The 121,896-nt window shown below is 44.7% G+C and overlaps 5 protein-coding genes and 1 long non-coding RNA gene across 10 annotated transcripts; 4 read left to right on the top strand and 2 right to left on the bottom strand.

Annotated features, from left to right (window-relative positions):
* Positions 1-1,080: 1,080 nt before the first annotated feature.
* Positions 1,081-21,125, bottom strand: LOC135376200 (uncharacterized). Its single transcript, XM_064608800.1, has 3 exons — positions 21,052-21,125; positions 9,339-9,437; positions 1,081-7,383 (listed from the first exon to the last, which is right to left on the bottom strand). Exons 2-3 carry the CDS (start codon positions 9,391-9,393, stop codon positions 1,613-1,615), a joined length of 5,826 nt encoding a protein of 1,941 aa, XP_064464870.1. The 5' UTR covers positions 9,394-9,437; positions 21,052-21,125; the 3' UTR covers positions 1,081-1,612.
* A 36,736-nt stretch (positions 21,126-57,861) lies between these two features.
* Positions 57,862-60,984, top strand: LOC135376198 (uncharacterized). The gene has a single exon (XM_064608799.1). It carries the CDS (start codon positions 57,862-57,864, stop codon positions 60,982-60,984), a length of 3,123 nt encoding a protein of 1,040 aa, XP_064464869.1.
* Positions 60,985-61,065: 81 nt separating this feature from the next.
* Positions 61,066-63,171, top strand: LOC135376201 (uncharacterized). The gene has a single exon (XM_064608802.1). The coding sequence runs from the start codon at positions 61,066-61,068 to the stop codon at positions 63,169-63,171; it is 2,106 nt and encodes a 701-aa protein (XP_064464872.1).
* Positions 63,172-63,441: 270 nt separating this feature from the next.
* LOC135376203 (zinc finger protein 431-like) lies at positions 63,442-89,184 on the bottom strand. Of its 5 annotated transcripts, none has more exons than XM_064608805.1 (10): positions 89,041-89,184; positions 88,850-88,954; positions 87,576-87,658; positions 87,226-87,446; positions 82,684-82,836; positions 74,800-74,952; positions 73,983-74,135; positions 71,918-72,721; positions 66,007-66,150; positions 63,442-65,478 (listed from the first exon to the last, which is right to left on the bottom strand). In XM_064608805.1, the coding sequence occupies exons 4-10, from the start codon at positions 87,359-87,361 to the stop codon at positions 64,493-64,495; spliced, it is 2,529 nt and encodes an 842-aa protein (XP_064464875.1). In that variant the 5' UTR covers positions 87,362-87,446; positions 87,576-87,658; positions 88,850-88,954; positions 89,041-89,184; the 3' UTR covers positions 63,442-64,492. The 5 variants fall into 5 exon arrangements, with proteins under 5 accessions (XP_064464875.1, XP_064464877.1, XP_064464874.1 ...); XM_064608807.1 differs by having other exon boundaries at positions 87,238-87,446; positions 89,027-89,184; XM_064608804.1 differs by having other exon boundaries at positions 89,027-89,184.
* Positions 89,185-89,869: 685 nt separating this feature from the next.
* LOC135376205 (uncharacterized) lies at positions 89,870-92,536 on the top strand. Its single transcript, XR_010417575.1, has 3 exons — positions 89,870-89,922; positions 89,990-90,119; positions 92,309-92,536. It is a non-coding gene; the product is annotated as an uncharacterized LOC135376205 (long non-coding RNA).
* Positions 92,537-92,785: 249 nt separating this feature from the next.
* Positions 92,786-111,327, top strand: LOC135376202 (zinc finger protein 883-like). Its single transcript, XM_064608803.1, has 4 exons — positions 92,786-92,792; positions 93,860-94,012; positions 94,702-94,854; positions 107,603-111,327. Exons 1-4 carry the CDS (start codon positions 92,786-92,788, stop codon positions 109,213-109,215), a joined length of 1,926 nt encoding a protein of 641 aa, XP_064464873.1. The 3' UTR covers positions 109,216-111,327.
* Positions 111,328-121,896: the final 10,569 nt, after the last annotated feature.

A 121,896-nucleotide genomic window follows, 5' to 3' on the forward strand; every position in this document is an offset into this window, starting at 1 on the left:
ATTGGTCCAATGTCGACAGCCCGTGGTGAGCCAATGTAGAATACGAATGCCCTGTAGCTATAGTAACTGCCACTCCGGTCTAGTTTTAATTGGTTTGAATGGCAGCACGACAACAGGAAGGCATCACAGTACAATGCATTTTTTTTTCTCTTTCGTCTTTTTTCTTATATTTACCTGGGTAGGTACTGAAACACTGCCATGGGTAGCATGGTGGTGAGCTAGTAGGATCTCACTCTGTCTGTCATTCGAGTAGTCCTACAAAACTACCCACCACTGAGGATGTATCGACCAAAAAAGTAAGAAATAGTTGTGCCACAATACTTCGCGGGAGTGAAATTTTAGCAATACTATTCCGGTTTTCCCTTACACATCACAAGATTTCGGAATATGAAAATATAACCATTGGCTGAAAGCTGGCAACATTGGCACTTTGGTTTGATGGCAGGCTAATGTAAAGCCATCGTTCACAAAGTAATTCCAGAAAGTAATTTTATGGGCAACATTGCTTCGAAACTCGTTTTCTAATCGTTTTCTAACCTGACGCGCCTTATTTGTTCACATTTGTGAACTTGCGGTTGAGCCAAGATAACATCACTTATTGCTCTTCATTGGCTTGAGTGGCTCTCCTTAGGGTCAATGAAGCCGGGAAATGCCAATATTGTGTGCTGCTCGGGTAGTAAGAATCCGCAAAAGTACCTGTAATAACAACTAAAGCACACATCCCGAGCTTTCACAATCCGGCCATAACTATAACTTGTGTCCCCTCGAAACATGTGTCCGTGTCTGCTATGAGACCCTAGGACATGTCCTGCGCTGTGTGCGAGCCGCTAATTCTGCATCTCGCTCGTGATGATGATGAACACAAGAACCGCCCTTGTTCGAAATATGGGCGTCTCTCCTTCTGGGACACTTCCCTTCGTATTTCTTTACTGGATTTTCTTCTCTTCTGCATCTCTTGATGACATCTAACTGGACACATTATTTCAAAAACAACTGCGTGTAATCATTTAATCGCACACACACACACACAAATCCAATTTGTGACGTGTATTTTTTTATCATTCGTGGTTCCCTAATTGATTCTTAATGTTCTGTGTGTCTGTAACTACACTGTAATCTGTAATCATAACTGGCAAAGCAATTTGGAACTAAAAAGATATAACACTGACCAACTTTTTTTTAAGAGCGTGATGCTCAATCGCAGTATTACAGTTATATATCCACTAAAGGTGAGATGCACCATATAAATATAATCACACGCAGCACGTATCCTAATAGTGCGGTATGTATAACGTAGCTAACCATATAACAAGCACATTAGGAACACACTTTTTTTACACATTTTCGGATCACCTTATGGATCTACTACAGAACCGTACTTTTTAACAAGGTGAACAAGAATAAGAAAAAACCCGTTAGCCTCGGCAAACAGAAAAGTGATTTTGTATTTCATTTTTGACTCTGGCTGAATATTTCTGCTTTCTCGGATGAAGGCAAGCAACTGCTGTTGATGCCTCTCTTAAAACTGCGATATCATCTGCAGAGCTCATGTCCACTGACAACTCGGTGCCACTTGGTGCTTAACCACAACCGTTGCTAACAATCGTGAGCATCATGAATGAAAGTCACTCAAGCGAGTCCACTTCTGAAGGAAGCTAACCAATTCGAGATCCTGTCTGCTTTGGAGGACTCCTTGTAATAGTTTCTTGCCTCCATCGTCCTTAGAAGAAATATTTGTATGAGGAAGCAAGAGAGAAATATACCTTAGGTTTCGTGATAGCGCAGTGCCATTTGGATGCAGCATTGAATCACTCTCTTGATAAAACAGTCGAATGAGTTTGAGTGTTTCACGAAAACACACATCTACTGCCCTGACATTTGAGTGGAGAACCATATGTTTGAGGCAAGGCGTAGTGCTCATATTCATATAGCCCACATAAAATGACTGCGGGCAAAGCGTCAATAAACTCGCAGCGTCATAATCACAATAATATGGCAATAATGTCACCAACCCTTCTCTTATATAATCTTTAGCACACATTAGCGTTGGTGATTCGCTTATGCTATCAGGACAGTTATTAAGAAAGTGCGGGATGAGGCATCTCAGAACATTCATTTCACTTCTTTCGGCGGAAGAAGCGCAGCACGTGGAACCGTACTCATCGCACATATTAGGGAAGGAGTGGGGAAGAAGGAAGTTCACGATATCAACGGCATCACTTTCACAGGCCAAGTGAAGAGGTGACCTTCCAACCACGTCACGGGAACTCATTCTAGAGCGGAGTAATAATAATTTCACAACATCCAGGTGTCCATTTGAGGCGCACACATGCATGGGCGTTTCTCGACGCACATTGATCACGTCCACTGATGTATAAAAAGGAATGAGAAGCTTCACCACATTTGTGTGTCCATTCGACGCACTCAAGTGCAATGCAGTGTTCTCCTTTTCATCTGTAAAGCACACGGAATAATGTGAGAGATGAAGTTCCACGGCTTCGGCATTACCTTCCCGTGCTTCTATTAGCAGCTTCATACTGCCCTCGTCGTCGACCATTTCGGCGTTGACATCGTCAATGTGGGGATCATCGGTGTTATTCATGTGCGACCATCCCCGATATAAGGTAACAGTGTCATCATTTCCTACGCTATATTTTACATAATCCTCCATATGCAGATTTAAATGCGGCAGTAATAGCTTCATGTAATTAATGTAATTTACTTCTTTTATCTTACTTGGCTTATTCTTGGCGATATCATGTAGCAGTTTTCTGCCACAACAATCACCAGCGATGACATCTAAATGGAGGAAGAGAAGTTTCAGACACGAAATTTCTTCTTGGAAATCCTCGTTCAGAGACACAGACATAGACACATACGCATAGCTTCTGCTGATCCTCTGTGCATGCCTAGGGTCACTGTGTCGCAAATAAGGCCATAGAGTTTGCATCACTTTCCTTCCACCACCTACCGCCCAAATGTACAACGGTGATGAGCCGAACGTTTCAGGTGAGTTCACGAGCGAGTGTGGGATGAGACACCTCACAACGTTTAAATCCAAACTCTTCTCATATTCCCAACTTCTCCAAGCGACGTCTAAGCACGTTTCTCCTTCGTAGGTAAGCATGTGCGCATTTGTGTGAGGTAGAAGAAACGTCACAGCTTTAAGGGAAAGAGAGTAAGAAGCCACGTGAAGCGTTGTGTCTAATCTGATGTGATGTGCGTCATCTATCCGAGTGCGAAGGAGTAACAACTTCATGGCCTCCAAATCATCTTTCTTTGCACGTATATCCATCGGAGTTCGTTGACGATAATCGAAAACATTCACTGAGGGATAACGACGGAGAAGTAGCTTCACAATCTCTGCATCTCCACTCAAGTGCAAAGGAGTTTTAAAGTGTCCATTCCTTCTATTGTTAATGGATAAATGTGCGAGATAAAACTGTGTTGTCTCCAGATTTCCTTCTTTCGCACTAATGTGCAACATTGTGTTTCCATCATAATCAAGAATTCCCATATCGCAGTAAGGAAGGAGCATTTTGCAAACAGTCTCGGACTTTGCGTAAAAAGGGACAGTTCTATTGATACTGTCTGTAAAACTATCAAGGTTTCCAATTACCGAAGACTCTACAGAACATGTCAAGCTTCGTTCCTTGCGTGATTCTAATTGGTCCATGATGTCTGTGTCTAGTTCTCCTGTACTCTCTCTCGGGGACACATAGCTCAGATACACGTCTAAAACGCCTCGTAGGTCGTGTATCACAGCCGTCAATATTGCTCGTTTAAGAAAATGTCTCTTTTTCTCCAAGGTTTCACATGTGCGTAGATTTTCGGTAGAATGTTTCACTGCTTCCTCACTGCATCGAGCGCATAATACGTCGAGTCTGTCTCTCACAGCTGAAGTCTCAGTTCGCAGATAGTTCCTCCAAAGAGTCACAGTCTGGAAATATCTCACAACAGACGCTTCCCACAGATCTTTCATCCACTCTGCGCCCCATGGGGAAAAGAGTTCTACGTACTCGAATGGTGACATTTGAAACAAATCATCCCTGATTAGTTCATCATCCATTGGAAGCCTCTTCAATGCCGTTTCATCAGCATGCAGGGCAGCTACGTGTAATGGCGTCCTTTTGAGCTCATCCACCTTCAACATATCATCTCTTTGGATAACATGTTGCTCAAAATATGAAGCGTCGTTGTTGATCACGGCAGAGTGAAGTGGATAGGACTCCGACGCCAGTCCATCGAACAACATCATTACACCCTCGTAGTCTTTTTTACCATACAATCCGACAACATTTTCCCTAAACCTGGATTTTTTTCTTCCTTTTACCCTTTCCAACAGGTAGTGAGCTGCGAAAAATTCGGCGAAAGTCTTATGAACGAACACGGGAATTCCTGCGTCGTTAATTCTATTCACAAAACCTTCTTTGAAAGAATCAACTCCGGTGATGAAACGTCCTTCGGGATCTAACTGCTCTAATTCGTCTTCATTCAATAAGGTTTCCAATATATCCCGAGGAAATATACACTTCATTGCCAGGAGACCATGGTTTACGTAGAATGGAGACTTCGCGTCATGGTTGTCGCCTCGCACAGTACTACGGGAGATGTCTTCCTTCACCTTTTCTTTTCGGTGCACAAGGTGCTTGTACTCGACAAACATCTTGTACATGTGTACAGTGTATATACTGCTCCCACCGGAAATGTCAACAATTTTGAGCAACGAAGAGTAATCGTCCGACTTGGTAATTTCCCCGCTCTCCATCTGAGCCATCATACGAAGTAGGAGAGGGGTTTCCAGGATTGTCTTGTTTTTCTCGTTCAATGACGTGTACAGTTGTTGGAACTTCTGCGAAAGGGCATCATTCCTGGCAGCTTCTCTTTGGCCCCTATATTTTGTGAGGAAATCATTCTGGTTTTCATCAGAAAAAGGAACGAGATCATATGACACCGTGTGCAAGGCATCTTGTACATGGGGTTTAAGCACAGTGCGAGTAAGAAGGTACACCTTGTAAACTTTTTTGTTAGCTAGAAACAGTATAAGGCCCAGCACACACTTGCGACATTCCTCGTTGACTTCATCGAAGCCATCCAACATGACGACGACCTCGAAAGGGCTACCACTCTTCAAGCTTTCCTCGAACAAAGCGCACTCCAGATCATTTTTTTGTACTTGGCACAGATCCGCTAGATATTCGAGACTAGGCAGCGCCGTTTTAACTAATGCCATTCTCTGAGGAAGGTCGATGTAGAGCACCCACCGCTTCTTGTCTTGGGTTTTTAACTGTGTACACAACCGAGATGCCAACACACTCTTTCCCATACCAGGTGCACCAGAGACTATGACAACCTTCTCGTTTACGTTCAACAACTCCTCCTCAGTGTAACAGTCACTTCCTGTCATTCGAAGATGACTGAGACGACCATTTGATTTTGTCCACAAGAGTCTCTTACGAGGTTCCTCGAACTTTAGCAGGTGCACTACTTTGTTTCGGAAATGAACATTTTCCAGGAGAGCTTCGTAGTCACGTGGCTCTTGGAGGAGTACGAATTTCTCGAACTTGGTTAATTCCTCCTTGGCTTTTGCCTCACAACCGCGAGGTAGAAGTGTTGCGACCTGATTGTGTGGACAGCCCAGAAGTGCGAATGCCTCACTGTCGTCATTTAGATGGCATTCGTTCAACTTAATTTCCACGGCTCTTCTACACTCTCTTTCCACGTAATAGTTCTGAACACGTTCTTCTAGTTCACGAAGAGGAGGTCCCACGTCAATATTCCGCGATTCGCACAACCTTAGGAAAACTGCAGTGTCCACGCACTGTAGGAAGGTGTCTATATTCATGGCTTCTGGAAGCACTGAAACATATTGGCCCTGAAGTTTTACGCGAGAATTTTTGAACACTTCTTTTTTGCAGCTATTCGTGACATGCACAAAGCTTGCTTCGTCGATCCTGTGATCTTTGTGTCTCTTCGCAAAGAATGCATCTGCTTGTACTTGTTTCAGCAAGTATTCTTCGCCAGTGTGTTCCACAAGCAAAATGACTTTTGATCCAGTAGCACAGGATACTTCACTGAGAAGTTTAATCACCTTTCGGATGTCTTCGTTTGGATGGACGGATACTATCACAAATGCACATTTGTAGTCTAGTAACACATCCTGTAGAGTGGAGTCAAATTGGTTCGCTTCGAAAAACAAGTATGGCCTTCCCGTAGATTGCACAGCGTTGTGAACCATTATTTCGAGAAGCCTCAGTTCTGGACCCGTAGTTACGTGAAGTGACCCCTCTTTCCAGACACTCTTCTTTAGTGGTTTCTCGAATTGCACTTTGAGATTGTCAGTTTTGAAAGCTTTGTTCAGTCTAGCGTTTTCCTTTTCTATCTGTGCTGCATCTATGGATGGGATTCCATTCTGAATGTATTCCCGCATGTCCGGGATGACATGTTCCTCGAAAAACTTTCGTAGTTCCGGTACTTCACGTTCGATAATCTTATTTCCATCGTCGCAACCATATTGGGCCAGTATGTGAGGAATCCGTACAATTAGCTCTTGTTCTTCATTACGGGAGACAGCTTGTTGGATAAGAAGATTCAGCTCTTTTTTCCTTCGTTTTATGTCGTTCAGAATGGCTCCGTATTGCTGTTCCCTCTCCATGTCCCCGCAGACATAAGGCTTGCCATCATTATGATACACTAGGCAAAGTGCCATGTGACATAACTCGTGAATGAGCGTCCCGCGGGTTACGGCTTCTTCAGTGCTGGCCCCGACGAAAACTCTCTGTTCGTTGTAGAAAGTGAGACCGAGGTTGTGTCTATCCCAGCATCCCGTAGTCCGCTGAACGCTTTCACTCTTGAAGTCAAATCGTACTTCTAGGTGCGGTGCTGTTGCAGCCACTTTCAGAATAATTCTGTTTAATTCGTCTCTGGAGAGGTGCTCGAACATCTTCTCCAATCGCTCATTGAAGTAATCACATCTGGTGACGCTCCGTGATTTGCTTTTCAGATAGTCGATGTAGGAGTCCACGCATTCTGTGGTGTAATACCGCTGTCGTCGAATTTCAGCGCGTCCAAGAGGTGTGAGATCTTCGTAACACGATGATTCTCCTGTGTCCTTGAGTAGACATTCACGCGAGACTAGCAGACCATGAATGCGGAAAGCTTTCTCTTCAATAGCTTTGTAGCGAGCAGAGACATCTTCATCGGGGTCTAACCACACTTTCAGGGCAGGCACAGCATCCAGGCACTTCAGAACACGGGTCTCATCTCTGTCCGCTATGGCTCGATGCATTTCCTTCCTGACCTCCTTCAATTGTTCTGACCTTTCCATGTGTAAATCAGGTACGGATGCTGAAGCCATTCTTCTTGAGAAGGAACGAGGAACTCCTGAAATTTTGAGGGGAAATCAGAAATGCAAGCACGTTCATCGAAAGTATTCGTCGAACACAAGTTGGCAAGTATGATCGTTACATAGCATGTTAGAGCTTCGTACTGTTGACACTTCAACTGAACGTAAAATGCGTTCCTCGTGTGGACTGCTGCATTGTTTTGGCGTTGGAACGCAAATCAGATTGCTGTGGCATCCAAGAGTGACATAATGGACGAAAGCCGATTCCACGTTGACGGGGATGTGTCCGTAGCACAAGGACCGGACGGCAGATGCATCATCCCTCAATAGGAAATTGCCAATCGCACCTCTCAAAACACCCAGTGGCACCTGTCAGCAAGAATTTCATCATTGTAACCCTCCGACACTTGAACCTAGAAGTGCGGCGTACGTTGCGGAGGAATAAACTATGTTGTCCTGGAGCTATTCAAGTGGTTGCGACCCTCTAACGTCAATAATTCCGTGGGTGTTCCTAAAAACGACATGCTGGTCACAGTAGCCAACCTGTATCGACGACGACTGAGTACGCGTGACCCATTTCTTATGCAGGTGTTCGTCACCACACGTCACGAGGTAGAGGTCTAGTGTAGTTAGCACCTTGATAAGGTTCACATACTGCAGCGTTATCGAAAAGAGGAAAACACACACACGACTGCAGTTTTCGTGTGTGTTTGTGGTTTCCCCTTCGTGATTGTCCCTTGTCTGTGCTGTACAGCAATGGGGTAGAGTATCGCCCGCTGGTGATGTTGTTCTGTGTGGGATATTATGTCAATCTCGCCCTATACGTCAACCAACGGGTCATGGATGGCAATTTATACCCTCCGGAGTTTTTCGCCGGTTCCACCCCTTGCATTCGAGCACGCTTCCGGCTCATCGGACAGCGATCGCGCGACGAACTCTTTGCTATAATGCGTGCCAATGAGTGGGGAGGATCAACCTCGCCGGTGATCAACATGGCAGAAATCACGAAAACGCGTGCTCTCCATTACTTAAGCTACGTTAGGCGCGCTTGTGTTGTCGGTAGACCATTGAATGGTATTATCGAAACGTCATAACCAAAAAGTGGAGCTTCTCAAATTACGCGCGAAACACCAGGTACCTCTCGCTACGAGCACCGCCATGGGACAGGTTTCTCTTCGATATTGCCCTTCCTCTGGGTGCCTCCTGAGTGGAGCACTCCGCACCCTGCTGGTATCGGGGAAACCCCGGTGCAGTTTTATCGAAAATGCTATCAAATTGCGACCAGCTTGGCGGCACAGTCAGCTTAGCTATTCGCAATGTCGCCGGCAATGTCAATTATGTCATCGGCAGAAGGTAAGTTTCAAACGGAAGCTGGTTTCGAATGCGATGCTTCTGAAGCTTTATGAAAACACACACACACTAAGGAATTTTGAGAAATTTTTGTGATGTTTTGCTATTGGAAGGCATATCCTGGTGGGCATCGCGTTAACTTGAGAATTCCGGATCCCTCGCGGGGTCCACCTTTAACCGCTCTCGCTTGTCGTTAACAGTCTCCAGTCCGTATATGACTAGCACCAAATAAACTTATTGGAGATAAATAACGCAAATTACACTAGCCGATCACTACTTTTTTTCTCTTTTTTTGCGCGGGGATGCCGATCCTAGTTCATCCGCTGGTCAATTTAGATGAATTGTTACGTGGATAACAGAGTGCTTGTTTTTTTTGTCGTTGTTGTTCTTCCGAGATAGCTCGAATTCGGTCGGAACTTTCAGCAGGACGCTGGTGGGAGCGAGCTTGGGGACGACTCTCTGACAACATCCGCCACGATAGTGGCTGGAGCACAGTTTTTTCCCAGCTATGGAAACCGGTCTGGATCCCCCGGAGCCAGATTTTCTTCATGCTCTGTTGTGAAAGGGACTACTCGCTCAAGATAGACCAGTGCAACTTGGCTATGGATTGATTGCCATTGGGTTGGTCCGGTAACGTTCTTACCCCGAAAGAATGAGGCGAAAGACATGCCCCTGAGCCGCCTACGCCGCCAGTCCATTTTTCCTTGCAGCCGCCGTCGCCGCCGCTGGGCTCCTCCAATCTCTGCAATGCGGTTAGTTAATGAAATTTGGCATTTCAGAAGAGAATGAAAAAAAAAAAAACATGAATGGCACGTGACATTTAATTGTTGATAGGGTGTCTCAAGTAAGGTGATAAAAAATCGTATTAAAAATATCTCTGTCTGAACATGATGGTGTCAACGCTGTTTGTCTCGAGGGAGATGTTACCACCTCCGAGACCTTTACGTTAAATTTTGTACGCGAAATGTTTTCGGGTTAGTCACGGAATGTTTCCGAGTCACCTTACGCTGTTTTGACAGAAAGAGAAAGCACAGTCCAGATTTATCCGGCGGTATTCCAAGATACGTTTACTACTACACTCTAAGAAAAAAAGGACTACTTTTGCTCCTTTTGGGGACGAAATGCGTTGCCACAAAAAATAGTCCCTTTCGGGAGTACATGCACGCGAGTAAATGAATGTCACAGAGTGTAGACTGCATTTCCCGCGCTGTTGTAAGAGTCCCAAGTACATAATTCGTGTGCATGCATGAAAATACCTTGAAGCAAACCGTCAACAGTGATATACCGAGTGATATAAAATCTTGCGCCATACATAGGGCAAAATTTGCGAACAAAGATGCTCTAACTGTTTCTTACTTTGTGTGCCGGGAAAGTTGCTACGTTGTCTGAGTTATAGAGCCTTATGTCGTTTATTGGCGCATATTTCCGTAGACTGTTGCATTCAGGAGACTATTCGCGAAGTTCAGTGACAATTTGCAGTCCTGGGAGTAAATGTCGGGACTAAATGTCGGGTTAGGGGACTAAAATGGAGAGTAATTGCAGATTAGGGGAGTAGAAGCTGCAATTACTCCCCGTTTTATTCCTTTTTTTTTCTTAGAGTGCACAGTGAACCTAGTCAGGAAAAAAATAGCCGTAATTTCACGTAACCTTAAACTTTAAGTAAATTGTGGGCTCAGACATGAGAGAGAAGCGAGCCTTCCCTTCTTTTCCATGCATCTTGTATAGTAACAGAAGCCTAGTTGCTGCGACGCAAAATTCTGTTAAATAAGATGGAGAAGGAAAAGGGAATGAGCGGGAGGGGAGATAGTTTGCGTTCCTCCAAAGGACGGTACAAAAGTAGAAAAAAGTAATGCGGTAGTAGTAGTAGTAGCAGTGCAGTACAAAAGTAGTACTGTGATAAGTAGTTAGTGTTAGCAGTAGTTGTTAGTTGTATTAATTAGTGAAGCAGCATCCACGAGGACTGCAGCAGCATATTTTGTTATCCTCTATCTTCACTCAAACGAAAGCTGCACAAGTATGGAAGTTTTCCAAGGTTTTCACCGAAGTAACGTGCACAAATAACTACAATAAATGCTCTGCAGCGTACGTTTGAGGCAGCTTAGAGTCATGCGATTTCGTTCCTACTACAGCTCCTCATGCTCTGTTTTACGTCACCTAAAATAATCCACCACCCATTACTATGTCGGTGCTCTATACGGCAGCATTCGACTTGTTCTGGCCATCTTGTAAAGCCCTGTTCAGCGACTTCACGTCGGGGGTCCCCGAAATCCACCATTAAGAATAAACGTTTAAGAAAAAAACATTCCAGAATAATCCGCTTAAAAAATACAAGGTTAAAAATATACCTCCTAAAATAAACCGCTTACTATTCCCGCTTAGACATCACCGTTTAATAATCCACCATTAAAAATAAACTGTTTCAAAATCCCCACACCGACAAGCACGGAGGCGGACTGATTGCAATTTACGAAGGGTTATATCATGTTATGTTGCGCTAGTTTAGTTTCGTTTCGGTTAGTTTGGGATAGTTTAGGCTATAGTTTGGTCCAGTGAGGTTAGGTTAAGCCCCTTGCTTTCAGTTCACCTTAATTTGGGCCATACCACATGACTATAGCAACGGTAGGGTGGATTTGGGGGGATTCTGAAACGATTTATTTTGAACGATATATTCTTAATCGTGGATTCCCTAGGGTTTTTATTTAAAGGGCGATATTTCGGCGATTATTTTTGTGCGTTGATTTTTAAGCGTATATTCTGGGATATATATTTTTAACAGTGGGTACTTACGCGTTTATTTTTGAAAGATTATTTATAATGGTTTCAAACGGGATACACCCCTTCACGTTGCATAGAGTTGGTGAACCCTAGCCTTTATTGATACCTGATAACATTGGTGCCAATACCGTTGTTGGTTGAGCTGTGTGGCAGCGTAAAATATTACGTGTGACGCTTACATATGCTTACCACAAGACAGAAAAAAATATGCACGTGTAGCATATAATGTGTGTATATGTATGTACACGTACACCTTGTGGTAGTGCTAAGAAAAGGCCTATCCGAGATTCCCCGTCATTGCTCCCCCCCTCCCCGGCCCATCAAAGAACAGAAATCCCCCTTCCTCCCCACCAGCTCTCGTGGCATTGTGGTTCGGACGCCAAGACTGGGAGATGACACGGGTTCGAATCCCATCGCCGGCTGTGCAGTCTAATGTTTCCCCCTTTGTTTTCCGAAGATATTTCGGACGAATGTCGGCACAGTTCACCGTGAAGTCGGTCCAGGAGGCACACTAACACGCCCTGTCCCTCACTCCTTCCTGCTGTCCTCTCTCCATCTGTCCACGTCTGTACGCCGCTCGTAGCCACAGTTGCTTCGCGGCGTTAACTCGGAATTTAAATAAACAACACCCCCCTCCCCCCGGTTTACTTTGTCGCGGGGTCTCCCGATCTCACCGCATGATCCGCAGCGGTACCAAATGAACGAAAAGCTGTGCCAAAACGGTACACTGACATTTTATTGGAGCTGCATTCCGAGTGAGTTCTCAGGGACAAAAAGTGTCGCACAACTGGAGAAGTTCGCGGCCATGGAAGCATACTTACGTCTCCATGGTGGTTGGAGTGAGACCTGCTCTCTTGGGTTGGGGGGGGGGAATATTTTCTCGAAACGGGGGGGGGGGGGACGCGGTGTTTTTTGCAAATCAATCTTCAGTCCAGGCTCGATCCTGCACTGTGTCCTGCTGTACTCTGTTCTGAGTGTCGCCCCAGCGAAGAAGCCAAGCTCGCATAACTAGGTCGTCGGAAACGGACGCAATATTTAGTCTTGGGTAAGTTACTTCTAAAAAGTACCTGAGTTGTAGTTATAGTTACTTGCTTGGTCAAGTAACTAGTTACAGTGGCTGAGAGAAAGTAACTTAGTTACATTACAGTTACTTTTTATAAAAATGACCATGAGAGGGCGATGCAATAGTTAAAAACGTACATTTATTTACGTTTACTTAAGTGCGATAAAAGTGTTATTGCACTTAACCAGAAGCTGTACAAGTCAATGTGTGGCTCTCCCACAGGGAAAAATACGACATGTGTACTTACGTAAACAAGGATCGACATTTATTCGAGTAACTAGTTACATTTCGCAGCTACATTCACAGAAATAGTAACTAGTTACAGTTAAAAGCTACTTTTCTGGAAACGTAACTAGTTACTGTAACTACTTAACCCCAAAAGTAACTAGTTACAGTTACGTAGCTTAGTTACGACCCAAGACTGGCAATATTGTCGTGGCTTCTCTCGTCAAGAGCGGATATCCAGTGGTCAAACATGAACGGAATTCTGGAGGTCGTTATCGCCGACACTGAAGCCTCAAACTTGAATATGAATTCAGGGGCGCGAACTGCTCTTCGTCTGCTGTACAAAAGCCATCGGGAAAGAGAACACGTGCTGAATGGATTCAGTATCTTGTCCTACAGCTCTGGAGGAAATACTTCTCAGACTTAACCTTGAGAACCGAGATATGAAAACTAATATGCCTTTTGAAACTAATATAAAGGAGGACTCGAGCTGTGTCACAGGGTTCTGCGCAATATGCCTCGACTGTGCGGTGCGCCATGAAAGCGTGTCATCCGTGTATGACGCGATAAACGCGGGCGCCGTGGCCTTTAGTTGGAGTGAGTGGACCTGACGGTATAGAGTTTGGACCTCGTGCACAAGTGAAATCGGGCGTGGAAGCGAGGATCATGTGAGCATTATCAGCGTGAGGCATCGAGAGCGTGGCGTACCTCGCATGAAAGCGTATTTATGAGAAGCCTCCGGGTCTGATGCCACACGCCTCCTAGTGGCGCAACATGGCGGGCACGGTCAGAGCCATTTATAGAGAGAGTTTGGCCATTAGGAGGAGCCTAACTTAAAGCGCGTCAGGCGACGTCACGGCTGAACGACCTCCCTCGTCGTGCTCCATTGTTATGCGGTCGTCAGCCGGTCGCTGACGCCATATTGATGCTGATCGTTCTTTATAAACCAAGGAGAGAAGGCACGTGCGTATTTCTTGCTTCGAAAGCCTTTCGTCCTTGAACACTTTCAGTTCTGCAACAAAGCCCCCTTGATCGGGATCCGGACATTTCGGTGCACGGACATTCAGGTGCACGGACATTTCGGTGCAAAACGTTGCTGAGGTGTCCCGGAAAAATGGTCTCGGGAATGGTTGTCACGATGTCGACATATCGTAACAAAGGGAAGAGGGCGGCTTGGCATCAAAAGTAGCGTTGTCAAGGAATTCGGTTTACATGGAGAAGAACGTGCTTTATGTATTTTTATGTATTATTATAAATTGAAGACCTGATATGCATGTGTTCGTGGTCTGTCGTGACTTTTAAACTTTTTGGGGAATTTTCCTTTTTAATATTTTGCGCCCCATGTTCTGGTCGGTGCTGTACAGATATTTTATTTCTTTTCTCAAGGGTAGATGAAGAATTGCTGTGTTATTTTGTAGTGAGCATTATTTCGAAAAGTGTATCTTCAAGGCAGGGATACTATGCAATTTGAATTCCATTTGTTGAGGACGTGCCGGTTACATCTTTGGCGGAAGAATTTGATTAGACATCATTCCCCTTGCATTCCTATATAATTTTTCCTCGGGAATGGCCACCCTCTCACCCTCTTCGAGATAATACTCACTGCAAAATGACACAGCAATTCTTCATCTACTCTCGAAAAAAGAAATAAAAAATGAATAATTGTACAGCACCAACTAGAACATGGGGCGCGAAATATTAAAAAAGAAAGTTCCCCAAAAGTTTAAAAGCCACGACAGATCACGATCCCATGCAGATCAGGTCTTAAAACTATAATAGTACACAAAAAATACATAAAGCACGTCCTTCTCTATGTAAACCAAATTCCTTGGCAACACCACTTTTGATTCCAAGCTGCCCTCTTCTGTTCGTTTTATTACGATATTTCGACATCGTGACAGCCATTTCCCGGATCATTTTTCCCGGAACCGACGTTGCAGTGATCCCCCGCTTTGCACCGAAGTGTCCGTGCACCGAAATGTCCTGCACCGAAATGTCCTGCACCGAAATGTTCTAGACCCCCCTTTATCACTTGTGCCAGTGGGTCATAAGCAGGTTATTCCTGCAGAGTACATTCATCGCGACCACGAAGCTGTCGAGCAGCTGGCGGACAGCATCAATATGGGGCGGGCTAAATGGCTGATAAGCGGATTCCGCTCGGATTCAGGCTTTTTGGGCTACGCAACGACGACTCTCATGTCAAAATAAGCTCCTCCCATGAGGCGGCAAAAGATCGAAGAATGGCCAAACTCTCCCTATAAATGGCTCTGGGGACGGAGTGTCGTCTTTTTTTTTTCTTTGTTTCTTTTCTTATTTGGCCGACCGCTTCGCAACCCGCTTGAAACGTGTCGCGACCCACAGTTATAGGGAACCACTAACTTAATATATCTACTAAAATATATCTACTTTCACGGACCACTGCACGATGAGCACTAGCGTGGTGCGGCTGATCACGGACGGTTGCATTCGTTTCTTAGTTCACAGGCATAAGGATGTAAGCCAGGATTTTCTTGTTATATGAATCGCGGCACTTAGCCGTTTCAGTTATTTGCACTTTTGTATTTTAGTTATTATACTATTTGAGCTAAATGCCCACTCCGGCTGTTGTAGCATTGTCCCCTTCCTCGTCCGTGACACGGATGCAAGTGGGACCACATCCTCGACGGAGCGACCGTAGCTGAGGACGCTCTGTCCAGGTAGTGGGTCGGACGCTTCTTTTACCAAGGCAGATTATAGGGCATGTTGCGTAACTATACTAGAGTTTTTCCTGTGATCCAGGTACCATAATTGGTGACTTCGAGCTCGTATAACATCACTGAAGCAATGAAGCAGGTGGGCTGGTGCCGTGTAGTTTATTTATGTCCCTGTGTCTCAGGGTTGATTATGAATGTACTACATACTACTGTAAATTTGGTTCAACAACGAACGTGTTAAGCAACAAACTTTTGTCCGAAATAAATACGATGTGCAGAATACTATTGTTCTCGATCCTGTGCCCTGAGTCCCTTTTATGTACGTATGAAGACGCCGTGCAGTTCAGTGTCTATAGGCACTGTTTTTAACGCTAACTCTTCGCACTCACGAGGTGTTCAACAGCGAATAAAAATAATTCCGTGAAACAAAACTTATTCAAACAATAAGCCCTCTGACGCAAGGAAATACGGCTAGCCCGTCGCGTCTGTGGACTACGAAATGCGGAGCAAATTAGTATCGCTTAAAGCGCGGAGCTGCTTTGAAGACTGGTAGTTGCAACTAGGCAAAAAGGTTCTCAGTCGAAATCAAACTCGAAACTACCTTTCAGACAAATAGGCAATGTCAGAAACAGAAAACAATATATTGTCCTGTTTTGGCTAAATACAGGCACATGAATAGCCAACTAAGTGCGTAGGGGCACTGATGGCCAGTAGTTAACTACATGTAATTAAACTACTAGTTAAACTACGTGACTGTAGCTAAAAAGTAGTTATCAACTACTTGCAGAAATGTAGTGGCAACTACTAGTTAAACTACTATTTCGAGTAGTTGACTACAGTAGTCAGGTTACTGAAGGCACCAACTATTTCCGATTTTGCCGCAAGCTTTACGGCACGTCTGTGCTTCCGACCTTGAGCTACTTGTTTGACAAGAACGAAGGTGCAGAGCAATTGTGCCGTGCATGTGTACTAAATCTGCACTTTTAATGCTTGTCCAGTGAAGCCTCATTTGCTGCGAAATAATTCTGCAACTTAGTTTGTCGCGTAGGCACAGAAAGAATCTCTCCGCAAGCCTTGTATTTGACAATCGTAGCAATATGGCTTGAGTCAAAGCTTGCCATTGCTTGTGACTCGTGTTTAGTTGTCCAAGAACACTACTCGCTCCTTGCAGTAAAGTTTCTCCAGGAGCTGGAGCGCCCTCTACCAGCCACGTGTTAACATTTGGGGAGTAACTTTGGGGTGGCTCTCCTACTTTCCTTCGGTTAGACTTGTCTTGCTACATGGTATCCACTAAAGCAAAGCTTATTACGATCGCTCAGTACAACGCACCTTTATTTAGTGGCTCTAAGTTAGACAATGTTACACTGCGCGTTCGTCATTTTTTGTAATGAAACATGTATCAGACGCGACAAGCTTGCCAGGCAAACCTCACCGAAATTAAGGAGGAGTCGAATACTACTTCCAATTTCTCCCGTGGATTCGATATTTTTACGGTTGCTGTTTCTTTTTATTTATTCATCTATTTATTTTGTTTTATTTTTTGCGGTTTTGTAGTGGGTTCTATTTTTTCTGGTTTCTGATGGATGGGTTTGATGTTCTCTTTTGATACATTCTTCGTGGAATTCGAGCGTGAGGTGAAATTGCGGTGCTACATGGTCATCCTTATAGGAAGGGGCCGTAAAAAATAATATAGTGAGTTTTAGCATACCGTACGCTGTCGCCTTTGCGTAAGGGACAGCATCTTGGTTCTGCGCAATGCGCAAAGCCCTGCTTATGTCTTGTGCGTGCAATGAACCACCAACGCTGTCCCTTATGGGCGCAAAGGCGACAGCGTGCGTTATACTAAAACTCGCTATTAAGTGTGCAGCAAAACACGCGGAAATCCACCCCTCTCATTACAGGGCTTTCTAAATGACAAGCTAAAAAGACCTTACATAATATTAAGGTAAAGGTGTCGTCATATCTACTGTTCAATTACAGGTCTAAAAATTGCTGTGTAGTTCTGAATTTTCGAAATTTCATTTTCGTTTCGAACGTTTCTGCAGAGTGTACTCTTAAATTTGTGCAATGAGCTCTCACAGACATAATTTCGTTGATGTCAGACAGCCACCAGGCCAACGAAACGCCAGCTCCGTATCCGTGGCAATTTTAATGGGAATTTGTTATCACCTGTACCGTATGAGAATAGTTTACGTAAACCCAGTGACCAACGTAGCTGTGACCTACCTCTCCGCGTGTTTTAACTCTGCATATCCACCCCCCCACCCCCCTGCGTAACCATAATACCATAACCGTTCAACCATAACATAACAATTCAACAAACCGACAACTACTGAGATGACGTGCGTGCGGAAATAGAATTTCGCAAATGTCGACTATTTTGTCATGGTTCCAAGCCAGCACACATTGCGACAATGCACTGGGACATCTTCAGCACTAGTCGAGTGATGTGCATTCACGGGTCATTGACCCTTTGACAGCCCTACTTTGTCAAAAACATTGTCCAGGAAGTTCATGGGCCAGAAACCGTATCATAACAATCAACAACAAGTATAGAGCATGAACAGCCGCAACCCAGCCAAATCGCGTAGTCAAAGCAAGCGAGGATACGCACCCTTTACTACCGAACATTTTGCACAGCGCCGGTAGGGGACATACGACGCTGGCTCCACCTGCCTGGTGCAAGGAGCGGACAAGGGATTGGTGTTGATGGACAACGTTAAGTAGTCATAGATGTAGTTAAGCTACATTGCGGTATAGTTAAAATGTTGTTTTAACTATCCCCGGAAGAGTAGTTCAACTACTAGTTATCTACTCAATCGCGAAGTAGTTAGTACTGATAGTTAAACTACTGTAGAAGTAGTTAGTGGCCATCACTGCGTACACTCTTAAAAATGAACTTCACCGCATAGCACGCTCCTAGCCAACCATAATCTCGAATGATATCGTTATCTGCCTTGATTTGTTGAAAACGGGAGGCGTACGCCTTTTTTGTGACACTTATGCTGTTCATAATTGTCACAGAAAAGGCGTACGCCTCCCGTTTTCAGCCAATCAGGGGAGATAACGCGATCATTCGCAATGATGGTTGGCTAGGAGCGTGCTATGCGGTGAAGTTCATTTTTAAGAGTGTAGGAGCACGATCACTTCGGGAATCACACTATAGTCACGTTGACATTGCCTCTATATTCATGAACACGCATAATTGTGATGTTTCGTTTCGTGCTTCATAAGACTGGAAACAAACAGGGAAGGATAACGAACGTATTTTCGTTACCGTTTCCATTTTCGTTACTGCTATATTTTCGTTTCTGTTATCTGTTTCTGATACCAGCTTTTAATTTCGTTTCCGTTACTGTTTCCGGTAACGGAACGGCTGTTACAGAGCTGCGGGAGGACAGACTCTGGCAGCACCCTGTTTTGCCCAAGGTTGCTTCGGTGGTACGCGTACACACTACACGAATAATTTTACGTCGTTGGGATGCGCACATGGTGCACGATTTTTGAAGAAGTATAGGAGCATGTCTTCAGTCACTCTGAGTCCAGCAACCCAAGATGGGCGTAACCTCCATCCAATGTCGCATTCATAGGCGGCAGGGATGGGCAGTATTTAAATACATTGTAATTAAAATACTATTTAAAATATAAATACACGTATTTATATTTTATATTTAAATACAGACTCGAAAAATGTATTTATAATTATATTTAAATACCAATTTTCGGGTATTTATTCTTGTAAATACTTTATAAATACTCTTAAATACAGAATATACTGACTCATATCTTAAAGTCGCCCTGCATTTGACCTTTCGGGAAGAAGGGCGAGTTTGGGGCGCAATTATGCCGGGTTTGCGCTAGCATGCGCATGCGACAAACCATTTTAGATGGCGAGTTTTTCGCTGTTGTTGCGGACAACGGTCGTGACTACCCGATTACATTGTTCTACGAAGAATCTTCGTCAAATTTAATACAAGCATTTGTTCATCGGCACCTGTGGAGATGCTGTTCTCCTTTGCGAATCTGATTGTACCGCCGAACAGAAGATGCCTAAAAGAAGCAGTCTTCGAGAAATTTCTAATATTAAAATCGCCATGATAATCTAACAAATAAATGCTACTCTTTCTCGCTGATTTGTCCTTATGATCATAATTATTTCTATAATTCCAGATGACATCTTCCTCACAGTATTTATGGTAGTAGTTACGGTATTTAAATACAGTATTTATATTTTGTATTTAAATACTCACGTTGAAAACTATTTATGAAGAGTATTTAAATACCCCTGTCAACAAAGTATTTTGTATTTATATTTAAATACTCAAAAAATGTATTTATGCCCATCCCTGAATTAGGCGGACGCTCTCGGTAGTACACAATACTGCCATAGCCACGGTGAAATGAAGAAACTAAAAAATAAAAATAAAAAATCATACGCTGTCATCATATGGTGCAGTAGAGTGCTTGTCACGAGTAGGCAAGCGAGTGATGCACCTTCGATACTGCGCTTTGTTTCCATGCTCTCGTGTAGTATTTAGAGTATTAGAGGGAATGGAGTCGTTCAAATACAAAAATGAAATGAACAGTCGCTGAAATGCCATCGCACAACAGTAATAGCCATTACCCGAATTCAATACCGGTGATAATTTTAATTTTCCGTTTCTGTTTCCGGTAATGGAGGACAGTGGTATCCGTTTCCGTTATCGTTACCATCTCCAATTTCGGTAATATACCGTTTCTGTTTCCGTTACCATTACCGTTACCCTTCCCTGGAAACAAATACAAAAATTGCCGACGAAAATGGCTCGTAATCGAGTTAGAAGTGACAGAGATTATTATAAGGTCATATGCCCTGTGTGGGTAACGCTGCCACGTCGTCAGAAAAGATAAATTTCGAGTGGTCATTCACGTGATGCCTTCGTGGGTTCTTATCGTCTTATCAGTTGTTTTCACCTGCAGGCTACCCAAGGCGAGCATTCCTAGCCAGCAAATGTGAAACTTAGCACTCTATAAAAAACCCTCAGAGGGCAACCTACCGACAGTTGTTCGGATAAAACACCACAAGAAATCGTAAGTGGTGGACCAGTAAGATTGTTCTTTACTGCGAATGCTACACAGTGCATCGGACGATAAGAGGACAATGATGGGCGTACTATATGGATGTTTATGGATAGTAACAGCAATGACGAAGATCGGATTTAGTCGTAAAATATGAACCGAAAAATAAAATAAAACGAACCAATATGTGGGAAATTTTCGGCGCGAAATCGGCGAAAGTGATGATTTAAATTAATCCAAAGAGAAGCAACGTTATGCGTCGGTGATCACTAGGGTACGTAAGTAACGTTCTGGGAAGTAGCATGCGTGACTTATTGTGAGAGTACACCGTAATAATCAGCGGCAGTAAAGAAGTAACACGATCAGCGAAGATAGAAAGATAGAAGAAAAGAATTTGCTCGCTAAAGATACGCCCCCCTACATCGATTAAAAGCAATTTACGAAGACAGTAAGAACAGTATAGAAATCTCATCCAAACACTACAATACTATATGCAACGCAACATTGGTAATACTGAACAATACACGCATTGAGGATCTCACCTCACTTTAGACTTCCACTGATGATCATGTGAAGATATAGAGATCCATCGAACACCTGGCGAAGTCTGGAGCGACGCTTATGGGAAACCTGCCTATGTAGGAGTAGAAGGCCGATAAGGCGTTATCTGCGTTATCATTCACCGCATCTTTGTTTGTCGTACGAGTAACTGTCGCCTCCTTGTGTGAGAATGTGGGTTTAGAATAAAGTTGTGGGTTTACAAGTTTTTCTCGTTCTTTTTGTTTTTTTATTCCATATTAGTGTCTCGAATCAAGTCTGGCTATGAGCGGCGTACAGACGTGAACAGATGGAGAGAGGACAGCAGGAAGGACTGGGGAACAGGGGGGGGGGGGTGAGTATGCGTCCTTGGCCTACTTCACGGGGAACGGTGCTGACATTCGCCTGGAAAGTCTGCCGAAGGAATAAAGTTACACGACTACGTGCAAATATTAAAGGGTCGGGATGCTCTCATATAGATAGTACTCGTCGTATCGCGCTGTATGCCAGAGTAACGACGACAACTATCTATTATTCTACTTACCACACTTAGCGGGACAAAAGCCCTCGAACACACACCCGTGCAAAGTGCAAACATAGCGGTTGTTTCCATTCCCATTCGCGATTCCAGTGAACTACAGGTGGCGGCCCAAAATTCCGAGATAAGCGGTCGAAAGGAGGTCTCCCCGAGCGTCAGCTTGTTTCACTTTCATGAAGAAAAAACAACGACCAGAATAACAACGAGGAGATTGGGGACAATGATAACGTGAGGTCAAACTTAAAACGGAAAATTGAGGTAACGGTGAAAAAGGATGATGATGATGATTCAGGTTTTCTTGGCGCATAAGCAACGAAGAGCATCTAAAAGCGATAAAACCCCGGTGCAGGGGACACACTGGGGTTTTATACACTGGTGTTTTATCGCTTTTAGATGTACCACCAAACAGCCCGGTTTTTATCGCTTTTTAAGCAACGAAGGCCATAATGTTCCAAGACAATGAGAGAGATGGATTATGGGTTTAATGGCACAAAGGGCAGCAAAGGCCATAGAGCGCCAAAACTATGATGAGTGTGTGGGAGATGATGATGGCCAAGACAATGATAAGGAGCACTAAGGAGTACTACAGGTTTTCCCGTCGTATTTAATCCTTATACTGCGGAATTTAATCCTTATACCGTGGAATTTAATCCTCATGCCGCCACTTTTAATCCTTGTTTCGCTGGATTTAATCCTTATGCCGCCACTTTTAATCGTTATACCGTGGGATTTAATCCTTGCTCTGTTAAATTTAATCCTGGTGCTACCAATTTTAATCCTTATGCCGTGGAATTTAATCCTAAATTCTCGGGTAATCTTTTCACTACTCTTTTCACTACAAGGCGACAGCACGAGACCACCTGTGTGATTTGTGACCTATTTTGACTATTTCCTCGTTTACAGCCATACACTGACTTTTGTGACTACCCCTGCTCAGTGCACTACTATGTGATAGTATGGGACTCCCTGCACGATTTATGACACGTTTTGACTATTTCGTCCTTTACAGCCATAAATTGACTTTTTGTGAATATGCCTACTCTATGCACTACCATGGGATAGTATGGGACTACCTGCATGGTTTATAACCTGACATGACTATTTCCTTGTTTATGGCTATAAATTGACTTTAATAATTGAGTGTTTACGTCGCGAGACAACTGAGATCATGAGCGAAAATTGACTTTATATGACTATACCTACTCTATGCGTTGCTATGGCATGGTATGGGACTACCTACATGATTTACGACCTTATATGACTATTTTCCTGTTTATGGCTATAAAATGACTTTTTTGTGACTATGCCTACTATAAGCTCCACTATGGCATGGTATAGACTACCTGAATGGTTTATGACCTGGTATGGCTATTTCCTTGTTTATGGCTATAAATTGACTTTTTATGACTATACCTACTCTATGCGCTACTATGGAATGGTATGGGACTACCTACATGATTTATGACCTGATATGACTATTTTCTTGTTTATGGCTATAAAATGACTTTTTGTGACTATGCCTACTCTATGCACTACTATGGTATAGTATGGGACTACCTGCATGGTTTATGACCTGATATGGCTACTTCCTTGTTTATGGCTATAAATTGACTTTTTATGACTATACCTACTCTATGCGTTGCTATGGCATGGTATGGGACTACCTACATGATTTATGACCTTATATGACAGTTTTCCTGTTTATGGGTATAAAATGACTTTTTGTGACTATGCCTACTATATGCACTACTATGGTATGGTATAGGACTACCTGAATGGTTTATCACCTTGTAGCGGAGGTGGAGTTCCTCTACATGAGCCCCGACCGGCGATGATGGTATGCCACGGAGAGGCGATGACGGTGGCCTATCTCCATGGCCGCGCCGGTGGAACTGAGGCAGGTGCGCCAGGCGCGTGGGCCTCTTCGTCGTTGTCCACGGCCCGCTACAGTGCTCCCCCCTCAGACGCGGAGCGGCGACAAGGAAGGTCGAAGAATCACGTCGACACAGGAGGGAGAAGCAAGAGCGACCGTGGATGACGCGCACTGCTGGACATGTCCATGGCACGGCACAGCGCACGTGGCAGGAAGAGGTCGATGAGGGGCGAAGTCGTGGAGGAGCGCTGAAGTCGTCTGGGGTGCCGCAACCGGCACGGGAGCGAGAGCTCGTATGGTCCCAGGAAGTGAGGCTGCGTTAGGTGTGTTGACTGCCGAGACGCCGGCTGAAGCGTGCCGTGGCGTCGGCTCAGTTGTCGCGGCCGGCAGCGGATGCGATTCGAGATGTGGAAATGAAGCGGTGCGTCGTCAGTGTGCCGGAAGCCAACGACAGCGCAGGTCGGTCCGTGGAAGCCGTGAAGCGATGGTCGATGGGCGGATGCGATGATCAGTGAGCGGTCGGTCGAGCGGTGCGGGTTGTTGGTCGTCAGTAGCGGATCCGAAGCGTGGACGGAAGCGGGACGGGAGCGGTCGGCGTGTTGATCGAGAGGCGAACAGCGGTCGTGATGTCGTCGTGATGAGTCGAGTAATGGCGGTGGCTTCCAGGGAGAGCGTGCCGTGGTAGTGCTAGTCGATGGTGTCAGAAATTTGGGATGGTGAAGGGCCCAATTGCTCCGAACTTGATGTTAATCGTTCGGGTCACCAGGGTGGGGAGGTGGTGTTCCCCTACATGGGTCCTGACCGGCGATGATGGAATGTCCCAGCGGGCAGATGGACGTGGCCTCACGCTAGGACGGTGCCGGTAGAACCCCGACCGGCGATGATGGTATGCCACGGAGAGGCGATGACGGTGGCCTATCTCCATGGCCGCGCCGGTGGAACTGAGGTAGGTGCGCCAGGCGCGTGGGCATCTTCGTCGTTGTCCACGGCCCGCTACAGTCTGATATGGCTATTTCCTTGTTTATGGCTATAAATTGACTTTTTATGACTATACCTACTCTATGCGCTGCTATGGAATGGTATGGGACTACCTACATGGTTTATGACCTGATATGACTATTTTCTTCTTTATGGCTATAAATTGACTTTTTATGGCTATACCTCCTCTATGCGCTACTGCGGGAATGGTATGGACTACATACATGATTTATGACCTGATATGACTATTTCCTTGTTCATGGCTACAAATTTACCTTTTTGTGACTATCACTGTTCAATGCACTCCTATGTGATATTATGATACCACGTGCATGATTTATGACCTGTTTTGGCTATTTCCTCGTTTATAAATATAAACTGACTTTTTATGACTATGGCCACTCCAAGCACTACTATTCGATGGTATGGGACTGCCTGCATGATTTACGACCTGTTTTGGCTACTTCCTCGTGTACACCCATAAATTAGTAGTAATAGGTCTTGTCCATTTGACGACATTGCCGCCAGGGCAGCGCCACCGTCGCGTCTGCGCCGACTTTTTTCGCGTATTTTTCCCCGCGCGGCGCCAGTGCGGAGGGTTGTCCGCGAGCTTATAACATGCAGAGACATGCAAAGAAGGGTCATACACAAAAAGTACGAGTGAAAATATATTTATTAATGCCAATTGTAATGCCAATCAAGTTGCGATATATTTATTAAAGCCAATTGTGCTGGGAATTGTGCCAATTGTGATGCCAATCAGGTGAAGGAGAAAAACCCAGCCGAAAAACCTTCACGACTTGTAACAGAAGAAACACAATACACATAATAAAGAACATACTTACTCATTACCAATTTCACAGCTTCCATATGGGTATGACTCAATGGCGTTAAAGAGGTATCTCTACTTCTTTCGTCATTTTCCAATCCACACCGAATTTTTTCGCGACTTTTTCCTGTGCGCGACAGGCGGCGCTCGTGTGGAGGGCTGCTGCAGTGGGTGGAGCGTGGCCGGATGGTTGCGTGAGCGCTTACCAGCTAACATTTTTCATCCTGGGCCGACTTCTTTCGTCATTTTTCAATCTGTGCCGAATTGAATCGCAATTTTTTTCCAGCTACAACAGGTGTGCAGTAGGCGATTTACATGCAAAGGATAGCCGTACACAAAAGTACAAGTGAAAATATATTTATTAAAGTCATTAGTGTCAGGAATTATGTTATGACTCTATGTGAAGGAGAAAAACCCGGCCAAAAACCTGGAGCAGAAGAAACACAATACATGTAACAAAGATTATACTTATTACAGGTATGATGCAATAGCATTGAAGGGGTGTCACGGATCAAACGCAATATTTTTTATTAGTGGTAATCACGCGTTTTCAATGAATCAGAAGGGATAGCACATTTTAATCAAATAATATATTTTTAATTATTATGATTACAATCAAAATTACAAGTTTTATTATAAAAATTCTGAGACTTCAGAACCTGATAGATGTAAGTAATTTCGAGCACAGTAGCTAATTTTAATATTCCAACATGACACAAATAATCAGTTTCTTATGATTTGAATAGCGCAGACACAAGGAAATAATTCGAATCAGCACATAACATTAATAGAGAACCAATCCTCCAAATGTAGAGAAGTAATAGCTACACCATATCAAAACGAGAAACGAGCGCCACATTTAATCAAAGAAGATATTCTTAATCAATATGATTACAAACAAAATTACAAGTTGTATTATAAAAAGTCTAATTTTCCTATACGTGAGAACCATCAGTGCAATAGCAGGAAGTTCTGACAGATGTATGTGAACAGCAGAGAACCTGGAAGACCATGGGACACGAACACAAGAGGAAATAAAATCTATAACATTACATTGGTTAATCAAAACAACAGAGGAGAATAATCTATCACTTTAACTATCATAAAATCATCATCCTGACTTCCACAATACAATTTTCATTCTAAGAGACACTACAAGCTTTACTTTGTTTTATGAATCCGACACAGAAAATATGTTAAAAAAATTAACTTCACCACATAGCACGCTCCTAGCCAACAATCAGCTCTAATAATATCTGCCCTGGTTTGTTGAAGACGGGAGGCGTACACCTGACAGTTATGAACATTTTCGAGCGCAATAGAGAAGATTATTCCAACATTACACAATTAATCATTTTCTTATTAGGTAAACAGCATAGACATACGGAAATAATGAGAAACACGATCAACAGCTAATAGAGAACCAAAACAAACATATCACATAAACAACAGACACATGCAGGAAAATAAATGAAAAAGAATCTATCAAAACGATAAACATGCACGGATGAATGGCAGAGAAACACTTTGAACGCCACATGATGAATAATTTAATACAGCACAGAGCTAACGCTGAATAGCAGAGAAACAATCTAAACGGCGCATCTACCAACGTGTAAACAACAGTCAGGAAAATATTACTGAAACAGCTAATAGAGAGCCAAAATCCAACACGTAAACAAGAGGTACACAAAGGATAAATAGTTGAAGAACAATCTAACAAAACAAGAAACATGCATGAATGAATAGCAGAGAAACACTCTAAACGGTGCATCTACCAACGGTAAACAACAGACACATGCAGGAAAATTGAAAAAGAATCGATCAAAACGATAAACATGCACGGATGAATGGCAGAGAAAGGCTTTGAACGATGCATCTGCCAACATGTAAACAACACACAGGAAAATAATAGCGAAACATTACAATTTGAAATAATATATCTTTTGAACTATCATAAAATCAACCTTGCGAGCTAACAATATCCTACTCAGGCACTATAAACGTTACCTTGACAGAGTTATCCAAACACGCACCACAGCTATACTTTCCACAGTACAACCAGACTCGAGACACGGTGGGGTCACTCTCTCCATCTATGCAGACCGGTGGGGTCACTCTCTCCATCTATACAGCCCAAAAGCGGGGAACCTGTTGGGTGGGGAAATCCTCTCTCTTTTTCAAATTCTTTCCTCCAAAAAGGAAATATTCTTAGGACCAGTGTACAGAGGCGAAATTTTTTATTGATCGCAAATAGACATTGGAATTATTCGATTCTAAAGAACACAATAAGAATTCTATAAAAAAAATCTAAGAATAGACTTTCTAAGCAAATGAGAAATATTATCGACGCAAACAATACCAAATGAGAAACGATGAATTTTAATGTATTTCAGATCAGACAAAACTATTAGGCATACATTATTCTCAACTCACAAATATCATTCGATTGAATATCTGAAGCAAAGAGAGAAAGTCAAATTTATTCAATGATACAAACAATACTCGTTCGAAAACGAGAATCAAATTTAATTACATCGTTTTATGTTAACTTTGCAATACACGCAGAAGTCGCAAACAACTCATCTGAAATGCAAATTATTGTGTTTGCTATAGCGGAAATCAACGCACACAACTAGTAGAATATTTTTATTAATATCAATCGAGTGATCATCTGAAACAAAGTCAAAAGCAGTAATTAATTTAGGCAAAATTTTTTTCATAATCACACAGCGCAAATATACATCACAGAAACATGTCTTTTTTTCATTCAGGACCCACTAGTGGAAACGAAGTGAGAGAGTTCCCGTACACATTCGTTAAGGTTACGCCCGCAGGGGGTAGGGGAATCCAAACAACGGTCTATGTATTCAAAGCCATAAAATCGCTCCTACAAGTCAAGTTAGGGAAGGAGGGTCTCTTGCGCTGTCTTGTACATAGAATCACTGAAAGCAAACGTTTTTCCTTTACACATCACATCTTTTTTGTAAATTGACTTTCATAATTCTAACGCCAGGTGGAAGATTATGAACCTGATAATAAAATTTTAATAAATAAAATTAGCACCAATATGATTTAATTAAATGTCGAGGCGCACTACAAAACAGAACAGACAATTGCTATACATTGAAGAGATGGACGGATTTTGTACTCGTTACCATACGTCATGGGAGGACCTGATAAAAAGCTGCTTCGAAAAGGAGGAGCCGCGAAACGATTCATTTATCGCTGCATTTCAATACGTGCTAGACATGGTCGTATTCGGAGATATGGCACAAATTATGGAATTCAAGATGCGAGAACTTGTATGCCGAATCTACAATAGTTATAAAAATATTTGCACGTCATCATCGGAAGGACCACTTGGGTTGATGGTGGAGTTTTTGAGGTTTGCTAACGAAGAATTGAAATACACTAGACCAAATGTAATTGTAATCATTGGCGTTAATCAACGCTGGATTCAAGCGCCCAATAATCAGAATAAATTACTTGATGTCTTCGGAATTCATCAATCAAGACAACAAACGAAAACTTCGGAGTTTGGAATAGAATTGTAATTTATCGAAATAAACAAGTGTATAATTGAAATAATAATTGTATTCTTTGTCATAATTCTAATGTATTCTACACAGCGCAACGAAAACAGCTTATGACTAGATTGAAGATTGCTAAGGAGACACTACATACAAGGATCTTCGCATGGAATCAGCGCTGGCAATCAAAGAGATTTTTTTACACGACCACACTCTATACAACACCGACACCCGAAGGAAAGAATTGTAGAAGAATCGATAATAGAAATTTAGAGGCATGTTACATCAATCTTTGTTTACAAAGAGGATCACTAATATTTTGCGAAAGCTTATTTTACGAATTAAATTGCACAGTGTATATATTTTCTCAGACTATTGGGCAGTTGACAATACTATATTGAAAGGAATCTATTATCAAATGACGCGAAGGTGGAGTCTACAATTCTAATCATCATAACATGCGGCACACAATTCCAATAATATTTTGGGAGAATCGAATCACGCAACTGTCATCAGAAATGTTTAACTAATGAAGATGAGCACTATGCATAAGATATGTAATTATAATAAGTAAATATTCCTTTTGCAAACATAACCAAAGCAGCACACATAAACGTAGCTTCAATTCACAGAATGTACCCGAGGTTTTTAATTAGCCATACTGAAAAACTATGACTCTATTCGATATGTCACGGCATATGAGGCACTACAAATGGAAGGACATACATTAATTTTAGAAGATTTTAGCTCATAATGAATCAAAACGCAATCTCCAACACCAAAGGTTCGTGTTTAAATTTTCAAAGTCAAAACTGTACACTCTTTCTTACAATTTTTTTTAAGATGTAGATTAAAAAGCTGTCTATATAGTCACACATTGTATACAAGATATTTGTTTGTACATTAATTGATAAAATTTATCAGATCACATTCCGGAGCAGTGGAGACTATCAGTAAGTGTTTAATTAAAACTGCTGCCGCAATTTACGAACTGAGTTGTAGAAAGCGTAATTTCGCAGCTTTAGCTGGCTCACTTTGATACGCGAAGGTTTTAAGAACTCTTTTGCGATGACAAAGAATTTAATCGAGTGTATTGATGTTTTCTATATACTCTATAACGTAATGTGAATTCTCCACGACGTGGATAGTAAAAGTTACGAATATTTTTCGAACAAAATTTACTTAAAACTCGGAGAAAGGGTCACCCGCGTCGACGAACCCGTTTCCGGAAGAAAGCAACACGCTCGCGTTGGGGTGCCGCGTTAACGCGTTGGGCGCCGAATCGCGTTCGGTTTCGGAAGGGTGTCCGGGAAACGCTGCCCGGCGTGTTGCCGAAACGCATTCGACGACGTGAGTGACCCTTTCTCCGAGTTTTAAGTAAATTTTGTTCGAAAAATATTCGTAACTTTTACTATCCACGTCGTGGAGAATTCACATTACGTTATAGAGTATATAGAAAACATCAATACACTCGATTAAATTCTTTGTCATCGCAAAAGAGTTCTTAAAACCTTCGCGTATCAAAGTGAGCCAGCTAAAGCTGCGAAATTACGCTTTCTACAACTCAGTTCGTAAATTGCGGCAGCAGTTTTAATTAAACACTTACTGATAGTCTCCACTGCTCCGGAATGTGATCTGATAAATTTTATCAATTAATGTACAAACAAATATCTTGTATACAGTGTGTGACTATATAGACAGCTTTTTAATCTACATCTTTAAAAAAATTGTAAGAAAGAGTGTACAGTTTTGACTTTGAAAATTTAAACACGAACCTTTGGTGTTGGAGATTGCGTTTTGATTCATTATGAGCTAAAATCTTCTAAAATTAATGTATGTCCTTCCATTTGTAGTGCCTCATATGCCGTGACATATCGAATAGAGTCATAGTTTTTCAGTATGGCTAATTAAAAACCTCGGGTACATTCTGTGAATTGAAGCTACGTTTATGTGTGCTGCTTTGGTTATGTTTGCAAAGGAATATTTACTTATTATAATTACATATCTTATGCATAGTGCTCATCTTCATTAGTTAAACATTTCTGATGACAGTTGCGTGATTCGATTCTCCCAAAATATTATTGGAATTGTGTGCCGCATGTTATGATGATTAGAATTGTAGACTCCACCTTCGCGTCATTTGATAATAGATTCCTTTCAATATAGTATTGTCAACTGCCCAATAGTCTGAGAAAATATATACACTGTGCAATTTAATTCGTAAAATAAGCTTTCGCAAAATATTAGTGATCCTCTTTGTAAACAAAGATTGATGTAACATGCCTCTAAATTTCTATTATCGATTCTTCTACAATTCTTTCCTTCGGGTGTCGGTGTTGTATAGAGTGTGGTCGTGTAAAAAAATCTCTTTGATTGCCAGCGCTGATTCCATGCGAAGATCCTTGTATGTAGTGTCTCCTTAGCAATCTTCAATCTAGTCATAAGCTGTTTTCGTTGCGCTGTGTAGAATACATTAGAATTATGACAAAGAATACAATTATTATTTCAATTATACACTTGTTTATTTCGATAAATTACAATTCTATTCCAAACTCCGAAGTTTTCGTTTGTTGTCTTGATTGATGAATTCCGAAGACATCAAGTAATTTATTCTGATTATTGGGCGCTTGAATCCAGCGTTGATTAACGCCAATGATTACAATTACATTTGGTCTAGTGTATTTCAATTCTTCGTTAGCAAACCTCAAAAACTCCACCATCAACCCAAGTGGTCCTTCCGATGATGACGTGCAAATATTTTTATAACTATTGTAGATTCGGCATACAAGTTCTCGCATCTTGAATTCCATAATTTGTGCCATATCTCCGAATACGACCATGTCTAGCACGTATTGAAATGCAGCGATAAATGAATCGTTTCGCGGCTCCTCCTTTTCGAAGCAGCTTTTTATCAGGTCCTCCCATGACGTATGGTAACGAGTACAAAATCCGTCCATCTCTTCAATGTATAGCAATTGTCTGTTCTGTTTTGTAGTGCGCCTCGACATTTAATTAAATCATATTGGTGCTAATTTTATTTATTAAAATTTTATTATCAGGTTCATAATCTTCCACCTGGCGTTAGAATTATGAAAGTCAATTTACAAAAAAGATGTGATGTGTAAAGGAAAAACGTTTGCTTTCAGTGATTCTATGTACAAGACAGCGCAAGAGACCCTCCTTCCCTAACTTGACTTGTAGGAGCGATTTTATGGCTTTGAATACATAGACCGTTGTTTGGATTCCCCTACCCCCTGCGGGCGTAACCTTAACGAATGTGTACGGGAACTCTCTCACTTCGTTTCCACTAGTGGGTCCTGAATGAAAAAAAGACATGTTTCTGTGATGTATATTTGCGCTGTGTGATTATGAAAAAAATTTTGCCTAAATTAATTACTGCTTTTGACTTTGTTTCAGATGATCACTCGATTGATATTAATAAAAATATTCTACTAGTTGTGTGCGTTGATTTCCGCTATAGCAAACACAATAATTTGCATTTCAGATGAGTTGTTTGCGACTTCTGCGTGTATTGCAAAGTTAACATAAAACGATGTAATTAAATTTGATTCTCGTTTTCGAACGAGTATTGTTTGTATCATTGAATAAATTTGACTTTCTCTCTTTGCTTCAGATATTCAATCGAATGATATTTGTGAGTTGAGAATAATGTATGCCTAATAGTTTTGTCTGATCTGAAATACATTAAAATTCATCGTTTCTCATTTGGTATTGTTTGCGTCGATAATATTTCTCATTTGCTTAGAAAGTCTATTCTTAGATTTTTTTTATAGAATTCTTATTGTGTTCTTTAGAATCGAATAATTCCAATGTCTATTTGCGATCAATAAAAAATTTCGCCTCTGTACACTGGTCCTAAGAATATTTCCTTTTTGGAGGAAAGAATTTGAAAAAGAGAGAGGATTTCCCCACCCAACAGGTTCCCCGCTTTTGGGCTGTATAGATGGAGAGAGTGACCCCACCGGTCTGCATAGATGGAGAGAGTGACCCCACCGTGTCTCGAGTCTGGTTGTACTGTGGAAAGTATAGCTGTGGTGCGTGTTTGGATAACTCTGTCAAGGTAACGTTTATAGTGCCTGAGTAGGATATTGTTAGCTCGCAAGGTTGATTTTATGATAGTTCAAAAGATATATTATTTCAAATTGTAATGTTTCGCTATTATTTTCCTGTGTGTTGTTTACATGTTGGCAGATGCATCGTTCAAAGCCTTTCTCTGCCATTCATCCGTGCATGTTTATCGTTTTGATCGATTCTTTTTCAATTTTCCTGCATGTGTCTGTTGTTTACCGTTGGTAGATGCACCGTTTAGAGTGTTTCTCTGCTATTCATTCATGCATGTTTCTTGTTTTGTTAGATTGTTCTTCAACTATTTATCCTTTGTGTACCTCTTGTTTACGTGTTGGATTTTGGCTCTCTATTAGCTGTTTCAGTAATATTTTCCTGACTGTTGTTTACACGTTGGTAGATGCGCCGTTTAGATTGTTTCTCTGCTATTCAGCGTTAGCTCTGTGCTGTATTAAATTATTCATCATGTGGCGTTCAAAGTGTTTCTCTGCCATTCATCCGTGCATGTTTATCGTTTTGATAGATTCTTTTTCATTTATTTTCCTGCATGTGTCTGTTGTTTATGTGATATGTTTGTTTTGGTTCTCTATTAGCTGTTGATCGTGTTTCTCATTATTTCCGTATGTCTATGCTGTTTACCTAATAAGAAAATGATTAATTGTGTAATGTTGGAATAATCTTCTCTATTGCGCTCGAAAATGTTCATAACTGTCAGGTGTACGCCTCCCGTCTTCAACAAACCAGGGCAGATATTATTAGAGCTGATTGTTGGCTAGGAGCGTGCTATGTGGTGAAGTTAATTTTTTTAACATATTTTCTGTGTCGGATTCATAAAACAAAGTAAAGCTTGTAGTGTCTCTTAGAATGAAAATTGTATTGTGGAAGTCAGGATGATGATTTTATGATAGTTAAAGTGATAGATTATTCTCCTCTGTTGTTTTGATTAACCAATGTAATGTTATAGATTTTATTTCCTCTTGTGTTCGTGTCCCATGGTCTTCCAGGTTCTCTGCTGTTCACATACATCTGTCAGAACTTCCTGCTATTGCACTGATGGTTCTCACGTATAGGAAAATTAGACTTTTTATAATACAACTTGTAATTTTGTTTGTAATCATATTGATTAAGAATATCTTCTTTGATTAAATGTGGCGCTCGTTTCTCGTTTTGATATGGTGTAGCTATTACTTCTCTACATTTGGAGGATTGGTTCTCTATTAATGTTATGTGCTGATTCGAATTATTTCCTTGTGTCTGCGCTATTCAAATCATAAGAAACTGATTATTTGTGTCATGTTGGAATATTAAAATTAGCTACTGTGCTCGAAATTACTTACATCTATCAGGTTCTGAAGTCTCAGAATTTTTATAATAAAACTTGTAATTTTGATTGTAATCATAATAATTAAAAATATATTATTTGATTAAAATGTGCTATCCCTTCTGATTCATTGAAAACGCGTGATTACCACTAATAAAAAATATTGCGTTTGATCCGTGACACCCCTTCAATGCTATTGCATCATACCTGTAATAAGTATAATCTTTGTTACATGTATTGTGTTTCTTCTGCTCCAGGTTTTTGGCCGGGTTTTTCTCCTTCACATAGAGTCATAACATAATTCCTGACACTAATGACTTTAATAAATATATTTTCACTTGTACTTTTGTGTACGGCTATCCTTTGCATGTAAATCGCCTACTGCACACCTGTTGTAGCTGGAAAAAAATTGCGATTCAATTCGGCACAGATTGAAAAATGACGAAAGAAGTCGGCCCAGGATGAAAAATGTTAGCTGGTAAGCGCTCACGCAACCATCCGGCCACGCTCCACCCACTGCAGCAGCCCTCCACACGAGCGCCGCCTGTCGCGCACAGGAAAAAGTCGCGAAAAAATTCGGTGTGGATTGGAAAATGACGAAAGAAGTAGAGATACCTCTTTAACGCCATTGAGTCATACCCATATGGAAGCTGTGAAATTGGTAATGAGTAAGTATGTTCTTTATTATGTGTATTGTGTTTCTTCTGTTACAAGTCGTGAAGGTTTTTCGGCTGGGTTTTTCTCCTTCACCTGATTGGCATCACAATTGGCACAATTCCCAGCACAATTGGCTTTAATAAATATATCGCAACTTGATTGGCATTACAATTGGCATTAATAAATATATTTTCACTCGTACTTTTTGTGTATGACCCTTCTTTGCATGTCTCTGCATGTTATAAGCTCGCGGACAACCCTCCGCACTGGCGCCGCGCGGGGAAAAATACGCGAAAAAAGTCGGCGCAGACGCGACGGTGGCGCTGCCCTGGCGGCAATGTCGTCAAATGGACAAGACCTATTACTACTTAAATTGAGATTTTTGTGACTGTGCCTGCCCTATGCACTGCCATGGGATCGTATGGGACTACCTGCATGATGTATGGGCTGTTGACTATTTTCTTCATTATAACTATAAATTGACTTTTGTGACTACAGCCACGCACTGCTATGCTACTGCTCTATGCACTACAATGAGATGTGATGCGACTACCTGCATGATTTATGGACTGTATCGACTATTTCCTTCTTTGCCGCTATAATTTGACTTTCTATGACTAGGATTACTCAATGCACTGTGGTGGGGTAGTATGGGACTACCTGCATAATATAAAACATGTGATCAGTACTTCCTTGTTTGCGCATTTAAATGAACTTTTTGGCTTTGACTACTACGTGCGCCACTATGAGATAGTACGAGAGTATCTGGAGCTAACGCGAACTACCTGGAGAGTAGTTGCTTTGAAGCTGGAACATACAAATAGACAAGCAAAACACTACCTTCGAGTTTCCTAGGAACAAGAACAATTGAAATAAGACATTCATCGAAAAGCCCCCTTGTTTTTCTCGCCTCTTTCCAAATGTAAGTTGGTCAGCAATTAGATGCACATCGCAGTACGACATCCTGGTAATCAGTTCTTTATAATGCTCTTCATGTTTCCATACAATCTATCGCTTCATTGATCTCTTTTCGCGTCACAGGCCGTCTGTGTTAAAATGACGTGAGTCCAGTTCTTGAATGCTCACATAGCATGCGTTATTGTGAACGCAGCCTGCGAGCGTGCACTAGCGAGAGGATGCTGCGGTCGCTTGATCGACAGCGCCACCCGTGGCGATTTCGCGCGTAACTGTCTGGTACTGACGCCGTATCGGCGCCTTTGCGTATGTAGCTTTGGTGCGTACGGTGTTTTCCCGAATTTTATATATCGGCTTTGGGGCTTTGGACTCATTAACCCGTGAGACTACTTGTGCGGAAGTGGTTTGTCACGTAAAATGTATGCGATGGGAAAGCCTTTTGCACGTGGAACATTATGTGTCTATGCACAATGTGTGACACAATGTGTAGCGCAGACAAGCGTGTAGTATTCGCGGCCCGTATTTACGTGAAGTCAAGTGCACATTTATCCGCAAGGGACTACCAATTATAGACCACACATCAGAGACTAGCTGCGTCCAGTACCTGCGCTATGAGGACGGAAATCTCGCACTGAAGAATTCACATGAATAATACAGTCAACAACAAATTGGAATGTACATTACGAAGATAGCGGAAAAAAAACGTTCTCGTTTCTTTCTTATGCATAATCCGTTAACGTGATGATGCACTGTCAGGATAAGTTCCTTAGTCAAATTATTCCCAATCTTGCATCGCTCAAGTCGAGGGATTCCCTTTTAGCCCTTTGTGCCTGCATTTGATGCAAAGTCATAGTAATAAAAATCAATCAGTCAATCAAGATTGTTTCAGGATATAAATAAGGCGTGTTTTTGTTTGAAACTGGGTATGTAGTGATAATAATGTTTTATTAGTGCTAAACAACGACCACAGCGGCCTTAGTATAGGTGGACATAGCGCATCAGACACATTGTCGCAAATTGCAACATAGAAGCAGCCAGAAATATCACGCAAAAGAAACACAAAACATAAACTATGCTAAAAAATAAAATAAAAATGACAATGAAGAAACAGTGAGGTTGCTGTTCGACAAACGCATGATTACTTTTGTGTGTGTTTGCGTGTGTGCGCGCGGACGAATAGGAAGGAGCAAAGAACCACCTGTAAACCGAGATCACAAGATTTGGCAACGATAATAAGATCATAGGGACAGAATGCACCTACATAAAATGATGACGGCTTGCGAAATGCAGCTCGGGGAGGACAAATAACTCCCTGTGTTCGCATGCAGGCTTTATATTGAAGGAAGACGAGGTCCAAATCCAGTCTTCGCCGACACGCCGCAAAATTAGGGTCCGAGTAAAAGAAATAAATACTGTACGACATATGGCAGACACTAATTTTAGCCAAGCTCCACGATGTTCATTGGCAACTTTTTCACGTCAGTTGCTGCGCTATAAGTCCGCATTGTGATGCTCAACTGGTCATTGACAAATATACTAAATGCAAGGAATGAGTTCTAAGTTTGAAACAACGGATTTGAGCGGCACGTTGGGTGGATTGCCGTGAAAGCGCTCTCTCAAATACGTGATCGGCGGGACGATACAGCGAGAAGGACGAAAACTTTACGGCAAGTTGCCTCTCTTTCACAGTAACTTGGTTGTCGTGGCAGATTACCACATATAATTAGTTTCCATTTTGTCTTCTCCTTTGACTTTCTTATGCAGGTAGCTTCAAATCGCTCTTTTCGAACGGCGAAACTAGCACAGCACTGCTAGACGCTGCTGGCTGGTACCAGGGCATTACGCCACGTTTCCCCTCGAGGGGCCGCTGCCGTCGATAGAAAACTCTAGCGCACGGTGCCCATACTATCCCATCGCTCAACTCAAAGTTCATTTGAAGCCGCGAACATCGAACAGTCATAGCATGTCATAAATCGTGCAGGATAGTCTCGTGCTATTCCTGGCCGGATCCAGCCCGACAAAGCTCTGCGATCAAAGATCGCTTGACCTTTCTGGACACATGAAACTCCTCATTCATCATCTTAAAATAAAGTTGTTACTGTTGTTGTATTTCGTTCTAGTGCACACTGTAGTCGTAGTCACAAAAAGATCATTTGTAGCTGTAAAGCAGGTCATAGATTATGTAGGTAGTCTTATGATATCCCTTTGTTGCGCAAAGAATAGTTATATGCCTAAAAGTCAATTTGTAGCTACAAACGAGAAAATAGTCACAACAGGTCAAGAAACATTCAGGTATCTTAAATTACCTTATGGTAGTTCAAATAGTACACACAGTCATAAAAATCATATTTTTGTAAGCACGGGTTTAGTACAGCTTGTATATTACTTTCCTAATAAAGTTTCCCTTAACAACAATGAAATAGTCATAACAGGTTGCAGCGTGCTTTATTCTTATCGAATCGCTCACGCCTGTATAACAAATTCAGAAAGCAGATGTGAATAGGTGTGTTCCTCAGGTTGTGTGTTTGCCACACAAGCTTAATTTTTGCGAATATTGTGTTATTCTGTTTAATAATTTTCTGGTGGTAGAAAATCTGTTTTGTCATGCTTGACACTTTGCTATTCGAGCAGAAGTGCGTGTAATTTCTTATTTTTCACTGTCGCTCGTTGTGTCTGTGTTGTGTGTGTGTGTGTGCAACTGTGACCCCACTTAACCAGTAAGTACATTGTGTATGCCCTTTCGTGTGACTCGAGTGATAAATTTATGTGGTATTGCATGAAGTGTTGGTTTAAAAATAAGGGTTGTTGCACTTGCATAGCAGGTGGCTTCTTATTGTAATTTTCACCCGTAAAAAAAACAGCGTATATCGTATTATGCTGCGCGAGTAGAAGTGATTTTCCCAATTCGATTTGTGTACCCTTGTCCTGTGCTCTCTTTTCACAGGGACAACGCGACTGTGTATGTAGCATTATGCAATAATAATCTGATAGCAGAAATGAGTGCCTTTTTCCCCGTTTATTAACAAGTGCCTTGTTATTTTCTTATATATATATATTTTTTGCAGTTATAGCTATTCAGGCAAAAGTACGTGTAATTTTTCATTGCTCTTTTCTTCTTTGACTGCTAAAGCAGAAGAAAATCACTTGGTAAAGCTGAATAGTGTTCTATCACGGAAAGTGGGTTTGTTTGTTTTTGTTTGTTTGTTTGTTAGATTTTGTTGGGTGCTCGATGAAGTAAGCAGTGCTTAATCTTGCAGTTATGGGTATTTGAGCAGTCTGAGCCTGGAGTAGAGATTCCAATAAAGCACCTCTCCTTGTGCATTCCTGAGCTGCTGTGTGCGCGCGCGCGTGCTTTTTTCCTGGTTTGTGACGTCATCATGGCATGTTGGGGCTTGTTTAGCAGTGTTACAATTTTACCGGCCGCTAGTATCTTGTTGTTATCTTTTGTTAACTGCGTAGCGATGTGTGGTGACTCTGCGATTATTCCTGAGGTCTTAAGCCTTTTCCCTCATCGTTTAAGTGAATTTGTGTACCCTTGTCCTGTGGTTTCTTTACGCAGGGACAATGCGACTGTATATGGCATTATGCAATAATTATCTGATAGCAGAAATGGGTGTCTTTGTCACAGTTTATTAGCGTGTGCATCGTTATTTTATTTTATTTATTTTTTCTCTTATAGCTATACGAGCAAAAGTGCGTGTAATTTTTCGCTGCTCTTTTCTTATTTTCTCTACTTTTGTGTAGAAGAAAGCCTCCTGCGTAAAAGCTGAATAGTGTTCTGTCAGTGGAAGTGGGGTTGTTTGTTTGATTTTGTTGGGTGTTCGATATCTTGATAAAGTAAGCAGTGCTTAATCTTGCAGTTATGGGTATTTGAGCAGAAATGTTGGTGTCTGAGCCAGGAGTAGAGATTCCAATAAAGCACCTCTCCTCGCGCATTCCTGAGCTGCTGTGTGTGCTTTTTTCCTGGTTTGTGACGTCATCATGGCATGTTGGGGCTTGTTTAGCAGTGTTACAATTTTACCGGCCGCTAGTATCTTGTTGTTATCTTTTGTTAACTGCGTAGCGATGTGTGGTGACTCTGCGATTATTCCTGAGGTCTTAAGCCTTTTCCCTCATCGTTTAAGTGAATTTGTGTACCCTTGTCCTGTGGTTTCTTTACGCAGGGACAATGCGACTGTATATGGCATTATGCAATAATTATCTGATAGCAGAAATGGGTGTCTTTGTCACAGTTTATTAGCGTGTGCATCGTTATTTTATTTTATTTATTTTTTCTCTTATAGCTATGCGAGCAAAAGTGCGTGTAATTTTTCGCTGCTCTTTTCTTATTTTCTCTACTTTTGTGTAGAAGAAAGCCTCCTGCGTAAAAGCTGAATAGTGTTCTGTCAGTGGAAGTGGGGTTGTTTGTTTGATTTTGTTGGGTGTTCGATATCTTGATAAAGTAAGCAGTGCTTAATCTTGCAGTTATGGGTATTTGAGCAGAAATGTTGGTGTCTGAGCCAGGAGTAGAGATTCCAATAAAGCACCTCTCCTCGCGCATTCCTGAGCTGCTGTGTGTGCTTTTTTCCTGGTTTGTGACGTCATCATGGCATGTTGGGGCTTGTTTAGCAGTGTTACAATCTTACCAGCCGCTAGTATCTTGTTGTTATCTTGTGTTAGCTGCGTAGCGATGTGTGGTGACTCTGCGCTTATTCCTGAGTTTTTAAGCCTTTTCCCTCATCGCTTAAGTGAATTTGTGTACCCTTGTCCTACGCTTTCTTCACTTAGGGGCAATGCAATTGAGTATTTAGCATTATGCAATAATTATCTGATAGCAGTTGATGGTAGTTTGTTAGCATGTGTTTAATTTTTGAGGTCATAGCTATTTTGCTATTTGAGCAGAAATGCTGGTATCTGAGGGTTTAACGCTGAGGGTAGAAATTCCTGTCTGAGATGAATCTGCATTTCACTGCAATTTGTTTCATTTAAGTAATATTATTGAAATTCCACAGCCAAAAAAGGGATGGTTGTGTGCCTGCTCATGAAAGCAACTTGCATATCGGAATGACATGTGATGAGAGCGAACTTTGCGCTCAGGTACGGCAATGGTGTAGGCGGACGGAGCATTACGTGAAGCCAAGGGCAAGCTGCGACCTTGAACATGCAGAGCAGGTTATTTTTAGGCTATGACGACTCGCCGCACCCGTGCATGTTGGGGCATGCAGCGAGGTCGCCGCTATATAAATGGGGAGGATGTGTAAAGAGGCAGCAGTGTTCGCGTCACTTCGGGAGTGTGCGGAGCTCGCTTCAAGAGTGAGTATTTTTCATCCACGCTTTGTGGTGCACGTTTTCTTAGTGTTTCTTCTTTTTTTCAGTGCCTAGATGCGTGTTCTGCTTTTTTGATCCTCATGATATCGGGGATGATGAGCCATTGGAAGAGAATTCACCATCTTCTCCAGACATTTCACCTGCCACATTGCATGCTTACGTCGAGCGATCACATCCCTATGTGGACATTTCCTTCCTGCCTTTCTTTCAAACTGATAGCGCATTTCGAGGTATCGTCAAAGCGTTTGTGCTATTGGCAATCTGTTCACGATCAGGGAGTAGAGGACTTGCGACAATATTTAATGAACCACCTCCACAATATAATTGCTATTTTGCGAGCGCAAAGAATACCCTTTAGGTTTTGCATTTGTTCTGACGTTCTAATGATGAAAGAAAATCGAGGGGATGTAACCGCGCACATAGCTCATTTTATGGCGCTTGCTCGCGAAGTCCACAGCGACGGAGCTATCGCAAATACTTTGATGGATATGATTCAGGAGTCCACCGGGCGCATTGAAAATTACCAGCGCGAGGGTAGTGGGTTTGTATCCACTGACGTCCAAAAAGTTCAAATGTGTATTTCTGCTGTGAAAACTAAAAAATTCGGGTGCAATGGGGTACTTCCCACGAATCTGGCTAAACGCAGGAACGTGTTAACGAATATCCATTTACCAGCACGCAAGGAGGGCGAATGTTTTAAATACAATACGCTCGCTCTCCTGCACCCACAGGAAAGGAATTCGTGGAAAAAATGTGAAAATTATGCAGTAGATTACTGGTTGCCAAGCCACTTCCCCGTTTCATTTTCTGATCTGGACGAATTCGAAGACAAAAACAAGATATCCGTTTACGTGTACGCGTACGTCGATCAGGGAGTGCACGTGTCGCGACCCCCGAAACTCGAGTGTGAAAAGAAAATTCACTTATTGGCTATAGATGAACATTTTTTTGGAGTCAAGTCCCTCGAACGATTACTGATGAGAGACAATAGGTGTTTTGTATGCGAACGTTGCACGCGCTCTTTTAACGAGGAAAGAGCATGGCGAAACATCGTCGCCTGTGCGCGGACGTGAACGAAATCTTATTGGAATTTTGTGAACCTGGCAAAAATTTTGTAGAATTTAATAAAATACAGTACAAGCAGCAGTACAACTACGTCGTCGCGTTGGACACGGAGAGCGTACTCGCGCCCAGTGGTGTTGGCATGCAGCGTCACGTCACCTCTAGCTTCTGTGCCGTGCTCGTGCGCACCCACGACTCGAAGGTGATGCGCGTCAGGACGCACCACGGTGAAGATTCCGCGAGGCTTTGATGGAAATGCGGGACGAGATGGTTGCCCTGAATGCCTGCCCCGCCACAATGGTGCTGAATGATGAGCAACGGGCCGAGCACAGAGCTGCCACCCATTGCGCGTACTGTAAACGGGAGTTCACGCGAGATCTACCCCGTGTCCGTCATCACGACCATTCCGAGCGATGTACTACCGGGGACACAAATTACATTGTGACGCTGTGCAACCCCTGTAACGTGACGTGCACGACGAGAGAAAAATTACCGATCATGGTGCACAATCTGGCCTACGATTTGGCCGGACTGCTGCGGGAATTTCACCTTCTCGGGTGGAAGCGACCTCCCTTCATCGTTGCCAGTTCCATGGAAAAAATTCGATCGTTCGAAATTGGCACCTTCCTATTCAGAGATACCATGCAGTACCTAAATTCGTCGCTGGGAGAGCTCGTGGAAACCGTCAAATCCATGGGGGGCGCAGAGGCGTTCCAGTGCCTGAAGCAGGTATTTGGAAACGACTACGAAATTCTGCTTCGTAAAGGTGTATTCCCATACAGCCACGTTAATTCTTTTGCGGTGTACGACGAATTGGCTCTGCCGGCAAAATCTGCCTTCCGAAATGATCTCACTGGGGAGGATATAAGCGAGGAAGACTACCAGTATGCGCTGCAAGTATTTGAACGTTTTGGATGCTCGAATCTGAGGGATTATAATGCACTGTACCTGAAAACGGATGCCCTATTACATGCTGATGTAATGCAGCACTTTCGACGACTGTGCTACGACGCGCGTGGATTAGAATTGCTTCATTGTGTTTCTCTGGCATCCTATTCGTGGCAATGTGCTCTAAATTACACGCAGGCAAAATTGGAGTTAATCATCGACGAGGATATGTACAGAACCATCGAGTCGGGTGTTAGGGGCGGGCTCTGTCAGGCGAGCAGGCGTCATTTGCGGGCTAACAACCCTCTGTGTAGTGGCTATGATCCCGAAAAAGAGGAGGTGTACATATCATACATAGATTGCAACAATCTTTACGGATTCAGTATGGTAAAGCACCTCCTCGTCGGCGATTTCGAGTGGGTCGAGGATTTTATGCGTCACCCCACGGATTCGGAGGTGGGGTACGTGTATGTGTGCGACTTGGAGTATCCAAAATCTATCCACGCTCTAACGCGGTACTTCCCCCTGGCTCCCGAGAAGGCTGTGGTCCCGGAGGAATGGCTCTCGCCATTCCAGCGAGGTCTTCTCGAAGAATTAATGTATCAGCCAGCTAACAGCAAAAAGCTGTTGCTGGCATGCAAGGACAAGGTCGAGTACGTCGTTCATTACGCACTGCTCGCACTCTACTGTAGATTGGGCATGAGGGTGACAAAAATTCACCGAATCCTAAAATTTCGTCAGGCACCATTCCTGCGTCCCTACATTGAGGACAATGTTGCCAGGCGCGTTGCCTCAGGCACGACGTTTGAAAAAAATTTCTATAAAATCTCAAATAATGCGGTCTTCGGAAGAACGCTTTTAAATAAATTTAACATGAGGGATATTCGAGTAGCCTTCGATGAGGAGACGGCGAGTCGCCTCGGGAGTCGGGCAGAATGCGTGCGAATGGAAATTTTGTTCCCCGATTGTGTCATGTACGAAATGCGCAAAAGAAAAGTGTGATGTGATTTCCCCTTGCAGATTGGCTTCACGATTTTAGAACTGAGTAAATGAACGATGTACTCGTTCTACTACGAAACTCTGCTGAGCAAGCTCACTTGTCCGGTGATTACCTGCTACTTTGACACGGATTCTCTGATCCTCGACCTATTCTGCAAGGATTACGAAGATCAGTTACGTGTGATCGCCGACGACCATTTAGACTTGTCTTCCTTCGATCGGGGTCATCCACTGTACAGCGAGAGGAATCATGGTAGGCTTGGTGCATTCAAAAGTGAAACCGGTAGCATACCCATAGAGGAAGTAATATGCTTGAAAGCCAAAATGTACTCCATCAAACTAGCTGGGGCAAAACAAATTGCAAGAGCTAAAGGGGTCAAAAAGAACATTGTGCGCAAACACCTCCTCCATGATACGTACCACGATACCCTGTTCAAGCACACTAGCGTATCGCACGAACAGGTGTCAATAGTGGGAAAGAAACAGTGCATGTACACCATCAGAAATGTGAAAAGAAGTCTGATGGCGTACGACGACAAACGATACCTCTACAATGACATCGACTCCTACCCATACGGAAGCTGCGAATATGGTAAGCTTGAGTGTATGACGGAGATAGCGTGATTTAACTGGGCATTCTTTCTCTCCTCAGATAATGCAGAGGATGAGAAGGAGTAGCGTCAGTTGGACCAGTGGAAGGATATGGTAGCTCGTTCTCTTCTCGCTCGTCTCATGCACGCTGGCGCTGGACACCTGCAACTGAAGACGCATGAAGCTCGAGAAGGATAAGCACACCTACCCGCTTGAATGCCCTGGTGATATCTTCACTATCACAGATTGGTATGTGGTACCTATGCGGTCCAACATTAAGCTGGACAAGAACGCTACTGGATCGCTACGCACGTGCCTTCAACCACTGGACGTAAGCGTCCAGTGCGCGTGGAATGTGTCAACTCACGGAGGATGAAACTTTTCTTAGCCGCTGTCCCAGAGACACCTACATGATTCGTCACTTCCGAGGAACCATGCCCAGCATCAAAGGAATCAATCTCTCCAAGACAGCCATGATGTACTCAATAAACGTTGCAATGTATTCCTTTTGTTTGTCTAAGATAGAGCTGTAGCGGGGTCACTGGGTTGGCCGATCAGCTGTCCTAGAAGGAGCCAATCAGCGCGAAGTGGATGGATCAATCAGCAATCAGTAGGTTTGGAGGGGCCAATCTCCGTGAAGTGGGCGGAGCCAAAAGGGGGCCTGTCAATCAAAGTGGGGTCATTTTGAACCAATCAGCGTGAAGGGGTGGAGCCAAACAAGGGGCCTGTAAATCGAAGTAGGGTCATCTCAAACCAATCAGCATGAATGGGCGAGCTAAAAAGGGGCCTGTCAATCAAAGTGGGGCCACTAACCAGAGGGATTAGAACTGGCTTCTGTTGGATTAGAAATTCCTAGAACTGGATTAGAAAAAGGATGTTCTTATAGCAGTCCCCCCTATACTACTATTACAAAGTTCCCACTGAGAGTTGAACCCTGTTTGTTGGGTTCATCGCAAAGCAATGATCGATAGAAAAAAGCTACCGTAACGAAAAGTGGCCAGGGTAAGAAGAAGCAGAGGGAACCATATTAGAAAGTTCCCACTGAGAGTTGAACCCTGTTTGTTGGGTTCATCGCAAAGCAATGATCGATAGAAAAAGCTACGGTAACGAAAAGTGGCCAGGGTAAGAAGAAGCAGAGGGAACCATATTAGAAAGTTCCCACTGAGAGTTGAACCCTGTGTGTTGGATTCATCGCAAACCAATGATCGATAGAAAAAATCTACCGTAACGAAAAGTGGCCAGGGTAAGAAGAAGCAGAGGGAACCATATTAGAAAGTTCCCACTGAGAGTTGAACCCTGTTTGTTGGATTTATCGCAAACCAATGATCAATAGAAAAAAGCTACCGTAACGAAAAGTGGCCAGGGAAAGAAGAAGCAGAGGGAACCATATAAGAAAGTTCCCACTGAGAGTTGAACCCTGTTTGTTGGATTCAACGCAATCCAATGATCGATAGAAAAAGCTACCGTAACGAAAAGTGGCCAGGGTAAGAAGAAGCAGAGGGAACCATAATAGAAAGTTCCCATTGAGAGTTGAACCCTGTTTGTTGGATTCATCGCAAACCAATGATCGATAGAAAAAAGCTACCGTAACGAAAAGTGGCCAGGGTAAGAAGGAGCACAGGGAACCATATTAGAAAGTTCCCACTGAGAGTTGAACCCTGTGTGTTGGATTCATCGCAAACCAATGATCGATAGAAAAAAGGTACGGCAAAGAAAAGTGGCCAGGGTAAGAAGAAGCAGAGGGAACCATAATAGAAACTTCCCACTGAGAGTTGAACCCTGTTTGTTGGGTTCATCGCAAAGCAATGATCGATAGAAAAAAGCTACGGTAACGAAAAGTGGCCAGGGTAAGAAGAAGGAGAGGGAACCATAATAGAAAGTTCCCACAGAGAGTTGAACCCTGTTTGTTGGATTCATCGCAAAGCAATGATCGATAGAAAAAAGGTACGGTAAAGAAACGTGGCCAGGGTAAGAAGAAGGAGAGGGAACCATAATAGAAACTTCCCACTGAGAGTTGAACCCTGTTTGTTGGATTCATCGCAAACCAATGATCGATAGAAAAAAGCTACCGTAACGAAAAGTGGCCAGGGTAAGAAGGAGCAGAGGGAACCATATTAGAAATTTGCCACTGAGAGTTGAACGTTGTTTGTTGGATTCATCGCAAACCTATGATCGATATAAAAAAGCTGCCGTAACGAAAAGTGGCCAGCTTAAGAAGAAGCAGAGGGCACCATAATAGAAAGTTCCCACTGAGAGCTGAACCCTGTTTGTTGGATTTATCGCAAACCAATGATCGATAGAAAAAAGCTACCGTAACGAAGAGTGGCCAGGGTAAGAAGAAGCAGAGGGAACCATAAGAGAAACTTCCCACTGAGAGTTGAACCCTGTTTGTTGGATTCATCGCAAACCAATGATCAATAGAAAAAAGCTACCGTAACGAAAAGTGGCCAGGGAAAGAAGAAGCAGAGGGAACCATATAAGAAAGTTCCCACTGAGAGTTGAACCCTGTTTGTTGGATTCAACGCAAACCAATGATCGATAGAAAAAAGCTACCGTAACGAAAAGTGGCCAGGGTAAGAAGAAGCAGAGGGAACCATAATAGAAAGTTCCCACAGAGAGTTGAACCCTGTTTGTTGGATTCATCGCAAAGCAATCATCGATAGAAAAAAGCTACGGTAAAGAAACGTGGCCAGGGTAAGAAGAAGGAGAGGGAACCATAATAGAAACTTCCCACTGAGAGTTGAACCCTGTTTGTTGGATTCATCGCAAACCAATGATCGATAGAAAAAAGCAACAGTAACGAAAAGTGGCCAGGGTAAGAAGAAGCAGAGGGGGCCATATTAGAAAGTTCCCACTGAGAGTTGAACCCTGTTTGTTGGATTCATCGCAAAGCAATGATCGATAGAAAAAAGCTACGGTAACGAAAAGTGGCCAGGGTAAGAAGAAGCAGAGGGAACCATATAAGAAAGTTCCCACTGAGAGTTGAACCCTGTTTGTTGGATTCAACGCAAACCAATGATCGATAGAAAAAAGCTACCGTAACGAAAAGTGGCCAGGGTAAGAAGAAGCAGAGGGAACCATAATAGAAACTTCCCACTGAGAGTTGAACCCTGTTTGTTGGATTCATCGCAAAGCAATGATCGGTAGAAAAAAGCTACGGTAAAGAAACGTGGCCAGGGTAAGAAGAAGCAGAGGGAACCATAATAGAAACTTCCCACTGAGAGTTGAACCCTGTTTGTTGGATTCATCGCAAACCAATGATCGATAGAAAAAAGCTACCGTAACGAAAAGTGGCCAGGGTAAGAAGAAGCAGAGGGAACCATAATAGAAACTTCCCACTCAGAGTTGAACCCTGTTTGTTGGATTCATCGCAAAGCAATGATCGGTAGAAAAAAGCTACGGTAAAGAAACGTGGCCAGGGTAAGAAGAAGCAGAGGGAACCATAATAGAAACTTCCCACTGAGAGTTGAACCCTGTTTGTTGGATTCATCGCAAACCAATGATCGATAGAAAAAAGCTACCGTAACGAAAAGTGGCCAGGGTAAGAGGAACAGAGGGAACCATATTAGAAAGTTGCCACTGAGAGTTGAACGCTGTTTGTTGGATTCATCGCAAACCAATGATCGATAGAAAAAAGCTACCGTAACAAAGAGTGACCAGGGTAAGAAGAAGCAGAGGGAACCATATAAGAAAGTTCCCACTGAGAGTTGAACCCTGTTTGTTGGATTCATCGTAAACCAATGATCGATAGAAAAAAGCTACCGTAACGAAAAGTGGCCAGGGTAAGAAGAAGCAGAGGGAACCATATAAGAAAGTTCCCACTGAGAGTTGAACCCTGTTTGTTGGATTCATCGCAAAGCAATGATCGATAGAAAAAAGCTACAGTAACGAAAAGTGGCCAGGGTAAGAAGAAGCAGAGGGAACCATAATAGAAAGTTCCCACTGAGAGTTGAACCCTGTTTGTTGGATTCATCGCAAAGCAATGATCGATAGAAAAAAGCTACCGTAACGAAAAGTGGCCAGGGTAAGAAGAAGGAGAGGGAACCATAATAGAAAGTTCCCACTGAGAGTTGAACCCTGTTTGTTGGATTCATCGCAAAGCAATGGTCGATAGAAAAAAGCTACGGTAACGAAAAGTGGCCAGGGTAAGAAGAAGCAGAGGGAGCCATATTAGAAAGTTCCCACTCAGAGTTGAACCCTGTTTGTTGGATTCATCGCAAAGCAATGATCGATACAAAAAAGCTACGGTAACGAAAAGTGGCCAGGGTAAGAAGAAGCAGAGGGAGCCATATTAGAAAGTTCCCACTCAGAGTTGAACCCTGTTTGTTGGATTCATCGCAAAGCAATGATCGATACAAAAAAGCTACGGTAACGAAAAGTGGCCAGGGTAAGAAGAAGCAGAGGGAACCATAATAGAAACTTCCCACTGAGAGTTGAACCCTGTTTGTTGGATTCATCGCAAACCAATGATCGATAGAAAAAAGCTACCGTAACGAAAAGTGGCCAGGGTAAGAAGAAGCAGAGGGGGCCATATTAGAAAGTTCCCACTGAGAGTTGAACCCTGTTTGTTGGATTCATCGCAAAGCAATGATCGATAGAAAAAAGCTACGGTAACGAAAAGTGGCCAGGGTAAGAAGAAGCAGAGGGAACCATATTAGAAACTTCCCACTGAGAGTTGAACCCTGTTTGTTGGATTCATCGCAAACCAATGATCGATAGAAAAAAGCAACAGTAACGAAAAGTGGCCAGGGTAAGAAGAAGCAGAGGGGGCCATATTAGAAAGTTCCCACTGAGAGTTGAAAGCTGTTTGTTGGATTCATCGCAAACCAATGATCGATAGAAAAAAGCTACGGTAACGAAAAGTGGCCAGGGTAAGAAGAAGCAGAGGGGACCATATTAGAAAGTTCCCACTGAGAGTTGAACCCTGTTTGTTGGATTCATCGCAAAGCAATGATCGATAGAAAAAAGCTACGTAACGAAAAGTGGCCAGGGTAAGAAGAAGCAGAGGGAGCCATATTAGAAAGTTCCCACTGAGAGTTGAAAGCCTGTTTGTTGGATTCATCGCAAAGCAATGATCGATAGAAAAAAGCTACGGTAACGAAAAGTGGCCAGGGTAAGAAGAAGCAGAGGGAGCCATATTAGAAAGTTCCCACTGAGAGTTGAACCCTGTTTGTTGGATTCATCGCAAAGCAATGATCGATAGAAAAAAGCTACGGTAACGAAAAGTGGCCAGGGTAAGAAGAAGCAGAGGGAACCATAATAGAAACTTCCCACTGAGAGTTGAACCCTGTTTGTTGGATTCATCGCAAACCAATGATCGATAGAAAAAAGCAACAGTAACGAAAAGTGGCCAGGGTAAGAAGAAGCAGAGGGGACCATATTAGAAAGTTCCCACTGAGAGTTGAACCCTGTTTGTTGGATTCATCGCAAACCAATGATCGATAGAAAAAAGCTACGGTAACGAAAAGTGGCCATGGTAAGAAGAAGCAGAGGGGACCATATTAGAAACTTCCCACTGAGAGTTGAAAGCTGTTTGTTGGATTCATCGCAAACCAATGATCGATAGAAAAAGCTACGGTAAAGAAACGTGGCCAGGGTAAGAAGAAGCAGAGGGAACCATAATAGAAACTTCCCACTGAGAGTTGAACCCTGTTTGTTGGATTCATCGCAAACCAATGATCGATAGAAAAAAAGCAACAGTAACGAAAAGTGGCCAGGGTAAGAAGAAGCAGAGGGGACCATATTAGAAAGTTCCCACTGAGAGTTGAAAGCTGTTTGTTGGATTCATCGCAAACCAATGATCGATAGAAAAAGCTACGGTAACGAAAAGTGGCCAGGGTAAGAAGAAGCAGAGGGGACCATATTAGAAAGTTCCCACTGAGAGTTGAACCCTGTTTGTTGGATTCATCGCAAAGCAATGATCGATAGAAAAAAGCTACGGTAACGAAAAGTGGCCAGGGTAAGAAGAAGCAGAGGGAACCATATTAGAAAGTTCCCACTGAGAGTTGAAAGCCTGTTTGTTGGATTCATCGCAAAGCAATGGTCGATAGAAAAAAGCTACCGGTAACGAAAAGTGGCCAGGGTAAGAAGAAGCAGAGGGAACCATATTAGAAAGTTCCCACTGAGAGTTGAACCCTGTTTGTTGGATTCATCGCAAAGCAATGATCGATAGAAAAAAGCTACGGTAACGAAAAGTGGCCAGGGTAAGAAGAAGCAGAGGGAACCATAATAGAAACTTCCCACTGAGAGTTGAACCCTGTTTGTTGGATTCATCGCAAACCAATGATCGATAGAAAAAAGCAACAGTAACGAAAAGTGGCCAGGGTAAGAAGAAGCAGAGGGGACCATATTAGAAAGTTCCCACTGAGAGTTGAACCCTGTTTGTTGGATTCATCGCAAACCAATGATCGATAGAAAAAAGCTACGGTAACGAAAAGTGGCCAGGGTAAGAAGAAGCAGAGGGAACCATAATAGAAACTTCCCACTGAGAGTTGAACCCTGTTTGTTGGATTCATCGCAAACCAATGATCGATAGAAAAAAGCAACAGTAACGAAAAGTGGCCAGGGTAAGAAGAAGCAGAGGGACCATATTAGAAAGTTCCCACTGAGAGTTGAACGCTGTTTGTTGGATTCATCGCAAACCAATGATCGATAGAAAAAAGCTACGGTAACGAAAAGTGGCCAGGGTAAGAAGAAGCAGAGGGGACCATATTAGAAAGTTCCCACTGAGAGTTGAACCCTGTTTGTTGGATTCATCGCAAAGCAATGATCGATAGAAAAAAGCTACGGTAACGAAAAGTGGCCAGGGTAAGAAGAAGCAGAGGGAGCCATATTAGAAAGTTCCCACTGAGAGTTGAAAGCCTGTTTGTTGGATTCATCGCAAAGCAATGATCGATAGAAAAAAGCTACGGTAACGAAAAGTGGCCAGGGTAAGAAGAAGCAGAGGGAGCCATATTAGAAAGTTCCCACTCAGAGTTGAACCCTGTTTGTTGGATTCATCGCAAAGCAATGATCGATACAAAAAAGCTACGGTAACGAAAAGTGGCCAGGGTAAGAAGAAGCAGAGGGAACCATAATAGAAACTTCCCACTGAGAGTTGAACCCTGTTTGTTGGATTCATCGCAAACCAATGATCGATAGAAAAAAGCAACAGTAACGAAAAGTGGCCAGGGTAAGAAGAAGCAGAGGGGGCCATATTAGAAAGTTCCCACTGAGAGTTGAACCCTGTTTGTTGGATTCATCGCAAACCAATGATCGATAGAAAAAAGCTACGGTAACGAAAAGTGGCCATGGTAAGAAGAAGCAGAGGGGGCCATATTAGAAACTTCCCACTGAGAGTTGAAAGCTGTTTGTTGGATTCATCGCAAACCAATGATCGATAGAAAAAGCTACGGTAAAGAAACGTGGCCATGGTAAGAAGAAGCAGAGGGAACCATAATAGAAACTTCCCACTGAGAGTTGAACCCTGTTTGTTGGATTCATCGCAAACCAATGATCGATAGAAAAAAGCAACAGTAACGAAAAGTGGCCAGGGTAAGAAGAAGCAGAGGGGGCCATATTAGAAAGTTCCCACTGAGAGTTGAACCCTGTTTGTTGGATTCATCGCAAACCAATGATCGATAGAAAAAAGCTACCGTAACGAAAAGTGGCCAGGGTAAGAAGAAGCAGAGGGAGCCATATTAGAAAGTTCCCACTGAGAGTTGAAAGCTGTTTGTTGGATTCATCGCAAACCAATGATCGATAGAAAAAGCTACGGTAAAGAAACGTGGCCATGGTAAGAAGAAGCAGAGGGAACCATAATAGAAACTTCCCACTGAGAGTTGAACCCTGTTTGTTGGATTCATCGCAAACCAATGATCCATAGAAAAAAGCTACCGTAACGAAAAGTGGCCAGGGTAAGAAGAGCAGAGGGAACCATATTAGAAAGTTGCCACTGAGAGTTGAAAGCTGTTTGTTGGATTCATCGCAAACCAATGACCGATAGAAAAAAGCTACCGTAACGAAAAGTGGCCAGGGTAAGAAGAAGCAGAGGGAACCATAATAGAAAGTTCCCACTGAGAGTTGAACCCTGTTTGTTGGATTCATCGCAAAGCAATGATCGATAGAAAAAAGCTGCGGTAACGAAAAGTGGCCAGGGTAAGAAGAAGCAGAGGGAACCATAATAGAAAATTCCCACTGAGAGTTGAACCCTGTTTGTTGGATTCATCGCAAAGCAATGATCGATAGAAAAAAGCTACGGTAACGAAAAGTGGCCAGGGTAACAAGAAGCAGAGGGAACCATACTAGAAAGTTCCCACTGAGAGTGGAACCCTGTGTGTTGGATTCATCGCAAAGCAATGATCGATAGAAAAAAGCTACCGTAACGAAAAGTGGCCAGGGTAAGAAGAAGCAGAGGGAACCGTATTAGAAAGTTCCCACTCAGAGTTGAACCCTGTTTGTTGGATTCATCGCAAAGCAATGATCGGTAGAAAAAAGCTACGGTAAAGAAACGTGGCCAGGGTAAGAAGAAGCAGAGGGAACCATAATAGAAACTTCCCACTGAGAGTTGAACCCTGTTTGTTGGATTCATCGCAAACCAATGATCGATAGAAAAAAGCTACCGTAACGAAAAGTGGCCAGGGTAAGAGGAACAGAGGGAACCATATTAGAAAGTTGCCACTGAGAGTTGAACGCTGTTTGTTGGATTCATCGCAAACCAATGATCGATAGAAAAAAGCTACCGTAACAAAGAGTGACCAGGGTAAGAAGAAGCAGAGGGAACCATATAAGAAAGTTCCCACTGAGAGTTGAACCCTGTTTGTTGGATTCATCGTAAACCAATGATCGATAGAAAAAAGCTACCGTAACGAAAAGTGGCCAGGGTAAGAAGAAGCAGAGGGAACCATATAAGAAAGTTCCCACTGAGAGTTGAACCCTGTTTGTTGGATTCATCGCAAAGCAATGATCGATAGAAAAAAGCTACAGTAACGAAAAGTGGCCAGGGTAAGAAGAAGCAGAGGGAACCATAATAGAAAGTTCCCACTGAGAGTTGAACCCTGTTTGTTGGATTCATCGCAAAGCAATGATCGATAGAAAAAAGCTACCGTAACGAAAAGTGGCCAGGGTAAGAAGAAGGAGAGGGAACCATAATAGAAAGTTCCCACTGAGAGTTGAACCCTGTTTGTTGGATTCATCGCAAAGCAATGGTCGATAGAAAAAAGCTACGGTAACGAAAAGTGGCCAGGGTAAGAAGAAGCAGAGGGAGCCATATTAGAAAGTTCCCACTCAGAGTTGAACCCTGTTTGTTGGATTCATCGCAAAGCAATGATCGATACAAAAAAGCTACGGTAACGAAAAGTGGCCAGGGTAAGAAGAAGCAGAGGGAACCATAATAGAAACTTCCCACTGAGAGTTGAACCCTGTTTGTTGGATTCATCGCAAACCAATGATCGATAGAAAAAAGCAACAGTAACGAAAAGTGGCCAGGGTAAGAAGAAGCAGAGGGGGCCATATTAGAAAGTTCCCACTGAGAGTTGAACCCTGTTTGTTGGATTCATCGCAAAGCAATGATCGATAGAAAAAAGCTACGGTAACGAAAAGTGGCCAGGGTAAGAAGAAGCAGAGGGAGCCATATTAGAAAGTTCCCACTGAGAGTTGAAAGCTGTTTGTTGGATTCATCGCAAACCAATGATCGATAGAAAAAGCTACGGTAACGAAAAGTGGCCAGGGTAAGAAGAAGCAGAGGGGGCCATATTAGAAAGTTCCCACTGAGAGTTGAACCCTGTTTGTTGGATTCATCGCAAAGCAATGATCGATAGAAAAAAGCTACGGTAACGAAAAGTGGCCAGGGTAAGAGAAGCAGAGGGAGCCATATTAGAAAGTTCCCACTGAGAGTTGAAAGCTGTTTGTTGGATTCATCGCAAAGCAATGGTCGATAGAAAAAAGCTACGGTAACGAAAAGTGGCCAGGGTAAGAAGAAGCAGAGGGAGCCATATTAGAAAGTTTCCACTCAGAGTTGAACCCTGTTTGTTGGATTCATCGCAAAGCAATGATCGATACAAAAAAGCTACGGTAACGAAAAGTGGCCAGGGTAAGAAGAAGCAGAGGGAACCATAATAGAAACTTCCCACTGAGAGTTGAACCCTGTTTGTTGGATTCATCGCAAACCAATGATCGATAGAAAAAAGCAACAGTAACGAAAAGTGGCCAGGGTAAGAAGAAGCAGAGGGGGCCATATTAGAAAGTTCCCACTGAGAGTTGAACCCTGTTTGTTGGATTCATCGCAAACCAATGATCGATAGAAAAAAGCTACGGTAACGAAAAGTGGCCAGGGTAAGAAGAAGCAGAGGGAGCCATATTAGAAAGTTCCCACTGAGAGTTGAAAGCTGTTTGTTGGATTCATCGCAAACCAATGATCGATAGAAAAAGCTACGGTAAAGAAACGTGGCCATGGTAAGAAGAAGCAGAGGGAACCATAATAGAAACTTCCCACTGAGAGTTGAACCCTGTTTGTTGGATTCATCGCAAACCAATGATCCATAGAAAAAAGCTACCGTAACGAAAAGTGGCCAGGGTAAGAAGGAGCAGAGGGAACCATATTAGAAAGTTGCCACTGAGAGTTGAAAGCTGTTCGTTGGATTCATCGCAAACCAATGACCGATAGAAAAAAGCTACCGTAACGAAAAGTGGCCAGGGTAAGAAGAAGCAGAGGGAACCATAATAGAAAGTTCCCACTGAGAGTTGAACCCTGTTTGTTGGATTCATCGCAAAGCAATGATCGATAGAAAAAAGCTGCGGTAACGAAAAGTGGCCAGGGTAAGAAGAAGCAGAGGGAACCATACTAGAAAGTCCCCACTGAGAGTTGAACCTTGTTTGTTGTGTTCATCGCAAAGCAATGATCGATAGAAAAAAGCTACGGTAACGTAAAGTGGCCAGGGTAAGAAGAAGCAGAGGGAACCATAATAGAAAATTCCCACTGAGAGTTGAACCCTGTTTGTTGGATTCATCGCAAAGCAATGATCGATAGAAAAAAGCTACGGTAACGAAAAGTGGCCAGGGTAACAAGAAGCAGAGGGAACCATACTAGAAAGTTCCCACTGAGAGTGGAACCCTGTGTGTTGGATTCATCGCAAAGCAATGATCGATAGAAAAAAGCTACCGTAACGAAAAGTGGCCAGGGTAAGAAGAAGCAGAGGGAACCGTATTAGAAACTTCCCACTGAGAGTTGAACCCTGTTTGTTGGATTCATCGCAAACCAATGATCAATAGAAAAAAGCTACCGTAACGAAAAGTGGCCAGGGTAAGAAGAAGCAGAGTGAACCGTATAAGAAAGCTCCCATTGAGAGTTGAACCCTGTTTGTTGGATTCAACGCAAACCAATGATCGATAGAAAAAGCTACCGTAACGAAAAGTGGCCAGGGTAAGAAGAAGCACAGGGAACCATAATAAAAAGTTCCCACTGAGAGGTGAACCCTGTTTGTTGGATTCATCGCAAAGCAATGACGTCGGGCAGGGCAGACGTCGCACTTGTATGGCTTCTCACCTGTGTGCGTCAACTTGTGGCGCTGTAGGTTCCCCTTCTGGCTGAACTCCGCAGGGCAGACGTCGCACTTGTATGGCTTCTCACCTGTGTGCGTCCGCTTGTGGTGCTGTAGGTTCCCCTTCTGGCTGAACTCCGCAGGGCAGACGTCGCACTTGTATGGCTTCTCACCTGTGTGCGTCCGCTTGTGGTGCTGTAGGTTCCCCTTCTGGCTGAACTCCGCAGGGCAGACGTCGCACTTGTATGGCTTCTCGCCTGTGTGCGTCCGCTTGTGGTGCTGTAGGATCCCCTTCTGGCTGAACTCCGCAGGGCAGACGTCGCACTTGTATGGCTTCTCGCCTGTGTGCGTCCGCTTGTGGTGCTGTAGGTTTCTGGCTGAACTCCGCAGGGCAGACATCGCACTTGTATGGCTTCTCGCCTGTGTGCGTCCGCTTGTGGTGCTGTAGGCTTCTGGCTGAACTCCGCAGGGCAGACGTCGCACTTGTATGGCTTCTCGCCTGTGTGCGTCCGCTTGTGGTGCTGTAGGTTTCTGGCTGAACTCCGCAGGGCAGACGTCGCACTTGTATGGCTTCTCGCCTGTGTGCGTCCGCTTGTGGTGCTGTAGGTTTCTGGCTGAACTCCGCAGGGCAGACATCGCACTTGTATGGCTTCTGATCTGTGTGAGTCCTCTTGTGACGATCCAGGTCCGTGCTGTGGAAAAACTCTGCGGGACAGATATCCCACTTGTATAATTTGGCCCATACTTGTATCGTAGAAACAGAAACGGAACACAAAGTGAGAATTTTATGAAAGCTTATATTTCTTTCAGTAAACAGACCTTGATCATGCATAATCAGCTGTTCATACGGTTCTGGACGAAAGTTTAAGAAACATGCCCTCGTGCAATCCTCCCTCAGAGTGACATGCCAGTAGCCAATGGGACTATAGAGAGTTGCAGCCATGTGCCTGGGTAACCCAGTCACCTAGGCTAGTTGCAAGTCTCCATGGTCTTATTCGCTACTAGGGAATCAGTCTGGAGAATGAATGCACCGAAGCATGTTTAGTAAAGTTTGTCTAGCACTGTACTTTTCAATACAGTAGCACCAGAAGATGTGTAGCGTGTTTGTTAGGGCTAAATATTGTGGGAGCACATGAAGGGAGACATACTGTGCAGCATGGATTATTTTGCACTTGATTCCTCTGGTTGCATATGCTGTTCCCTATCTTCTCACTCACAAACATCATTATGTGCAGTTGTTTATGCGGGCCCATGCTCAGGTTGTTTCAAAAACAGAGGTCATATGTTCAAAACTTGCATTCAAGGTACAGACGTAAGCTGGGACCTGTTTTTAGGATGCTTTGTGGTACGCAAAAAATCTATGTGGCCAACACAACCTACACACAGGAAGCCTGTTTTGCAGATTTGAGTTAAGTAACTTCATTGTCGTTGCCGTTCGTAAGTAGAGGAGGACGATGTGGGCTCTCGGGGACCTTAAATAGCGTGTGAGCCAATGATTGGGTGATATTTTTTGTTTGTTATGTTGCTGTTGTTGGATGGAGCGAAGCGCTCCGACCAGTTCCATAAAGAAGTTTGAAGTTTTCTCGAAGTCGTGGGTCCATTCTTGAATATTATTGGTGCCGAAACCCGGGACGTCGACTCGGTGACATACCGGAACGATCGATTCGAGGACCTGCTGACTTGGGAAATCTACTATCGAAGGTTCATCAACGGCCAGCACTGATGGAACGTCTGAAGGTCAAGCGAGGAGCGCGACGTGGACAGTCAACGAAGATTATCAATGAGGCGACGGCTGCCCTCGCAGACACGGGAACTACGGCACATACGTACGAGTCACTGTTGGAGAGACTTCTTACGACCAGCAGAGAAATCGGTCAACTCGACACGGAGCTGGAAGCGTTGGTGGCGACTGAGAGCCTCGCTGAAGAGTACGCTATGGTCCTGGAATACGAGGATCGCATCGCTCACACGACAGCGCTGTTGAAGGCGAAGATTGCGGAGTTAACGGAAGGTGACCGCAGACCCCCTGCGGCCTCTGCAGTAACCGAAGAGGGAACGAGAGGTAGGTCAAAGAGGATAAAGCTACCCAAGCTACAGCTACAGACCTTCCGTGGAGATCTGGATCGATGGCTCCCTTTCTGGGAACAATTCTGCGAAGCGGTGCACGAAAACGACGATCTCACAAAAAGTGAGAAATTTCAATACCTGCGGACGCTCTTGTCTGGACCACCCGCTGCCGCTATAGCTGGTCTGCAAGCTTCGGAGGCGTGCTACGAGGACGCTGTCAAGATACTAACCAGTCGATTTGGGGACCGGAAAAGGATCACCCAGGACCACCTTGCGAAGCTCCGGACCCTCCCAGCGGTGACGTCACCAAGTGATGTCAGAGGACGACTGTACGATCACACGCAGGCTCATATCCGTGGTCTGCGAGCTCTGGGAGTTGCCAACTCAGCGTATGCTGCTTTGCTGGTGGACATCCTTCTCAAAGCACTACCCAGCGACATCACACTGGAGTACTATCGCCGATCAGCACGTGCAACAACAGCAACCGCTGTTCAACAGGACAGTGCATCGGGAGATGGTCAACGAGAAGTACAGCACGATACCTCGTACACCGAAAAAGAGTTAGAGAGAGTACTGGATTTCCTGCGTATCGAAGTGGAAAGCCGTGAGAAGTCCGGTATGGTCAGCACGAACAGAGACGGGCCACCCAGAGGTGGAACCCTGGGAAAGAGTCTACGGAAAGAGAAGAACGTCCCAGCCGCGGCCGTACTGCAGTCATTAGCGAAAGCCACGTCAAAGTGCATCTTCTGCGACTCGGAAGACCACAGCAGTGGAGATTGCAACACACCCATTGAACTGGAACGAAAGAAGAAGGTACTCGCGACGGACGGCCGCTGCTTCAGGTGTACCGTCAAGGGGCACCGAGCTAAGGACTGTAGGCGAAAAGTCACATGCTTAACATGCAAGGGGAAACACGTGACCTCCATGTGCGACCCTAAATGGTCGGGAAGCTCGTCAACGAAAGCGAAAGAAGTTGACACAGTTGCCATGCACGCAGCAAGCTCCGATCGAGACAGGGTCAGTGCCACGGTACTTTTGCAGACGTTCCGCTCATGGGTCATCGCTGACAATCAATCCGCATATATCCGAGGTATTTTCGACGGCGGCAGTCAGAAAACTTTCGTTCGAGAAGATGTGTCACGGCAGCTGGAGCTACCGGTACTGGATGAAGTAACCGTGCGACTGAACACATTTGGGGACCCAGAAACGTCAGTAAGTCCACACAGAAGAAGACTGGTCCAGGTGCGTTTGCGGAGCCAGTACGATCAGAAAGAGCATCTGATTGAAGCCGTAGAAATTCCTTTCATCTGTAAGGACCTGGCAGAAGCCACGGCAAATGACAGCTTCGTGGACGCCATCAGAAGGGAGGGCGGTTTCATTGCCGACGAAATGTTCTTCCCAGGAGCGAAAGCCGAAGCAGGAATCTGTCTTCTGATTGGAGCGGATCAGATGTGGAGGTTCCTAAAGTCCGATGTGCGACGGTCAGGGGCGGACGACCGTACAGTTGCGGTGAACACGCAGTTAGGCTGGACGTTCCAAGGTCCCACCGCTGTCCTGTCGTCAGTCACCAGAGACGTCACGCTAACCTGCGCGTTACACGTGGAGGCAAGCAACGAGGAAAGGCCGTTTGATCTCCGAATGTTCTGGGAGCTGGAAGGTCTTGGGATAACAGACGGCGCAAATGACCAGCGCTCAGAGGACGACGCAGTGTGGCTACATTTCCAGGACACCATACAAAAGGAGGACGGCCGATATAAAGTGAGTTTGCCGTGGAAGACTGGCAGTGCCACGCTGAGGGACAACCAGGAAGTGGCTGAGCGTAGGCTGAGAAGCCTGATGAAGAGACTTCGTTCGAACAAAACTCTTCTGCTGGAGTACGATTGTGCGATGAGGAAGTACCTCAACGACGGACATGCAGAGGTAGTTACCGAAGCGGAGCAAGCACCAACAGAGCATATTTATTATATGCCACACCAGGCGGTTGTCCGGGAGAATTCAACGACAACGAAGCTCAGAGTTGTCTTTGATGCTTCCTCGCATGCCCCGGGGACCGCATCTCTGAACGCGCATCTCGAAAAGGGACCGAAGCAAAACACGGAACTACTGCCGCTGCTGCTGCGCTTTCGGACGGTCAAGGTCGCTCTGGTGGCGGACATTGCCAAAGCGTTTCTCCAGATTGTAGTCAGGGAAGAGGATCGTGACGCACTTCGTTTCCTGTGGTGTAACGAAACGCCGAAGGAAGATGGTCAGCTGCCCAACGTGGAAGTCTGGAGAATGACCAGAGTACCGTTCGGTACAACCTCCAGTCCTTTCCTTTTGTCGGCGACAATACGGTACCATCTAGAGAATGTGGAAGAGCACCTACAGGAAACGGCAGCGCATCTTGCAAATTCCTTTTATGTGGACGATCTATTGACTGGCGCTTCAAGCGAGGATGAAGCTGAACAACTGTACAAGGACGCGAATACCGTCATGAGGGCGGCTGGGATGGAGTTAAGAAAGTGGGCATCGAATTCCCCGGTTCTCAATCGCCTCTTCGCAGATCACGAGCCACGCTTAGAAGAGCACTACGCTGCGACCATAGAAACAGGACTTTTGGGATTACGGTGGAATCGACACACTGACAGCATCAAGCTCGCGGAATGCAGCCCACCCAACACCACGTCGGCGGGCAACACGAAACGGTCGGTGCTGCAGCTCTCAGCCTCGATTTTCGACCCACTTGGTGTTGCCAGTCCATTCACGATACGGGCTCGCATGCTCTTCCAGCGCATCTGACAGCATGGTCTTAATTGGGACGACGAACTACCTGAAGAAATAGCTTTGGAGTGGAAGCGCTGGTGCGAGGAACTGCCGGACATGGCAAGAATCGAAATACCTCGGTATGTGAGCCAAGGGGTTAAAGACATTGCGAACGCAATCCAGGTGCACGTCTTCACGGACGCCAGTCAGTCGGCTTACGGAGCCACCGTATACCTGCGCACAGAGGACGTCAATGGAAAGGTCGTGGTCACGCTGATGGTTGCTAAAGCACGAGTTGCGCCGCTAAAAACACTGACCCTACCCCGCCTAGAACTCATGGGAGCTCTAATAGGATGTAGGCTGGCCAAAAGCCTTTTGGGTTCGCTCTCTCACCTTCCCCTCCAGCTAATCTTCTGGACAGACTCGAACATCGTACTCTGTTGGATTAAAGGATCGGCACTGCGGTGGAAGCAGTTTGTACGCAACAGGGTGACAGAAATTCAAACTACAACCGATCCAGCTGCTTGGAGGCACTGTCCAGGGGAGCAAAATCCAGCGGACCTGCTCACAAGAGGTGAAAGCATGGAGAAACTGCTACACAGCAAGATATGGTTTAGAGGCCCTGCATGGTTGTCGGAGTCGGCGGAGTTATGGCCCAGCGGCACGCACGAACCACAGGTGAACGAAGAGACTGTAGAAGCAGAACGGGTAAAGATACAAGTGCTCTTCGTGGACACAGACACTACTACTTCCAGCCTACTGAGGCTAGAGAACTACAGTAGTTGGTATTTCGTGTTGAGGCTCACAGCATGGATTCGCCGCTTTGCAGACCGTTGCAGGCGAAAGAAGAGGCGGCAAGGGCCCCTAACTGCTAATGAGGTTCATGAGGCGGAGGTCCATTGGGTTAAAGAGGCACAAAGGTCCGAGTACTACAAGGAGCTGCAGGAGCTCGCAGGTGGGGGCATGGTGAGCCAGAAGTCTCCGATCGCCCTCTTGCAGCCAGTTCTGGACCAGGATGATATTTTAAGGATCTCGGGACGGTTGCAGCACTCGACATTGCCAACGGACGTAAGACATCCGGTGCTCCTCCCGCACGGACACAGAGTCACCGAACTGATCGTTGAGGCGGCTCATCGACGGCTTCTCCACGGGGGTGTGCAAGACACCATAACCGAAGTGCGAGAGCGATATTGGGTACAGCGATGCCGGCAACTAGTCAAAAAAGTTCTCTTTCGATGCAACGCATGCAAACGACACCGGGTAAAGCCAGCGTCGGCACCTGTTGCACCACTGCCCAGCGAGCGGGTGACTGAGAACCGGCCATTCCAAGTGGTTGGGATAGATTTCGCGGGACCGTTGATCATCAAACAAGCAGGTGGAGGCAACAAGAAGTCTTACATAGCGCTATTTACATGCGCAGTCACCCGTGCGGTGCACTTGGAACTAGTATCGGATATGACGACTCAAAGTTTTCTCCTGGCGTTCAAACGTTTCACTTCCCGGCGAGGGCTTCCATCGGTTATCTACAGCGACAACGCCGCAACCTTCAAGAAGGCCGAGAAGCAAGTGTGGAAAGCACTGAAAGACCCAGCCTTCCAGGACCACCTCACCACCGTAGGAATTAATTGGAAATATATCGTCGAACGCGCGCCCTGGTGGGGCGGTTTCTGGGAGCGACTGGTGAGAAGTGTCAAGACTGCGCTAAGAAGGACGCTCGGGAAGAACTGCTTCAGCTTCGAGGAGCTCACCACTGTTTTACATGGCGTAGAGGCAGTCATCAACTCTCGCCCTCTGACGGCTGTGAACGATACACCAGAAGACAGAGAGCCACTGACACCGGCCCACTTCCTGGTAGGGAAGCGGGTGACTTCTTTGCCACCTTTCGACATCAACCTTCAGGGGCCGACCACAGACACGCGGGCGTACTGGAAGCTTCATCAACAACTACTAGATTGTTTTTGGAAACGTTGGAGAACTGAATATCTTCTGCAGCTGCGGTCCGCCCATAGTGTCAAATCCACCGGTGGAACGACACCGCTTCGCGTCGGGGACCTGGTCATAGTGCACAATGAAAAGTTGCCCCGGCACATGTGGAAGACAGGACTGGTTGTGGAGCTGTTTCCCGGAAGAGATCGTAACGTCCGTGCGTGCGCTGTAAGATTGACTGATGGGACAGTGCTACGGAGACCAATTCAGTTGCTGTATCCATTAGAGGTTTATTGACTTAGTTATCGTGTGTTAGAAAAATGACTTCTCATTTTGCCGGGGAGGATTTTGCAGATTTGAGTTAAGTAACTTCATTGTCGTTGCCGTTCGTAAGTAGAGGAGGACGATGTGGGCTCTCGGGGACCTTAAATAGCGTGTGAGCCAATGATTGGGTGATATTTTTTGTTTGTTATGTTGCTGTTGTTGGATGGAGCGAAGCGCTCCGACCAGTTCCATAAAGAAGTTTGAAGTTTTCTCGAAGTCGTGGGTCCATTCTTGAATAGCCTGCATATTTGACTACTAAGAGTCAGCCAATCAGAATAGTGTCTCTGACAGCGGTGCCAATCAGGAATAATTACACTGTTTAGAACAGCACATGTAAACTGGTTCAAACCAATTAATGTCGGTTCAAACCATTATTTTGGTTGCACTGAACCCAAGCCGAACCAATAACCATCAACCGGAACTTGAACCGAACCCCCTAAAATAACGGTTCCGAGCCCTGATTGGAAGTGTACAAATCACGAGAAACAAAACATAAGAGTTCTTTTAGGTGCTTGCAGACTTAGCGACGCAACAGTTCCAGTGTGGCAAGGAAGAGATGCACTTCACATGCAACCAAAGCAAGAGACACATCAGCTATCACGCAAGCTACTTTCTCCAGAGGTCACATCACAGCACCACAAGTTTGTCGCACATTCTCTATAACACTAATGCTACCCGACACACCAAACACCACAACTGGTTTTAATTTCTATTGGCACACAGAATTGTCTCACTGTGATTGTTCTATAGACACCTGACACTGGGTTTCCTGATATTTCACATGCATCACCACCCAATCCAACTCTTTCTCAACCTCAGTCTGTTCATGTGAGTGAGTTTCACATCATCGGACAGAAATAAAATGATGTAGGATACAAACTGCGTCTGTACAGCCTTCCCCCTATGCGTATGACCACATGCTTCTTCAGGCCTCCACGTTCAGGACAACAGAATTGATGCTTGGATTGCCTCTTTCTTGTGTACATAGTCTCCACACTTGTACTGTTGCTATCCCAGGCACCTCGTGGCTACTTGTGAAACCACGGAGTTATGCACTGGCTAAAGTAGCTCCTGCTCTGTTAGCAGCTTGTTCTGTGGCTTGTGTGTGTGTGTGTGTGTGTACAGTGGCTGAACTCTGCAGGACAGAGGTTGCAATTGTATGGCTTCACGCCCATAAAGGCCCCCACACAAAGGGGCAGATTTGTGATTTGCCTGAGTTTGCGGAACATAGAATGCTCCTGTATGGCTTGTCACTCGACGCTGTGGCTGATTTTTGCAGGATGAGGTCGTGCTTCTATGGCTGCTCACCCATGTGTGTCCGCTTGTGATGCTTAAGGTACCTGGTCTGGCTGAACTCTGTAGGGCAGACATCGCACTTGTACAGCTTCTCACCCGTGTGTGTCTGCTTGTGCTGCTGTAGGTTCCCCTTCTGGCTGAACTCCGCAGGGCAGATGTCGCACTTGTATGGCTTCTCACCTGTGTGCGTCCGCTTGTGGTGCTGTAGGTTCCCCTTCTGTCTGAACTCCGCAGGGCAGACATCGCACTTGTATGGCCTCTCACCTGTGTGCGTCCGCTTGTGTTCCCGTAGATCCCAGAGCCGGTAGAACTCTGCAGGGCAGACATCACACTTGTGTGGCTTCTCGCCCGCGTGCCTCCGCTTGTGATCCCGCAGACTCGAGACCTGGCAGAACTCTGCAGGACAGACATCACACTTGTGTGGCTTCTCGCCAGTGTGTCTCCGCTTGTGAGCTCGTAGATCCGAGATTCGGCAGAACTCTACAGGGCAGACATCACACTTGTGTGGCTTCTCACCCGTGTGCCTCCGCATGTGGTCCCGCAGACTCGAGATCCGGCAGAACTCTGCACTGCAGGCATCACACTTGTGTAGCTTCTCGCCCGTGTGCCTCCGCTGGTGATCCCGTAGATCCGAGATCCGGCAGAACTCTGCAGGACAGACGTCACACTTGTGTGGCTTCTCGCCCGTGTGCCTCCACTTGTGATCCCGTAGATCCGAGGCCCGGCAGAACTCTGCAGGACAGACATCACACTTGTGTGGCTTCTCGCCAGTGTGCCTCCGCTTGTGAACCCGTAGATCCGAGATCCGGCAGAACTCTGCAGGGCAGACATCACACTTGTGTGGCTTCTCGCCCGTGTGCCTCCGCTTGTGAACCCGTAGATCGGAGACCCGGCAGAACTCTGCAGGGCAGACATCACACTTGTGTAGCTTCTGGCTTGTGCGGGCCCGCTTGTGATGCTGCAGGTCCGTGCTCTGGAAGAACTCTGCAGGAGAGATATCCCACTTGTATGGTAGAAGCACAAACGAAATAAACAGACCTTGACCACTCATAATCATTCTCTCATATATAAACATTGTTATGTGCAGTTGTTTATGCAGCCAAAGTCTGCAATAGTTGCAGTAATGTGGAATTGCATAAAGGATCTCCAGAGGTCTGTTTTGCCTAGTTTGATTATCTTCCATACAGAGGCGGATCCAGGGAAGATCCTGGGGCGGGGGGGGGGGGGCGCCCAGTGAAAAAAAGAGAGAAGACGGGGGGGTCGCTATGTAGCATGAAAATTCGCCGTGCGGCAGGATAATCTGCCGGAATGGGGGTAGAGGTATGTCTCGAGGGGGGGGGGGGCGGCCCCCACGCCCCCCCCCCTGGATCCGCCCCTGCTTCCATACAAGCTGGAAAGCTGACATGTAACGAACAGAAAACTGAAAAGCGTATCCATTGCATGTCACTTTTTGTCCATATCATGCTATTGAGTTTGGTGTTGACTAAATGTCCCTGACCATTTTGTATTTACCTTCTGATGTTAAGTCACAGTTGTGTCTCATTTGGTCCTGCCCAGTCAAGATTTCAATATTGTAAGGCTCTGTTTTCACTTCTACGATTGGATGTTCCTTTGAAGATTCCTCTCGAGTTTCATCTTTAACGTCACATGTCCCAGCTGTTACTCATGAAGTAAAACAAAAAAGGAAAGAAGTAAGGCACATTGTAAGGCTTCGGGTCACACGACGACCACCTCTGTACTTTTTCTGGACCTACTTTAACTATATATTGCACCTAGAGGTGTGCACTGTCGCCAGTAACGAACAGTCGGGGCTACACCACAGCCAATGGTGCACAAATGGAAGCGTGGGAAAGGGTTGTTGGGGGAAAGGATTTTGGTTTCGGAAGGGTGAAGGGGCGTACGCCCTATACAGCACCTATAGGGGGCGCCACAAGCGAATCCCCTAGTGGGAGGAGCAGGCACTTTTCCCGGGGCTCGTAGCACACTCTGCGGTGTTGCCTGTATGCGGCCTGCTGCATCACATCTACCGTAAGCACCTCAGTATTCAGAACACGAAAGCACCGTAAAGCAGTACAGTAATTTCACGCGTATTAGCCACGACTTATGCACAATTCTTTTTCTCAGGGGCGCTCCACAGCTTATCCATCGGTGTGGCTTATTTGATGACTATTTCTTCCATATGCCATTTCTAACGAAAGGGCAGTGTCTCTGGAACAGCACTGCCCTGCCGATGCACGAACAGTGCGTAACAGGGATGGGTCCACATTCGAATAGATTGGTCTTCCTGGTGCATTCCCCCAAGCAGCTCTAACGAAAGTGGTGACAGTGATTCACGTTTTCTGGAAGACCACTGACCCATCAATCCATGAGAAAGCGCCCACCAAGAACAAAAAATGATCTTGGTAGAACTCTGGAGCTGACCCTGGAGTATGGACCACAGGGTTTATGACCTTCTCTATGGTCTCCTTTGTCGCACAAATCAGTTGCCTCGTATTGCCCGTGGCTTATCTGCCAGAAAATTTTCAAAACGTTCCTAAAAACGTGTCCTGCAGCTTCTCTGCAGTGCAGCGTATACTCGTGAAACTACGGTAAGCTATGGGCTGTACGTGAAGGAGTGTGCCATCATCCACTTTGAGAACGACTATGACAGTAGAGTGCAGAGATACGGTACGTGTGTAATATTAGTGCACCAGTCATGGCTGTTTTGCATGCCTGATGGTGAAAGACAATGACGTATGATGTCTACATGTACAGATGGCGGGTCCGTGCTCACTTGCAAAAATTGACATAGTGAAGCGCAATAGAAGGACATTATATATTCCTTATATCGCTTTCGACCAGGCAAAAATGCAAGTCTAAAACTTCACAATGCGTTCAATGGCATTTGTCCTTACTAGATTTATGCCACCTCCTGATGCGAATCTCGTGTAACGTAAGTTTTATTACGTATTTTTTCGCGAACCGAATTCGGAAATTTGCCAAGTAAAGGTCACTTTTTTAGCCCTTCAATGCAAACAGCGTGCCCAATTTACTGAAATTCATGGTAATTCACAGGGATATTGAGGAGCTATCGCTATATTGAGGAGAAAAAATAGCCAAACATAATACTTTTCGTGGCATCAAGAGCGTAATGCTCGAAGAGTTTTTGAGCGAGATCATTGTCAGTGCGATGAAAAGAGGTCGCAAGCCCAGCCTACAGAGTGATAGTAAAGAGAGTAACAGTTCCTCAAATTGGGAGAGGGAAGACATGATCCCAGCAGAAGCCAGATGAGATAAGCCATGCCTGTGTTGTCTCTTTCTACTATCCCTCTGTGGACTGAGTTTGCAACCTCCTTTCGTCGGACTAACGATAATTGCGATCAAAGAGTTGCCGAGCGATATGCTCTTGGTACCCCGAAAAGCACGATGTTCGGCTATTTTTTTCGATGGGATAGCTCCTGAATATCCCTCTCTATTATCGTGAATTCGAGTGAATTGGGCACACTGTTCACATTGGCGGGGTAAAAAAAGTTACCGTTACTTAGTAAATGTCCAGGTTCAGTTCCCAAAAATTTACATAACACACCTTACGTTACTTGACATCCACATCAGGAGGTGGCTAAAAACTTAGCTAGCACAAATGTCTTTGACCACACGACCCTAGGAGGCGCAATTTTTTTATTATGATTTTAGGACACGTTTTCTAGGACACTCCGTATGGGCATGGGCTCAAGAAATGCTCTTTTTATGTGTATTAGACAAAACAGCAAGTCGGTAATCAAGTCTTGCGATATGGCAGCTCTCTTTGTGAAGCTGTTCCCAGACTCGAAGAGTTTCATTTTACGTGCTTTGTGCACATCCTTAGCGAAGCTGCTATGTAACTAAGACTACTGCTGTGTTTTTAAAAGTGCTCGTTGCATTTTATATACACGGTGCAATTTTGCTTTGTGATACAATGCAGTGTTCTGAAGACCATGGAAACTGCTGCGATTGTTTCGTAATTAATAGTTGCGTGCTTAGTACTTATTTTATGTTTTGGGAAATAGAAAATATGATGCAAGGTTTCTAACTTTATTCTAGAGTGTAACATGACTGCATGGGACTCACAGGGTTGAAAAAAAAATTGCGATAAAAATTCAAATAAACTCGATCAATTTGATTCAATCAACTCCTTTAAAGGAGCTCGGAAAGCACTTTAATCACTACCATTTTTTTTTAACCAAGGGGTTCGTAAGCTTATTAAAATGCACCGTGCGAAGTAATTCTATCAACAGATGCACAAATATCGCAGAATTCGATTTTGAAAATCGCGACCGTGCGCAACGGTGGGAATACCTGGAACGAGCCGTCGAGCCGCTTGCATCATTTTGACGTCAGAAAAGTGGAGCCGCTGATTGGTTTCGAAGAACCTCGTCCGCTATTTTTTCACTCGGAACCCCGCTGCAACGCTGGGAGAAGTTTCTTTTTGCTTTTTCTTTGGTTTATCAGATACAGTAAACGAAGATTAGTCTACAGACACTGTTGAAGGTTAGGCCGTGAGATCGTAGAGGCCATCCTCATTAAACTCCCCGAGCGAAGTCAACCAAAAATCGGTCAACCTCTCTACGCTTGATCTTGCTTTCCCTAAAGCGACCTTCCGAAGTAGGTGGATTATGAAAATAAACTTCAGGTGCCAGGTTTTGTATGCTGTTCGTTATTGTGGTGACTGTTTCTTGTTGTGTTGTTGGTGGCAATACGTATACAGGGTGTTTCAAAAAACGTGTCATTCGGACTTTATAAAAAAAACAGGGCGACGGAAAAATACGGGGTAAACGGCATTTGTGTGGCAACTGAATTTGCCACCTTGAAAAAATATTTTCATTTGATTTTAATTGAAATAAATTGAATTTCTTTAATTGAACTCCAAAATTTCCCAAGTGAACCTAACGATTTTTTTACAGAATTACAGAGCCCGTAGCAAACTTAGTCAGATCCACTAAGAAATCCGCTCGATATTGCAAATGGAACTGCCCAAAAAAAGTCCCGAAATTGAGGCTTCAAAGTTTCGGGTATTCAACGGCGCACCAAATCAGACGCAAAGATTCGTGGAGAGGAGGACATGCTCCTCCCCCCATGAAAGATAGAAGGTCGAAAAAACACAGGGAGGGAAAAAAGAGGCGGAATCATTTTTGTTTGCCGCTTATCAACGTATGGTGGAATGTCACCTGCCTTGTTATCTGCGCGTCTTGTGCTGCACGCCGGTCCGGCGATAAACTGTTCTAGCTTCATGGGGGCAGGAGCATGTCCTGCCCTCCGCGCATTTTTCCGACTGATTTGGTGCGCCGTTGAATACCCGAAGCTTTGAAGCCTCAACTTCGGGAATTTTTTTGGGCAGTTCCATTTACAATATCGAGCGGATTTCTTGGTGGATCTGACTAAGTTCGCTACGGGCTCTCAAATTCTGTAAAAAAAACGTGAGGTTGACTTGGGAAATTTTGAAGTTCAATTAAAGAAATTCAATTTATTTTAATTAAAATCAAATGAAAATATTTTTTCAAGGTGGCAAATTCAGTTGCCACACAAATGCCGTTTACCCCGTATTTTTCCGTCGCCCCGTTTTTTTATAAAGTCTGAATGACACGTTTTTTGAAACACCCTGTATATAAATACAGTGCACCACTAAGCGCTGCTTCAGTTCACGCCTCAAAATTATCGCTGCATCGCTATGACCACTAATTCGGCGCCATTTGTTTTGTCACCATATAGTGCATCAGTTTTATCCCCCATATAGTGACCGACAACGCGGGTAAGTTTGCGTCCGCCGACATATCGGCGTGCACTGAAACAACACGTGACTAGCGTAAATTTTAGCTGACTATAAAATGCACATGTCGCGCGCGGAAAACTGCCAACGGCAAACTGTGACTAACCCAGCCATAATATTGCAAGCACACAACTAACCAACCAACATGCCGCCCTGCTAAGCCAAATGGCTGCTAAAATGTGTCTTTCGTTCGCTAAGACGACTTGGACACATATAGAAAACCCCCACATTTGAGTGGTTAAATAGTGATGTGATGTTCTTAATCGCGGCATATCATCTTACGAAGCAGCATTTCCCCTGGCTTTCCTTGTTTCCCGAACATGAATTTCGAGAACGGGGGTTTCACGACCCGGAATATCGAGGTCCTCCCTTATTCATCCCTTGACAGGGAGAAAGCAGGGGGAAAGAAAACAGAAAGAAAGAAAAGAAAACCAGTCAGCACTGACCCGGATAAAAGCGCGGTCGCCGCTTCCAACTTTTATTACGTCACCAATTATGTTTTTTTCATTCTGCTCCTCGTTTGACCAGGAGGAGTGAGTCGAGTGGGAACACGCGCGCCGATGTTCAACTGTCTTTTTTTCTGCGAAACACATCGCATATAGAGAAGATTTTCGTGTTAATCATCAAGTTAAGTTACCTGCTTCCACAACGCGTTCGGAACGAAAAATTTTTCAGATGGCTTTCAGAGCTCCTTTGAGTCTCCCTCCTAAATGATGATTTTCCTCATAACCGTGAAGTACGATGATGTAGTAATAATTCGTAGTATATTGTACACAGCCTCGAATTTGCACCCCATGACACGTAAGTTTCCTCGATGATGTATACTGCTGTGAGTTAGACAATGGGGCTTGGCCGATGATGATGGCCGACCCATGAAGAACACGCAACAAGGGCACAATCCGATCTCGCTAGAACACTGGAATTCCTTTGTTGCGCACCATGCCGAGCACAGAATATGGGCCGCAGGGTTTATCGCCTTCCCTACGGTCTCCTTTTGTCGCACAAATCAGTCGCGTCAACTTCCCGTGGCTTATCCTGCAAGTGTGGCTTATCTGCTGGTAAAATTTTCAAAATGTTCCCACAAAATGGCCCTGCGGCTTATCTGAAGTGTGGCTTATACGCGCGAAATTACGGTACATCTATAGGATATTACCGTGTCATGTTCCCCAAGAGCATTCTATAAACAGGGTCTTAGTTTTTAGAGTTAAAACCCGATTAGCCCCAGTTACTCCCTGGCGAGAATCGGTTTATGAGTGGTTCCCGTTGAACCAGATTTCTCCCTGCCCTGAATTCCAATCACGTTGTCAGATTGGCAAAAAACAATGCGCGTTGGGAAGTGGCCTGGCGTCGTTGTCCGAAGGACAGGACGATAATTGTTGTCACTAGAAAATTTATGAGAACTGTAGTGGGCTGCAGTTGAGTAAATTTTGGCTGATTTTTGCAGGATGAGGTCGCGCGTCTATGGCTGCTCAGCCATGTGTGTCCGCTTGTGATGCTTAAGGTACCTGGTCTGGCTGAACTCTGCAGGGCAGACATCGCACTTGTACAGCTTCTCACCTGTGTGTGTCTGCTCGTGCTGCTGTAGGCAGTCATTCCGACTGAACGCTGCAGCACAGACATTGCACTGGTATTGCTTCTCACCTGTGTGTGTCCGCTTATGAACCTTTAGACTCGAACTGTGGCTGAACTCCGCAGGGCAGACATCACACTTGTATGGCTTCTCGCCTGTGTGCGTCCGCTTGTGTTCCCGTAGATTCCAGAGCCGGTAGAACTCTGCAGGGCAGACATCACACTTGTGTCGCTTGTCACCCGTGTGTGTCCGCTTATGAACCTTTAGACGCTTACTGTGGCTGAACTCTGCAGGGCAAACATCACACTTGTATGGCTTCTCACCCGAGTGTGTCGACTTGTGCTGCTGTAGGCAGTCATTTCGGGTGAACGTTGCAGCACAGACACTGCACTTGTATGGCTTCTCACTCATATGTGTCCGCTTGTGAAGCACTAGGCTCTGGCTCCAGCTGAACTCTGCAGGGCAGACATCACACTTGTATGGCTTCTCGCCCGTGTGTGTCCGCTTGTGTTCCCGTAGATTCCAGAGCCGGTAGAACTCTGCAGGGCAGACATCACACTTGTGTGGCTTCTCGCCCGTGTGCCTCCGCTTGTGATCCCACAGACTCGAGACCTGGCAGAACTCTGCAGGACAGACATCACATTTGTGTGGCTTCTCGCCAGTGTGTCTCCGCTTGTGAGCTCGTAGATCCGAGATTCGGCAGAATTCTACAGGGCAGACATCACACTTGTGTGGCTTCTCACCCGTGTGCCTCTGCATGTGGTCCCGTAGATGCGAGATCCGGCAGAACTCTGCACTGCAGGCATCACACTTGTGTAGCTTCTCGCCCGTGTGCCTCCGCTTGTGATCCCGTAGATCCGAGACCCGGCAGAACTCTGCAGGGCAGACATCACACTTGTATGGTAGAAGCACAAATGAAATACTAAGTGAGAATTTTATGAATGTTTTTCCATAAACAGACCCTGACCACACATAATCATTCTCTCATATAGTGCTGGACTTTGAAACCCACTCTGTCACATTCTTTCCTCCATGCCAGTAGCCAATTGGACTGTACAGAGTTACAGACGGTCCTATTCGCTGCATCACTCTCGAAGAAGAATGCACTCAAGCGTGTTTTGTAAAATTTTGTCCAGCACTCTTTTTTAATACAGTAGATATAGAAGATGTACAAGGTGTTACCCTATAAAAGTCTACCCGTGCCGCCATGCCGTACTCGCCAATTACTCAATGCAGGTGGCACATTGTGCGATCTTCATATAAAGCTCATAAGGACATTTAATCTTGGTGAATTTCGAAGTGATTAAGCGCCGCAACACGAAGTTATAATTCAAAACGTGAGATTCCCGTAGTCAAAACAATCAAGATGGCGGCGTTGAGAAGATCTCTTGCCATGCTGCTCCCCAGACGACGACGTGTCGCATATCCTGCCAGCCGGATGGAACTGCAGTTTTCATTTCGCTTTCGTGTAACTGTCGTATTTTGCTCAGACGTAAGCAAGTGAGGTACGAAAAATGCCGGCGTACTCAGCAGACGACACCCAAAAGGGATGTCGTCTGCTTACTGAGAGGCGCCATCTTGGCTGTTTTGCCTACGGGAACCTCACGTTTTGCGTTATAACTTTGCGTAACGGTGCTCAATCACTTCGATATTTGCTATGGATGAATGTCCTTATGAGGTTTATACGTAGACAACACATTGTACCGCCTGCATTGAGTAATTGGCGAGCACGGCATGCCGACGCGGGTAGACTTTTATAGGGTAACACCCTGTAGAGTGTACTTGTTAGGGCTAAACTTTGTGGGAGCACATGAAGGGAAACACACTGTGCACCATGGATTATTTTGCACCTGATTCCTCTGGTTTTGCCTGCTTTTCCTTATCTTCTCGCTCACAAACATTGTTATGTGCAGTTGTTTATGCAGCCAAAGTCTGCAATAGTTGCAGTAATGTGGAATTGCATAAAGGATCTCCAGAGGTCTGTTTTGCCTAGTTTGATTATCTTCCATACAAGCTGGAAAGCTGACATGGAACGAACAGAAAACTGAAAAGCGTATCCATTGCATGTCACTTTTTGTCCATATCATGCTATTGAGTTTGGTGTTGACTAAATGTTCCTGACCATTTTGTATTTACCTTCTGATGTTAAGTCACAGTTGTGTCTCATTTGGTCCTGCCCAGTCAAGATTTCAATGTTGTAAGGCTCTGTTTTCACTTCTACGATAGGATGTCCATTTGAAGATTCCTCTCGAGGTTCTTCTTTAACATGACACGTCCCAGCTGTCACTCCTGAACGTAAAAGAAAAAGGGGGAGAAGTAAGCCATATTGCGAGGCTTCGAGTCACATGACAACCACCTCCGTAAAGTGTGGGGGATTTGAGGAGACAAAATGGATTTAAATCAAATCCGAATCAGATCCGGATTTAAATTTATTTGAGTAAATCAAACAATTTTAAATCCATATTTATTTTCAGCATGCCAAATGAAATCCTTTTTCAAATGCGGATATTTCAAACGCATCAGAAATCCGGAAGAACTAACATAGCTGAGTAGCTCTGGAATGGCTTCAGAATCGACGGCAGTTTTCGAAGCTCAGATTTTTTACGCACCATACCTAATTAATAACAGGAATTCCTAACAATTGCGGAGCTAAGAAATAGAGGCGGAACATATGGAAGACATCTATTACAGTGGAGCCACATGAGCACAAAAAATGCAACTTGGTCATTATCTATTTCCTTATACATATTGAGATTCAACGGTGAAGTGAAATTTGATAAAGAATCTCCACGACTATTTTCCATAACTTTCAGAATCTTGCATTGAACAGAACGTGTGCATGAAAGGTGATACCTGTCTGTCAGAAAACTAAAGTGCATTTCTGTTGTATCCCTTTTTTTGTCACGCTATTGAGTTTGATGTTGAGTAATGTCCTCGACCATTTTGTATTTACCTTCTGATGTTGAATCACACTTGCATCCCATTTGGTCCTGTCCAGTCAAGATTTCAATGTGATCAGGCTCCGTTTTGACTTCCATGATTGGATGTTCCTTTGAAGATTCTTTTCGAGGTTCTTCTTTAATGTCACACTTCCCAGCTGTCACTCCTGACGTAGAACAAAAAAAGGAGAGAAGTAAGCCACATGACAAGGCTTCGGATCACATGACGACCATCTTCGTACTTTTTCTGAACCTAGTTTAACTATGTAATACACCTAGAGGTGTGCGCTGTTGCCAGTAATGAAAAGTCAGGGCTACACCATAGCCAATGGTGCACGAATGGAAGCGTGGGAAAGGGTTGTTGGGGGAAAGGATTTGGGTTTCGGAAGGGTGAAGGGGCATACGCCCCGTACAGCGCCTATAGAGGGCGTCACAAGCGAATCCCCTAGTGGGAGGAGTGGCACTTTTCCTGGGGCTCATAGCACACTCTGCGGTGTTGCCTATATGCGGCCTGCTGCATGACGTCTACCGTAAGCACATCAATCTTCAGAACACAAAAGCAGTAAGCTATGGGCTGTACGTGGAGCAGCGTGCCATAGTCCAGTTTGAGAACGACTACGACTGTAGAGCGCAGAGATGTGTAACGCACGTGTGTAATGTGTAATACTACTGCACCTGTCACGGCTGTTTTGCACATCCGATGGTTATCGTGAAAGACAATGATGTATGACATCTACATGTACAGCTGGAGTGTCAATACTCACGTGCAAAAATTGACATAATGGAGCGCAATAGCAGGGCATTATATGTAGGGAGTGACTTTTTCAGGTTTATTTTTTTATTTATATTGATACATATACCCTCAAGGCCCAGAGGGCACTAAAGAGGGGAGTGAGCAGGACACAATGCAATGACAAAGCACAGGAACATGCGAGCGCAACATAATGACAATAAACGAGCAACTTCGACTAGAACATATACTAGTATCATCTTCGTATTTTCCGGATTCTAACGCGCCCCCGAATCTAACGCGCAGGTGATTTTTACGACTTAGCCGCAAAAAAAGTTGAAAATGCACCCCTGTCAAACATTGAAACAAACAATGAACAAGCGTTTATTCAGCATCGCTATCGTCAGAAGTTTCTTTGTCGCTGCTCACGGTCCACAGACAATCGTCTTCCGTCCCGTCAAGCGCGTTTGAGATACCGCATTTTTTAAAAGCGTTCTGAACCATTGTCTGGGGAAGGCTTCTCCACGCATCATTAATCCATGTAGACACATTTTGAAGCGAAGCGCACTTCATCCTTCCTCCGGGTGTCATGACGTGATGACCATCGATCAGCCAGTTGTTATACGCTGCCCGAATATTGTCCTTCAGTGGCTTGTTACGGCACACATCCAGCGGTTGTAATTGTGAAGTCATCCCGCCCGGGATGATCACAAGGTCCGGATTGCAAGCGTGCAACTTCTCTTTTAGGCGTTCCGAAATGTGACAACGGAAAGGGTCGAGCACAAGCATGGAGCGGAGGCCCATGTTAGCACCGTGTCGTTTCCGCCACACGACATCTACCCAGTCAATCATCAGATCAGTGTCCATCCACCCTTTTTCATTCACTCTCACTATCACGCCAGGCGGGAAGGACTCGTTCTTTGGCAAAGTTTTTCGGCGAAAAATCAGGTACGGTGGAAGCTTGAAGCCGTCGGCAGTACAACACAGCATAGCCATGACTCGATTCTTCTCGTTTCCCGTCGAAGTAATGGCGACCTGCTTCACACCTTTCTCTTCGACTGTGTAATTTGATGGGAAGTAAAAAAAAAAAAATCGGGGTCTGATCTGCATTCCCGATCTGGCCAACCAAATGGCAGTGGGTACGGCGGACGTTGATTACGTAGCGCTGAAAAGCAACCAATTTCTCCTCGTACTCCTCTGGCAGTTTCTGTGAGATCGTGGTCCGGCGTCGTAATGAGAATCCTGCTCTCTTCATGAACCTTGTTATCCAGCTCCTGCTGCCTTTGAACTCTGAGCGTGGGATGCCCGCAGCCCTTGCGAATTACAGGGCCTTCACCTTTATGATTTCTGACTTCACTGGCAAATGTCGTGCTCGCAAATCCTTTATGAAAGGGACAAGAAGGTCCCCCACGTGGGGGTACCTATCATGCCTCGGCCCATTGAATCCTTTGCGCGTCGACTTCGAAGCCAGAATCTGCACTTTCTGTTTTCTCCAGTCCCGGACGTTGGTCTCCGGCACAGAAAATCTCCTTGATGCTGCACGGTTGCCCTCTGTTTCCGCATAGGCAATCACCCGTCGCTTGAACGACGCCTCGTAGTGAATACGCTTTTGCTTCATCGGTTAAGATGCGGATTAGCGTCGCGAGAATGACACGGCTGTGCACTATCAGCGCTATCAGCAGTACTGCGTTGATGAACGCAGCGGCGTGGTTTTAGCAGTCCTCCTCAGGTAACCGAGGATGCGGCTGTAGAGTATGTACCACTACGCCAATCTACAACGTTGCAAGCTCATTGGCCTAGACTGTGCGCGCGCTCCGATTGGTCGACAATGTTTTGAAATCGCATTTTCTTCACGCGCATCTGCGTGCAGCGTGCCGGCGGCAGTTTCAAGTTTCAGCATAGTTTCGAAATAGCTCGCATCGGCTGGCACGGCGTTCGTCGTCTTGTGTTCCGTGTTTCGGTGATGTCAATCGGCAGAACAGTTTCTGATTCTACGCGTGTTGTGCTGTTCCTGGACACGACTATTACCCCACGTACAGTTTATCAACTGCTGGAATGCTTCGTGGGTTGGCGTGGTTGGAGAGTGAAGAACGCGTTCGGGCGCCGTTGGATTTTGAGGGCTGACAACAAAGACAGGATTACGATTACGTGCCATACAAGTGCCTTCTGCTCTGCAAGCAACGAAAGAAGATGCTCATCGGCCGGCACGGCGTCCTCTTGTGTTCCGTGTTTCAGTGATGTCAATCGGCAGAACAGTTTGTAGAAGTGTTCGCTGGTTTATTCATGCGTCGTTGTGACTCAACGTGTGTTCTGCTGTTCCTGGACACGACTATTATCCCACGAACAGTCTATCAACTCCGGAACTGGAATGCTTCGTGAGTTGGAGCGGTTGGAGAGTGAAGAACACGCTCGGGCCATGTCGCATTTCGAAGGCTGTTCGTTTTGTTTCAAGTTCGAACTTAGTTACAGTGCGTCAACAACGCAGTGGACTTTGTATTCACAGTGCACCCATGTATTAGATCTTTGACTCAGTGCTTTGTGTCAAATAAATATTTCTTTTAGCCAAAAGAAGCTTCAGTTATTTTGAATATCGGGTAACGGCGGTAGGCGTGAAATCCGGTAGAAGTCGATGGTACCCAGAACCGGCCGAAAGCTCAGCCAAAGTTAAGGCCCCTGATTGGCCGACTGGCATTGCATAATTTCTACAACGTTGCACTCTCATTGGTCGCGTGCCCAGTGTTGTGTGAATTCTCAAACTATGGGCTCTATGGGGAGCTGTTGGAGCCTGGTTTTAGGCTGTTCAAGATACACCACGTGCCTGACCACGTGGTATGGACCGGGCCAGTAGGGACTACGCATGCTATGGGCTTCCAGACGCTTATGGCGCCTCCTGCCTGCGTCGGGTTTTCAAAGTTCGCTCTTCGTGAATTGCTTGCACTCGATTCTAACGCGCACGCGATTGTAGGCCGACTTTTTCCCGAAAAAAAGTGCGCGTTAGAATCCGGAAAATACCTCTACCTGTTTGTAAACAAATGACGTCATAATGTTCGACAGCGCCACAAGTTTGGTAGAGTTGAACCACGTTCAATGCTAGTAGCGAACAAGGTCGCGCCCGAAAGCCACGGTCTTGAGGGGATTACGATGGTCTCTGAAAGGGAAGCTACCTTCAGTCCTACTTTTCTTTCAATAGGAGGCAGCGAACAATTGCCCATTCGTTGAACCCAGCTCTCCCCTTCTGATCTGGTTTGGTTTCCGAGTGTCTACCAACGTCATGATGACGTTTCTCGAGTACAAGTTTATTAGCGAGATAAACGCGACAATATACAATGACATTATAAGTGAAGGAGGTCGCACAAACTCTTTTTGAATTCTATAATATTAGTAATCGAAGTCACAGAACCAGGTAAACTATTCCATTCTGATGAGGTGCCGGGAATCAATGAGCCCTGGAATGATCTCGTTGAGCAATGCACTACACCTACTTTTTCACGATGATCAACACGAAGGGAAATGTACGATGGTGGTGTGATCAAAGAAGATTTTAGAGTCGCGTTGTGATAAAAAACTTTATGGAACAGGCAGAGGCAGATAATTCTCCATTGTAAAGCAATCGCATGTTAGTTTTCATTGCGGTGATGCTGGCAGTGCGATCGTAGTTGCCTAATATGAAACTGGCTGCTCTGTTCTGAACAGACTCAATTAGTTTGATGAGATTATCTTGATCAGGGTCCCAGACTGAAGCAGCATATTCCAGTTTAGGCAAGACAAGTGTTTTATATAGCGTGGTCTTCACATGAACCGGGGCAGATGAGAAGTTTCAACGAATGTAGCCCAGGGTGCTGGACGCGTTATTAGTTATGTACTCAATACGCGTCTTCGCCATTCAAGGATGTCAGAGATGAAGACGCCCAAGTATGTATAGCAGGAGACAGACTCAAGAGGGATGTTGTTAATAGCATAGGCCTGACTAGTCACATTGTTGTGGGACACCATTAGAAGCTTGCATTTTGTTAGGTTAAGTTCCATTGCCCAGCTGTTACACCATTCGGACATTTTATTAAGGTCAGACTGCAACAGGTCAAACGCCTACACAGGTTAAATGCCTATCTCAGATTGGGGGGGGAGAAATAAAAATTGGGCACCATTTTTAAATTCAGAATTAAATTTAAATTTAGCTAATATAACACTACTGGCCCAGAAGCTATTCTTATATGGCCCCTGCAACAGTTACCTTTCCCGGTTTCTACGCTACCTACATGGTCGCCGTAATTGTGTCAGAATACAAAATGTTATGTCCTCATGATACTCATCCACCTCAGTAGTGCCTCAAGGTTCCAACCTTGGCCCTCTTCTCTTCCTGATATTTGTCAACGACTTGACGTCATACGTTTAAACACTAACATTTTACAATTTGCCGACCATATCAAGATTTTTCGAGAAATTCGGACTCACCGGGATTGTTATTTATTGCAAAGTGATATTCAAGCGATCAGTACTTGGTGTAAACAGAATGACCTTGTCTAGAAAAACCAAAATTGTGTCCTTCAGTCGTAAAAGAGAGATCATCTCTCATAGCTACTCTATGGATATTATCACATTAGAAGTGAGCTGGGTGTTACATTTGATTTTTCTTTGTCATTCATTGATCATGTCTGCTCGCTTGTTCGTAATTGTCTGCAACTGCTCGGTTTGATATCTAGTGTTACGCGTGTATTTAAATATTCAGCTTGCTTTATGCAACTTTATCTTGCCCTTGTTAGGTCTAAGGTCGAATCTGCCTCGATCGTTTGGAACCATTATCATCGACGAGGTCGTCTGATATCGAGAGGATTCAAAAAAGGTTTATTAGAGTACTTTTTTATAGATATATCGGAAGACGATTGGATTATTCCTATCCTAGACTTTTGGTCTATTTAGGTTTGCCTGTGTTGAGCAGGAGACGTCTTATGAACGATCTGTTGTTCTTGTATAAGCTGGTCAACGGCTGTATTAACTGCTCTCACCTATTATCTATGCTACATTTTTATTGTACTATTCGTCCTAGTAGAAAACTCGTATTATTCCACCCACCGGTTAATGAGGAAATGATCCCTTCGTTTCGTATGCAGTTTCTCTTTAATGGCTTTAACCACCTCAACATTGATATTTACATGAATCTTCACCAATTCAAATGTTCTGCCCATCATCTACTTTGTAACTACTGTAATTATGTCTGATTATTTCCTGATCGTTATTTTGTTTAATCCTGAATTGTGAATTGATATATAGCTGCTGTTTCATCTGGTTGTTCATTCTTCTTTTCCTATGAATTCAATTGTATATTACATTTTTATAGTGTACTGCCCAGTAGACAAAGTAGAAACTCCGACTTCACATAACAAAATAACGAGGTTTACTCAGACGTTTCGTCTGTCATGCGACTGATATCATCAGTGCCAAACTGAATGGGAGATTATACAACCGGTCGCTATTTAAGGAGATGAGAGTATTGTTCGGGAAGGGGGCCACGCTTTTTGTTACAAACCGAGGGGTCACCGCTTATGTGCCAAGACTCTAGAAGCTTTCTGGGTCCCCATCTTTGTTCTCGAGCCAAGGTCACTGCGTTGTCGATGTTGAAACAATGACCCGTGTCCCAACAATGTTCTGTAAGCTCTGTCTTAAACCGTGTAGCATGCATCGCGCTTTTATATCCCGCTTATGTTCTTTGAAACGAAGTCTCATATTGAAACCAAAGGACCCCGTCGCCCGGAAGACCAGTCTGGAGTAGTCTACAAACTACAATGCCAAGACTCTGACATGTGCTACATTGGCGAGACAGACAGGAAACGGAACACTCGTTTCAAAGAACATAAGCGGGACATAGAGAGCACGACGCACGCCACACGGTTTAAGACGGAGCTTACAGAACATTGTTGGGACACGGGACATTGTTTCGACTTTGACAACACAATGACCTTGGCTCGAGAACACTGGAGTCTTGGCACATAAGCGGTGACCCCTCGGTTTGTAACAAAAACCGTGGCCCCCTTCCCGAACAATACTCTCATCTCCTTCAATAGCGACCGGTTGTATAATCCCTCATTCAATTTGGCACTGATGATATCGGTCGCATGACAGACGAAACGTCTGAGTAAACCTTGTTACCTTGTTTTGTAAAGTCGGAGTTCTCTACTTTTTTGTCTAGTTATGTCGCCTCCCGGCTTTTGGAATATTTTTGCCCTGTTTTAGACTGTTGTCAGCCGTTGGTAGGCACGATATAAATAAATCCAGACAAACAAAGAATAGACGGCAGTCTTTCGAAGCTGGGATTTTTACGCAGAATACCTAATTAATAAGAGGAATTCCTCACAGTTGCGTAGCTAATACCCAAAACGCACTGTCGCACACGATCTGGATCGCCCCGCAATCATGGTGTGCGTAATCCCGCTGGACACGCGGCGCTGTCCGCACTTCACGTCCGTGGTCCAGGTTTTCATTTGACGCCGTCTAGTGAGAGCTTTGCACAATGCCTACTGAAGTTTCAAATTAAAAGAAAGCATTGGTCCAGGATGTCTACTTGAAATATACACACATTAATGTAAATGCTATTTAGGCTGTTTCAGCGTTTGTCCATGTTGTTTTCTTCGTTTGGGCCACTGGAATCAGTACGGGATCCAACAGTGTGAGTAGAGAGAAGATGAAAAAGTGAAAGGATGCCACTGCACGTGTGCCAACCCTCCTTGAAGTGTGTAATCATGTTCGCGAACGCGGGACAAGTGTTTGTGTTGTGGATCTCTGTCGCCGAGACTCGCTTTGTCCGCACCTGAGCACGTTCGCAATCGCTGCCTATCACGAATGCACATGATGTAGATCTTGCGTCAGTGCGTTTTGGGTATAAGATATGGAGGCGAAACATACGGAAGACATCTATTATAGTGGAGGCGCATGAGCACAAAAAATGCAACTTAGTCATTATCTATTTCCTTATATTGAGATGCAACGGTGACGTGAAATTTGGTAAAGAATCTCCACGTCTATTTTCCATAACTTTCAGAATCTTCCATTGAACAGAACGTGTACATGAAAGCTGATACCTGTCTGTCAGAAAACTAAAGCACATTTTTGTTGTATCCTTCTTTTTGTCACGCTGTCAGTGTTGACTAAATGTCATCAACAACTTTGTATTTACCTTCTGATGTTGAATCACAGTTGTGCCCCATTTGCTCCTGTTCAGTCAAGACTTCAACGTTGTAAGGCTCCGTCTTGACTTCCATGATTGGATGTTCCTTTGAAGATTCCTCTCGAGTTTCATCTTTAACATCACATGTCCCAGCTGTTACTCCTGAAGTAAAACAAAAAAGGAGAGAAGTAAGCCACATTGTAAGGCTTCGGGTCACACGACGACCACCTCCCTACTTTTTCTGAACCTAGTTTAACTATATATTGCACCTAGAGGTGTGCGCTGTCACCAGTAACGAACAGTCGGGGCTACACCACAGCCAATGGTGCACGAATGGAAGCGTGGGAAAGGGTTGTTGGGGGAAAGGATTTGGGTTTCGGAGGGGTGAAGGGGCATACGCCCCGTACAGCGCCTATAGAGGGCGCCACAAGCGAATCCCCTAGTGGGAGGAGCGGGCACTTTTCCCGGGGCTCGTAGCACACTCTGCGGTGTTACCTATATGCGGCCTGCTGCATCACGTCTACCGTAAGCACCTCAATATTTGGAACACGAAAGCACCGTAAAGCAGTACAGTAATTTCACGCGTATTAACCACAACTTATGCGCAATTCTTTTTCTCAGGGCCGCTCTACAGCTTATCCACCGGTCCGGCTTATCTGATGACTATTTTTTCCATATGCCATTTCTAAAGAAAGGACAGTGTCTCTGGAACAGCACTGCCCTGCCGATGCACAAACAGTGCGTAACAGGGATGGGTCCACATTCGAATAGATTGGTCTTCCCTGGTGCATTCCCCCCAAACAGCTTTAACGAAAGTGGTGACAGCGATTCACGTTTTCTGGAAGACCACTGACCCATCAATCCATGAGAAAGCGCCCACCAAGGGCAAATTCTGATCTTGGTAAACTCTAGAGCTGACCCCGGAGTATGGACCACAGGATTTATGACCTTCTCTATGGTCTCCTTTGTCGCACAAATCAGTTGCCTCGTATTGGCCGTGGCTTATTTGCCAGAAAAATTTCAAAACGTTCCTAAAAACGTGTCCTGCAGCTTCTCTGCAGTGCAGCGTATACTCGTGAAACTACGGTAAGCTATGGGCTGTACGTGGAGCAGTGTGCCATCATCCACTTTTTGAACGACTATGACAGTAGAGTGCAGAGACGTGTATAATATTAGTGCACCAGTCATGGCTGTTTTGCATGCCTGATGGTGAAAGACAATGACGTATGATGTCTACATGTACAGATGGCGGGTCCATGCTCACTTTCAAAAATGGACACAGTGAAGCGCAATAGAAGGACATTATATATTCCTTATATCGCTTTCGACCAGGCAAAAATGCAAGTCTAAAACTTCACAATGCGTTCAATGGCATTTGTCCTTACTAGGTTTATGCCACCTCCTGATGCGAATCTCGTGTAACGTAAGTTTTATTACGTATTTTTTCGCGAACCGAACTCGGAAATTTGCCAAGTAAAGGTCACTTTTTTAGCCCTTCAATGCAAACAGCGTGCCCAATTTACTGAAATTCATGGTAATTCACAGGGATATTGGGGAGCTATCCCTATATTGAGGAGAAAAAATAGCCAAACATAATACCTTTCGTGGCATCAAGAGCGTAACGCTCGAAGAGTTTTTGAGCGCAATCGTTGTCAGTGCGATGAAAAGAGGTCGCAAGCCCAGCCTACAGAGTGATAGTAACAGTTCCTCAAATTGGGAGAGGGAAGACATGATCCCAGCAGAAGCCAGATGAGATAAGCCATGTCTGTGTTGTCTCTTTCTACTATCCCTCTGTGGGCTGAGTTTGCAATCTCCTTTTGTTTGACTGACGATAATTGCGATCAAAGAGTTGCTGAGCGATATGCTCTTGGTACCCCGAAAAGCACGATGTTCGGCTATTTTTTTTCGATGGGATAGCTCCTCGATATCCCTCTCAATTATCGTGAATTCGAGGGAATTGGGCACACTGTTCACATTGGCGGGATCAAAAAAGTTACCGTTACTTAGTAAATGTCCAGGTTCAGTTCCCAAAAATTTACATAACACATCTTACGTTACTTGACATCCACATCAGGAGGTGGCAAAAAACCTGGCGAGCACAAATGCCTTTGGCCACATGATCCTAGGTGGCGCAATTTTTTTTATTATGATTCAAGGACACGTTTTCTAGGACACTCCGTATGAGCATGGGCTCAAGAAATGCTCTTTTTATGTGTATTCGACAAAACAGCAAGTCGGTATTCAAGGCTTGCGAGATGGCAGCTTTCTTTGTGAAGCTGTTCCCAGACTCGAAGAGTTTTATTTTACGTGCTTTGTGCACATCCTTAGCGAAGCTGCTATGCAACTAAGACTACTGCTGTGTTGTTAAAAGTGCTCGTTGTATTTCATATACACGGCGCAATTTTGCTTTGTGATAAAATGCAGCCTTCTGAAGACCTTGGAAACTGCTGCAATTGTTTCGTAATTAATAATGTTTTGGGAAATAGAAAATGTGATGCAAGGTTTCTAACTTTATTCTAGAGTGTACCATGACTGCGTGGGACTCACAGGGTTGCAAAAAAAAAATTGGGATGAAAAATTCAAATAAACTCGATTGATTTGATTCAATCAACTCCTTTAAGTCTCCCTCCTAACTGACGATTTACCTCATAACCGTGAAGTACAATGATGTAGTAATAATTTGTAGTATATTGTACACAGCCTCGAATTTACACCCCATGACACGTAAGTTTCCTCGATGATGTATACTGCAGTGAGTTAGACAACGGGGCTTGGCCGATGATGAGGGCGGACCCATGAAGAACCCGCAACAAGGGAACAATCCGATCTTCCATGAACACTAGAACCCCTTTGTGCCGAGCACCATGCCGAGCACAGAATATGGGCCGCAGGGTTTATCGCCTTCCCTACGGTCTCCTTTGTTGCACAAATCAGTCGCGTCGTATTTCCCGTGGCTTATCTGCTGGCAAAATTTTCAAAATGTTCCTAAAAATAGGCCCTGCGGCTTATCTGAAGTGTGGCTTATACGCGTGAAATTACGGTACATCTATAGAATATTACCGTGTCATGTTCCCCAAGAGCATTCTATAAACAGGGTCTTACTTTTTCGAGTTAGACCCGATTAGCCCCAATGATCCCCTTGCGAGAATCACTTTATGGCTGGTTCCCGTTGAACCAGATTTCTCCCTGCCCTGAATTCCAATCACGTGTGAGATTGGCAAAAAACAATGCGCGTTGTGAAGTGGCCTGGCGTCCTTGTCCCAAGGACAGGACGATAATTGTTGTCAGTAGAAAATTTATGAGAACTATAGTGGGCTGCAGTTGAGTGAATCGCTATTGAAAAATGCAGCGTCATGCCGTGCACATTCAGAACACTACGATCGGACCCATTCCAAACGCGCACAGTCACGATAGGATGCGTGCTCTTCTCCTGCTGTCTCATTGGATGTCGCCCTTTGCATCCTTTCTGGGATCCCATTCGTTGTTGCCAGATGGCTCTGTCTTCAGTGTGTTTTTCTTCCAAGTGGTAACGTTGCGCAAATTAATTTGGTGAATTGTAAGGCTAGATTCCTATTGCAAACAGTGGCAACCCCCAAGGTTTTGCAACTAATGCAATTTCACGCGTATAAGCCGCAGGACGCGTCTTGGAAAGTTTTGAAAATTTTCTGGCAGGTAAGCCACACTCCCAGATAAGCCGCAGGATGCGTCTTTAGGAATGTTTTGAAAATTTTCTGGCAGATAAGCCGCACTGCAGATAATCTGCAGGACGCGTCTTGGAACTTTCCGAAAATTTTCTGCAGATAAGCCACGGGTGTTACGAGACGACTGAATTGTGCAACGAAGGAGGCCATAGAGAAGGCCATAAACCCTTTGGTCCATACTCTGGGGTCATCATGGTGTACAACAAAGGAGGTCAGCTCTAGAGTTCTACCAAGATCGGATTGTGCAATTTTTTGGCATTTTTCATGGATTGATGGGTCAGTGGTCTTCCAGAAGACGTGAATCACTGTGACCACTTTCATTAAAGCTGCTTTGGGGAATGCACCAGGAAGACAAACCTACTCGAATGCGGACCCGTTCGTGTTACGCACTGTTCCTGCGTCGGCTGGGCAGTGCTGTTCCAGAGACACTGTTGTTCATTAAAACCAGCGTATGGTACAGGTACCAGAAAAAAAAAGTCATCAGATAAGCCGCACTGCTGGATAAGCCACAGAGGGCAAGTGGGAAAAAAAAAATCGTGAAATTCAGGCATAGTTCAAAACCACGGATAGCTCAGCATAAGTGGAATTTGCACAACCAGCCCCATGACAATAAGAAAAAGATGCAAAATGGAGGGTTCTCAAGGACTGTGGAAAATCCCAGGGACTTCCAAAACGTTGAAAATTGCATTTTGAAATTCTAGGGTATTCATGTGTTTCAAGGACCAGTGGGAACAATGATAATGGACATTTTTTTCCCACCCAAATCTGCTTTGGGCACTTAACCCGAAAAAGGTCAGACACTATCTATCAAACATTCCCCACTTGAGTGCATAGTTTACGAGGATTTTACCGTAAGCATCACCTCCTGAAGGATGTTCGCTGCAGTGCTGTTGATGTACCTGGCCCTGTTGTGGCAGGCATGCAACATCAGGTGGTTCCGATTTCACTCTCACGGGCTGATTGCGGAACTCCAGAGAGAACTGCATTTTCTTGGAGTTGTGATTCCAAAGGGCCTGGCACGTGATGACTCGAAGTCACAAGAATCTCTTGCCTCTTCTTTAATGCGCAGTGCTGTCCTCATCCCACGTAAATTGGAAAGGGAAAATTGGGTCCCGAAGTGAAACAAATACAGCGACGGTTTTCGTACGCTCACAGAACATGAAATCCCTGAACAGTATATTTGTGAAAACGGCGACTCACCGTTGTCAGAGGGTCAACTACGTTCAGACAGAAGAGGTGCCGGAAAGAAGTTCCTGAAGAAATATTGCGTGGACTTCTTTTTCCTTCCGAAGAAACATGATACACGTATTTAACTACTTTCCAGGTTCAAGAAGCCATGGGCAGTTTTGTGCAGTATACAACATCTGCTTAGCTGGCAGGCAATTTTATAACAATTATTATGTAAATAGAATTGTTAATGTGTGCGTGCATGAACACTCGCTTAATTCATATATTCCCAGTATATGACAAGGTACCATCTAAGTAGGAAGACCACATACAGGGTGTCCAAGAAAATGTCTAATTGAATTATAACTAATAATAATAATAATACATAATTTAAGAAAACTACGCCACCTAGAAATCACATGGTCAACGGAATTTGTTACTAGCTTTTTGCCGTCTGCTGATGTGATTGTCACCTAAATCAAATTTTATTAAGCAGATTATTACGAATGGAAATAAAAAAATTGCCACGTAAAAGTATGTCGCCACAAAAAAAAATAAAAATAAAAATAAACACAAATGTGAAGCACTTGAAAAATTTACTCAAGTTCCCGATAAATGACGGGGTCTTATAGCATCTGCCGGATGGACCCAATTGTTTATGCAGTGAAGTTCGTCGGACTGTCCGTGATATGAGGAACGCGGTAGGGCGGCTGAAGCCGGCACCGTCCAGACGGTGCATAGGAAGGCATAGGACGAGCTGCACAAAGGTAACTTGGACTTATCCAACTACAGACTCAGTTACCTAAACTAACGGAACCTAACCTAGAGCTGTACCAATTTGCAAAGTAATGATGAAAGATGGAAGTCACTCAAAAGGTTATCCATCTTTCATCATTAATTTCTTAGGTACTTGAGGCTTCGTATGTATTTGTCCTTTCTATGTGTTCCAGCCTCAGGACATCAATTGTCTCACGTTGCAAACGAAGCTATCTTACACTACCCTGACTAGAATAAGTTAAACACTAACGGAACCTAAACTAACTTAATCTAACAACCACGACACTGCATGATGGAAGCAGACTTGCGGAATGGTTACACCAACAAAAGAATGCCCAGCCGATGCATTATGCTTCACCATTATGCATCAAGTTAGGCGCCCATTTGGCAAAAGCGAGCACATAGTTGTCAAGACCCGCACGGGGGTACAGTGATGTTGAAACAACATTCTGGACACTTCCTTCAACATTTCATAACTCATCCAAGTTGAATTATGCGGGCTAATGGTTATACGTCGAGATATAACTTACTATTTTCCGTAGATGAAGCCCTGTTGTTCTCACTTGAGCATGCGGCCTGTGTCTTGCTCCTTCAGGTCCTGTTCTGGGTTCTGGGTCCTGTACCATGCTGGTGCACTAAGGGAGCACGCAAAAAAGGATGTTTTCAAGATAATGAAGATCGCAATAGCTCCTCCATTGACGGTGTACCTCATTTCAAATACCTCGAAGTGAAAAGTAAACACTCGAGGCTATTTTGCCACTGCTAGAACCGCGCTGAAGCTTTAAACTTTGTGCCGAGCATGTTTGTTTACATGTTTGATTGCCGCCATGTAGGAAAGGAAGAGAAGGAAAGAATGGTGCCCTGCTGATATCCTTGCGTGGCGCTAACTGTAAAAAAGAATAACGATATGTCAAAGAATAATAAAATTGCACTGTATGGCAGGTATTTCTCAAGAATTTATTTCCCCGAATATTGAAGTCACGTTAATTTTCGTATGCGCAACAGAAAAAGCGTGATATATGACGATGGTTGACGTCGTCTGCTACGGTTATTTACGTCAAACTGTATACATCAAAGACATAGCTGCAACGAATTACATACGAGTGGTGCACACAAGATCAAATTAGAGGTCATTTGAGTTGTCTTTTCATGTTGTGTGTATTCCTTAGGTGCAATTAGTTAGGTCATCGATACATCTCTTGAATCTTTTCGCGGGACACACGCACTCAAAATTAATTAACGGCAAAATTAGCACGAGTTCCGTGATATCGGGAAATAAATTCCTCAAGTTGCGTGCCAGAAAACGCGATTGTATAGTTCTTAGACGTATTATCATATTTTATCTCTCTTTGCACTTAGCGCCATGACACGACATCGACACCATTCTTTCCTCCTTTCTTCTATGGCGGTAAGTAAACATGTAAACATTTTCGCGGCAGAAACTTCAAAGCTCCTAGCACGCTTCTAGTAATGGCAAAGTAGCTTAGAGTGTTGCTTAGAACCACCCTTTACTCTTTACTTCGAGGCGAAGTAAATGTGGTGCTGTATCAATGGAAACGACATTGGGATCGTCGCCACACAATGAGGCTGTCTCACATTACGCGTAAATCTACTTCCCAGTTATTATTATTATTACTATCGATAACATCCTTTGTTCCGTGCTCTCTTAGTGCTCCAGGATGGTCGGGGACGAATAACAATTGGAGAAGCAACCAGGACAGAACAGCAAGGAGCAGGACACACAAAACACCTCATGCTCGAGCCCGTTGAGTAAAACAAGATTCCATCTTCAGAACACAAGTGAGTTCTATCTAGCCGTGTGACATTCGCCTGTAGAATTCGCCTAGAGTATAATTAAATGTTGTAACGTGTGCCAACAAAGGAGGGTGGGTTCCAACTTTTTGCTCTTTTTCAAAAACACGTCGAAGCCTCGAAAAGCGAATTATAAGCGCTGGTTGTCTTCAAATGCGAAATAAAAACACGCATTCACATCAAAGCGTGTGCACCACACTGTGTGTAAAAGATGTGTCTCGTGAAAGATGTGCATTCGTTCTTCACTTATTCACTCAGGTGTTCCATAAAAAAGCCCATTAAAAAGGCCTAAAAGTCTATATACCAAACACTCAGAAGGCGGGAAAGTGGAAAGTCGAAAAGGCCAATGACCAATCGCGAGCCATCAAGAAATGAAAAGTGTATTTTGAAAAGTTCGAACTGCTACATAAAGTAGTAGAGCAAGAAAGTAGAGTTTGGGACAGGCTTTGGGAAATAATGTGCTAAGGAGAGATATTTTTTTTTTTAAAGCACTATGGGTTATGCGTTTATTGAACACGGTGAGACCTCAATAAACCAGCAGACAGGAATCGTGAGCATCCCATCGCCTCAATAATTTATGAAGTAAATCATTAGCAACCCGCCCGTATCAGTTGGCAGCGTGTCATAATGAACTAACCCTAACCTGTCCCTCCCGCGGGCAACTTCCTCCCGGCTGTGTCGGCAGTGAAATTTATTTCAACATTAATTTTGCCGCCGTTGATACAGAGAGTTTATTTTCGAAAAGTTATCCGGAAAAGTGACTTTCCCCATCAATTGTTTTCGACGTTTCATTTTTTAAACGATTTATTTTGGCAAACACCGACAACTTTATTTTATTGCGATTAATTTAGCTTAGAGCTGTTTTTTTTTTTTTTTTACTTTTGGTAGTTCTGTCTTCTGGCTTTGTGGTCTTCTTATAGTTTGCCCTTATGATTACCACCCATTTCATAACGGCTCCACTTTTTTGCAGTTATTTTTTTTAACTCAGTGTAAGAAAGAAACTTTTAGAACTTATCAGAACGGAAGAACCTAGGTTATCTGAAAAAAAAAAATTTGAAGAACAATCCGGCTGTGGCAAAGGAATGTGGACTTACATCGGCAACATAACTTTCGTAGAACTTTTCCTGTCTTCAAAAACCTACTTTCGGGTTTACAAACCACCAATGTGGGATCTGTAGCAGGGGCACGAGGGCTCAAGCGAAAATGTCAGTGAAAACTATGACTAGTCCTCGTTCGATAACGGGACGCTTGAGAGTGCTGCCACTGTGGGGGGCTTGGGGGCCTGAGCCCCCCCCCCCCCGGAATTTTCCCGGGGGAGGGGGGGGGGGCCTCCTGGAAGTCTATCCAGCCGACACTTGAGATGACAGTTTCGAGGGATATCTTAAGAACCGGGTGTGTCGGTGATCATGATAATCCTGTAAAAATTTCTCTCGCAACGCCGCAACAAGGACTTCCGGACTGCCTGCCTGACCTCGTGTAAAAATCCTGTAATCCTGTAAAAAAAATCGTGTAAGAATCCTGTAAAAATCCTGTAATCTTGTAAAAGCTTCCTGTAAAAAAATTTGTAAAAATCCTGACATGCTGTCAAATTTCCTGTAAAAATTCTGTAATCCTGTAAAAAATTTGTCTCACGACGTCGCAACAAGGAATTCCAGACACCCTGCCTGGCCCCTGTGCATGAAAAGGGTGAGGGTGGACGTTGTGCCCCCCCCCGGCAGATTGAAAACTCTCCGCCCATGCGTCCGACATCGTTTTTTTTTTGCTTTCTTAAAGTTACCGGTAGTCTTTGGAGCCGGCACAAAAAGGATCCCTTACAGGTACACACTTGCAACCGCTTACCGCTACAACCTTCCCATTGGCATTTTGGTTCTATTTCTTGCAATTAAAAAACTGACTAATTGTTTTCACTTCATTAAGTAATTACAAAAATGGTTTGAGTATTCCTAACACCACCGGTAAGGTAACACCATACATTTCGGCCTTTCTTTTTTTGGAGCGCGATGAATCATTTTTTTAAACTTTGGCTAATTTTTTGTTATGCACGCCAAATAACGTTGAGCCCATAATATTTGTACAAGGAGATTTTTCAATACGTTTTTTTTATCATATAAGGTGAAAGAACCTACGTGTATTTTTTTTATTCTGTCACCCACCTCTCTCTTTTTGTTTCATTTCAGGGACAAGGGGTGTTAACTTCTCATTAAAGAAGATCCAAGTGATACCTGCGCATTTGAGTTCTTGAGTCCCATCCTTATGGATCTGCAGCTGCAAGAAATGTGCCTGTCCCCGAAGTTCGGTGTTCAGCTTTCGAAAGTAAAATTGGAACCTCCTGATGCTGCGCATCTACATGAACAGGAACAGATACAGGAACAGTACTGCAGCGAGTCTCCTTCAAGAAGCGATAGTTACGGTAAATTATTTTATAAATTACGTAAGGTGGTGAGCGTTTTACGGAATGTTCACAGCGGGAATGTATCCCAGCAAGGTTTCAGTAAGTTATGTCGGATTCACGTTCGAATTCGATTACAAGACAGATCTTTTTTTTTTTAGAGGTAGGATTTGGCCACAACCTTTTCACGTGTGAAGACGCAGGTGCGTTGGGAGCAGTGGCATCCAATCCAATGCGAGTCGCTTCCGCTTGGGCTCCCTGTGCCATGCAGGGTGCGAAGTGTGTTTGTTTTGCTTGCATCACCTGTGCACTTGGATTCCGTAGGGAAGGAGTATCGTACGGTTTATGCCTCCTGCTGCGACATGAAAGGATGGACCTCGTAGGAGACATGTTCGTAACACGCTATGCCTGACGTACCAATCGTGGCGGCTCTCACGTTGAGATTCCTTCCTTTCGCTGGCTTGGTGTCTGATTATTATGAGAGTTCTATGCAACTATATAATAATCAAATAACTCAAATTCGGATTATGTATAATAATTCGAATAATATTAGAATTGTAACGGTAATTTAACAAATAAATGTTATTGCTGCGTGCTGATTTTCTGTTACGATCATCGTTTTGTCTGTATATTTCAGATGCCATCTTCCTGACAGTAGTTAAGCTATTTAAGCGCTGCATTTATAATGAGACGACCGCGAGGTAGCAAGCGAGCTGGTGGTATAGATCTTTAGATACGAGATATAAATGCAGCTCCATAACATAAAAACCAGAGACTAGGGTTCAAAAAAACGACAGCACAGACAAGGTCTCAATTCGTCTCAAGGTCTAATTCTGTCTCGAGGTCATTTTTTTTTTGCCCCCTAGTCTCGGGTTTTTTATGTTATGGAACTGCATTTATATCTTGTATTTAAATACTCGTATCGAAAAGTATTTATGAAGGGTATTTAAATGCCCTTTTCCACAAAGTATTTTGCATTTATATTTAAATACTCAAAAATGTATTTATGCCCATCCCTGCAGTGTGCTGGATGTCCCAAGAAAAGTGCCCACTCCTCCCGCTAGGGGATTCACTTGTGACGCACCCTATAGGCGCTGCACGGGGCGTATGCCGCTACACCCTTCCAAGACCCAAATTTTTTTCACCCACCAACCCTTTCCCACGCTTAAACCAGTGCAGCATTGGCTGTGGCGGCGCCTCGACTTTTCGTTACTGGTGACGACACACACCTCTAGCTGCAATACGGTTAAACTAGGTTCGGATAAAGTATGGAGGTGGTCGTCATGTGATACGAAGCCTTGCAATGTGGCTTACTTCTCTCCTTTTTGTTTTACTTCAGGAGTGACAGTTTGGACGTGTGACATTAAAGAAGAACCTCGAGAGGAGTCTTCAAAGGAACATGCAATCGTGGAAGTCAAAACGGAGCCTTATAACGTTGCAATCTTGACTGGACAGGACCAAATGGGACATAAGTGTGATTCAACATCAGAAGGTAAATACAAAATGGTCGAGGACATTTAGTCAACACCGAACTTAATAGCGTGACAAAAAGAGGGATACAACAGACAGGTATCAGCTTTCATGCACACGTTCTGTTCAATGGAAGATTCTCGAAGTTACGGAAAATAGACGTGGAGATTATTTATCAAATTTCACGTCACTGTTGAATCTCAATATATAAGGAAATAGATAATGACCAAGTTGCATTTTTTGTGCTCATGCGGTTCCACTATAATAGATGTCTTCCGTATGTTTTACCTCCTTTTCTTAGTTACACAACTGTTAGGAATTCCTGTTATTAATTAGGTATTGTGTATAAAAAAAAATCCGAGCTTCGAAAACTGCCATCGATTCTGAAGCCATTCCAAAGGTGTTCAGCTGTGTTAGTTCCTATTCCAGATTTTGTGATGCGTTTGAAAAATCCTCATTTAAAAAGCGATTTCATTTGGCTTGCTGAAAATAAATCTGGATTTAGAATGATTTGATTTACACGAATAAATTTAAATACGGACTTGATTTGGATTCGATTTAAATCCATTATGTTTCCTGATATCCCTCACTCTCTACTGAGGTGGCCATCACGTGACTCAAAGCTTTTGCAATGTAGCTTACTTCAATAATGTTTTACCTCAATAATGTTTTACCTCAATAATGTTTTACTTCAATAATGTTTTACTTCAGGCATGACAGCTGGGATGTGTGATGTTAAAGAAGACCGTCAAGAGGACTCTTCGAATGAACATCCAATCATAGAAGTCAAGACAGAGCCTTATGACGTTGCCGTCTTGACAGAACAGGACGAGATGGGACACAACTGTGATTCAAGATTAGAAGGTAAATACAAAATGGTCGAGGAGGTTTAGTCAACACCAAACTCAATACCACGATATGGGCAAAAATGGGGATGCAACAGAAATGCACTTTAGTTTTCAGACAGACAGACAGACAGACTGACACGTATCAACTTTCCAGAGCAGACAGTCTGTTCCATGGGAGATTCTCAAAGGGGGCAAAAGAGACGCGGATATTCTTTGTCATATTTCACGTCGTGCCTACTCTCGAATGTCGGGAGATCTTCAAGTACAAACGTCATTGCCGTACTTGCCATTGAGGGGCACAAAAAAAGAAAAAAAGTTTATATTCGTGCGAAGCGTACATTCCGATGTGGCGAGCACTGAATGTTCGTAGGTTACGGATCGAAATGTTGTTTTTCTTTTTGGACCCGCCAGTGATTATCGCAGATTTCTCATCTGTTCAAGAAAGCTCGATTTGTTGGACCACAGTAATCACAAAACACCGCAACAAAACAGTCGAGAACAATTGTAATTGAGGAGCAGTTGCAAAGTTGTCACAGCAGCGGTTATGCATGCCCGATCCAGCAATTACATCATTTCATATGACAACACCAATAACCGATCGCACTGTTAGTGTTACAGCAAAGTGACTTCTCCCTCCCTCCCCAGGGGAGCATGATTCCTTCTCTCTCACACGCACATGGGAACAGCACATGGGATGCCGTAAATAGGTGTCAGTTACCTACGGGCTTCGTTAAATAGAACTTATTGAATGAAAGGACTTTGTTAAACTGAGTGCAAATATGAATTGTCGTTTATGTGGAATTGTACGTGCAATGGAAATAATACGTTAAAAAAGAGGTTTCCGTTAAGCCTATGTTTGCATGAACAGCCACATCTACATAGAGTATACAATGAATTCTCAGGGAAGTATGGGATATCGCGAGTGCATCAGAATCCTTCCAGGTGTCTAAAAAAGGTCATGTATATATGCAGGATTCACTGGGAGTCGTTGCTTCCTTGGATGATGGGAGAAAAATTGTGCTTGAAACTTATCTCTCATGAATTTTAGATATGGACAGTTCTCATTGGCCGTCAGAACCAGGTTGCTATCCCCGACGGCTGCCATATTTATACGTTTCAAATGGCTCAGGAGTACCGTAATTTCACGCGTATAAGCTGCACCTCAGAGAAGTTGCAGGGCCCGTTTTTAGGAATGTTTTGAAAGATATCCAACTGCACTTACCCGTACTGATTGGCGTTAAAATCTGGGCAGGTTGGTAATCCATTTAAAAGCGATAAAACCCCATTGCTAGGTAGTGTGGTCATCATCATACTTGTTCGTCCTTTGTCCTTTTTTTACCCTAGCACTGAGGTTTTATTGCTTCTAAATGGATTCATCCAGCCTTCAGTCAGTGTTCACTCATAGCTTACAGACCTACTGCTTCTGCGAGACGTTATAACTCGGGTCACAAGCTTATCCAAGAATTCAATCCACGAGCCTATCCAAACGGAGTTGGTTTCCATTCCGCAAAAGTACGGTAGAGGAAAAATAAATTGGTTTTAACTAGATATGGGACGAATCCAGAATTGTACGAATCCGAATCCGGATCCAAATCCAAGGAACGTTCTGCGCTTTCATGAATCTTACGAATCTCGAATATTTCGAATCCTTTCCTTAAAAAGAGTGTAAAAAGCAAGCAAAAAACTTCTACTGATAAGTGTTTTGAAGCAGAATGTGATATACATTTGTTTAATTAAAGACAAATTAAATAATAGTGCAGTTTCAGGAGAAAAATATACCCCTATTGTTCTTCTTAAATGTAATTTATTTAACACGTTGTTCAACAACTACAGTATACTGTAGAAGTGTTGTTTTTTTTTTTTTCGTGCGGAATTATTTTTCGCGCATTCCTCCAAAATCGCAAATTCAAGTTCCCGCGAATAGCTCTGGCCATCCCATCAGAGCAAGATGTAAAGAAATGAAAATTGATCACACTTCTGTTACTCCTACAAGCGCACGGCACTGTACCTACTATATACAATTATACCACGAAGCCGCAACATGCCTTTCCTCGTCTTCTTAAAACTAGCTTGTATGATAGTACGACGTCTCAACCGAACTGTTCAGTGCCCCGAGTGATAATGAATGAGCACTGCTGAAATGGACTTGCTGACCTGCACACGGCGAGTAATATGGCCTCCTGCAGGGTCCATAAAGGCATTGTAGAAGGCCTTTCCTCCCATGTCTGTGAGGAGAAGAAAAGGATTGGCCTAGAACACCACCATCCTCGTGAACAATGGATGTCTCGGTACGTGCCGAAACATGCCCGAGTATTGACTGCGGCACGATATGCAAAAGCAAAGCCCTCCCGGAAACCTGTGTCTCGAATTTAAGTTCTCGCAAATTACTCCTCAAACCAGCTTTGTTCGAAAACGCGAAAATATTTTCCACACACAAAAAAAACAAAACAAAAAAAACACTTCTACAGTATACATAAACTCTCGAGTCTGAATTATTTCCGTAAAACTAAGTATCTATCAAAAACAAGACCGTAAGACTTTTAAACTTGCAATGTTACAGTTCCTGCCTCAACTCTTTCAGTTTAGAGCAATGTAAACAAACAAACACGAAAACATCCTACGGCTGCCTGGCTCCTAGCTGTATCTCATGCTCTAGCTTCCATGTCGGAGCTCATAAGTGCAGCTCTTGCTCTTCGATGTATGGAGGAAGGAGATGCCGAAAAACCATTGAGATGCCCTGGAAACTTCACCGAGGCGTATACACGCACCCACGTGGTGCGCGTCTCTGAAAGACCAGTTTAGTAGAAGCACCTGAGTACGAGGGACAGAGTGCATCGAGCGCGTTGGGTAGAGTCGATACTTCGAGGCGTACAGAGGGACATCCAGAAATTTTCAGATTAAGACGTCTGATGAAAGTATATGTCAATTTACCAAATAACACGAAAGGTCTTGATGCGTGCAATTTGCTTCCCAGAAAAAAACAAAGAAAAGACACGCATAAACATGGCTCCGCGCGTTCCCCCATTAACCTGCCACTTGGGTATAGTGACGAGGAGAAGTATGATTAGAGCCTGAAGTTCTCGGGAAATATTTTTCTAAATTCGGGGGGTAAAAATCGGGTAAATAAACGTGTGGCACTAAATTCGTGCGAATTTGGGTGAAAAAACTTCCAGTAGGCTAAATTTGGGGGGAAATCGTGCTCAGTTACACAAAGTGGTTACAATGTAGTGGTTTGGTACAAACTGTGATGTAACTGCATTTGCTGCTAAACAAGTAAGGTAGCGCATTCCTGCAGACATCCAAGTGAGGGCAATTTGCCAGGCAAAAATCGGGTTTCGCCCTAAAGAGGCAACCTTCAATTCGGGGTGCAAATTCGGGGAAGAATCAGGTAAGACCCTAAAACTTCAGGCTCACCGATGGAGGAGGAGGAGGAGTGTCGTTGGGAGGAACCGGAGAGGTCTGCCTGCCTGATTAGGCGGCATGTTTCTCGGGAAGGGAAAGGTGGTGGAGAGGAGGAGAGGGAAGGGTGAAGTGGAAGACCGAGCGGAATCCGCTCGGGGGGAGGATAGCTGCGTCCATGGGCCGACTTCAGGGCAACTGTGCCGGCATACGCCTATTACACATCTGAGGGAAACCCAGGAAAAACCCCAGACGGCACAGCCGGCCCGCGGATTCGAACCGCGGACCTCCCAGTCTCCAAGCGCACGCGTTACCGCTGCGCCACCGGAGCTGGTGGCTCACCGATGACGCGACAGGTCCAAGCATTCTTGTTCGCTAGTCATTGAGTGTCAGCGCTCTGTCCCTCTGCGGCCGTAATCCAGTTTTGCCAGTTCTCCCAGAGAATGGGCGTTTTCCAGAGCAGAGAAGCGCCTCTAGCGGGAGGAGTCGAAAACACGGTGTCTGCACATTTGGTCGAGTGCCGTGTGATTGGAGACATCTGATCGAACTCCGTTTGGTCAAAAAGCTTTTGACCAAAAGCCGGTTGATCGACACCGTTAAGGGAGTTCAAAAGGAGTTCAGTGTGTTATCCACACCTATCTTTGTGGAACTTTTGACGATATACTTTCTCTGAGCGTACAAAGCAAGCCACCAGTGTCCCCTGCATTCTTTTTTCTTTTCTTTGCTTTTTTAGTTGAAGAGGGGAGACCACGGGTTATTTGCATATCTGTCTTTCAGAAACAGCGCGGTTGAACAGAAGAGTGCGGAACAATTCGGCGCACAGCCGATAATCCGTGCTTTCTTCTGGCACCCTTCTCATTGCTGGCGGTATATGTATTTAAAGGGAATAATCTGGAATGGGATAGCCATATGCGCGCGAGAGCCACCCGAAGTCTGTGGATGCTAAGAAGGAAATTTTGCCATGGTACAAAGAAAGATATTGAATTATCAGGCATATAAAACCTTCGTTCAACCTTGTTTAGAGTATGCATCTGCACAGTATCAAAAAAGAAGAAAAGAAGAGACACTACAAAGATCTGCTCCTCAGCTTGTATTGTTTAGGTTTCGAAGGACATCTTTGCTAACATATAATAATAATAATAACAGTAATGATAATGTTTTATTGGTGCCCCAGAACGGTCGTGACGACCCTATGTATGTTGGAAGAAGCAAATTTAGATTCACTTGAATGTAGGGACAAAGTAAATACACCAAAACTCCTTCTCCTATACAATGGTCAGTTAAATACGAGCATTAATAATACACTGCTAAAATTTGTCCACGTTCGACACGAATAAATTGTCCAAAAATGTCATAGAATTATTTGATTTATTTATCAAAATGTTTATTATTTGACATTCATTATTATTTGACAAAGTGTTGGGGATTAGGGTGAAAAACGTATATGGCATGTTTGGTCAGTGTTTTACGGTCGCCTTTTGTGGCATACTTTAAAATCAATTTTTATGACAATTATGACTGTGTGGCGTGAATTACTTCTCATGGTGCATCTTACTGGCCTACGTGACAGTTCAGTAGGAAGAAGATGTCGTAGGAGTTAAGTCTGAAAGACTTTTGAGCCTCAAGAATGCCACTTCTTCCTCCACAAAAAAAGAAAAAAAAAAGAAACGAAAACACAGCGGCTGAAATGGGCCAAAGAACCTGGAGAGTGATCTAAGGACCTTCCTTTTCCTTTTGAACAAAAAAAAAATTGAGATATGTTTGCAGTCTCACTCTGGATCATGTAGTATTGTTTAGGTTTTCATTTCATTCAGGTTTGCCCCAAAATGAAGCTTTCTTTTTCTTTTGTTTACCAGGCCAGGAGAAAGGCTTTTTCGGAACCCCGAGTAGCAGACGACGGAGGAGTAGCAGACATTTCTCTAGACCAATCAGCGAGTGTTCTCCTTATAGCGTCAGCATGAGGTTCTAGGCAGATCGCAGGCTCTTACTGCTTTTCACCGCCGTTGCGCACGGTCGCTTCTTGCGACGTACTTTAAATTCAATTTCTGCGATAATCATGACTCTGTGGCGTAAATTACTTCGCACGGTGCATCTTACTGGCCTTCTTAACTGTTCTATAGGATGGAAACAGGGTGTTGAAAATTGCTTCTGCGCTAGTTTAAGTAAATGTAAATAAATGTATGTCTTCAACAATTGTATCATCCTCACGGTCACTTTCAGAAAAAAGTAGCCGTAATGTAACTAAGTTGCTTGCTCTCAGAAACAGTAACTGTGTAACTTGAGCAAGAAAGTAACTATAACTGCAACTTAGCTGCTATTTTTGGCACATCAACTGGATTCCGTGCCACTACATCCAACGCGCCGTTACATCCATCATGCGCTTACATCCGAAAACGAGTCGTTACATCCACCCTGCTCTTACACACAAACGACCGTTACATCCAACGAGACTTTACGTCCATTTCTGGCCGATACATCCATAAGTCAGTGCATACAACGAGCCGTTACATCCAATGGAAAACCATACACAACGAGCTGTTACGTCCATTGGGCCATTACATCCACAGACATAGGAAAGTGTGGGACATTGGTTATGGTTCCAATGCCAGCGCAAAAAACGCAGGTGTAGCTGAACATAGACGCCTGTGTCAAACCTAGATGCTAACTCGGTACATCACGGGTACTTCTTTGAATAGGAAAAAAGCTAACTAACTAAATAAAAAGCAGTCACCTGTAATACGGATTGACATTGATTAGTTCATCGACAGCTGCTATATTGGTACAACCACAAAACCAAGGTCGTTAGAGTGTGAGGCAGGTTACTGAGTTCTAAGCAACACGCATTTGTGGCGCAACGTGCATATTAATAAAATGTTAGGTGTACAGCAGATGGCTTTTTGTATTGTCAACGGAGGGCACTTTGAAAATATAGAAAATCGCAATGCTGCGTCTGCATTCCGGGAAGTTATCTTTGTCACTGCTTTGCTGTCACCTTTGTCGTTCGCTGTCTTCGCGCCATTCGTTGTCGTAAAGCAGTGTTGGTTGCTTTCTTACTTATGCCCAGTCCGGCCGTGCTGCCAGGAGGTTTTGCCTGGGTTTCCCCCGACAGTTTCCTTGGAAGTCGGCCTAGGACGCGCGCTGCTCCCATTAAATGGCGCATTGCGTTGGTCGTGACGAGCAGCCCGCCCTCAGCGAGGCCAGCTACGGCAAGCAGAATATGACACCAGCAGCTTTTTTACCTAATGCGCAACTACCGTATTTTCACGCGTATTAGCCGCACCGCAGATAAGCCGCAGGACTCGTTTTTAGATACATTTTGAAAATGTTTTTGCAGATAAGCCGCGGGTAATACGACGCAACTGCTTTGTGCGCTACACCAGTGATGCACATACAAAATCAACAGAGACGCTCAACGCTCGTCAGCGCCGTACTCCCTGCCAGCTGCCCTGTTCCCGTACTTGTCCGCGAAGTCGACGACTTTTAGTTTGAAGCCGCTGTCGTGGCTATGCCTCAGCATTGGAGCCATGCCTCACCTCTAACTGCCGTGCCTATGTCCACGAATGCTGCTGCTCTCGTCAAATGAGAACTGACGCTTAGCTGACCACGTTTTATCCCAATGACAGGTGTATTGAACCCTTCCTGTGGGTCTGCCGACAAAGGAGACCGTGGGGAAGGCCATAAACCCTGTCCACATTCGGGTGTCGGCATGATGTATAACAAAGGGGGTCAGTTCTAGTGTTCTACTAAGATCGGATTGTGCCCTTGTTGTGTGTTTTTCGTGGATTGACGGGTTAGTCCACTCGAATGTGGAGTGGACCTGCCCCTGTTCGGTATTGTTCGTGCACTGGCAGGGCGGTCCTGTTCTGTAAAACATGAGGCACTGTCGGCCCTTTCGTTTAACCCGCGGTATGGGGAAAGTACCAGGGAAAAATAGTCACCAGATAAGCTGCGCCCACGGATAAGCCGCAGAGCGTCCGCGAAAAAATAAATCGCGCATAAGCCGCGGCTAATACGCGTGAAAATACGGTATATTATTTCGTGAATATTTTGAGATTTGGGGATTTCAACTTGCGCACCAACCTTGTAATTCAGAACCTCACCTAATTTATTCTCTTACGACAGCAACTCTGTCAGTTACTTGTGAACATACCAAATCATAAAACAGCGCAATTTGACGGACTCTCACGGAAACAAATAAACGAACAAAGAAAGAAACAAAAACATTCCGAAGATACGCCACGAAATATCTGTTACGGAGTGGCTGATTCCAAAACTGCATTGATGCCATATTAGTTAGGACATGACATATTCTGAAGCCGCTTATCCAACGAGCAGTTACGTCCAAAGGGCCACCAAGTACACCGTGCGGTTACATCCATACCACCGTGCCGTTATAGCCAACGAGCCGTTGCATCCAATGCGCCGATACGTCCACAGATGGATGTAACGCCGTGTTGGATGTAACGTCTCGTTGGGCGTAGCGACCCCAGACCCATCAACTGTAACTATAGCCCTGTTACTTTTTGTTTTACGAGTAGCTTACCCAAGACTAGTCCAGCTAGTGTTCTCCTTGGAGGTGGCCGGTGAATAAATTGACTCCGTTATTGGGAGGGAGGATCTGTTGGAAATGTAAAGCCAGCATTGTTGAGGAAAAGGAAAAAGCGGTGTAAGATGACGAGCATTCTCTCTCTCTCTCTCTTTTTGTTGCTATGTATGGGAAGAGCTTCTACGAGCAACACAGGCGATTTGACATCTGGAGAGGAGGCACGAACAGTTTTCGCTGTAAAAGTGAACGAGATGAATAACTTGTATTTCTTTTCTTGGCAAAATAGATCTCTGCCTGAGAAACGTCATCATGATGTTGGTAAACAGACTGAAACCAAAACAAATTGGAAGGGGAGGGTTGGGCTCCACGAATGGGCACTTGTTCGCTGCCTCCTACTGAAAGAAAAGTAGGACTGAAGGTCTCGTCCCTTGCAGGGACCATCGTAATCCCATCAAGACCGTTGCTTTCGGGCACGACCTTGTTCACCCCTAGCTTCGAATGTACCATAATTTCACGCGTATAAGCCACACGGCAGATAAGCCGCAGGGCCCGTTTTTACGAACATTTGAAAATTTTTGGGCAGATAAGCCGAGGGCAGTGCGACGCAACTGATTTCTGCGACAAAGGATATATTGAGAAGGCCATAAACCCAGTGGTCCATACTCTGGGGTGAGCTCTACAGTTCTACCAGATTGTGCCCTTGTTGGGCGTTTTTCATGGATTGATGGGTCAGTGGCCTTCCAGAAGACGTGAATCACTGTCACCACTTTTCGTTAAAGCTGCTTAAGGGAATGCACCAGGAAGGTCAGTCGACTCGAATATGGACGCGCCCCTGTTACGCATTGTTCGTGCATTGGCAGGGCGGTGCTGTTCCAGAGACACTGTCGTCCCGTTAGTTAAAACCGGCGTATGGGGAAAATACCAGGGAAAAATAGTCGCGAGATAAGCCGCAGTGGTGGATAAGCTGCAGAGCGCCCGTGAAAAAAAAAATTGTGCATAAGCCACGGCTAATACGCGTAAAATTATGGTAGTTCAAGTGTACCGCATTGGTGGCTCTGTCGAATGCTACGATGTCATTTCTTTACAAACAGGGAGGGGTCTATAATGCGGGCACTTCAAACACACATAGCAAAATGTGCTGTAGCGTATTATACAGTCGCTGGGACAGCGACTTGAGAGCCTCCTAGGAACTGACCAAGTGAGCTTCGATCACATGAAATATCTTTTCTGTCGGACCATTTCTTCTGTCTCTCATTTGTCATGCAACACTGCAGAAAACAGAACTCTTGAGCCTTCTGTGTTGTCCTGATGGTCGAGGACATAGCGCTCTTAGTAGAATACACCAGGCCGGTATTATACCGGCACGGCCGGGTATTTGGGTGCTGTGCCGGTAGGAAGGTGATACAGGCAGCCTTTTGCCGGTATTTGTGGCTCAAGACCTTTCATAAGGGCTTTTACGGGATTTTCCCTTCAACATTCCACTACAGCTTGAATAAATCCGGAACACACACCCAGCTCCGCAGTCACCAGTCGTTTTCTTAGTTATTCATTCTTATTCATTGAGCGAGCACGCGCTTTCTCTCTATGTGTGTGTGTCTCGTCCACCCCTCACCTACTTTCCCTTTTCCACGAGCCTTTCCTCCTTTCCCTCTATTCCACGACCTCTCCCTCTGCCGGTATTTTTCGCAACGAAAGGTGGTAACGCTACGTAGAAGCATATGTACGACTACCGTAGCAGACGACAGCAATAGGGTTTATTCACTGAAGTCACCTCGCCGGCATACTGTAGGTCTCTCAAAGTTATTTACCCGCATTCGTACGCTGCCATATGCTATGTGGATGACTGTTAATGTCGAAAACATGGAAATTACTTGGATATGCTACAAATCACATGGCACAATAATTTTGAAACTCCAAATATACGGTGACTGCGATGTGGGTAATGACTTGGAAATGACCTACAATAGGGCGTTGACGGCAGAACACCTGCTTGCTAGCGACAGTTGCGGTCTCCTACGGATGACGTCATGTAAATAAACCCTATAGCTCCTATGAAAATGCGTAGAATAATGATGATAACTAACCTGAGAATGAAACACCTGTGGAATATCCACCGCTTGTACAGAAATACTGGGGTAAGCTGAAGTACAAAGTATTGTAGAAGTTGAGGAAGCAATAACTGGGACGATGAGTAGTGCCACCGCTACTTTCCAAAAAATGTGGCGCTGGGAAGGGGTGCCTATGACATGGTTATAATCTAGTAGATCGCGGAAGAGACTGAGGCTCAAAAAGGGTTGCATCGGAGGTCGGTTGGGTTGGGATGCGTGGGAAATGTAAGAAAAACCACTGTCTGGGAAACACACACGAAAGGAACATCATTTGACAGGCTCAGAACTGCTAACCATGCATGGTTTATTTTCATAAGCAACGTGCTCTTATATTGTTCCTCTTTTGTTTTTTACTCCTCTCGTGATGAATGCTTATTGTGGTTGACTAATGCAGCACAAAAGGATACATGGACAAGAGAACTAAGATAACACAAGCGCTCGTGCCGGCTTACATCTGCTGTTCGTGTTCCTTTGACGCTTCGTTACAGTCAACCAGAAATGGTCACCAACTAGTCATGGAAATTGGAACCTGTAGAAGGACCTTGGATTGAGTCATCCCCCTTGCTCTCGAAATGGGGACACTCCGACATATATCCCCGCCAGCGGAGAATGTAGTCCATGCATTGACTGTGGGGGGTCTCAGATAATGTGGCGCATAATCGGATACGTGGAAGCCAAATCGTGCATCTTCTTTCTGGGAGTATTTAATGCGGTTTTTAAATAAACACTTACTCCTTCTCGATGTACATCGTCAGCGGCACTTCATTTTGAAACACGATCAGTGTGCAATGGGGAGAGTAATGGAAATTGTTGGTCTGAGCTGTAATCCTACTGTGCGCGCCGATGGCTGGCACTTCAGATTTGTGATGGGGGTGAGGGGGTCGTCTTGCGACTTCTAACTTGTCTCTGAAGATTTATATGGTTGTTCTAAACCATCGTGTCAGCCATTTCTTAGAACGTTGTTCGTATGAGAGCCGAGTGAAAATGTACGAGAGGTGACGCGGTCCCCAGTCGCTTCTGAAAATCGACACTCGCAAGAGCAGACGATTTCTGCATCCTATCACAGACCTTCCCGCAGGGCGACGTAGCCATTCTCATTGTTGTCAATACAGATTGTGGCATGCTCTGCAATATTTATCACTTTAATTCGGTTATTTAATATGTGACGTGCTTTGCCGGGTAAATTTGCAGTATCCCATTTTGAACAAAGGGCAGTCCAGTGATACACTTTATGAGAGGGGCAACAATCCAGTCCCTCTTAGTATACGTTCTCTTGCAGTTGTCTTGCAAACCACATTTAAATTGTGCTTCGGCGTCGATTTTTAAGCGAAAAGAGTATGTTTTGTCGTCCTTGTTAGGCCTAGGAAAGACAGCGATCCTGAGCAAATATCAAGAAAACTGCAATGGACAGTCAAAAATTATCATGCTATAACAGAATGTTGTACTCACACCTCCCCATGAACATCCTTGCCCGCTCTTGATTCAACCTTGTTATGTCTCGTACGCGTTCCCCAAGATAAACTTCGGGGCTTGTAACGAAGATAAAACAAATAGGAACAGTGTCGGAAATCTAAAGTAGATGTTAGAGGACGTGTTATGCCCCAAACTTTTATGTCGATAGTGACGCTTGGCCTGTTTCTCTGTGGATAAATCGTGAAAATTAAAAAATAGCTACCCTAAACGGCTATACCTGTGTTTCAGCTTCTTTCCGTCAGATGACGAAAGGGTCGAACGCGGAGTTGCAGAGTACGATTCTGCATTCAGTTCCACTTGTTCAGATTTCGATGTCGTCTGCAACGCCGCGTTCGACTGTTTTGCCATCTGACGGAAAGGAGCTGAAACACAGGTATAGCGGACAGGTATAGCGGAATTTATCCGCAGAGGAACGGACCAAATGGCAGTATCGACATAAAATTTTGGGGCATTATACATCCTCTAACATCTACTTTTGCTCCCCGACACTGTTCTTATTTGTTTTATCTTCGTTACAAACCCCGAAGTTTATCTTGGCGAACCCTGTATATATATATAATACTACAGGGATTTCCGTGATACCTGGAGTCTGTTCCAACGCTCGGTTCTGGGGTCAATCATTTCTGCTAGCAAGCACTTCTGCCGTTCTGGATCTTCACGACATGCCCGTCTACATCCACACGTCGCCCATAGAGGCGGATGCAAAATCTGTTATGTTCGCACATCGTATGGGAATATCCTATAGACCATTTCACCGTTCGCAAACAAACGACGCAAACTGGAAGACCAACGGGGAACAAAACAGGTTAACGTGCGCTGGTGCTACCTGGTTGCGTGGAGCTATCAAAAGCGTCTTCGCAAAAGCAGCTGTAACCGCAAGTCCAATGGGACGCACATCCAGCTGTCGCGCGTTGACGCACCCTGGCGTGGCGGAAGGGTCTATTCAATGTAATCCAATCTAGTTTCCCCAAAATGTCGGCACCCAGTGAACACAGGTAGAGGTGTGCAAACGCCCTCACAATATTTGCCTTCACCTCAGTTTTTGTCCCAGATGTTTTTCCTCACCTCACTTCACCTCACAGCAAATACCGCAGGGAGTCCCAAGGAGGATTATTTGCTGTGGCGGACACGCATAGTGTGACCGCAAAAGTGATACCGTAGGGTTTTTCCAATATTTGTCAATTAGAGATGCGCCCGTGATGATAAGGCCTCTGAATGTCCCATTTCCGAAATTTCAGCAGCAAGAGAGAGTCCCACTACTCCTCCATCGGATGCTCAGATGGGAGAGACGGGTATTGGGTGCGACATCTGTTCCTCTGTTCCTGGGTTCTCATGGTCTGGGAGTGACGAGAACCACGTGTTGAAGCATACAGACGAGAAGCCATGCAAGTCCAATCTCTGTTCTGCACAGTTCCGGTGGAGCACGAGCCCATGGTGTCACAAGCGAGCACATACGGGCAAGAAGCCGCACAAGAGTGATCTCCGCCTTGCGGAGTTCAGCCAGATTGCGCACCTGCAGCTGCGGAAACGAGCACACACAGACAAAAACCGATACAAGTGTGATGTCTGCCCTGCGCAGTTCAGCCAGAGCCGCCACCTACAGTATCACAGGCGGACACACACGGGCGAGAAGCCATACAAGTGCGATGTCTGCCCTGCAGAGTTCAGCACGAGTGTCCAGCTACAGTATCACAGGCGGACATACACGGGTGCTAAGCCATACAAGTGCGATGTCTGCCCTGCAGAGTTCAGCCAGAGCGGGAACCTACACCAGCACAAGCGGACACACACGGGCGAGAAGCCATACAAGTGCGATGTCTGCCCTGCAGAGTTCAGCAGGAGCGGGAACCTACAGCAGCACAAGCGTACACATACGGGCGAAAAGCCGTACAAGTGCAATGTCTGCCCTGCACAGTTCAGCACGAGTGTCCAGCTACAGTATCACAGGCGGACACACACGGGCGAGAAGCCATACAAGTGCGATGTCTGCGCGGCAGGGTTCAGCCGGAGTGGGAGCCTACAGCGTCACAGACTGACACACACGGGTGAGAAGCCATACAAGTGCGATGTCTGCCCTGCAGAGTTCAGCCAGAGTGGGAACCTACACCAGCACAAGAGGACACACACGGGCGAGAAGCCATACAAGTGCGTTGTCTGCGCAGCAGGGTTCAGCCGGAGTGGGAGCCTACAGTATCACAGGCGGACACACACGGGTGAGAAGCCATACAAGTGCGATGTCTGCCCTGCAGAGTTCAGACAGAGCGGGAACCTACACCAGCACAAGCTGACACACACGGGCGAGAAGCCGTACAAGTGCGATGTCTGCGCTGCACAGTTCAGCACGAGTCTCCAGCTACGGTATCACAGGCGGACACACACGGGTGCGAAGCCATACAAGTGCGATGTCTGCCCTGCAGAGTTCAGCCAGAGCGGGAACCTACACCAGCACAAGTGGACACACACGGGTGAGAAGCCGTACAAGTGCGATGTCTGCCCTGCACAGTTCAACACGAGTGTCCACCTACAGCAGCACAGGCGTACACATACGGGCGAAAAGCCATACAAGTGTGATGTCTGCCCTGCAGAGTTCAGCCAGAGCGGGAACCTACACCAGCACAAGCAGATACACACGGGCGAGAAGCCATACAAGTGCGATGTCTGCCCTGCAGAGTTCAGCAGGAGCGGGAACCTACAGCAGCACAAGCGTACACATACGGGCGAAAAGCCATACAAGTGCGATGTCTGCCCTGCAGAGTTCAGCCAGAGCGGGAACCTACACCAGCACAAGTGGACACACACACACGGACGGGCGAGGAGCCATACAAGTGCGATGTTTATCCTGCCGAGTTGAGCAAGAGCACGGAGCTGTGGAACCACAAGTGCAGGCACGAGGGCGAGAAGCCATACAAGCGCGATGTCTCTCCTGCAGACTTCAGCCAGAACACAAGTACGTCTTTTTACGAGGGAAAACGCACGTGTAAGAAGCTGTACGAGTGCAGTCCCCTCTCTTGCAAAGTTCAGCCATGGCAATGATCTTGCGGCACTATGTGCAGGGGAGAAGCCATACACAAGTGCCATGTCTACCTGCAGAGTCCAGCCAGAACACAAATCTGAACAATTATAAATGCGCACACACGGGCCAGAAGCCATACAGGTGCGAGTTCTGACCTGCAGGGTCACCCACAGAACGAATTGCGATGTCACAAGCAGACACATATGACAGAGGATCCCTACAAGTGGGATGTGCGTCTTGCAGAGTTCAGCCACAGCGTGGGCCTGTGGCATCACAAGTAGACACCGACAGATATGTGAAACCATACAGAAGTATTCTCTGTTCTACAAACTTGGCATAGCATTCCGCATGCTGATTCCACTAATATATCTGAAATGTCGTGCCGCAATAGAGTTGAATTGCACAGAAACTTTGAAGATCCCTTGCTCCCATTGCACCACGCTTAAAGTTGAATGGAATCAATTACTGCGTATAGTACCTTCCAAGGGGGATGTGTTTACTAAAGAACAGATGAAGATAACAAACAACATATATACATATTCTGATGATGAAGTGGGGAGGTTTTCCATAGCTAGGGTGTCTAATATGAGTGGTGACAATGATAAGTGGTGACGATGAGAGGTGACTGGAATGATCGGAGCTGCGGTGGCGATGCTGAATGTGATCGTGATGGTGGAAATGTCCAAATATAACAAAACATAGGCTAGACTCATCAATAGATCGTATTGACAAATATAATAGAAGTCAGCTGGTGCATGCAACATCAAAACGGAAGTGTGGTTCTGCCATACTGTAGCATGAGCTCGTGAACAAATTGTACATGGCCTCATGACCGTGTCAACTACTTAAAAGAAAGTCAACTTACGTTAACATGAGTACGGATTTGTCCAGCCAGTGCAGCAGTTTATATACACACTGTAACCGTTTTCATGTCTTGAAAGGTGTAATACTTGCAGTGCGTATACCTTTTTCGGTGTAATTTTGGTAAGATCATAATGGAGCACGGTTTCGCACTAATTTTCTTTACTCAAATGTTGTGTGTTCTCCAAAAATTCAGTCTTGCAACGTCTCAACATTGTTGAACAGTATTGTAGACACTTGCACGTGCTCGATTATCGGTAGCGATGCACATATGCATTAGCACCAAGACATAATGAAAGCAAGATTTGCACTGACACTTGATCTTTTCTAATGCTTTCCGAATTTTTAAAATATCATCCTGGAGGTACAATGTTACAAAACCAGGTTGAATGCGCATAGCGCTCACGTTTAAAGGTGTGAAAAAGTTTACAGTGCACTGAGCACACAAGCACGTGGAAGAACATGCAGCCATATGTTAGCAGTAGCTATCGTGCTTTTGCGTTATTGACAGCTGCCGTGTGACTGCATTGCTTTTCTGTGCTCATTTATTGAGTGTGGATATAGACAACAGTAGTAAACGAGGCTAAACAAGCACCCATGTTGCACTTGCTCTCCTTCTTTTACTTTGTTGATAGCTGTCATATGGCCACAGAGTTTGTCCATGTGCTCATGTGTTCAGTGTGAATATAGTGCTAAACAACCACAAAAAAGTGTCCTTTTTGTGTCTCCTGAAGCTCAAGGCTTTTCTTTCAAACAAAAATGTATGCTTGCTGTTCGGCATCTTTTTGTGAGTAGGAGTGTTGGAAATTACTCGACGACACTGCAGCTTTACACTGATGTGATCTGTGCACTCTCTATTATATGGCCTCATATCCTGTATCGGTAATCCTTAAGAATGGAAAAACACACCCCTGTGGAGTCATGCCACACGATTTGTCATATCCACCTGCATCCACATTGCAATTATGCCCCTATTTATGGCGAATGCCAGTATGCCTCTAATACGGCTGTTGTGCCTGTCTTGAACGTCTTCTGAATAACTGAGTTCAAAAATGGTAGTAAACCAAACGAGTAACCGCTTCTAATATACATAGTAGTTCAGTGCACTTTCAATTATATTACAACTTGTTCTCCTTACACACGCTCAGATGCATGCTAAGCATCCACGTTTTTTTTTGTTTGTGACACGTCCTGTACATTACCTACGCAGAACAGGTACTCTCATTTCACACCAGCTCTCCTCTGCCTTGACTCGCACTCTACCCCTAACTGTAGAGCAGTGAGTGGAGGGTGAATAGAATATGGGCATACTACGGTCACAAAGTTCTTATGTAACTAAGGCAGCGTTCACACGGGGCAACTTTTTCCAGCAACTATGAGCAACTTTGGAGTTGCTGTCAGACGGCAACCTCCAGCAACTCGAGTTGCTCAGAGTTGCTGCGAATCGCTCCCCGACCGAAAACTTGAGAAGTTGCTCGTGCATCGGCCAATCAGAGAGGGAAGCATTGCCACGTGACTCCCGATGGCGTTGTGGATTTCATTCGTGGGTTCATGGGTTCAAATCCTGCAGGTGCAGCTGAAAAATAACTTTTTCTTTTTTTTACGAACTTCACAGAAACATATCAGTTGCCACTTCTGGAAGGCAATAATGATCTATTGGGGCAATAAAACTGACTGAAATTTGATAAACAGCAGCTAAAGAAAAGATTCCACCAGTTCGATTCGAACCCACATTGTCCGGTCGCCATAAGGTTGCTTGTGGATTGAGCTACCGAGTTGCTGCGTGTGAACGCGGACTCGAAATTGCTCAAAAGACGTTGGTTTGAGTTGCTTAGAGTTGCTGGGAAAAGTTGCCCTGTGTCAACGCCGGCTAAGGATGTGTCATCAGCATCATGATAAATGATGATTCTAACATCTATGGATCTGTCATTCGAAACAGTGACTGAATGCCGTTGCAATACGAGACACTATGACATACATTTATTGCTGGAAAGCTTCCTTCCTCCTCATCATCACCAGGAGAATATGTGGCATTTCACGCACACCACGAGATATTTGGGCATGGCGACGGAAGAATTGGTGAGCGTGTGGAGGACGATGGTGATGGTGCGGATAAGGCATGTGGCGTCGCCAGTCGTCATGTGCCTGCGGTAGTGGCTGACGAGAAACCTCACGAAGTCGTGGTCTTCGTCCTGCAGGACATCGCAGACGAGATTTATGGCCCCCGTCAGGTATCCGTGGACGCGGTGGCAGGTCACCAGTTCTTTCTAGAGGCTGTTAAAGGCCCCCGAGGAGGCGCGACACGATGCGCCGGTAGTGCAGTACCAACAAGATTGGCACTGCGTCGGGCGTTGGCAGGCGCCCGAAGATGATGGCAGAGAGAAGAGCGAGGAGACGCTTCATCGTCGAGCAGGGATTCCAGCCAGACGAGGTAAAGGGATAAATCGGGGTATGCGAAACACAAAACGGTATCTACTTCTCATCTTCTATGGTGATACAGTGGTTCGGCATTTCACTTTCAGGTGGGTAATCGTTCAATCGAATTACAAGAACGCAGTTACGAGGAATGTGTGTTATATCTTGATTCGGATGGTGGCTCATGGTAGCAGGAGGGGTGCATATATAGGTAATGTCCGTGTAACGGTACTTGACTATACATTCAATAGATTTACTAAGGCGATGCTGTCAGTGACTAGTGCAAATTACCTAGTGCGAATACCTTCCCGAGTACGAGCCGCACTCTGTACATAGTCTTCCTCACTCATTGTCGTCTCTCTAGAGAATATCTTTCTACGCGAGAATGGTAATCAAGTATAATTATCGCTTATTATATTAGTGGCACCAATCGTTACCGTTTACAAAATTGTGTTTAGTCTGCAACTCGCTACTCTGAGGATCTCAAATAAAATGAACTCACATGGTCAATGTTAATCCGCCACTTGCGAAAAAAAAAAAAAAACGGCGCAGGCGCACATCCCACTCTCCCTAGTGCTTCCCGCCGGGTTTCGAACTGGCTGGAAAACAGACGCCATCTCGCCTCTGCTGCAAGCCATGCCTGTGAAATGCGTCTCTTATGGCTGTACGAATTATTATGCGCAGGGCAAGAAGTTACATTTTTCTTTTTTTAGGTTTCCGTGTGATATGTTATATCCTCGAAAACGGGTTCGGTGGGTTTGGCCTGTGAAAAGACAGGAAGAATTGCGAGACATGACAACATTTCCAACCGTCCAGGAAACACAAACGAATTTGCCCAAAGCTTTTCGCTAGCTTCCCAACACAAGATTAGTACTCGATGCGACTCAAGTCAGAATCCGGAGGCCACCCTCACTAAATGCACAGAGACAAACTTTTTCGCATTATAAACATTACAACACCTAGAAAGCAGTTGTACATAGTCTGCACCCCGGGCGGTTACATCAGCTTCGTTTCCCGGCTTTGGGGTAGGTCCGTATCTGATGTGGACATGGTGCAGAGTAGAGTATTGTTAGATCGCCTCGAAGAGGGTGATGCCATAATGGCAGATAAGGGCTCCAATGTTCCGTGTCTCTCCAAGGAATTGAAGTGTACAATCCACCATTGAGGGTGAGAGGAGAAGCCCCGATATCCAAGAGCAGGGTTCAGAGTACAAGAGAAATTGCCAGTGAAAGAGTGCACGTTGAAGGTGTGATCCGACGTGTGAAAGAAGTTCACATTCTTGATCGGGCCTTTCCAATCAGCATGGTGGACATTGCTTGATAGATATGTTATGTACGCTGCTACCTTAGTAATTTCCAAATGCCTTAAATGAGGCCTAACACGACACAGGGAAGGTATTAAACAACTGTACATGTATTATCGTATTATCATAATGTAATCTATGAAGTGACCTTATCATGAACGAAGTAATAAAAATGACTCAGTTATGAGAACCGCATCTGGGGGAAAAATTGTTGCACTGTATGCACTACAAGTTACAATATATACATTCATTTTGCACTTCACAACTGGAGCCTCCTTAGACGGACCTACAGCTCCCTGATGCTGTCTACGACATAGTATACCCATTTCTATACTTTTTGTACGAGATAGAATTCCCCAAGGTTCCCAGGCTGCGGATGCGTTTTGTGAGAACTTCTGGGATGAGAGCATGCTAAAAAAAATACTGTCCACGCGAACTCCAAGAACGGGAACGGGATGCCGTCTTTCTCGATCATGGACAGGAATTCACACTCTTCTCGATCTGGCCGACAGACACCCAAAGAAACAGTCAGACGGACGGCAAGAAGCAAGCGAAACCACTGCGATATTTCAAGAGCGTTCTAACCGAACACTCTCGAACGAAGGAGGCCCTATAAGTTCACTCTGCCTCCAACAGATTGCGCTAGTTTCTTCGCAAGTGGAGGACTACCAATATAGACAGAACTAGATAAACACCGACAACACAAATAGGGTGAAACAACAAATTTAGGGGGTTTCGGCCGCCGCGCGGCGCTCTCTGATGCGTTACTCTAGTGACGTCAGCAGAAGAGCGACGAAGATGAGGGGGGCGGCGTGCAGGTCAAGCGGAGTCAACAAGTCACAGTGCGCAGACAAACCTTAGGTGTGTAGCATTACATAAACAAAATACAGAAACCGACACTGAAGATTTTTGTTTAAGTTTAATTTGTACAAGCTTCCTCAGGTCTGAGGAAGCCACCTGAGGAAGCGTGGACCTCCACGCGAAAGCTTGTAGAAATTAAACTTAAACAAAAATCTTCAGTGTCGGTTTGTTTATGTGATCTACAGGACTTGACTCCCCTCTTCGTATACGCTTCTGTATGTAGCATTGTTAGGTAACATCACAGCACCATTCTATTATTATTATTATCGTCCTCCAACTCAGACGAAAGTTTCCTCTGGAGTCATCACAGTGGCGCTCGCGCTGCCTGCAATCCAAAGCCGTATATTAAAAAGGGAATCTCGCCATTCATTGGGTCATGCGTGTACCTGAAGCTCCACCCACTTTTTCAGGTTTCTGACCATTTTAGTCTTGAAATATGGCGTTCGATATATTGTTGCGTGCCAGCCCTTGCTATCTATTTGTTCATCTGGAACAGGAGTTCTCAACCAGTGGTGAACTTTCAACTGGGGGAAACTGGGGGATGTCGGGCTAGGGGCGCCACCATTTAACTTTCATATCTGATTGGCCGTTTCATGCACTCCGAATAACACGTGGTGTGTGCAGAAAATGTAGCCTCACGTTTATCCAAATAGCGCGTTCCCTGCTTAGTGTTCGTGTGGCGCTCGGAGACGCACTCAACGAATAATCAACAAAACATCGTTATATTTAAACTGGAGGGGACAAAATGCTTCGCAACGCCGAGCGTTACTCTCCGCTCCTTTTGAACGGAACATACGCGGTGTGGGCTGTGTCGCTTTACCGTTAGGGGTGCCACCTGTGCAGAAACCGAATCAAAATCCTGGCACATCTATAGCGGTAGCTGGACGGAACTGTGACCTGCCACCATGTTGCCTTCTCTGTAGGCAATTCGGGATGCACGGAAAATAAAGTTTGCGTTGGTAACTTTTCGTCCTGCGGAGTTTCGTTAACTCAGATTTTTTTTTTTCGATTTTCGTTCGGCACGTCTTTGTGCGCCACCGGAACTTTTTACGGTAAGCAGGGAATGGGATACATTCTGAAATGTAAGCGTACTTTTTCTGCGCTGCATTATTTTACTCTGCTCTGCTGATATCTATATCACAAGATCACTGGAACCAACGACAATTGAGAATGTACGTAGCGACACCCAGTGCGTGATGTGTCAACTCCTTAAAGTGCATTAGATCCAATGCTCCCTGGCAGGCATACGGGCACATGTTCAGTGGTTGTTGTCAATTGTCATTTAAGACTGTCCGTATGACGAGAGTACTAGGTGTTCGGACTGTCATCATCAGCGACTTCCTACTGTCTCAATGCAGCCTCAGAGGCTGGCCGCTGCTGAAACTATACTGAAAATCACACAAAATAGTATGTTTGCGAGGCAAATCGCGCCACTCTATATAAGAAACGCGCGTTCATACACGCGCTCCCCATTCTCCAGAGGATGGAGCAACTACGCGGGCTCTGCTGCTGGCCCCCGCTACGTCAGCGGTATTGTGCAATGCCAGGCAATGCTCACCATAACTACCACCAGCTGTGCTGCCAGTGGCGCCTGCCAGTCGCACCCACAACGCCACAAGGTGTCTGGTCGTGCCTGAAGGCCGAAGCATTACGTTTCTCTTCGTTGCAGGCCTTCGGAGAACCCGCAATGATGAACAGCTTTCTATGTGTATATCGTTCCCTACACTTGCGCTGGCAGATATGACATGTGAGCCGTACTTTGTGGTCCAATGTAATCGTCTTCTGCTCGGTGGCCCTCCACAACACGGAACGCAAGCACCCTCCTCCGTGGCTATGACGTATTTGCTGACGAGATAAATGGGCCTCCTGTGATTCGCCGCAACGTTGTATTGCCGTCACCAATGGAAAGTGTCTGGTGGTTGCCAGGCGTTGCATTTATAGTTATATGTTGGCAGTCTGACAAGAAAGCGAAAGAAAGTGCGTTGTGAAGAGCGGGTGTGACATCGCGCGTTGAAGCGTGAGAAATGCCTTACTCAGTACGTCGTTACATGCAACATTTTCCCGAAGAGGATACGCATTGTTCGAAGCCGTCAACGTATCTGGCAATCCCACTATAACATGCAGTCAACTGGTCCACCCCCACCTGCTGCAAAGAACCGCCGTATTGCTTCACGATACCAATCGGTCGTAGCTGCGCAATTACGCGCCGTACAAGTAATGCGCATGAGCGACAGTCGGATCGGTCGTTTTGTTCGACTTGCAAGCTTGTCCACGACTTTATATGTTGATGCTGGAGAGGTTACCGAAAAACTGCCAGCAGAGAGCATCGAGCCCGAGGCGGTGATGGGGGATGACCCTCGTCTCATTTCAGGAAGCCACGTTGCCCGCCTACTGGAGCACTTCAGAAACCACTAATTTGAGTACGGCCACGGCGTAAACTCGGGCACCTCCTCCCAGACGTTCGGCAAACGAGCCTTGGGTACGAAGCGAAAAATACGACTGAGCGCTCGTCTGATGACCCGGGTTGTCCTCTTTCGCTTGGTAGTGCCACCTTGTCCGCGACTTTATATGTTGACGCTGGAGAGGTTAACGAAAAACTGCCAGCAGAGAACATCGAGCCCAAGGCGGTCATGGGGGATGACCCTCGTCTCATTTCAGGCAGCCACGTTGCCCGCCTACTGGAGCACTTCAGAAACCACTAATTTGAGTACGGCCACGGCGTAAACTCGGGCACCTCCTCCCAGACGTTCGGCAAACGAGCCTTGGGTACGAAGCGAAAAATACGACTGAGCGCTCGTCTGATGACCCGGGTTGTCCTCTTTCGCTTGGTAGTGCCACCTTGTCCGCGACTTTATATGTTGACGCTGGAGAGGTTAACGAAAAACTGCCAGCAGAGAACATCGAGCCCGAGGCGGTGATGGGGGATGACCCTCGTCTCATTTCAGGCAGCCGCGTTGCCCGCCTACTGGAGCACTTCAGAAACCAGGAATTTTAGTACGGCCACGGCGTAAACCGCGGGCGCCTCCTCCCAGACGTTCGGCAAAACGGGCCTTGAGTAAGATGCAATAAATACGACCGAGCACTCGTCTGATGGCTCGGGCCATCCTCTTTCACTTGGTAGTGCCAGCTTTTCCTCGACTTGACATCCACCTGAGTGAAAGAGCAGGACACGACACGAACACGGAGGCATTACTGTGGAAAGAAGTGGAGCATCACTGTGAAATGAAAGAAACCACCTGTCCTGTATGAATCACAAGAACCACAGCCTTAGTTATAGTTGATTCACCTCTTTCCCCCATTGTCTTTGTTCCACTTCGCGAAATTGTGCCTGACTTCACGTGTTTTGCTGGCATCCGCTACTACATCTACTACTCGTACATCTCCCTTGAACGCTTTCGTATTGCATGCTTCTGGCTTATGCCTGTGCTCGCGTTTCAGTTTTCTCGGATGCCTCAGCACTGCGCATCTTGAGGTCAGTGAAGTACGTTGGCCGCGTCGTGAATATTGTTGGAAATTGTGTCAGAGCGTTGTCTGCGAGCACCAGTTAGCATGCAACGCAAAATCAACATCAGTAATAATAAACCTCTACCCGATAAACGTCATCATGACTTTGGTAGACAGACTGAAACCGAAACAGATTGGAAAGGGAGAGCTGGGTTCCACGAATGGGCACATGTTTGCTGCCTCTTATGGAAAGAAAAGTAGGACCGAAGGTAGCTTCCCTTTCAGAGACCATCGTAATCCCCTCAAGACCGTAGCTTTCGTGCGCGACCTTGTTCGCCACTATCTTTGAAAGTAGTTCAACTCTATCAAATTGGTGCCAGTGTCGAACATTATGACGTCATTTGTTTACAAACAAGGAGAGGTCTATTATTGAACCAAAGTTTTGCACAGAAAATCCGCAAGTATTGCACTTTTTACTTTTCCAATTACTGGAAACTTGCTTATTTTTAAATAGTGCATAATCTTACTCAATGCAACACTTGTCGTAGATTTTGTTTATAAAACTCGGGTTGTAGAAAAATAATAACTAAAAAGATAGAGAGCAGACACAGAGGAATAATTTATTTGAAAATCAACGACGCCATCTCGAAGAAATCACCCCGGTGCACGAGGCTTGCAGGGACAGACCTGTGGCAAAAGAGTTGCAAGGCATCACACCAGATGGCTCCACCGATGTCGATACGCATGAAAGAGAGAGACAGAGCAACAAAATACTGGAGGGGAATAAACATGGCAACAAGAAAGGCACTGTTGAACAAGTATGAGATCATGTACAAAATATTACTCATTGCGAGGGAAAAGGACGAGCGCGAAGCTAGCCATCGGGGCGCTCAGGCCTAACTACAGTGTTTGGGCTCATTCTGGTTTGCTTGGAACACAGAAAAAGTACTAGGTGCGGGTAAAAATTCAAGAAGACACTGCAAATCAACTCTAAGCATGGGGCAGTGCATACACTGGTCATGTTCGCATAAAACGAACTCACAGCTAGGCAAAAATGTGCCAAGACCAGACACGTCAGGGGAAAAGGTTTAACCACTACGGCAAATGACTCATCCTTTGCCCTGCAGCCATGGAGCGTCCGCTCGCGTCGACAGCCAGACCAGGCTCCCACAGCTTCCACAGAGCCCATAGTTTGATATAATTCAGGCAACGCTGGGCATGCAACCAATGAAAAAGCACGGTGATGCATATCATTCGGCAAATCAGGAGTCAGTTTGGCTCCCCTTTCGGCCGGTCCTGACTACCATCGACTTCTCATGGTTTTCATGTCTATTCGCTCGTTATTCCGCATTTCAAAACAACTAAGACAAGTTTTGAACAAATCACATTCGTTTAGTGCACAGTATTAACTGAGAAGTCTCTCAGAGTCCAAAGCTCTTGCGTTCGTTGACAGACTGCAATCAATCCGTGAAGTGGGCGGAGCTAATAGTGACCAATCAGATGGCCTAGAACTGGATTTTGGCTTAGAATTGAATTAAAATGGGCTTCTCTTGGATTCGAGAGAACTCTTGGCTGTAGGACCTCTCCGTCTACTACTAAGCTCTCTGTGCCGTTCCTTGATTGGCCTTGTCCGTGCCAAAGGACGCTCACCGATTCGCCTTGCCCAAGTGACGTCTACAGAAAGGGTATTCAGGAATGCTCTCAGTATCCGCCATCTGCTGTTGCCATTTCATTACATTAAATTGTAGAGAAGGAACTCCATCAATTCCCGTCGCATTTTCGGCGCCATTGTCTGTGATGAACGAGGAATAGAATGGCAAGTACTGTTCAGGTACCCACCGCGACGAATGCGATGCTCCCCTTAAGTTACTCTCACATGCATTTGTTTACTCACTGTTGCCGCCCACCTTCACACATACCGATTCAGTACAAGCAGTTATCTTATTGGAATTAAATACCTTCTTTCCTTTTACAAGGTGCTTTAAATGCATGTGCAACTGCAATTTAACTGCAATTTAATTAACGTCCCTAGCAGAAGACGGGTGTTTAAGCAAGATGTACTCTGCCACCAAGTTGCTGGCGGCCTCGGTTGGCGGGTTCGAACCCGCGGTCTCAGGATCAGAAGGCGAAGTTTATGTATTTCCCATAGTCGATCAACAACGTGTTAGATAAGTTACACTTAGGAAGAATTATATATCTATATCTTGCCCCTAAATTGTTTTTTATTAAACAAAGTTATCAAGTTATGCTTCAAAATGCTTCAAAATACTTTCAAATGACTTTTCAGTAGAACATAGACGATACGAAGGCAGAAAAAATAGACGATTTCAAGGTGCCGGTGGCGAGAAAATCAGAAAGTGATATTTATACGGTAGGAATGACTGATTTATTTACGCACGGTAAACATGACTTTCGTGCACGAGACTGTGCTTCTTCGGGTTACAAAAATATAAACATGTTTTAGTAGAAATCCAGCGAACCGGCAGGGAACTCCCTTCGTGGTTTCAGTAGAAGAGTTTTTTTTTCCTGGCTTTTTAAACGCTTTTGAAGAGAGGATTCGAAAGTTGCGAGATTTGTAACTCTGTCATTTACCAGGGTGAATGATTTTTATTTACGATTGGACGATTTTCATCATTGATAATGTCGATATGGAGCGTACGATATATCATACGTTCCTCCTTCCTCATGGCGAGGTATCAGTCTTGAAGATCCGCTAGTACACAGCGCACACGAAAAATGTCGTCCGTAGATGGTAGGAGTGCCTCGAGTATTCGAGTACTCAGTACTGTTAAGTCTGTATATTACGCCAGTCCTATGTGGTTTCTTCTCTCCTCGTCTGCTAGCATCCCTCAAACTGCACACTTCATATATGTTGGTGCCCGGTATTGCAGTTTCCACGTGCATTCGGACCAAGCTATGCGTGCAGCTTGTATATCGCCAGCTGTCCAGCGCTGCTTTCTATCCGTTTCGCGCGGAGGAATTTTTAAAGAAAATCCTCGTTTGCGCCGCGAAGCGACTGTGGCTATGAGCAGAGTACAGACATGGACAGATGGAGAGAGGACAGCAGGAAGGAGTGAGAGGCAGAGTGGTTGGTATGCGTCCTCGGGAAAACATCAGACAGCAGAGAAGGTGCGGGGATTGGAACCCGTTTCACCTCACAGTCTCGGCATTGAAAGCGGCCACCCTAATTACTTGGCCACGCCAGCTGGTCCTCATAGTGGAACATCGTTGCGACCACCTAATTACTTCAGCCCAACACGCAGTAATATATTGTCACGGATGAAAACAGACGAGCGAGACGGCGAATAATCGGCGAACGCTTTATTCTAGCTGCTTAGCTGGCTAACGCGAGAGCGGTAGCTCTTAGACAGGACTAAGGTAAAAGAATAATGCTCCGACTGGGAGCTCACAAACTTTTATGCACAGCGGCGAACATTGTAGAAAGCGCGCGTCGGTGGAGAGGAGGAAATACAGAACCCAGGCAGTACAATGTACTGAAAGTTGAGTACAATAGGGGTGGGCCTTGAACCACCTAGGGGTGGAAGGCCTTGAACAGACTCTTGAAACTAAGGAACATTGATAATACACGTACCGTCCACCCCTATTGCACTCGACTTTTTGTACAATGTGCTGCT

Source organism: Ornithodoros turicata, unplaced genomic scaffold (assembly GCF_037126465.1).
Source record: "Ornithodoros turicata isolate Travis unplaced genomic scaffold, ASM3712646v1 ctg00001055.1, whole genome shotgun sequence".
Classification (NCBI taxonomy): Eukaryota; Metazoa; Arthropoda; class Arachnida; order Ixodida; family Argasidae; genus Ornithodoros; species Ornithodoros turicata.

Excerpts from the sequence above, each read along its gene's own strand:
- LOC135376200 (XM_064608800.1), bottom strand. The coding sequence starts at position 9,393 with ATGGACTGGCGGCGTAGGCGGCTCAGGGGCATGTCTTTCGCCTCATTC. Across the intron at positions 7,384-9,338 it reads TTTCGCCTCATTCTTTCGGG|GAGTTCCTCGTTCCTTCTCA; the intron begins GTAAGAACGTTA and ends TCAAAATTTCAG.
- LOC135376198 (XM_064608799.1), top strand. The coding sequence starts at position 57,862 with ATGGAACGTCTGAAGGTCAAGCGAGGAGCGCGACGTGGACAGTCAACG.
- LOC135376201 (XM_064608802.1), top strand. The coding sequence starts at position 61,066 with ATGGCAAGAATCGAAATACCTCGGTATGTGAGCCAAGGGGTTAAAGAC.
- LOC135376203 (XM_064608805.1), bottom strand. The coding sequence starts at position 87,361 with ATGCAGTTCTCTCTGGAGTTCCGCAATCAGCCCGTGAGAGTGAAATCG. Across the intron at positions 82,837-87,225 it reads TTCAGGAGGTGATGCTTACG|GAGTAACAGCTGGGACATGT; the intron begins GTAAAATCCTCG and ends GTTTTACTTCAG. Across the intron at positions 66,151-71,917 it reads TCATAAGCGGACACACACAG|CTGGGACATGTGACGTTAAA; the intron begins GTGAGAAGCAAT and ends CATGAGTAACAG.
- LOC135376202 (XM_064608803.1), top strand. Across the intron at positions 94,013-94,701 it reads GTGTGATTCAACATCAGAAG|GCATGACAGCTGGGATGTGT; the intron begins GTAAATACAAAA and ends GTTTTACTTCAG. Across the intron at positions 94,855-107,602 it reads CTGTGATTCAAGATTAGAAG|CAGCAAGAGAGAGTCCCACT; the intron begins GTAAATACAAAA and ends CCGAAATTTCAG.